At 40.0% G+C, this 144179-nt stretch overlaps 1 protein-coding gene and 1 long non-coding RNA gene across 2 annotated transcripts; both read right to left on the bottom strand.

The window, feature by feature from the left end:
- Positions 1-36878: 36878 nt before the first annotated feature.
- Positions 36879-112537, bottom strand: LOC124269320 (protein sidekick-2-like). The gene is given in 36 exon segments (XM_046704332.1): positions 36879-41459; positions 41732-41861; positions 42861-43005; positions 45326-45457; positions 47755-47763; positions 50668-50841; positions 51229-51354; positions 52075-52233; positions 52407-52544; positions 53168-53348; positions 53895-54010; positions 55015-55240; positions 56803-56873; positions 62883-62986; positions 63694-63892; positions 64126-64413; positions 64873-65059; positions 65500-65615; positions 66220-66460; positions 66745-67115; positions 68574-68765; positions 69641-69739; positions 70259-70436; positions 70438-70883; positions 71830-72018; positions 72468-72608; positions 73088-73381; positions 73893-74057; positions 74977-75093; positions 78998-79125; positions 79443-79593; positions 79973-80196; positions 88570-88681; positions 89705-90001; positions 90275-90544; positions 111897-112537. Coding segments are annotated over 36 exon segments (6516 nt in total). The 5' UTR covers positions 112021-112537; the 3' UTR covers positions 36879-41183.
- LOC124269321 lies at positions 44191-44961 on the bottom strand. The gene is made up of 4 exons (XR_006896490.1): positions 44855-44961; positions 44659-44786; positions 44375-44502; positions 44191-44306 (listed from the first exon to the last, which is right to left on the bottom strand). It is a non-coding gene; the product is annotated as an uncharacterized LOC124269321 (long non-coding RNA).
- Positions 112538-144179: the final 31642 nt, after the last annotated feature.

Raw genomic sequence — 144179 nt, 5'->3', positions numbered from 1 at the left:
AATGTCATACCAAGGCCGAACACAGCCGATTGCACCAAGCCTTTCCTCAGAGTGTGGTTCCAGGTGCCAATGACCTTCATCAATAGATTGGTGCACTCCATGCATAGACGCTGTGCTGCAGTTATTGCCGCTCGTGGTGGTCACACTAGATACTGCAGTCAAGAGTCTGAATAGACTGCAAATGTTCACGTTATGTCGTGAAATTGTGTCGAGTTATTCATTCATGTGTCAAGATATTGTACACAAAAAATGTTTTTGATCCGCTTAAAATGTCAATTACTGTAATAATTTGATTACAGTCCCTATCTAATTTTGAATTCGTACTGACGTTTGTTTTGGGGTTTTTTTGCTGCTGAGTATATTAATCTTTATGATTTAAAGTAAAACCTACACAGACTTTCATTCACAACTAATGTTTTCCTTCCTTATTCAATGACAAAACGGCATACTGTATTAGTATAATACTATGAATTGTATTAAAGAGAAAATAGAATCCCTGACTATGCAACCTAATTTTGAGATTGCTGTTATCAGAACAATAACATATATGCTTAAGGAACGTAGAAAATAGGATTGACATGCACAATTACTGCCACTCACTTTCAAACACTTAAGTTCACAATATATCGCAACACGGGTACCTGAAACGCAATATATTGCAATACACAATGCTAGATACGTATACCGATTTCGAGCTTGAGTATCTATACCGAAACGTGTATATCGAATGACAAGTCTTTATGGATGATCAGCTTCTTTATTGTACAATAGCGACGTTTCGGTATAGATACGTGTACCGATTTCAAACTTGACAACTTCTAGAATGCCTCTCAAACAGTTCAACAGAAACAGTGTTTATGCAATCACGAATACTGTCAGTGTTTGCTTGAAAATTCCATTGTATCTGGTATGGAATTGGATTCTGTTAGAAGCTGAGAGGAATTGGATATTTTCGAGCAGGTAACCTGGCATGTAGACAAGACACAAGTCAGGTCGTAAATGACCTGCAATCGCTCTCCTGTCGCTGTTACACAGGTACATCACATTAATCCTATCTAATTGGCTTCATATTATGTTGTTATCTTTGTACATTAACTACACCCACCCTCATTCTTGGCAGTCACGATATGGCTGAAATATTGCCGATGTGACTTTAAATCTTAACTCACTCACTCACTCATTCTTGGCTTTGTCATTACAACATATTATTATCTTTGTACATTAATCCTACTTAATTGGCTTCGTAATTATACTGTTATCTTTGTACATTCTCCCACCTTGCGTTTAGTAAACATGTTTTCATGTATATATATTCACACAATGCACTGACTAAGCATTCACCTGTTGCAGGAGCAAGAATTAGCTCTGAAACGTCGTATATAGACTAAAACTAAGTTGTTATCCCTAAAATGTATCATGTACTCATGTTCGTCCAACTTCTAAATGCCTTTCAAGACCTTCATATCACATCAATTAAATTTCTTCAATAATTGGCCGCCACTGAAGATTAGCACAAATCGATTTGCAACAATATTCAAACATAAATAGACATACAACATATATTAACCGAGGGGTTAATATTATTTTCCAATGATATTTTCTATTTACAGCGATGTCTGTTTACCGACTGACATTCACATCGGGAACATATAAAGTTGCCTGTTTTCCATCTATATTTACATATATATCGGAACGTGATACCTAGTTTACCAGATTGGTTTATGCCATCAAAAACACTGACGTGATGAAAGAAGTGCGCCTGTCCACTGGTAAATTCAAAACGCTGCCAATGATGTAGCTTCAGACAATTATCAGCACAGACGTCGAATGTATACTGACCCAGACTTCATTGCGCTTAAAAGGCAACATAGAAATAGAAGTAATGGGAATAGATTACAGAAAATAATTGATGACACGTTAAATGGTTAGTGAGGTCCTGCTCCCAAAATAGGTTCCCTGCAAACAACCACCATGAGTAACTGTTGGACTGTCTCTTCTAAAGTTGCGTATGGATTCAAGAAGATACCTTGGCTTTTTGTCGCACGTACAAACACAAGTAGAACGTGTCCAAATTTAACAAAGAACTTGCATGATGTTTTCCATTCCACAAAAGGGAGACAACGGGAGTTTTCTGGGTCAAACTATGTCGCATTGTCAACCCATCTAAATCGTGTCAAAATGGTTGAGATGACGCGACAATGTCCCTTCTAGAATTGTGCATTTATCAGGGAGAGTTTCTGTGTCATTTATCGATCGTGAGACTGGCAGAATGGACACTCAATCTCCAAATACTTAAACAGATTAACCATGCATTATACACGAATATCATTTAAAACTACAGCCAGTGAGATGATTAATGGAACCAGTGTTGCAGGTAGAGCAAGATAAAGCCTTTAAAAAGTCTATCAATCCATGACAATTAAAGCAATCAGCAAGATTTAAATATTCCCTGACAACATGAAGTGTAACAAGGCCAGGGGATGAAAACAATTCGATTGCTGTATTCATAGTCATGTGAAGATTTGGTTATAACTTGTGTAACAGCAAATGAGTCATATACACTCTTAACAATTGTAGCAAATCCTGTTCGGGCTCTGAAACTAAATTAATTCAGGTTCACGAAGTAGGTTTCGTACTAGGAAGAGAAAACTGAATATTTTGAAACTTTAGTCTCACTAGTAATAACATGTTTATTCGGTTTGATAGGTTAGTGACGTATATACCCAAATTAGTACCCACACAGTTGTGGGGGTGGGTTGGGGTGTTTCTTTTCATTCCTACACATGGTATTGTCGTAATTGACATATAGGCAGGTGGAACATGGTCTTGGAAACCGATGTGAACAATTTGGTTACTATGAGTGAAAAAAAACAACCACGTACAGCTGGGCATTAGAATGCAAGCACACAAACATTGCTGAACAGAAAAACGCATCAAAATTGCAAGTTTAACCACTAAGCGAGTAGACCACGACTCATATTTCAGCAACGTGAGCTTGTCATGGATAGGCTTAATGGTGGACAATCCGTTGCAGTAATTGCACGAGCCTTGGGCTGTAGTTGTCAAACAATACTCGGTCTGAGGACGACCAGTGTCAAGTAGGCAGATCTCTCAATACCAGGAATGCCGAGCTTTATCACTGCAACCTATACGAGCAGATAGCTGTTTATAGGTGTCAGGACATACCATCAGGAAGCACGGACGACCATACACAGGGATGGGTCCGTGGACATGACAGATTCGACCAGAGGCGATGGAAGAGTGTGGTCTGCAGGAACAGTTATTGACTTCTTATGGTTACGAGTATGAGTTCGTGTTGTGGGTCATGGAACGTCATGCATTAATTTTCCAATAATTATACAATGAAATCCGAAATCTACTCACAATGTAAAATGTTACCTGAATGATAGCAGGTTTATTTAATAAGGCGTACACTTAGTCTCCTTCCATTGTGGAATTCATTATTAACTAGTGTCTTTAAGTTCTTTAATTTGGTAGGATATGCCATAAGTGAATGATTCACTACTGTGCAAACTGCGAAGTTACTGACTTCCTTTCAAAGAATCAGTCTCAAGATAGGAAGGGTAAGGACTTCATGTACAAAACGTTTGAGGGTAAAACTGCAATAAGTAAAAAACATTTTCTACCACGAGCGAATAAAGCCCCTTACTTATAATGAAAGTTTTCCGTTGGCAGTTTGAAATGCTAATTTTATTATACGAGGCGCTAGGCAATCATAAACACGCATATGGCCTTAATCAACAGAAGTGAAGCCAAATTCCATGTCTTTAATATTTCAGCGGAAATGTGTTCAACACGTGCCAAGAATAATAATGGCTCGCTTTCGAAAACTATGTTTGTTAATGATCTCATTTCCGAACACGGAACCAATTCACAAACACATTTACCTTTTAGAAAGTGATCAAATGTAACAAATGTTATATTTGGGATTGCAGTTTTAGTAAAGGACCAAATAATCTTTTTCGGATTGAAACCATTCCTGCATTCGAACCCTCACTCTCAGTGTTGGGCTCGTAATCGCCAGCACACAAAGCCTTTGTGTACCTCTCTGACAAGTGTAAATTGGTACCATTCCCATGTCGAAAGCTATGAATACGCAATGCCTTTAGAAAGTTGTCAAATGAACTGATTCTATATTGGGCTGCAAATTGTAATCCCAGGAATAAGAGTTGCTGAATTCGTAAACATTTCAAACAAGTGGGTAACAATTTATCAAGTTGAGAAAAACCTTAGATGACTGTTAAAGTAAAGAAACTGATTTAATGTCACCTTGAACAGAATGTTAGCAGTTCACGGCGCGTCAGATTGCTGTAAGAGGAAACCTTTACGTGACGCGGGTAACAGAGATCCGGGAAACATGGCTGAGTCTGCATAGCCTTGTCGGTCAATTCCGCCAGGCAAAGATGGAAGGCAGCTCGAGTTCCGTTTGTTCAGTATCATACGTCGGCGTTGAATAATGATTCCCTCTCTTCAGATCTGCTGACCTAAATATGTCAGGGCTGTTCAAAGGACGGTTCGTCAAATACTACTCGTTTACTGAAGCTGTATGTCACGATGGTTTCGTAACCAGACACATTTTCCCATCTTACAGATGTACTAGTATATCCTGATTTTGAAGTTGTTCATGCTTAGCCGATTTACAGAATTACATACATGTATACGTTCCGTAAGTGATGCATAGGACGTATAGTTATTTATATAACAATGTCATTGTCCATGACATTACTGAAGGACAAAGTATGCACGAATTAAAAACGATATCGATGTTTAGACATGACAAAATAAAGAAATGAGGCACATTATTATTTTATCCACGAAACATTGTACTATCTACTTTCTCCGCAACAATAATTAACATTAGACATGTATTGATAGCATGGACCACAAGACACACTGTGCCACTCATCCAAAGTAGTAACTCTACATTTTCTCGCTCATATGAAGTCTACATTACAATTAGCACCACGTAAGGATTTTATTATAAATCACTACGGTACACTTGTGAATCCAGTCGTTCGCAAAAACGGTAGCGTATCCTGTCCCACCAGTGGCCTCGTCACAAACACATGAAAAAGCAAGGCAATTGTTCACCTCGAAAAGAACAGGAACAAATATGATACAAGTTAATTAGGAAACGTCCCATTTGGAAAGGTCCTTCACATGTCTTCGATAAAACGCATTGAAAGCTTTAATAGTGGTCTTGAAAGTTGAACCTTGTCAAACTCTTTTAATAGGGTCTTGAGCGCAGATTTTTGTCATTCGTAATCTTAGTGCATAAATATGAAACATAAGTGTCAGTTTCACTCTGCTTTGGTAAATTAGGAGAAGGGAACTGGCTGACCAGTACTGAAAACAGTACAAGACTATCGATGAACATCTTGACGAATTTCCCCTTTTTTTCATTTTACCAGTCCCGTCAGAAATTTTGCATATCGTGAGTTCATCTAGCTTCACAAGGATACATGTTTTAATTCTGTTCATGATATATATTCCAACAAATTGGTTAATTGTTATTCTGAAACTTGTTATTTTCATTTAAACATTTTATCAGAATTGTTTTAATATACATCTACATTTACTCATTTTGTACAATCGTAGGGTTTATTATTTTAACAGTAACTTCAGTTGCAAATCTAATGCTACCTTCTCTTGGTACACATGTCCTTGCTTTCATCACGAATCTTGTTAAGGTCAAAGAACTATAAATATCGTGTTTCAATATACACGAGAACAGGAAATTGATGCCATTGAAGTAATCTATTTCTCGGTATGCCTCCTCATATGCATTCCAAAATTGTCATCTTTATCGTGTGGTTTTCTTTGATTTCTTATTCCAAACGACCGACGTATATATACGATTATAAAAGTAGGGAACATTCCGTTTTAGGATTATGCCTTTTAAGAGTTTGTATGATTGTATATGGATTTAGAAAGTGATTACTCCATTCACAAAGTGTTATGAAGTTGGTGCAAACACGCCACCACGTTTTTCATGATGTGCAAGTAAAGATGGCCGTGCTAAAATTCGAAATTTACAGTATGTTGTGTACACTTCTGTGAAATGTTTTGTTTTTGGGGTTTTGGGGTTTTTACATGCGGTGTCTGTCACTTTATTTCGGAACAAGACAGAACATTGTGGCACGAGCTCTTAACGTTTCACAGTAATTAGCAGATTACAATCACGATATCGACAGCTTCACAGAGCTACAGGTGTTAGGGTGAGTGGACAGACAATTCGTTGAAACCTACATGTCCACGTGTTTTCCCACGATCGATGTTACTGCAAGACGTCGTTGGTGTCAAGACGTTATGTTTTCGAATGAATGAAGGTTCAATTTGGACTTTCTTGACAGGCGCCACACAGTGTTGCGTGGGCGGAAGGAGCGTTTGGGTGCCGTTAACGTTAGACAGAAGGATAGTTTTGGGGATGGTTCAGTAACGGTGTGGGGTGGGGTGGCTGTAACTGGCAGAACACATTTACATGCTATCCAGGGACGTGTCACTGGGCAGTACTACCGTGACAACATCCAGGAGGTATGCGTAGTGTCATTTGCGAGCCGACATGGATGGTATATGCAAAAGATGTTGTTGAAAAATATATTAAACAGACTCCGTCAATATGATAATAATGATCTATCTATTCATAAGAACAGTTTTCTTATATTTGAAAATTTTCCGGACTCCACCATAAAAGTTCTTTAAGAAACTATCATTAAAATTTTGACAAAGTTCACTATTTGTTACGAGGGAGGAGTGCAGAGAAAGGGACAGCCAGGTGTGCGAGAAAGGATGGAGACGGCACAGCACAGGCTAATGAATCAATAACTTGGTGGGCACTTGTGCACGTGCTTCTCTAACACCTGGCTGTCCCTTTCTCTGCACTCCTCCCTCGTAACATATAGTGAACTGTGTCAAAATTTTAATGATAGTTTCTTAAAGAACGTTTTTGGTGGAGTCCGGAACATTTTCAAATATAAGAAAGCTGTTGGGTATTAGTAAATGATAAACATGTGTACTATTTATATTTATGTGGCAGTTTTGTACAATGATAAAATTTGCAATTCATGGGTCCGTTTCTGACTCAAACGGACTGTACATGTTTGTCCATAGTAACGTGCAATAACGACAATAACAAACAGATGATCTCTGAGAAGTATTTGTGCTTGTAGATCAGGCAAATTCAACAAAGTAAACACAAAGACTCATCGATGTTTACAGTGAACTAATATGTGTGCAAAGGAGATGGTAATCTGTATCTATAGGTAACAAAAATATACTACACAACAAAAGTTTAAACCCACTTAAAGCACTCACCATATGGTGTGTGTGTGTGTATATATATATATGTGTGTGTGTGTGTGTGTGTGTGTGTTAAGGGTGTACCGATGCATCGAACTATCGATTGATCGCGATAGTACTTTATCGATAGGTGTATGAAATGATGATCCAATGCATCGACAGTTGCATCAACTATCGATGCTATCGCTTTAATTTGATTTATAAATAACGGTAACTTGAAAACATGTTCTGTCCTACAGTCCTACTACCCCCAATTGGGATTAATCTCTATTTGCTGTAAGCGACAGCATTTTGCAGTGATATAAGGGGGATGTAGAGTTACACACACACACACTCACTCCCTCACTCACTCACTCACTCACACACACACACACGCACACACTCACTCACTCCCTCACTCACTCACTCACTCACACACACACACACACACACACACACACACCTTTTATCAAAATAAATGGCAGCTCAAGCAGTCAGCGGAGATTTTGCGAATTTTGAAATCGTAAACAATACGTCAGCTAAGTCAGCTGTATGGGAACACTTTGGTTTGTAAACACAGATAAAGTGGACAAGAAGCGAGTTGCATGTCGGAAGTGTAAGCTGATATTGAAGTATTGTGGAAATTCAACCAATTTGACTGATCATGTGCGTCGGAGGCACGGTCTTGATGCGCTGGCCCCAACCAAGGGTAGGCTTAAGAGACAAACAACCCTGACAGTGCTAAATGAAAACACTACTCTACTTTCGTCGTCAAAACGAGCAAAAGACATTTCGGCAGCCATTCTTGAATTTATTGTGAAAGATTTGCGGCCATTCAGTGTTGTCCAACATGTTGAGAGTTTTGGAACCACGTTACACAATCCCCTCGAGACAGTATTTCTCAGAGTCTGCCTTGCCCATGTTGTATGAGACTGTTAAAACTGAGGTCAGGAATGACCTTTCCTGTGCTGAGAATGTTTCACTCACAACTTATGGATGGACTAGCAGACTCTTAAATCTGCACATGTGGACAGACTCTTGTTTCTAAAGAAGAATTGGAAAGTTGGAAACCAAGATAAAAAATGAACTGTTATCATCACTATTTGAGTAAAATCAGAGTTCATGTGAAATATTGCCATTTGCCAGTTATGTTAACCCATCTTTCAACTTGAGTCACCAAGTTATCTGCTGACAGGTTTATTTGTAAGATTTCTTGATACTTTCATAGTGACAAAAGATTATTGTCTTCTTTCAATCTGTTGACTGTTCAGTGCATTGGATATATTTTTCCATCTTCATGTTGTGAAAACAAAAACATATCTACCTGTGAACTGTTTAATTTTCAACCTTTACACACAGTAAGTGTTTTCTATTGAAACTGAAAGGTGACCATTTGTCAAAAATGTGACAGAGCCACCGAGCCAGTATTTATTCTTTATTTTGTATGTTATTTTACATACAAAGTTGTGGGGATCAAAGAGTCTGCAAACCACAGTTTTGTAATAAATAGTATTAAATCCTGTGTGAATGTGTTGGCTAGTTCTGGAATGTTTTAATACTAAGTCATGTTCATGAAGAAGTCATCATGACAACTTGACCAATACTGACCTAAAAGGAATATACAACTGAACACATTTTATGGTTTAAGTAGTTTAATGTAAAAGAAGTTGGTAGAAAATTTATCTGAAATTAGAATTTTGTCTGAACTATCGCAATAGTAGCTTGCAATAGACTATCAACATCACAATAGTAGCATGCAATAGTCTATCGATATCGCAATAACTATATAGACCTCAATAGTCACCCCTTATATATATATGCGGTTATATCGAAGATGAATTTCTCCACTAACTTGGAGGAACCAACTGACACATTATGGAGATGAATTGCACGTGGATCACGCATCAAATTGCTGAAAAGCATATGCAAATATCGTTCATGTGAACAGATGCGTTTTCATATAAAGTTTGGTTAAGAATTCACCAATTTTCACTGAGTTTCATCATTTGTTGAACTCATGACAATAATCTTTTCAACATTACGCATTTGTTTTACAATAGATCAGTTCACGTGTAAACCGTAATTTTAAACAATATGGAATATTTTGCAAAATATAGTTTAGAACAGTTGACTGAAGTAAGTGGCTACTTTTACACTAGTGAGTCTAAACTTTTGATGTGTAGTATATCTACTGATTGAAAAACCTACCTACCAATACGTGAAACAATCTCACCACAGTAAGTATTTAGATTTCATCCTGATGCATTCAGAGAGTACTGATCGCCACCGATGTTCCCCTAAACTCCTATTTACGTTGAAAAATGAATTTTCGCAGAAATTCGCGGTTTTGTTTTAAAATCACTTCCGTCCGTACATTTATTATGTTAGAGTGAAAAGTGAGAAAATGCAAGGGGTTTTGTAATACTTTCTCTTGTTATTTTAATCTCCCAAAGCGGGTTTCCTGTCATTTTCTGTTAATAAATAGTTTCTGCAACAACGTCTAAGGAGCACTTTGTCACAATTTGGAGTCATGTCTTCTTTTTCAAAAGTCATGACAAAACATGCGGAAAGGATTGAGAAGAGCAAAATGTTAACAATAGTTCATGCCAGATCACAGGGAAATGGCCAAGCTTCTGTCTGAATTAACAGCAAGTAGCGAAAGAAATATCTATACATTGACAACTAGTATTAGGTAAAACATCCAAAGGTATTCAATCAGTCAAGTATGTTATGAAATCAAAGTAATACGAAATCCTAGACAGGCATTCACAGACACATGTGACTCTTTGATCTGTTTTCTTCTGTATGTTAGTTAGGTGAGTTCAAAGCCGTTTCGCATTCGTTGTACCGATGCCTGGTAATGCTTGTCAGCAACTGTACCTATAATGACGCTCTGTTGCTTTTATGTGCAACGCTGTAGTTTGATTTTCTCTCTATGATCACCGTCTATGACGAAAACAAGCATAATATTGCTTATTCACACGAACCAAACAATAGAACCGGTGTTATCAACAGACACCACAAAATTCTTATCAATTCTACTATTTTATGTGCGGTGATGACTGTGCAGCCAATGCATAAATAGTAACTGTACATTGGAAACAGAAAATTGGTATAATGTAATAAATCAGAAACATGGCCTGGTCGAATGTTTTGACACTGCCATATCACCAACATGGTCTAGGCATCGCGGGTACTGGCATTCAATGCATCTCAAGATGGACTCTGTTGATAATTTGTAACCAACTTTGTCAACTTGATGATGCTGTATCGGGAATAATTGGAAGGTTTATCAAATACTTCTTACGTGGAATCCTTTTTTTTTGTCCAAATGTCTCTTTCATCCTCCTGCCCAATTGCTTTGTGTTACACTTCAACGTCTCTTCAGGAATGACAGTTTCTCGCCAACTGCCCTGGATAACAATGATTTGTGACTATGCAACACTCAAACATGATTAATTGTCACATTTCACCAGAAACGGTTTCACTTTCATTGTCACTGTTTGTAAGTCTGAATCAAACAGATATAACTTGACGGGATAATTCTACCAAAAGAAAGAGGGTTCTCAGAACATCTATAAAATGAGTTCCTTCATCAGCTCAAAAGAGACTGGGTGTGATTGTCTAACTGCTGATGTAATTAGATTGTAACGGAGATTCTTTCAGATATATCATTATAGGGCTTCTTGAGACCTTGGCTTCTTCCATTAGAGTTAAGATAAATGTTATTGATTTGCAAAGCATAATGTCAGGTGTTAAATGAATACTTTCTTCAGGTCTTTTCCTGACCTTTTCTTGGACGTTAATTGGAGTAAATATTCAACACATCAGGCGATGACATCGGAGTTTTTGTAGTCTCCTTCTCATTTTTTGTGTGTGGTCACCACAAAAGAAAACATAATGAAACATAGATGTAGAAAGAATGGAAAGTTGGGGTAATTTGCTGCTGCGGAGAATGTTTAGCTATTGTCTTTAGTGCATAGTAACTAAGACAGTTTCAGTCACACTGGAACAGTTGTTATAGAAATGTCTTGGACAGTGTGTGCAGTTCTCTTGGCAGCCACTGTGTGTTGTATTGCGATGAATTAAATACAAGGACATACATTAGTTAACATTGTATGAAACGACCTGCCACGGTACAAGAATCTCTTCAGGTACTAGGTTCAAACGACATTGTTAAAAGAAGAGTTCTTAACATTAACGTCCCATAAATCTTGATTTGACTCAAATGAGGGATTATTTAAACTCAGCGAGATGAATCTTGGCCTTCATGTCAAACAAGAAACGTCGTAGTACAAGAGGATTGCAGATTAAACGTATTCTCAGTTGTACACGACGTGTTATTGTATTTTACATACTACTTTATATTACATACAAACATATTTTTGTTCCAGCACAGTTACATCTCACAAACACCTCCCACAGCAGATGTATTCCTGCTGAATGAGACTCAGAGTAAGCACCGTTTTAGGGAATATGCCCACTATGATAAAGTGGGAAGAGGCACACACGTCAAACTGTTTGTGTGGATTATTAGAATTCCACTTTGTGACAAAATATACATGTCATTGTCACATGCGTATAGATACCTATTTCTCTACCGAAAGTGGTTCTAAGCCAGATGTCCTTAAGTACATCTTCACATTCTGATAGACTTCTGCAAACACGCGTGTGTTGACGAGAAATATCATACTATTATCGTCCATACCATTATAGTACATATTTACCTACCATGCCCGTCAGTACAGATTGCCTTACTGTAACTCGGACATTAGACACAGACTAAGCTAGTAAGGTAACGCTGACCTGGTACACCTCACTAAAACATTGCGAACGTCTCCGAGTCGTCATTTTACTTTACCTCACATGTGCAAAACTACACATAAACGTTTCTCGTGCGAATTGGGCATAATTGGTAGAAGCATACTCTGGTTTTTTTTATTAATCTGTCTAATTCAGGGGCGATCTTGCAGCATATGTGACTTCTGTTGTAGTCCGTGACATACGCCTTTGCTGTATTGAGTACATTGTGTGTTACAGACCTACGTTTGTGACTGCCTCTTATATATTGAACACACTTGACAATGCAATTTTCAAAGCTTATTTGTGATGGTATAACGTCCGGAGAAACATCAGTTTAATTTTAATCGCCACGGCTGTCCTAATCTACAATCTCAAGGTCTGACTGACAGAACATTGTGTACAGTGTGTGCAAATTGGCTCTATATATTTTCAATATTGCATTTTGTCTTGGACATCAGCTCTTAGGAAATCAAATTTCTATCTTTCGTTGGCACGGGCTGTCGTGGTCCCATTGGATTCAAAATGAACATTAATAAGTGAACCTGCCCGCTTTGTGTGGGATTTCAAAACCAGTATATGATTAAGTAATACAAAAGAACATGACTGATTTTCTTACAACCCTAAAACATTTAAACACAGCTTTGCCTTCGTATATCTTTGTCACCATTGACAAACATATTTGTAGAAAATTTGTAATACAACATGGGTCAATACATGCTGAGCGTATGACATACATAGAACAATACCTAAGTTTATAACTTACAGAGGTCAATCAATACTTGTTGAGTTTCTTATGTATAAATGTCAATACTTGTTGACCGTCTGACATAGAAAGGTCAATACATATTGACTTTCTGACATACAAATGTCAACACTTGTTGACCGTCTGACATAGTAAGGTCAATACATATTGGCCTTCTGACATACAAAGGTGAATACACTGGATATATAATACAGACCTCAACACTGCTTACAACAGATCCATACTGCAACAGTCATGCACTACATACAATGGATATATAACAGAAAGAAAGGTTCAGAAAATCAAACTTTACATACAAAACATCACTACTGCAACAGTCATACACTACATACAATGGATATATAACAGAAAGAAAGGTTCAGAATATCAAACTTACATACAACAAATCATTACTGCAACAGTCATACACTACATACAATGGATATATAACAGAAAGAAAGGTTCAGAATATCAAACTTTACATACAAACATCACTACTGCAACAGTCAAACACTACATACAATGGATATATAACAGAAAGAAAGGTTCAGAATATCAAACTTACATACAAAACATCACTACTGCAACAGTCATGCACTACATACAATGGATATATAACAGAAAGAAAGGTTCAAAATATAAAACTTTACATACAAAACATCACTACTGCAACAGTCATACACTACATACAATGGATATATAACAGAAAGAAAGGTTCAGAATATCAAACTTTACATACAAAACATCATTACTGCAACAGTCATACACTACATACAATGGATATATAACAGAAAGAAAGGTTCAGAATATCAAATTTTACATACAAAACATCACTACTGCAACAGTCATACACTACATACAATGGATATATAACAGAAAGAAAGGTTCAGAATACCAAAATTTACATACGAAACATTACTACTGCAACAGTCATACACTACAGGCACTAAATATCATATACAACTGCCAAACATGGTGTTTAGGTGACTTTAACAAATATGGATATACAAGAGTATATGACTTCCAAGCCTCGGTATATGTCAATTGTATACGGATTGAATAAATGTGTCTTGAAGTTTAGTTTTGGCTTTCGTTTAATTCTTTTACATCAAAGTAGATTTCATTTGAAAGAAAGGGACAGCTTAAGGTACTGCTGAGGTGCAGTGACTAATTCTATACATTATACTCCGAGCTAATTTCTATATGTTTATTCCCTAATAAAAGCATCTTAATCTCCAACACACGCGGTAATCCATACAAGTAGGAATCCATGTGAACACAATAAGGTTCGTGCAGCTGATGCATAGGTTCCATATCCACATAAGCACATCAAAGGCTTTGCTGAGAGCAATGTCATTGTGCATTTCCGTAACTTGAGGGCAGTATATTTTATACAACGACAAAGGACATTTATCTTTAAAGGGTATCAGCCACATTCGTCATATACAGTTATATTAAATATGAAAAAAAGTAGTGTTTATTATGTTTTCCACATAAAACAGCAGATTTTTTCAGCTCAGTTGGCGAGACAGCCTCAGGTGTACAGATCATAAAGAATTGTGCATTCATAGGTCATAAAGACCAAACAGAATGGACAATCAAGACGTGACCTTGTGGCCTTGAGCAATATCCACCGGTGAATCATGCTGGAGCCATGGCCGAGATTGATCTGTATTATTTTCTAATGATGTATAAAGGTTCCCTTTTAGTTGACATTTTACCTTCTCATGTATGTAATGAATTGTAGACTGGCTTGATATAGGTGTTAGCATCTACACCGAAACGTCGCATCTATTGCAACAAGGTGAGGTGAGGTGAAATGAAATGGGGTTTAACGTCGTACTTAAGAATATTTCGCTCATGTGACAACGTGCATGCGTGTGTATGTGTGCCTGCTTGTACTAGCCCAGACTTAAGCTGGTTTTATAGTGCTACCTCACTGATATACCATGCCGCAGTGAAGCATGAACAACCCACTCTTATACTGCCATTATACTGACTCTGAGCAGACCAGTCCTTGTTGCACCCAATAATTTCGAGGACCAGACAGGGACCGGCAAGTACCATATTTTAACGTCATTTGGTATGATACGGCCTTCCACGAATCCGCGACCTTCTGCTCTCCCTATTGCAATAAAGAAGTTGAATTTCCATAAAATGTGTTCCTCTTTATCTTGACCATATAGTGACAATATCACATCCTCCGGTCTTCATATACCAACATGTACTTGTGTCTGTGTTCACACGGGTGTGATCCTTGGTTTTACCGCTAAAGTATCTTTTCAAACATCCAGGAAATAATTATCAATCAGATAATAGGCAGTAACTTTTTCCAGTGTTGGAAATCGTTCAGTTAACTTTGTCGGTGTATCTACAGCTGCGTTAAATGGAATGTGTGGTAAACTATGTTTATAACGAACTGACGGATGTAACGAACTGATTTTGCCCCGGCCACTTTCCGTACCAAATGTTTGAAGGGCATTGAGAAGTAGAACGCATACGAAAAGCAAGATTAATGGATGTCAACTTATTTTTCGTGAATAACACGATCTATTCACAATAAAGAAGCTGACATCCATAAATCTTGCTTTTCTCACTTTCCGCATGTTATAATCGAAATGCGTGTGACGAACTACCGTCATGTCGAACTGAACTAAGGGTCTCTTTGAGTTCGTTAGAACCGTACTTCGTAACACAGGCATGGATTCCCACACGTTGGCATTCCACAGAACACACACCATATCTGTCATAGTTAGGTTCTTGTGTGAAATGCATTTCCTGAAATGCAGTCAACGTTTATTCAAGTACGAACAGTATTACCATTACCTCGGTAAAACATGATGTGGAGATTGCTATCTGTTTTATCAACATCCAAACAATGTCTTTAGCTCCACCAGCACTCATTTGACCTGACTGTGAGGATGACAGTTGTACCATCACCTCGTTGTGATCGGTCCCAGTGTGCGTTACACTGCCTGACAGAGATGTATGTGATAGTTCTACAAGTTGACACAGCCTGACCTTCGCCCTACAGTCGTAAATACACGTGGTTCGTACTAATCTAGAATATTACTAATCTGTTCAGACCACACTAATCAAGAAGAGCGAGAAGCACTGCAAATTCGTATTTTTTCAAGCTGAGGGTCTATTTCTGGAAGCCGAGAAGAGAATCTGATTTTGAAAGCAGCGTGATATATAGACTGAGCCTGTCAGTTGCAGTAGTTGACAAATCATCCCTTGAACTGACCTGACATGTTCCCTGAAATTGGCTTAAACCAGACGCTGAGCCTAAAGGTCAGCTTTGGAGAATGAAGACTCATTACACAACAGTGGGCATGATACTGACTTGAGCCAACAATCCAGATTACTTCAGTTTGACACTGCAGAGCGGAATGGAGAGGAACATGATACCACAACAAATTGATTATTTGTTTTTCAGATCCTTTATATAAAGTAAGAAAGACGAGGAAGTAAATAATGTTGGGTTGGTGTCTTTCTGTTGTTTGTTTTTGTTTTGTATTTTTTCTGTTTTGCTTGTTTGTTTGTTTTTCGTGGCACATGGTACAGCTCATAAATTAGTAGGCGACTTCTCTCTTTTCCAAATATGCCTTTATATGATGGATAAAGTCAGGTGTTAGACACGGATGTCTCCTTCTCCATTAGCTTCACAATCCTTCGTGAGTGTATGAGGGGATGTTCGAAGTTCTATGAGGTTAGGCGATTTTTTTTGTTTTCAGTCAATTTTAGTGTTGGATGTTCGAAGTTAATGATTCTTTGTTCTTTGATAACCATTCTTTGTTCAAAATATGTAATATGTATTGGTTACATACAAGTTCCTGTATCAAGAGCATTCCATTGTCGAACAAATTGTGGTTCATATGCAACACTGAATATAGAATATAGGATTTACTTGGAATGAACTAATTATTTGAGAGTTAAACTGTGTAAAGTGTGAGGGTTACAGGAACGTTATTTGGGTGTAAGTGTTTCATGGTATTTAGAAATGTTTGTGTTTAACCAGTAAACCATTGTACTGCTAAACAATACAGAATCGATACGGAAACCTTTATGAGATAGGTCTTAAATATCCTCTGAAACAGGCTATAAGCATGTTTTCAGTGGTCTGGAAGATGAATGTGAGTTCAATAATGTATGTAACGTCAGTGCAACAGAACACCCGGTGCTGACTACCGTAAGACGCTGATGTGAAACGTATATGAACGGTTCACTGAAAATTAGTGATAATATCAGGTGTTCGCAAAATCACATGCATGAGATCGTTCTTATTATTTTCAGTTTAGAAGATAGGTAACACATGTTATATTTGGATTACACTTTCTCAGTAAAGAACAGATTCCGGTAGTATTTTGTGTGCTGGCGGTTAGGTGACTCTGAGAGTGTGGGTTCGAATCCCGGATGGTGCTCCAACCCCCAAATAGTACTTAGAATCTGTACTTTACAGAGAAAGTGTAATCCCAAAAATAATATGTGTTACATTTGACCATTTTCTAAATGGCATTGTGTTTTCACATAAGATAGGAGGTTCTGATTTCTGTTGTTGTTGGTGACGTTTTCGTTGTACAAATCTCAGTAACAACTAAACCGTTCAGGTGTCTTTTCTTGTACCAACTCTACTGGTGTGGCATTCGCAACTAAGGATATCCGTCTTTGGTATCAATATCTTCTGTCTTCAGTCGTCTTGGCCGTACTTACAACATTGGGATAAATAAATCCTAGCATCCTTCTTAAACCCAGGAACCACATGGGAGGACTACAGCTACATGACGTAAATGACTTGTCAGTGATATTCATAAAAGATCAACAGCATCATTAAAGCAGGGGATTCCAGGTTTCAGTTCTTCTTAAGCTGCATGACAAGTTTCATCAGCAAAGTGAACACTCTTAGTTATCACAATCATGTCTTCATAAACTTCACCAAAGAACACAATATGTAATTCTTCTTAAAGGATAATGGGCATTTAATAGCTTTCCTTTGGGAAATCCTCTTCTTCCTCTACCAAGAGCATGGTAACAAAGCCTACTTGTTAACACCAGGAACCACCTGGGAGAAGTACAGAAGCATCTCAGAGAGGCTGTTAACTAGGCTAGTATTATTGATCTCAGAGTAGATTGGTAACAGTTTGCCGAGATGAGAAAGATTCTAATATTCCTAGATTAATAAGAAAATGCCAAGGGATTAGTCTGTTGGGATATTTCATTGATCCGATCATTACATTTTAAGGCGTCGGGGCTGACATCAAATGGTTTCTGTCGCTTTGAACCAGATAAAACCCAAACATTTGTTCTCCGACCTAGTTTCCACAACTGTGAGTATGTGTCCTGATGACTGCTCGTCATTGCAGCACATATAGCAGCTGGCTGTCTTACCGTCATACTCAGGTATTCCCGTGTCACCTTATGGTCAACCACAGCAGTTTCTCCGTCATGGCTGAACAGCTGAACAATACAAACACACTCTCTCTGCATGATTGTAACTGTGTCAGGGGAATTCAATTTTAAACTTACTTTACGTCTGAAAAGCGTCCCATTAGTCGAGTAAATGTGTTATCAGAAACTGAAATTTGAATTGTCCTGATTAACAAGGAAGTGAAGAGGGGCTCAGAGTAAGTTAGTTAGTATCCTGGTTGAGGAAAGCACATACAAATTTCACTTCAGAAATAGTTGATGCATGTTAGCACAGTGCTAGCTTTTAACCATATCAAGTGAGTGAGTGAGTTTAGTTTTACGCCGCACTCAGCAATATTCCAGCTATATGGCGGCGGTCTGTAAATAATCGAGTCTGGACCAGACAATCCAGTGATCAACAGCATGAGCATCGATCTGCGCAATTGGGACATGTGTCATGTGTCAATCAAGCCAGCGAGCCTGACCACCCGATCCCGACAAGCATGGGTTACTGAAGGTTCATTCTAACCCGGACCTTCACGGGTCAACAATATCAAAATTATGACACTGAATGACTGCTGTGACACTGAATTAGACAGCAGGGCTGTCGACATTCTGTATATGTCGACTCCACTGGTACATGTTCTGATATCGAAATTTCCATAGTCAAACATCAGAAGCCTCAAGGATAACAATTCTGAGGGTCAGTGTTGATATCAGTTGTAAATACACCCAATCAATTACGCGTTGTCAAACCATTATCTCAGTGTATCAAGGGACCCACGTGGAAATATTCGGACAATGTCGGTGATATGGGGAGCCAATACATAACCAACAAGGGGAAGCAAGCGTAGGCTCGGGCCTTCAACCGAATAGAGACTCCGTGATTGCTATCCGTGTCAGCTTCAGTTTGTTAAATGTATGGGAATAATTGGATGGTTTGTCAGATCAGCTCTTAAAGGAATTGTATGGTTTCATGCGCCTCACATGAAGAAATTGTTTGGGAACATATTTAATCTTTAAGATCAGAGTTGCTTCTGATTAATTGCAAGCTATACTGTAATCGATATTCATTGTGATAAAGTTCACATATATATGTATTCAGTGTAGGCTGCAGTACTTACACCGAAACGTCGCACTCATTGCAATAAAGAAGTTAACTATCCATAGAACTTGGTTTTCCTTCATATAACAGAGGTATCCCACAATAGTGGTAAATATGGATGTCTTAGAATATTGCATATGTTAACAGTTATTTCCTCTAATACAGAAAATATGCAAACGTATGTCCTAGAATAATGGACAAATAATGTTGATAAGGTGGTTTACTGAACCCTGTGTCCTAGAATGCTGAACATATTTGGGAAATCTGTGAACAGCAAAACAAGATAAAGACTGCATGACTAATCAATAATAATACAATAGTAGTAGTATGAATTAATAAGTACACATTTTACAATCAATACGGTAAAACCCTGTGACAGGTAAGTGCTATACCGAAACGTGTATATCGAATGACAAGTCTTTATGGATGATCAACTTTTTTATTGTACAATAGCGACGTTTCGGTGTAGATACTTGTACCGATTTCGAGCTTGAGTATCTGTACCGAAACGTGTATATCGAATGACAAGTCTTTATGGATGATCAACTCTTTTATTGTACAATAGCGACGTTTCGGTATAGATACTTGTACCGATTTCAAACTTGACAACTTCTAGAAGGCCTCTCAAACAGTTCAACAGAAACAGTGTTCATACAGTCCCGAATACTGTCAGTGTTTGCTTGAAAATGTATTGAGTATGGACTCTGTTAGAAGCTGAGAGGAATTTGATATTTTCGAGCAGGTAACTTGGCATGTAGACAAGACACAAGTCAGGTCGTAAATGACCTGCAATCGCTCTCCTGTCGCTGTTACACAGGTACATCTAACAAGAAACTGTCACATCACATTAATCCTATCTAATTGGCTTCACATTATGTTGTTATCTTTGTACATTAACTACCCCCACCCTAGGCCTCATTCTTGGCTTTGTCATTACAACATATTGTTATCTTTATACATTAACTCCCCCCACCCTCACTCTTGCAATTGGTTTTGTCATTACAACACATTGTTATCTTTGTACATTAACTACCCCCACCCTCATTCTTGGCTTTGTCATTACAACATATTGTTATATTTGTACATTAACTACCCCCACCCTCATTCTTGGCTTTGTCATTACAACACATTGTTATCTTTGTACATTAACTACCCCCACCCTCACTCTTGGTTTTGTCATTACAACATATTGTTATCTTTGTACATTAATACTACTTAATTGGCTTCGTAATTATAGTGTTATCTTTGTACATTCTCCCACCTTTCGTTTAGTAAACATGTTTTCATCTATATATATTCACACTATGCACTCAGCATCCAACTTCTAAATGCCTTTCAAGACCTTCATGTCACATCAATTAAATTTCTTCAATAATTGGCCGCCACTGAAGATTAGCACAAATCGATTTGCAACAATATTCAAACATAAACAGATCTTAATAGGTACGTGAAAACAGCCCAAGGCAATGATAACCAGATTGTTTCCGTTCCAGAAACATATTACTAAAAACGGGAATACACATTGGCTTGTGAAGGCCTGCAAGGATCCTCATATCGTTTGTTCCCTATACATGTCACATTTACGATGCCGAATCTTGTTATGACATAATGTCAATAATATTATATTCAAATTTAAAACTATTTTCAAGTCAGTGACGTAACATACAACATATATTAACCGAGGGGTTAATATTCTTTTGCAATGATATTTTCTATTTACAGCGATGTCTGTTTACCGACTGACATTCACATCGGGAACATTTAAAGCTGCCTGTTTTCCATCTATATTTGCATATATATCGGAACGTGATACCTAGTTTACCAGATTGGTTTATGCCATCAAAAACACTGACGTGATGAAAGAAGTGCGCCTGTCCACTGGTAAATTCAAAACGCTGCCAATGATGTAGCTTCAGACAATTATCAGCATAGACATCGAATGTATACTGACCCAGACTTCATTGCGATTAAAAGGCAACATAGAGATAGAAGTAATGGGAATAGATCACAGAAAATAATTGATGACACGTTGAATGGTTAGTGAGGTCCTGCTCCAAAAAACAGGTTCGCTGCAAACAACCACCATGAGTAACTGTTGGACTGTCTCTTCTAAAGTTGCGTATAGATTCAAGAAGAGACCTTGGTTTTTTGTCGCACGTACAAATACAAGTAGAACGTGTCCAAATTTAACAAAGAACTTGCATGATATTTTCCATTCCACAAAAGGGAGACAACTGGAGTTTTCTGGGTCAAACTATGTCGCATTGTCAACCCATCTAAATCGTGTCAAAATGGTTGAGATGACGCGACAATGTCCCTTCTAAAATTCCGCGTGTGCATTTATCAGGGAGAGTTTCTGTGTCATTTATCGATCGTGAGACTGGCAGAATGGACACTCAATCTCCAAATACTTAAACAGATTAACCATGCATTATACACGAATATCATTTAAAACTACAGCCAGTGAGATGATTAATGGAACCAGTGTTGCAGGTAGAGCAAGATAAAGCCTTTAAAAAGTCTATCAATCCATGACAATTAAAGCAATCAGCAAGATTTAAATATTCCCTGACAACATGAAATGTAACAAGGCCAGGGGATGAAAACAATTCGATTGCTGTATTCATAGTCATGTGAAGATTTGGTTATAACTTGTGTAACAGCAAACGAGTCATATATACTCTTAACAATTGTAGCAAATCCTGTTTCGGGCTCTGAAACTAAATTAATTCAGGGTCACAAAGTAGGTTTCGTACTAGGAAGAGAAAACTAAATATTTTGAAACTTTAGTCTCACTAGTAATAACATGTTTATTCGGTTTGATAGGTTAGTGACGTATATACCCAAATTAGTACCCACACAATTGTGGGGGTGGGTTGGGGTGTTTCTTTTCATTCCTACACATGGTATTGTCGTAATTGACATATAGGCAGGTGGAACATGGTCTTGGAAACCGATGTGAACAATTTGGTTATTATGAGTTAAAAAAAACAACCACGTACAGCTGGGCATTCGAATGCAAGCACACAAATTAGAACAGCAAGCATCACAATTGCAAGTTTAATGGTGGTATACCCGACTCATATTTCAGCAACGTGAGCTTGTCACGAGGCTTAATGGTGGCGTTGCAGTAATTGCACGAGCCTTGGGCTGTAGTTGTCAAACAATACTCGGTCTGAGGACGACCAGTGTCAAGTAGGCAGATCTCTCAATACCAGGAATGCCGAGCTTTATCACTGCAACCTATACGAGCAGATAGCTGTTTATAGGTGTCAGGACATACCATCAGGAAGCAACAGCGCACCGCTGCTACCTGAGCTGGACGACCATACACAGGGATGGGTCCGTGGACATGACAGATTCGACCAGAGGCGATGGAAGAGTGTGGTCTGCAGGGACAGTTATTGACTTCTTATGGTTACCAGTGTGAGTTCGTGTTGTGGGTCGTGGAACGTCATGCATTAATTTTCCAATAATTTTACAATGAAATCCGAAATCCACTCTCCATGTATAATGTTACCTGATAATAGCAGGTGTATTTAATAAGGCGTACACTTAGTCTCCTTCCATTGTGGAATTCATTATTAACTAGTGTCTTTAAGTTCTTTAATTTGGTAGGATATGCCATAAGTGAATGATTCACTACTGTGCAAACTGCGAAGTTACTGACTTCCTTTCAAAGAATCAGTCTCAAGATAGGAAGGGTAAGGACTTCATGTACAAAACGTTTGAGGGTAAAACTGCAATAAGTAAAAAACATTTTCTACCACGATCGAATTAAAGCCCCTTACTTATAATGAAAGTTTTCCGTTGGCAGTTTGAAATGCTAATTTTATTATACGAGGCGCTAGGCAATCATAAACACGCATATGGCCTTAATCAACAGAAGTGAAGCCAAATTCCATGTCTTTAATATTTCAGCGGAAATGTGTTCAACACGTGCCAAGAATAATAATGGCTCGCTTTCGAAAACTATGTTTGTTAATGATCTCATTTCCGAACACGGAACCAATTCACAAACACATTTACCTTTTAGAAAGTGATCAAATGTAACAAATGTTATATTTGGGATTGCAGTTTTAGTAAAGGACCAAATAATCTTTTTCGGATTGAAACCATTCCTGTATTCGAACCCTCACTCTCAGTGTTGGGCTCGTAATCGCAAGCACACAAAGCCTTTGTGTACCTCTCTGACAAGTGTAAATTGGTACCATTCCCATGTCGAAAGCTATGAATACACAATGCCTTTAGAAAGTTGTCAAATGAACTGATTCTATATTGGGCTGCAAATTGTAATCCCAGGAATAAGAGTTGCTGAATTCGCAAACATTTCAAACAAGTGGGTAACAATTTATCAAGTTGAGAAAAACCTTAGATGACTGTTAAAGTAAAGAAACTGATTTTAATGTCACCTTGAACAGAATGTTAGCAGTTCACGGCGCGTCAGATTGCTGTAAGAGGAAACCTTTACGTGACGCGGGTAACAGAGATCCGGGAAACATGGCTGAGTCTGCATAGCCTTGTCGGTCAATTCCGCCAGGCAAAGATGGAAGGCAGCTCGAGTTCCGTTTGTTCAGTATCATACGTCGGCGTTGAATAATGATTCCCTCTCTTCAGATCTGCTGACCTAAATATGTCAGGGCTGTTCAAAGGACGGTTCGTCAAATACTACTCGTTTACTGAAGCTGTATGTCACGATGGTTTCGTAACCAGACACATTTTCCCATCTTACAGATGTATATCCTGATTTTGAAGTTGTTCATGCTTAGCCGATTTACAGAATTACATACATGTATACGTTCCGTAAGTGATACATAGGACGTATAGTTATTTATATAACAATGTCATTGTCCATGACATTACTGAAGGACAAAGTATGCACGAATTAAAAACGATATCGATGTTTAGACATGACAAAATAAAGAAATGAGGCACATTATTATTTTATCTACGAAACATTCTACTATCTATTTTCTCCCCAACAATAATTAACATTAGACATGTATTGTTAGCATGGACCACATGACACACTGTGCTACTCATCACAAAGTAGTAACTCTACATTTTCTCGCTCATATGAAGTCTACATTACAATTAGCACCACGTAAGGATTTTATTATAAATCACTACGGTACACTGGTGAATCCAGTCGTTCGCAAAAACGGTAGTGTATCCTGTCCCACCAGTGGCCTCGTCACAAACACATGAAAAAGCAAGGCAATTGTTCACCTCGAAAAGAACAGGAACAAATATGATACAAGTTAATTAGGAAACGTCCCATTTGGAAAGGTCCTTCACATGTCTTCGATAAAACGCATTGAAAGCTTTAATAGTGGTCTTGAAAGTTGAACCTTGTCAAACTCTTTTAATAGGGTCTTGAGCGCAGATTTTTGTCATTCGTAATCTTAGTGCATAAATATGAAACATAAGTGTCAGTTTCACTCCGCTTTGGTAAATTAGGAGAAGGGAACTGGCTGACCAGTACTGAAAACAGTACAAGACTATCGATGAACATCTTGACGAATTTCCCCTTTTTTCATTTTACCAGTCCCGTCAGAAATTCTGCATATCGTGAGTTCATATAGCTTCACAAGGATACATGTTTTAATTCTGTTCATGATATATATTCCAACAAATTGGTTAATGGTTATTCTGAAACTTGTTATTTTCATTTAAACATTTTATCAGAATTGTTTTAATATACATCTTTATTTACTCATTTTGTACAATCGTAGGGTTTATTATTTTAACAGTAACTTCAGTTGCAAATCTAATGCTACCTTCTCTTGCTTTCATCACGAATCTTGTTAAGGTCAAAGAACTATAAATATCGTGTTTCAATATACACGAGAACAGGAAATTGATGCCATTGAAGTAATCTATTTCTCAGTATGCCTCCCCATATGCATTCCAAAATTGTCATCTTTATCGTGTGGTTTTCTTTGATTTCTTATTCCAAACGACCGACGTATATATACGATTATAAAAGTAGGGAACATTCCGTTTTAGGGTTATACCTTTTAAGAGTTTGTATGATTGTATATGGATTTAGAAAGTGATTACTCCATTCACAAAGTGTTATGAAGTTGGTGCAAACACGCCACCACGTTTTTCATGATGTGCAAGTGAAGATGGCCGTGCTAAAATTCGAAATTTACGGTGTGTTGTGTACACTTCTGTGAAATGTTTTTGTTTTGGGGTGTTTTTTGTTTTTACATGCGGTGTCTGTCACTTTATTTCGGAACAAGACAGAACATTGTGGCACGAGCTCTTAACGTTTCACAGTAATTAGCAGATTACAATCACGATATCGACAGACAAATATGGTTGACCAAGAGCTTTTCATCACAACGACTGTGTTACAAAACCGTCAAATTGGAGATGAGCTTCACAGAGCTACAGGTGTTAGGGTGAGTGGACAGACAATTCGTTGAAACCTACATGTCCACGTGTTTTCCCACGATCGATGTTACTGCAAGACGTCGTTGGTGTCAGGACGTTATGTTTTCGAATGAATGAAGGTTCAATTTCGACTTTCTTGACAGGCACCACACAGTGTTGCGTGGGCGGAAGGAGCGTTTGGGTGCCGTTAACGTTAGACAGAAGGATAGTTTTGGGGATGGTTCAGTAACGGTTGGGGTTGGGTGGCTGTAACTGGCAGAACACATTTACATGCTATCCAGGGACGTGTCACTGGGCAGTACTACCGTGACAACATCCAGGAGGTATGCTTGGTGTCATTTGCGCGCCGACATGGACGACATACATGTATATAATATCAACAGTTGTGACGCCTCTTTATAGAATATCCCCCTACTTCTTTTTATAGTATATGCAAAAGATGTTGTTGAAAAATATATTACACAGACTCCGTCAATATGATAATAATGATCTATCTATTCATAAGAACAGTTTTCTTATATTTGAAAATTTTCCGGACTCCACCAAAATAGTTCTTTAAGAAACTATCATTAAAATTTTGACAAAGTTCACTATTTGTTACGAGGGAGGAGTGCAGAGAAAGGGACAGCCAGGTGTGCGAGAAAGGATGGAGACGGAACCGCACAGGCTAATGAATCAATAACTTGGTGGGCACTTGTGCACGTGCTTCTCTAACACCTGGCTGTCCCTTTCTCTGCACTCCTCCCTCGTAACAAATAGTGAACTGTGTCAAAATTTTAATGATAGATTCTTAAAGAACGTTTTTGGTGGAGTCCGGAAAATTTTCAAATATAAGAAAGCTGTTGGGTATTAGTAAATGATAAACATGTGTACTATTTATATTTATGTGGCAATTTTGTACAATGATACAATTTGCAATTCATGGGTCTGTTTCTGACTGAAACGGACTGTACATGTTTGTCCTTTACATACAAAACATCACTACTGCAACAGTCAAGCACTACATACAATGGATATATAACAGAAAGAAAGGTTCAGAATATCAAACTTTTTATACAAAACGTCACTACTGCAACAGTCATACACTACATACAATGGATATATAACAGAAAGAAAGGTTCAGAATACCAAACTATACATACAAAACATCACTACTGCAACAGCCATACACTACATACAATGGATATATAACAGAAAGAAAGGTTCAGAATACCAAACTTTTTATACAAAACATCACTACTGCAACAGTCAAGCACTGCATACAATGGATATATAACAGAAAGAAAGGTTCAGAATATCAAACTTTACATACAAAACATCACTACTGCAACAGTCAAGCACTACATACAATGGATATATAACAGAAAGAAAGGTTCAGTATACCAAACTTTACATACAAAACATCACTACTGCAACAGTCAAGCACTACATACAATGGATATATAACAGAAAGAAAGGTTCAGAATACCAAACTTTACATACAAAACATCACTACTGCAACAGTCAAGCACTACATACAATGGATATATAACAGAAAGAAAGGTTCAGAATACAAACATTTACATACACAACATTACTACTGCAACAGTCATAGACTACAGGCACTAAATATCATATACAACTGCCAAACATGGTGTTTAGGTGACTTTAACAAATATGAATATACAAGAGTATATGACTTCCAAGCCTCGCTATATGTCAATTGTATACGGATTGAATAAATGTGTCTTGAAGTTTAGTTTTGGCTTTCGTTTAATTCTTTTACATCAAAGTAGATTTCATTTGAAAGAAAGGGACAGCTTAAGGTACTGCTGAGGTGCAGTGACTAATTCTATACATTATACTCCGAGCTAATTTCTATATTTGTATTCCCTAATAAAAGCACCTTAATCTCCAACACACGCGGTAATCCATACAAGTAGGAATCCATGTGAACACAATAAGGTTCGTGCAGCTGATGCATAGGTTCCATATCCACATAAGCACATCAAAGGCTTTGCTGAGAGCAATGTCATTGTGCATTTCCGTAACTTGAGGGCAGTATATTTTATACAACGACAAAGGACATTTATCTTTAAAGGGTGTCAGCCACATTCGTCATATACAGTTATATTAAATATGAAAATAAAGTAGTGTTTATTATGTTTTCCACATAAAACAGCAGATTTTTTCAGCTCAGTTGGCGAGACAGCCTCAGGTGTACAGATCATAAAGAACTGTGCATTCATAGGTCATAAAGACCAAACAGAATGGACAATCAAGACGTGACCTTGTGGCCTTGAGCAATATCCACCGGTGAATCATGCTGGAGCCATGGCCGAGATTGATCTGTATTATTTTCTAATGATGTATAAAGGTTCCCTTTTTAGTTGACATTTTACCTTCTCATGTATGTAATGAATTGTAGACTGGCTTGATATAGGTGTTAGCATCTACACCGAAACGTCGCATCTATTGCAACAAGGTGAGGAGAGGTGAAATGAAATGGGGTTTAACGTCGTACTTTAGAATATTTCGCTCATGTGACAACGTGCATGCGTGTGTATGTGTGCCTGCTTGTACTAGCCCAGACTTAAGCTGGTTTTATAGTGCTACCTCACTGAGATACCATGCCGCAGTGAAGCATGAACAACCTACTCTTATACTGCCATTATACTGACTCTGAGCAGACCAGTCCTTGTTGCACCCAATAATTTCGAGGGCCAGACAGGGACCAGCAAGTACCATATTTTAACGTCTTTTGGTATGATACGGCCTTCCACGAATCCGCGACCTTCTGCTCTCCCTATTGCAATAAAGAAGTTGAATTTCCATAAAATGTGTTCCTCTTTATCTTGACCATATAGTGACAATATCATATCCTCCGGTCTTCATATACCAACATGTACTTGTGTCTGTGTTCACACGGGTGTGATCCTTGGTTTTACCGCTAAAGTATCTTTTTGAAACATCCAGGAAATAATTATCAATCAGATAATAGGCAGTAACTTTTTCCAGTGTTGGAAATCGTTCGGTTAACTTTGTCGGTGTATCTACAGCTGCGTTAAATGGAATGTGTGGTAAACTATGTTTATAACGAACTGACGGATGTAACGAACTGATTTTGCCCCGGCCACTTTCCTACCAAATGTTTGAAGGGCATTGAGAAGTAGAACGCATACGAAAAGCAAGATTAATGGATGTCAACTTATTTTTCGTGAATAACACGATCTATTCACAATAAAGAAGCTGACATCCATAAATCTTGCTTTTCTTACTTTCCGCATGTTATAATCGAAATGCGTGTGACGAACTACCGTCATAACGAACTGAACTAAGGGTCTCTTTGAGTTCGTTAGAACCGTACTTCGTAACACAGGCATGGATTCCCACACGTTGGCATTCCACAGAACACACACCATATCTGTCATAGTTAGGTTCTTGTGTGAAATGCATTTCCTGAAATGCAGTCAACGTTTATTCAAGTACGAACAGTATTACCATTACCTCGGTAAAACATGATGTGGAGATTGCTATCTGTTTTATCAACATCCAAACAATGTCTTTAGCTCCACCAGCACTCATTTGACCTGACTGTGAGGATGACAGTTGTACCATCACCTCGTTGTGATCGGTCCCAGTGTGCGTTACATTGCCTGACAGAGATGTATGTGATAGTTCTACAAGTTGACACAGCCTGACCTTCGCCCTACAGTCGTAAATACACGTGGTTCGTACTAATCTAGAATATTACTAATCTGTTCAGACCACACTAATCAAGAAGAGCGAGAAGCACTGCAAATTCGTATTTTTTCAAGCTGAGGGTCTATTTCTGGAAGCCGAGAAGAGAATCTGATTTTGAAAGCAGCGTGATATATAGACTGAGCCAGTCAGTTGCAGTAGTTGACAAATCATCCCTTGAACTGACCTGACATGTTCCCTGAAATTGGCTTAAACCAGACGCTGAGCCTAAAGGTCAGCTTTGGAGTATGAAGACTCATTACACAACAGTGGGCATGATACTGACTTGAGCCAACAATCCAGATTACTTCAGTTTGACACTGCAGAGCGGAATGGAGAGGAACATGATACCACAACAAATTGATTATTTGTTTTTCAGATCCTTTATATAAAGTAAAAAAGACGAGGAAGTAAATAATGTTTAGTGGTTTCTTTCTGTTGTTTGTTTTTGTTTTGTATTTTTTCTGTTTTGCTTGTTTGTTTGTTTTTCGTGGAACATGGTTCAAAAACTCATAAATTAGCTTTCGTCCAGCTTGAAACTTCTCTTTCTTTTCCAAATATGCCTGCTACATATACAAAGTGAATGAACATGCACAATCTTGACAGGTGTTAGACACGGATACCTGTCTCCTTCTCCACTCACTCACTCACTCACTCAGTCCTTCGTGATCACTTGTTTGATACACAATAAAGACCTCCCTGGAATGTAGATCAGACAACATACTTGACTTTCCCTTCTTGTGATCAGTTTTGTAGGCGATAATTTTTTGATGATGGATAAAGTACTTGGGTGATTAGCTTTCAATACTTTAGTGTATGAGGGGATGTTCGATGTTCTATGAGGTTGGTCTTTTTGTTTTCAGTATTCTTTGATAACCATTCTTTGTTCAAAATATGTAATATGTATTGGTTACATACAAGTTCCTGTATCAAAAGCATTCCATTGTCGAACAAACTGTGGTTCATGTGCAACACTGAATATAGAATATAGGATTTACTTGAAATGAACTAATTATTTGAGAGTTAAACTGTGTAAAGTGTGAGGGTTACAGGAACGTTATTTGGGTGTAAGTGTTTCATGGTATTTAGAAATGTTTGTGTTTAACCAGTAAACCATTGTACTGCTAAACAATACAGAATCGATACGGAAACCTTTCTGAGATAGGTCGTAAATATCCTCTGAAACAGGCTATAAGCATGTTTTCAGTGGTCTGGAAGATGAATGTGAGTTCAATAATGTATGTAACGTCAGTGCAACAGAACACACGGTGTTGACTACCGTAAGACACTGATGTGAAACGTATATGAACGGTTCACTGAAAATTAGTGATAATATCAGGTGTTCGCAAAATCACATGCATGAGATCGTTCTTATTATTTTCAGTTTAGAAGATAGGTAACACATGTTATATTTGGATTACACTTTCTCAGTAAAGAACAGATTCCGGTAGTATTTTGTGTGCTGGCGGTTAAGTGACTCTGAGAGTGTGGGTTCGAATCCCGGATGGTGCTCCAACCCCCAAATAGTACTTAGAATCTGTACTTTACAGAGAAAGTGTAATCCCAAAAATAATATGTGTTACATTTGACCATTTTCTAAATGGCATTGTGTTTTCACATAAGATAGGAGGTTCTGATTTCTGTTGTTTTTGGTGATGTTTTCGTTGTACAAATCTCAGTAACAACTAAACCGTTCAGGTGTCTTTTCTTGTACCAACTCTACCGGTATGGCATTCGCAACTAATGATATCCGTCTTTGGTATCAATATCTTCTGTCTTTAGTCGTCTTGGCCGTACTTACAACATGGGGATAAATAAATCCTAGCATCCTTCTTAAACCCAGGAACCACATGGGAGGACTACAGCTACATGACGTAAATGAGATGTCAGTGATATTCATAAACGATCAACAGCATCATTAAAGCAGGGGATTCCAGGTTTCAGTTCTTCTTAAGCTGCATGACAAGTTTCATCAGCAAAGTGAACACTCTTAGTTATCACAATCATGTCTTCATAAACTTCACCACACAACACAATATGTAATTCTTCTTAAAGGATAATGGGCATTTAATAGCTTTCCTTTGTGAAATCCTCTTCTTCCTCTACTAAGAGCATGGTAACAAAGCCTACTTGTTAACACCAGGAACCACCTGGGAGAAGTACAGAAGCATCTCAGAGAGGCTATTAACTAGGCTAGTAATATTGATCTCAGAGTAGATTGGTAACAGTTTGCCGAGATGAGAAAGATTATAATATTCCTAGATTAATAAGAAAATGCCAAGGGATTAGTCTGTTGGGATATTTCATTGATCCGATCATTACATTTTAAGGCGTCGGGGCTGACATCAAATGGTTTCTGTCGCTTTGAACCTGATAAAACCCAAACATTTGTTCTCCGACCTAGTTTCCACAACTGTGAGTATGTGTCCTGATGACTGCTCGTCATTGCAGCACATATAGCTGCTGGCTGTCTTACCGTCATACTCAGGTATTCCCGTGTCACCTTATGGTCAACCACAGCAGTTTCTCCGTCATGGCTGAACAGCTGAACAATACAAACACACTCTCTCTGCATGATTGTAACTATACCAGGGGAATTCAATTTTGAACTTACTTTACGTCTGAAAAGCGTCCCATTAGTCGAGTAAATGTGTTATCAGAAACTGAAATTTGAATTGTCCTGATAACAATGAAGTGAAGAAGGGCTCAGAGTAAGTTAGTTAGTATCCTGGTTGAGGAAAGCACATACAAATTTCACTTCAGAAATTTTTGATGCATGTTAGCACAGTGCTAGCTTTTAACCATATCAAGTGAGTGAGTGAAGTTAGTTTTACGCCGCACTCAGCAATAGTCCAGCTATATGGCGGCCGTCTGTAAATAATCGAGTCTGGACCAGACAATCCAGTGATCAACAGCATGAGCATCGACCTGCGCAAGTGGGAACCGATGACATGTGTCAACCAAGCCAAGCGAGCCTGACCACCCGATCCAGTTAGTCGCCTCTTAGGACAAGCATGGGTTACTGAAGATTCATTCTAACCCGGACCTTCACGGGTCAACCATATCAAAATTATGACACTGAATGACTGCTGTGACACTGAAGTAGACAGCAGGGCTGTCGACATTCTATATATGTCGACTCCACTGGTACATGTTCTGATATCGAAATTTCCAAAGTCAAACATCAGAAGCCTCAAGGATAACAATTCTGAGGGTCAGTGTTGATATCAGTTGTAAATACACCCAATCAATTACGCGTTGTCAAACCATCATCTGAGTGTATCAAGGAACCCACGTGGAAATATTCGGACAATGTCGGTGATACGGGGAGCCAATACATAACCAACAAGGGGAAGTAAGCGTAGGCTCGGGCCTTCAACCGAATAGAGACTCCGTGATTGCTATCCGTGTCAACTTCAGTTTGTTGTATGGGAATAATTGGATGGTTTGTCAGATCAGTTCTTTAAAGGAATCGTTTGGTTTCATGCGCCTCTTTCGTCTCCGCCTACCTGCGTTCTGTTACTGATCCTTAACTCTCCAGTCTATTGATTCCGTGATACCTGAACTGACATGGTGACCGTGGACCATGGTTATGAAAAACGGATGTATACTCATCAGTGCTTAGAAATGAGTGAGAATACCTTCACGCCGCCTTTGGCAATATTCCAGCAATATCACGGTTGATGAATGTTTGTAAACATTTACTTTTATTCTGTGTCTCTTTGTCAGTAGATTAACCTTATATGAAGAAACTGTTTTGGAACATATCTAATCTCTAAGATCAGAGTCGCTTCTGATAAACTGCAAGCCATACTGTAATCGATATCGATTGTGATAAAGTTCACATATATGTAATAAGCTACAGCTTGATGTATAACCTGAATTAAGATTTTGTACTTTGACTGAATTTTAACATTCTAATGTAGATCTAATGTAGATCTGTTATTGATACTGTTGATCAAAGATGATCAAAGATGATCAAAGAAATTCAGTATACATATTTAGCAGGAGTACATTCCCTGTAATGTTTGTCCTATATTGGACAAACATTACAGGGAAGGTACTCCTCCTAAATATGTATACTGAATCTTTTTGATCATCAGTATGAATAGCAGATAAGAACAAGTAGGATCTTCTCGCGGGTCAGGGATCACAGTACATTCACCGAGGGCAGGGGATTTCCTGAAAATCTGCAATAAAATGTTAAAATTTCAAGTCAAAGTACAAAATCCTTATTCAGGTTATACCATCAAGTGAGTGAGTGAGTTTGGTTTTACGCCGCTGTTAGCAATATTCCAGCAATATCTCGGCGGGGGGACACCAGAAATGGGCTTCACACATTGTACCAATGTGGGGGATCGAACCCGAATCTTCGGTGTGACGAACGAAAGCTTTAACCACTGGGCTACCCCACCGCCATCATGCTGTAGCCTACACTGAACATGATGATAACTATATGTGGTCATCGGGAACACGGAATGCTAACAATACATATTCAATCATATAAGGTATATAGATGTATAAATGGAGAGAAAAGGGAAAGTCAACACATCATCAGTTATGTTACAACAGCGTTACATTCTTAGACAAAAACAGCTTTCCTCCTTCGATTCCGCTGTGCTTGGTGAAAATCTATCTCGAGGCTGACACCAGAGGGTGAAGGGTGTTGACTCAGTGTCTGATGAGGGAGAAAAAACGAAACGACTTCCCCACTTCAATCCACTTTTGTGTACAGCACATTTGTTTTTAGCATTCCTTTTACACCTATATTGACTTTAGAGTTTTTTATAACTGTTTCGTAAGAATATTGGAGAATACATCTTCAACCTGAACTTATTTTCTATCCAATAAATGTTTTGCAACATCATATTGGTTTCTATCCCAAATTTCAAACACAAATAATGCATTGACAACTATTGTCGATGATTTATTGACCTCCGAGTTAACATGGCTTGTCTGCACTTTTCCACGATCTCATTGCTATCAAAATAGCTTCATAAAACTGTTTCACTCTTGGCACTTGCGGCGGTGGGGTAGCCGAGTGGTTAAAGCGTTCGCTCGTAACGCCAAATACCCGGGTTCGATTCCACACATGGGTACAATGTGTGAAGCCCATTTCTGGTTTCCCCCGCCGGGATATTGCTGGAACATTGCTAAAAGCGGTGTAAAACTAAACTCACTCACTCTTGGCACTTACGATAACCTGGAATTCAAGATACAGTAAACAAATATTAAAGATGCTACGAGTACGTTTTCCAGTACAGGTCTTTACACTGCAACTAGTTTCCTGCGTGGAACGGAGACTGTCTCTGTGTAATTGTGATTAACTATGTCTCTTACTATTTCCAGCTCAAGACATTCTACTTCAGTCGAGCTGAGCTGACTATGAATGACCGTGCGTCGAGTGAATCGTGCCCGTTCCCCAATCCGAGCTCCCCTCAGCATGATTTCATTCGTTCAACTGGCATGTCACTGTGTGTTTGTTGTTTAAAGCGGCACCAAGTAATATTCAAACGGCTGTAAATAATCGAATCTGGACCAGATGATTAATAGAAAACCTTCAACATGTTGAGCGTAGAGACGTTTTATCAGCATATTTGATAGGCCTCAATTGAAAAATGTAATTGGATTACGCCCGTCATCCGGACGGACCTATTTCAGTGAGTGACTTTGATTTAACCCTGCTCTGAATAGCATTTCAAGTCTGCTTGATGTAAGAGGAAAGCGCGAATTGATGCCGACATTGATGACTTCGGCTGAACCCAAGAGTATGACAAGGCTAAATATCAGACAGAACCGGAATTGAAAACTACGATCCCACATTTTTGGTCCATTAACGGGGAGGAGTTTGCGATGGGAATTGCGCTGCCTTTGACGACTGGTTGATCTGTTCATGTGGCAGTAAGGTTTCACCTTGTGCCACTATAATAATGATGAGTACCACAGTCAGTTTTAATTAGTAACGTTAACGTTTGACCATTATCTGCTTTCATGGCAGGCATGATCCTAGTGTCTTCGTCAGTAATGCTTGAGGTTGTGATACCGTATGCTGATTCTTTCAATGGCAGACCCGTGAAGATCCGGGTTAGAATTGATCTTCAGTAACCCTAGCTAGTCTTAAGAAGCGACTACCGGGATCGGGTGGTCAGGCTCGCTGACTTGGTTGACACATGTCATCGTATCCCACTTGCGTAGATCGATGCTCATGATGTTGACCACTAGATGTCTGGTCCAGACTCGGTTATTTACAGACCGCCGCCATATTGTTGGAATATTGCTGATACGACCTTAAACTAAACTCACTCAATGGCAAACACAGTCACAGTGTACCACAGCCATTCGTCACTAGTAACATTTGAGGTTGTGATATATGATGATCCCTTTCATAGTATACATGGTCACAGTGTACCACAGCTTGCGTCATTAGTAACATTTGAGGTTGTGATACCATATGCTGATCCCTTTCATAGTATACAGTCACAGTGTACCACAGCCATTCGTCATTAGTAACATTTGAGCTTGTGATATATGCTGATTCCTTTCATAGTATACATGGTCACAGTGTACCACAGCCATTCGTCATTAGTAGCATTTGAGGTTGTGATACCATATGCCGATCCCTTTCATAGTATACATGGTCACAGTGTACCACAGCTTGCGTCATTAGTAACATTTGAGCTTGTGATATATGCTGATTCCTTTCATAGTATACATGGTCACAGTGTACCACAGCTTGTCGTGGTTATAGTCCGTTTGGCTCAAAAGCAGACCGATGAATTGCAAACTCGAAAACTACTAAACATATCATAATCATTGAAACACTGATCATAATCAAAACATCAGATCAACTCTGTGATTTTTAACAAACTATCATTAAAATTTTGACACAGTTCACTATTTGTTACGAGGGAGGGGTGCAAAGAGAGGAACAGCCAGGTGTGCTAGAAAGGATGGAGACAGAACAGCACACGTGCCACACGTGCATCTCGCTTTTCGCGCTGTTCCTTTAGTTGCCAATGTGCCCTTGTAACAAACTTGGAAAACGCACAAATAAACGATGAGTTTCTTAAACAACTTTTCTATTTTTGTGACACAAATTATGCAATTTTTTCTAGAGTTGATCTGTTGTTTTTATTGCAGTCCGCGTTGGTTTGATCCTTTTATGTCTTTGTTTTTGTCTTAGATTGCAATTCATCGGTATCATTTGTTTCAAACGGACTGTAAATGATTCAACAACTTTGTCGGGACTTGTGCACGTGCTCCACGTACACCTGGCTGTTCCTCTCTTTGCACTCCTCCCTCGTAACAAATAGTGAACTTTGTCAAAAATGAAATCCCTTTCATAGTATACATGGTCACAGTGTACCACAGCCAATTACTTAATAAGAAGGAACACTGACAATGTATTGATCTTTTATTTATTTATATGAAAAACAGCTCATGCATTGTTCCATTCTCTCAAGCACATTTTTCACAACCACCAGTTTTCAATATTACATACAAAAGATACTGCAAACAAAACACTACTATGGGTTATTCTAGACAAAAAAAAGGTAATTATCTATGAAAATATATCTGTCTCCAGTCCATACTGTATTCTGACTACTTCATATTAATACTCCTAGGCTGTTGTATTTCAAAGGAAGCTTTGTCCTGGGAATGGAATGCTGATTTGTTTTATGGAATCATATTTGATACTTTATTGACAAAGACTGGATAGGACAGATGATCATCATATTGCACTAATTAGGAACATGGAATTACCTTGCTAATGACATATTCATGATGATATATTCACTATAACAATACAGAAATGGTTATGTATCTTTGCCATTTTAAAATACATTTTACTGCATTGCTTTTTATGGTATGAGAAAGTTGTATCTAAAAATACATTGTCTCGTTGATTTATATCATGCATTATGGTCTATTGTTTAAGTAAGGTGTGCATGTTTAGAAAATATCATAAACGTAAAATCTGTTTAAGAAATATATTGGATAAGAAAAATGACATGTAGCCATACTGATACAAACATAAGTATGTGCTAGAATAGGCATAAAGAACAGGTCTCCAGTTCTTTCTTAATTACAAATGACTAACAATTAAGAAGATAAAACATATTCATTAACTTTTTTTAAGGTATGGTCCAAATATAAAAAGTGTTTCCAAAACTTAAAAATGTACAGTATTAATGGTAAATGAACAGTTCCTTGTGCACAACCGTATCTTGGAAATGCTGAGTCAGTTAAAGGTAATGCTGCATCAGAATTGTTTCAGCTATACAGAAACAAGAAATAATGAACTTAGTGATATGTTATACATGTACAACATATCTGCCATATTTAGTTCTGTAACACATCGGTAACCATTACCAGACTGTTAACAAGCATCTGTATGTGAAGGAGAAAAAGACAATATAATGGTAAGGATCATTGAAGGTACATTTACATTTGAGAAAGATATCAATGACGAAATTCTAATAGAAAGAAGAGTAATAGAAAACACAGCTCCAGATAAATATATCTAAAACATGCTCAGTTGAGCATGTCATTCACTCAAGAAGTTCATATTTCATGACTGACTTCAATTGATACAAGTCTATTCATTTCATCATTTTCGTCAAGTTTGCATCTGACACCAGGAATGAAACCTGATCATTGTATTTGACAAGCACCCTAACCACTGTGCAATCACACAGCAACTCACATGATAACTGTTATCACGTCAGTCACATCACACAATCTAACCATCCATAACTACTGTCTTATGTACAGGGTTCATTTATTGTAAAAATATTGCTTGGAGCATAAAAATATTACTGTTTCTATCATGTCTCTGTCAATGAATCAATGACACAACATACATTATCACAAATAAAACAAAGTCATGAGAAAGAGGTAAAAAGACAGAGGAATTAAGAATCTAAATAATTTAACTAACAATATTTTGAACAGCAAATGTATTTAGTTCATGTACAATTTTTGAATGAAGACAAAAATTGTCATAATTGCTATTACATACAGGTGATTGGTGATTGGTGATAGTGATTGGATGGATATGAACAGTGAGAAGGAGAAACATTATCCTCACTTAAACTATCCTGTAGCAATGTGGTGAATTAAAATGTATACATAATAGTTTGGGTTGGCAATTGTTTGAAATTATTTATTCCTGTATTTCGAATAAACATCATCCTAAAAATGATAACATTTAGCAACCTGTCAATATTGAAGATCATTCTTCAGTGTCAAAGACATTTGGCATCACATAAAACTAAGGCCTGTATTTATTGCATGGTGCACTGATTGACTGAAGATAATCACTTAAAAGAATTCTTAATATATAATTGGTAAAATGATTACTTTTCAACTTATTGGCTCATTTTGTAGAGGTGTTAATTGTTGAAATAATAACATGATAGTATATGATTTCTTTCAACATTTGTGTCATTTGTTTAGTAGAACTAACTGTAAATGGTGGTTAACATCAGAAGACACGAGGGTGAGATTCTTTTTATCATCAAAAATCATTCTTCACTAGTTTTCAATGAAAAATGTAAATCTCTGAAGACTGTACTACCATTAGACTTGCAGTGCAGCGATGTCATAGCATTGTGATGTCATCAAGTTCATGACATCATAGCATTGTCAGGGCATTGTACAAAATCTACTGTCAAAACGATATCTCCTAGGAGATATCGTTTGATCTCACACAATCAATATCTCCTGTGGAACACAGTTTGGATGATAAACAGTTCTCTATATCATTACTTAGAAGTTTCCTAATTATACAGGTTTAATACCATTTATTGTTATATCACGGTGTGTCAGATTGATTGTGGAGGAACACCTTAAGTGATGCATGTCTTAGACATTTACCACTTTAGAGAAACCCACAAGCTTATGTATGATTCTGACAAACCTAGAAATAATCAGAGCCCTATGATTCAAACCCTCAATCACAGGCTTCTGGCAATAAGTCACTATCCAGGTGTTTAGGAAAACATTTTCCAATGAATATTTAATCTCATTGAGGTAACAACAACCATTTCACATTGGGAAACAAACCAACAACCCCTGTGAACTACAAATCAAGAACAATCAGGGAACATGATAAGAGTTATTGCAATACCATAACTCTTCTCAACAAACATTTAACACTATAGGTGTATCTGTGGTTACATTTGAGCAAAACACCATAATGGTTTTATCTTACAAGAATTGGACCCTGATATCATGTAGGTCAAAGGGAGACAACTCAAAGAAAACTTGCTACAGCATGGTCATTTCTGGGTATCCCTAACTAACCTTGGATCATTCCATTAAAATTAACTCTCATAATGATTACAGATTAATTTCATCTTGCAGACATGTAAAACAACTTTATAAATCATTTAGTACAAATATAGGACAAACATAAAGCTCATCTTTGGGGAGAATATTCTGATATTTAAAATTCACAATATGGGATACCCAAGAATAACCTCCCCTCCAACTGCACTGAGACATTTGCTTCTTTCTCTCATAGTATCACAGGTTGACTTGATACAAATCTTATGATTGTTGTGAGATCTAAAATGTTCAACATTGGTATTCTAAAATTAGTTATCTGAATCAAACTGCCATTGCCTATAAACCCATGGCAACCACTGTTCTATGTGCAATATGTATAAGTAAAAATAACAATGATACGAAAAACTAAAATCACAACCTTGATGAGTGACTCAATGGTTATTTACAAATGTGTATGAGATGTCATGTAGTCAGTGTACTGGAAACATGTATGTATGACTGTTCAGGACACACACATCCTCAGCTGTATCCTAGCAACACATCTCCCAGAAACTGTTTCCTGGCAACTTCCTTGGTCCTACTTTTGCAACATGAATTGGTCGGAATGATGATGTCCTCTGAATGGGTATACACAAAGATGGCTAGATATTTACAGGAGGCACAGATGGTTCATTATCTTGTATGGATTTGCATACACTTGTGAGAGTTAGTATCCACATGGCACGTGACATATACTCAAACAAATGCACTGGGATTGTGATGGCCACTGTGTCAGATTTCGTCTCTACACCAGGGTCTGAGATAATATTTGGAATTTCTTTTTTAATTTTGTAATTTGGTCTGTTATCTAAGACATGGTCTATTCATATCCTTCTTCATAGTGTTCATGTTTTTTCTCAGGTATCTTCCACACATCTTCCTCAAAACAGTGTCCATGTATCTTCTGAGATCTCACCCATGCATCCTCTAAGAGTCATTTGTGATGTCTCAGAATCTCTTGACAAGGTTTACAGGTGTTCAGTCCTCCTGTATGTTTCTGTCTTCATCAAGAGCACAGTGGTCTCATACATAAATAAAAACTCATTCACTTTTGATCATTTTTTGCCATTTGCTTGAAGGATTCAATTCCTAGAGAATCAATTCTAATGACTTCTTGTTCACTGTTCCCCTGAACATCTACAACAAACTCCCAGCTATCTTGTGACACAATCACACATGACTGAAATCTTCATCAATCCATTGAAGTGTGTACTTGACATAGCCATAGCACAAACACAGGCTCAGGCAGACACTACCGACACCTTCTCAGTAGCATGGCTGATCAACACATTATTTAGGACTGGCTTTGATCATTTGGCTTTGTGAAGCACACATCTACATATGTACACAAGTGTTCGATTAGATATGCTTTCATCATACAAATGAGGAGAATCCTGAGACAGGGGCACGAGACCCAGCCCGGTTGCTGACTAGGTCCCGGTCTCTGAGAACATGTCCACCTTGTAAACTGATGCCATAATGGCTGCTCTCTGCTTCACTGTCAGTATATGCATATGCATTGGAATTGGTAGGGTATTTCCAGGACTGCCGCACATCACTGTTGATGTAATGGGCACCACCAAACGGTGGAGGAGGAGGAGAAGATGGACTCTTCTCACTGTCATCAAACTCACTATCATCATCCGATGGCTTGAAAGGGAACACAGATTTTATCATTTCAAAACTACTGATAACATCTGCAAATGACTCCTTTTTACCCACCAAAAGAACAAACCCAACACACCTGCAAATTCACTTTCTTCAAAACTTTCAAACTTTAAAAACTGCAGTCCCCAGGTAATCATAAATGGCCTTTAAATTTAGAGTACTTACTTTGATATTTATTTGTGTCAACGTTCAAGTAATGTGTTATATCTTCAGAAACAGAATCCCTATTTCAATCTGGATAACAAAATACTCACTTCATCAGAATCCTCAAAGTCTGATGGCTTTTCTGTGATGCTGCTGCAATCATCATCAGGAAGAGGGGCCTTAGCAACAGCATCATCATCAGAGTACGTCACACTGGCAGGGCTAGGGCGTGGAGGCGATCTGGAACAATTGGACTTTTGTGCAATATCATCCATGGTGGTTCTCTGATTGATCATAGTTTATACCAGTTGAGAATTGATCATAGTTTATACCAGATGAGAACTGATCACAGTTTATACCAGTTGAGAATTGATCACAGTTTAGGGACCATTCATAATTTATGGCTAGGGGGGTGATGACCCATTTTTTCTTGATGTTTTTTGGGGGGGGGTGTGTTTCAGGTGTGGAAAGAGGGATGGGGGTCATTGACTTTGTACATGGTAGGGGGTTCCCACCATTGTACATGCTTCTCACATGCAGGAGGTAGCCATAAATTATCTTACTTTGTGACCAAATCATTATACTGGAGGAAGTTCCATACATAGGAAAGATTCTAGATCGAAAATTGTTGGTCAGGTGACACAAAATACTTTAATTCCTTACAAGTTAATTGGAATAAGCGCAATGCTAAGAGTAAGCGATTCCTATCTGTGTAAGGCCATTTCTGAACCCCTGCACTAGTGCGTTATGAGAAGAAATTCCCTGTGAAATTTTATCCACTTTATTGATTTTCGCAAAACGAGTAGAAAAGCGTAATTTTCACAGATTAAGGATAATGGCATGATTTAATGGTCAAAATCATAATAATTACACCCAATGAGTAAGGGTTGGCATCTCTGGTTGATCATAGTTTATACCAGTTTAGACAGTATTTCAGTTATATCCCAGTGTGTCAGCTTGATAAGGGGGAACATCCAAAGTGATGTAAATGTTAGATGAGTACCACCTTGGTTAAACATAGGGACAAACCTAGGAACATAACCAGGGCAAACAAGGATTCGATACCAGCACGGATTCTGGCACAACTAAGAAGGGACACAACTCTGTCACATGTGAATGCCTATATCATCCAAGGGGGTATATCTGTTTAATGTCAAAATATTACAGTCCAAATTATCAAAAACTTTCATAGAAATGTGTAACAAGTAGTAGCTATGGACATCAGGCCTTCACACTCACCTTGCATAGATATTCTTTGCAGAGCCATTTCTGAGGTGCATGCTGCGCCTTGACTGAGCCAGTTCCATGGAGGGGAAGCCTCCATCTTCCGGCTCTGCTGGTTCTGACATCACAGTGGTTGAGGTGGCAGAGCGCTTCATCTTCTCTGGAGACAGGACAAACATGTTGTAACATAAGCATCAAATGTCTGCAGGATATGTGACTAAAGTATTTCTGGTATATTTCTAATCAGATATATATTATACACATGAGAAAATATGAATTAGAATTAGAAATCTCTCACGCAAAGACCTAACCTTAAGACAAGGCACCTTACCACTATACTCATCCGCCCTGGTCAACTCACACCCATACTGTAACCTGATACCAATATTTGAGATCTCAAACCAACTCCGGTCCATTTTCCCTCATGTTTTCACCTTACACCCATACATGTCACCTTACACCCATACTGGTCACCGGAACCCCACATTACCATACTTGTCACCTTACACCCATACTGGTTGCCTTACACCCATACTGGTCACCTTACGACCATACTGATCACCGGAACCCCACATTACCATACTGATCACCTTACACCCATACTGGTCACCTTACACCCATACTGGTCACCTTACACCCATACTTGTCACCTTACACCCATACTGATCTCGGAACCCCACATTACCATACTGATCACCTTACACCCATACTGGTCACCTTACACCCATACTGGTCACCTTACACCCATACTGGTCACCATACACCCATACTGATCACCGGAACCCCACATCACCATACTGGTAACCTTACACCCATACTTGTCACCTTACACCCATACTGATCACCGAAACCCCACATTACCATACTGGTCACCTTACACTCATACTTGTCACCTTACACCCATACTTGTCACCATACACCCATACTGGTCACCGGAACCCCACATTACCATACTGGTCACCTTACACCCATACTTGTCACCTTACACCCATACTTGTCACCTTATACCCAAACTTGTCACCATACACCCATACTGGTCACCGGAACCCCACATTACCATACTGGTCATCTTACACTCATACTTGTCACCTTACACCCATACTTGTCACCATACACCCATACTGGTCACCGGAACCCCACATTACCATACTGGTCACCTTACACCCATACTTGTCACCTTACACCCATACTTGTCACCTTATACCCAAACTTGTCACCATACACCCATACTGATCACCGGAACCCCACATCACCATACTGGTAACCTTACACCCATACTTGTCACCTTACACCCATACTGATCACCGAAACCCCACATTACCATACTGGTCACCTTACACTCATACTTGTCACCTTACACCCATACTTGTCACCATACACCCATACTGGTCACCGGAACCCCACATTACCATACTGGTCACCTTACACCCATACTTGTCACCTTACACCCATACTTGTCACCTTATACCCAAACTTGTCACCATACACCCATACTGGTCACCGGAACCCCACATTACCATACTGGTCACCTTACACCCATACTTGTCACCTTACACCCATACTTGTCACCATACACCCATACTGGTCACCGGAACCCCACATTACCATACTGGTCACCTTACACCCATACTTGTCACCTTACACCCATACTTGTCACCTTATACCCAAACTTGTCACCATACACCCATACTGGTCACCGGAACCCCACATTACCATACTGGTCATCTTACACTCATACTTGTCACCTTACACCCATACTTGTCACCATACACCCATACTGGTCACCGGAACCCCACATTACCATACTGGTAACCTTACACCCATACTTGTCACCTTACACCCATACTGGTCACCTTACACCCATACTGGTCACCTTACACCCATACTGATCACCGAAACCCCACATTACCATACTGATCACCTTACACCCATACTGGTCACCTCACACCCATACTTGTCACCACACACCCATGCTGATCACCGAAACCCCACATTACCATACTGGTCACCTTACACCCATACTTGTCACCTTACACCCATACTTGTCACCTTATACCCATACTTGTCACCTTACACCCATACTGATCACCGGAACCCCACATTACCATACTGGTCACCTCACACTCATACTTGTCACCTTATACCCATACTTGTCACCTTACACCCATACTGGTCACCTTACACCCATACTGATCACCGGAACCCCATATTACCATACTGGTCACCTTACACCCATACTTGTCACATGATACCCACCAGACAATATTAATCGTCAACACCAGAGAATAACCATCTATAGACTGAAAGAGAATGTCAAGGTCCTAAAAGTAAACCAACAGTAAAATTATGTGAATGGATCACTTAAAACAGTGGCAACACCAGTCCTGAAAAAAACCAAACCGATATTACTCATGTTTTCATGTATGACAGAATCATGTCAAGATCTAAACAGTTATGTATCCCTACTCTATCTTATATACCTTTAGTGTTCTTCCTTCGTCCGATGAGGCAAAGCAAGGAGATGATGATAAGGATGACGATGACTCCGGTGAGGGCAATGATGACCAAGAACCACCACTCGGAGTGGAAGGGTTTGCCTACTGCTGCTACAGCTGGGAGCAAAGAGCATCAAGTCATGGTCAAGTAGACAATCTCAGCCCATGTAGGGCCTGTTTTATGGCATGGATAATTACAGCTGTCACACAAACACAGCAAAGGTGTACATTTATATCATAGTTTATCACACTGTTACTGTGGAACAAAGTATGTTACATCATAGCACTTGTGTAGGTGTTCCTGTCATTCAACAGAGAAAATGATGAATGGTGACAGTTCATCTGACTTACATGTGCTTCCAGTTACTATCACAAAATTGTATTTCCAACTATGTTCTTATATTCTTATTCAAACTGACCCAAATCACTTTAGTATCTCATGACGTCAGACTTCTACAACTATGACAGAGGGTGTGCAAGAGCTACCTAACCAAGTGTGCATGAAAAGAAAGAATTGAGTGCAAACTATATCAGACACACACATATTAATACTGCATACATGTTGTGCAACATTAGATCAAGCAAATCACAACATTATCTATGCAGCTCCAGAAACATGTTTTGTCACTTAATGATTTGTATTTTCTATAAGGAGAGGAGCCATTGATATACTGGTTTGCATTACAGAAGTTTAGTGAAAATGATGGAAAGGAAACTACTCCCAATTAAAGTCTTCAAATCTTTTGAACATAAAGACTACAATTCCCACTTGAAGTTTCAACTTCAAGCCATGCATTCTTGATGCCTAAAATAATAATACCACAACAAAAGATTCATTTACTAGCGACAGACAAAATCAAGTTTCAGTTAAACAAACTTATTTGTCAGACAATCTTATCCATATTTTACATGTCACATGTAATCCTAACTACTTATCATTCAGTCACATTATCAGGTTCCAGGTCTTGAATGACAATCTGCCCCATAATACATGATACAGCCTATATAGGCAGGTAAGCTGACGTCATTGGGCTATGAGGCTTCCATGCAAATTCTTGGTAGTGTTACAGCAGCTGTTCTCTATGTAATTAGGAATGTTATGAGCACATGTAAAAGTCAGCAGGCATACATTTATTATCAACTGGTTTGCAAAGTCATTCATTCGATCGTTCATTCGTTCGTTCATTCATGTTGGTTGTTCATTTCTTCATTCATTCATTTGCCTTTCACTTTGTGAACCTCCATCAAGTGAGGGTTTATCTGTATTAATGTTGAGCATGCAACAACAATCAGGAAATGGTTGGCCCTCACACTATGAAGGTACACACCTCAAGGGATGTACTACCCAGCGTCATTGAGTACATGTGACTGTTTACACTGACAGCCATACAACAACTAACTGTAACACAGACTGAAATAATTCATCAAAAGGACATCTACAAGAGCATATGTAGACTCATCTTGCTCTACCGGAACATAATTTGTTCTTGGGTTACAACATATAGATTGAAACAATACCATGAATAAATTGTCTTAGGAACTAAATCAGTCAGTCAGTCTCAGTGACAGTGCGTTTTAATACATTTACATCAAAGGCAAGACTTCCAAATGTCTGACTCGATAGAAGTGAGGGGATAAATCTATGAACATCAGTTTCCATGTCAAGTGACTGACCTCTCATCCAATGGAAAAGCTGTTTATCATGTAATCTTAACATTAAAGATTAATCTGAAATGACTGCATGAATGAATAAGGTTATTCGAAATACATTATACACCTGACTTCAGTTTACCTCTGTGACAATTGGAAGAAGTAAGTATAAAAATTTTAAATTTCATTTTTTTCCAAAAAGGATATTCTTAGCAGTTATTTAATTAAACAAATGTTAACTTCACTTTCTTCAGGAAACTGATAGTTTGACACTGAAAATATGTACATCCAAACCATGCAGAAACCTAGGTAAGCTCATACTGTGCAGGAGGGATGAACAGTTTTTCTCAGTGAAAGCTCACCTCTTGAACATTAGATAATACACATGAACTTATCTCAGAAAACCTCCTCCTTTGATAACAGGTAAGAGACTGATTTAAATACCACAGACAGCTATAATAAAGCTATAAGGCCTTACAGAACCAGGTATAAAATACTAAGCGTCTTTACAGAAACTTTCACAAGGATCTGCAACAAAATGACTGGTAAGCTACACATCTAAAGAAAGGATGGTGGTTATGCAAGCTCTTGGAGCCAACCTACTGTTTCCACCTTGAAGTAATGCTGATGATGGGATTACCTCAATACAACAGTGAAGAAATCCTCTTCACTAATATGCATACACACATCAATACCAAACAGAATTTCACAGAAAAGGAAAGGAAAAAGAAAGAGGAGTTGCTAATACTGGTAGAAAAACTCACAACTCTGAGCTGGAACAAACAAATGCTCAAAATCAGTTAATGAATGGGCTGGTGGAATGTGACTTTGGGATGGAATGATGGTGTACAGAAATTGGGAACAATGGTATCTGCCACCTGTAAACTGTAAAACCACAGATCAAAACAGTGAGTTATATAATATTTCATTAAATTAACATAAAAGTGTATCAGCATAATGTGTGCTACCAAACATGTTTGCAATTCTATAAACCCAAATGGTACCGACAGACATTGGATACAAAATCTGTATCCATGTACATTTTATTACTCTGTTGATTAATTTCACCTTGAATGTTGGTATGAAATCTGAATCAATGTCAATTAAATATCAACTGAAACTCTACTAATGGATAATGATAGAAATGGTAAATGTTGTTTAAAGTGATATGGCCATTATCTCAACCTGGGCCATCAGAACAGTAGTTCACAGCCAGACAGGACACAAGAAGAGAGTACATCAAACTATTCTGTTCCTTAATTCCCAAAAGGAGACATATATGGTCGATTCCAACGAAAAGTGGACACAGTTGGGTACAAGGTGTCCAAAACAGAGTGCGCGCGCATGTGTGTGTGTGTGGTCACATCGAAGATTGATTTCTCCACTAACTTTGGGGAACTAACTGCAAACCTTATGCAGATGAATTGCACGAGGAACATGTATTGATTTGCTGAAAAGCATGTGCAAATATCGTACATGTGAACAGCTGCGTTTTGGTGTAGAGTTTTGTTCAGAATTCACCAATTTTCACTGATTTTTATCATTTATTGAACTCATGACAATAATCTTTTCAATGTTACGAATTTGTTTTACAATACATCAGTTCATGTGTAAACAATACCTTTAAACAGTATGGAATATTTTGCAAAATTTAGTTTAAAACAGTCGCCTGAAGTATGTGGCTATATTTACACTAGTGAGTCTAAACTGTTGATGAGAAGTATAGAAATTGAACTAAAATCATTACATCTGAAATTTTATTTACCAAATGTTCAAAACGCTTGAACTATTACCATATACCATATAAAATTATGTACAGATAAACATGTCATTAAAACAATCAATACATTATACGTCTTACTGAACTATAACTCTGCTTTAATTACCCACATTTTGCAATGACAATTGCTATTAGATAGATATTTACAGAAAGTTTTAACTACAAAAACGAGTTACCTACGAATAAGACATACCTTTGACAAATCTAATTACTAAACCCATGCAACTTACTTCTACTACAATCTCAATTCTCCTATGTTTGCAAGTGCATCGGTGACAGCCCTGAACAAGACATACAACTTCAAACACACTGATTGATGTTACCTACAAATTCGGAATGTTACCAACGAATACACGTTACCTACGAATCTACCGTTTATCCTGTGATATCATGCAAACTTTTACTTTTATCACCAAGATCAACTTGTTTTCTGACATTTCAATCAAAAAGAATTCATTATATATCACTATAATAAAGTCTAAACCACGAACTGCAGTGCATCCCTGAATAGAACATTTTTATTGAACGCTCATTTACGTAGCCATTTGGAATTCCAAGGAACCATTTCAATCTATTAATAGGCAGTACTGCGTACCTAATCAGTTTTATGATCTGCAAAAATTGTCTTCATTATAAATTATGTTATAGCAGCGTATTGTGTTCTCTATTTCATTTTGTTAACAACAAATACATGTTATCCACAAATGCCGTGAGCCACAACCAGGAAAATCCCAGTGGGACACCATGTCTTACCAATTTGAGCCCCCATGTCAATTCCACTTGCAGTCTGAGGCCTTTTTTTACAATAATAAGACCTCACTAAAATTAAAGTTGGTTAGTTGTAAAAGGTGTCATATGCATCCTATGTTATTGTGGCATGGGTTTATTTATATAACATTCTTGCAGAAAATGTAAAATACACTTACTAATCACCAATATGTTGTCTGGTCTCATCTATGATGACTTCCAAATAGAACACATGTCATGTGTTGTCATTCCACCAATCTATTTGAATGTGATCAGTTGTTGGTACTTGTAGGTAACATTTGGGAGTTAAAATTTACTTACGAATACAGGTTATTTTGTGTGATATCTTCGTAAAAACAGCACAGAAAATGTTCAGATGTAGCACACTTATATATTGTGGCCTTTTGCACTTCAGTTCAGGATATCATTCACTAATGTGTTCATTTGTGGAAAAAGCAACATATTTAATGGTATTTGTAGGTAACGTGATTTTTTTTAACCAACTCAGACTTTGATTTTCTGACAATTTTTCAGATTATTACCTGTAAGAAATATTATGTAACGCCATTGCATTTGAGTACTTTAATGCTGTAAAAAGTAATACAAAACATAACCTTGCGTTGCATTTACATAAATTGACAGTGTCACTGAAAACTGTATTCGTAGTAACGCAAAAAAATACCACTTGAAAACAAAATACCAAAATTACGAATTAAGCCCTAGACAAAATCATTTCAGGGGATTTATTCATGAAATATTTGGCAATCAGATTAATAAACTTCTGTTCATCCAGTTTGATTAGTATTTAACACACATGTTTTCAACAAAACATTTGTAAATAAAAGTCAAATTGAATAAAAATGGCCTGTTTTTGCCTCCCATAAGCATAATTTTTAATTAAAAATAGTCATGTTATATATAGCACGAATCGTCTCACTTGTGCCAATGTGATGGGCACCCTGTAATAAGTGAAGGTAGTAATGCTAAAATGTTATGGGCCCAAACATGATGTGTACACTTTTCGTTGGAATCGACCATATACTGTAACGGGGAACTATTTAACCTTGGAACTATTTACCACTGGGAGAACAGCAAAGTGCAATAATCTCAATAAAAACAAACAATAGAGACCACCGTTCTATGGACTTACCTGGACCAGGGGTACGCCTTAGGGCAGAGGGTGCACTTGGGGAACTGATTCCATTGGAGTTGATTGCGATGACACGGAATGTGTACTCTGTGTTGGGGGTGAGGTTCTGGAAGCTTACTAGGGCTGTAGGCTCTCTGGAGTTCTTCTGCATGATTGTACGGTACTTCTCATTACCTTCAAACAAGATCATAAATATATAAACTGCTATGAACAAGCTTGTTCTTACATTAAAACATGGGTGAGATGTTGAGTAATGTCAGATACTACAAGGGCACAGAAGTATGTGTGTCTATGTGTGTGTAGACAGAGAAAGGGATCATAAACATCCCTATTTGTTCCTTACATTGTTGTCCACACTATCAGTTTGGTCCCATCAGTTTGTGCACTTAAATCCTGTCGCACAATTAACTGCATTAAGTTTCAAAATATTTGCATTTGTATGGAACATACTTAATCTAAATTTAGTACATTATGCACCATGTCACAAATGTAACTGCTTCAAAGTCTTGCAATTCAAACATGTAGAGGTAATCCAGTAGTTACATCCATCTCAGCACCAACCTTCTGCTTTGGCCTGAATCATGTAGCCATATATGGGCGTGTTGCCTTCAGCCCCATTAACCCATGTAAGGATGACTGATTTTTCCTTTTCCTCCAAAGTGGGGGCACTTGGGGATGCAGGGGAGCCTGGAGGAAAGAGGTATGTACGGTTAGTTTGGAAAATATGACACATCACACAAACCCAAGATTGGTCCTTGGTTTCATTTTCATGTCCACGGTACAATACCCATCACACGACCTATTTACACTGTACATTCTGAGGTCCCTAAGCCACACATGTACACCTTCCTAAGTACATGTGGATTGTTTGTTCACAGGGGGAACACAAGGGCCATCTCAAACTCTCCTTGCACTGGTATTGCATATTAATTGGTTAAAGAGTCTGACATACCTAGCTCAAAGCTATCCAACACGCTGAACTAGATAAGATTGTCTTATGGTTTGCTTTAAGTGGGTGAGTGAGTGAGTTTAGTTTTACGCAGCACTCAGCATGTATTCCAGCTACATGGCGGCAATCTGTAAATAATCGAGTCTGGACCAGACTATCCAGTGATCAACAGCATGAGCATGGATCTGCACAATTGGGAACCTATGACATGTGTCAACCAAGCCAGTGAGCCTGACCACCCAATCCCGTTAGTCGCCTCTTACGACAAGCATGGGTTACTGAAGGTTCATTCTAACCCGGACCTTCACAGGTTGGTTTGCTTTAAGGCACAGCTACTCTACACTTTGCAAGAGCTGAGTTTGTCTTGAGTAAGTGATGTGCTTTAAGGCAACACTACCTCACACCTTCCCCTGAATAAGTTTGTCCAAAGAAAGTGGCCACCTTCATGAGACACTCACCTGGCTGAGGTCCGGTGGTGACAGTGCCATTGGTTTTGCTGCCAGGGCCCTTGGCAGTCTTGGCGCTGACTTGGAAGGTGTAGCTGCTGTTCTCATCCAGGCTGTCTATGGTGATGTGGTGCTGACTGCCATCCAGGGTCAATTTCACCAGCTTTGTCTCTGTTAGAGTAACAAGGTACACGTCAAGGTCAAAGCTATCTTTTTTTCGTATAACATTGCAAAAGGGATGGTATCAATTCCACTGAATGGGTTGAAATATTGGCTCCAACAGTCCCTTTCTAGGTCCCATGGATCCTTCCCACAATTATAAGTTGAGGTAAACCACTGCTTACCTCCATCTGCTTTCTGTAGGAAGTACACCAGTTCGTAGTTGAGGATGACACCATTGGGGCGGGCTGGTGCAGACCACTTCACTGTCATCTTTGTCAGGGTGATGTTGGTAAACCTAAGGGGGCCAGGCTGACCTGGGACTGAAAGCAACACACATGTTCATAAAAACTACATTTAAAACTTAACTACTGGTTTAAGATGTCAGAGATACCATCACAGGTTCATAGACTTGTTCACAGGAACATCATTTATCTACCATTGGTCACAATGATATACCAATACTCATAACATATCACCTATATAACTTAAATATCACCTGTCTATCTGTAGGGTAAACTAGTCACAGGCTTTTGATGACAAATCTAATGACACTATGACACATGGTGTTTGTTTGTTTGTGATAGGCACCAACAATTCAGCTAAAGACAGCAGAGTGTGGGCCAGACCAGTCACTGACATCATGAGCCCTTCTACCCAATGGAATAACATGAGTTGAATCAACCAAGCACGCATGAACGCAGCCACGCAAGCACGCACGCACACACTTCATATGACTGACTGACTGAGTTTGGTTTTACGCCGCTTTTAGCAATATTCCAGCAACATCACGGCAGGGGACACCAGAAATGGGCTTCACACATTGTGCCCATGTGGGGATTCGAACCCGGGTCTTCGGCGTGACGAGCCAACGCTTTAACCATTAGGCTACCCCACCGCCCCCACCTAATATGACATGTGGGTGATCATGGATACAGTAACATACTTCCTTCCAGTGTCCTCCCACTAAATACCGCAGTCTTGGGCCCCTCGCCGGCCAGGTTGTAGGCCTGTACTGTCATGTAGTAGGTGGAGAATGTCTCCAGATTGGTCAGCGAGGCCGTGCGCTCAACCACAATGATCTGCTGCGCAGCAGACGGCAGAGTCCCATTCAGCCAGTACAGCACCTGCAGGTAACACACAGAATTAGGTGGGTTGGGGTTGATGACTCCTTCAACATCTCAGTCATGTAACAGCATGACAGCATTCTAATCAATAGCATGGATACCACTAGTGCTTCATTCAACTGGACAGCTGACTTGACAGCTTCCACTCTTGACTAAATTCAGGAAAAGGTCTTATCCTTAACAATGCCATTCCCAGTTTACAACTTTTCATCAAAACCATTTATTGAAATACACAATGCCATTTTAGAAAGTGGTCAAATGTAACGTATGTTATATTTGGGATTACACTTTCTTAGTAAAGTACAGATTCTAGTACTTTTGGGGGCTCAACTCCAAAAAAGTACTAGAATCTGTACTTTACTAAGAAAGTGTAATCTCAAATATAACATATGTTAAAACCATTTATTGTTGTGTGCCTGTTGCACACCTGCTCTACAAAAACATAAAACTGCACAGCCAATGCTGTGTATGATTGGTATACATTACAACAGAAGGTGTTAACATATAGCATCACTGATATATAGTGATGCTATCCATATATGATACCTTATAACCGGAGAGACCTCCATTTTGTGTGTTGGGAGGTGGAGCGTTCCAAGACACAACAAGCACTGAAGAGCTCTGGGCAGTGACTCGTCCATTAGAGGGTGGTGCTGTTGGTGCTGTAATAGACACATCATGAGAAGCCATGTAGGACAGAGGAACGGTATCATCTAATCTCCAAAACATTTGAAGCAGCTTCCTTGATAAGACGTGGTATATTTGAGACTGAATAAGACTGAGTTTTTTGCTTGTTTCTTGTTAAACTCCACATACAGCAATATTCCAGCTATAATGACAGCAGCATATAAATAATCAAGTCCTCCAGATAATCTGGTGATTGATATTGTGAATGATGATTCCCGTCGGAATATGGTGACACAAGCTCAATGAAGTCACCAAGCCCTACCACACAATCTACAGGGTATATCCCTCAACTGAGAGTCCTGGGGTAGCAATTCTAAGCTTGAATCACCATGGAAGCATTAATGTTGCTTCCAGTAAGTTTCTGTGATAGAGAAATACAGAGGATGTCAAAGACAGTAAATACTGATCTCCATTTAGTAGTATTTCAGTTATACCATGCTATGCTGCCATAATGTGGGAGTAAAACTCATAGTGAAGAAGGTCACATAGTTTTCCCTTTAATGATGCTTACAGACCAAGGATCAGAGCTAATCTGGGATTAAAACCTATCATAGCAGATTCTGACAAGCAAGTTGTACGCTCCTGAAGACAACAGAGAAGTGAAGCAGGATCATCATTGAAAACAAAATGTTAAATAGCACACAAAGCAGGCATATGCAAAATAAATGTGAAAGCACTGTCTGGAAAAGACAGTTGATAATACGGTTGTGATGTGAAATAATGATATGCCACAACTACAGAGTAAAAGTAAAAAGTGTGCATAGATTTACCAAAGTAAAGTGTTTAAAACGGATCATGCAACGGCCATAGCTTCAACGATTACTTTCTGACTCCTCAAAGATGATATTACATTAAATTCAGAGATTCCATAAATAATGATTTGCTGTGTAAATGTATTGTGAAGGACATGACAGTGTTGTCTTCCTGTTACAGTGACTACAGGCAACACAGATTGAAGGAAGCATTACACAGATCTTACCAGCTTCTCCAACGTATATTGTCGCGGGGGTACTAGGTGGGCCCTGACCTATCCCGTTGAAGGCCAGGACTCGCACTTCGTAGTGCATCGACACTATGAGATTCTGGAGAAGTATACTATTTTGTTCAAACGGTACTGACTCCTCCTGATAGTCTGGGAGTTGGAGCTGGCGGTACTGGATATTATAGCCTACAATCTGGCCGTTCCACGTGTTCCGTTCAGGTTGCTGGACAACAAAAAAAGCAGTGTGGGTACACATGACAACACCTAGCAAGGACCGGTTACATGATAGACAACAGCAGAGATGGAGTGGGGCTGTCCCAGCTGGCGCAATCCTGTACGATTCCACATCTTGCCTTTTTGTTGTATCTTGTTTTGGATAATTTCTTTTTTAATGATTTTTTTTTTTCAAATCAAAATTTCACTGTAACTGTCTACAACGCCACAACAGAAGGATAATTTCCAAAAATATACACGACATTTTAAGTCTTCAGTGATGAATTTGAGTAAACTGGACAACTAGACACAATCCACGGAACAAGATATGTTACTGGTTCTGCGTTAAGGTGGCATTAAGGACAATGGCGTCCTTTTCTAGTCTAGGTCTACAACATTTTGATAGATTTTGATACTTGATAATACTTGTTAAACTGTCCGATGTGAAACTAAGACACACACTTCTAGGTTGAAATACATTACATGTTTTGACTTAGCAGACAAAGTGGGTTTGAATATCTCGATCAAACGAAGGACATCATACTCAGTCATGGCCCCCATTAACATCATTTTCATTTGCATACAGAATAACAAAGGTAAATGTATTGATCTACATGCATCTCACCCCACTGTTATATTGATGAAACAGACCTAAAATCCTTCTGGTGCCATTTTGTAAAACAGGGATACCAGAGTTCTGAGAGGTTTTTTTTAAGGGTATACTAAATCAACCAAAATGAACTTAATAAGCATACTTTATTTTTGTTTTATGAACCATGGGATCATATTATCACAATCTAATTGTCCAGTTCACAAATATAAGTATGTATATATACATATACATCAAATGTCACCAAATGCACAAATGTTACTTAAAATGAAAAACAATGGATTATATAATTCACAAAACATATCAACAACAGGAATGTACACAACAAGCTCATGCGTCAACTACGACAGCCATATCACACTATACTCATGCAGAGTTGGCCATACCGAGTTCAAGGATAATGAACATGCTTTTCCCCCATGGGCCACTGCCATTTGAGTTCAGGGCCTGGATTCCAAGTTCATAGGTATTTCCACGAACCAAGTCTTCCATCATTACAAACTTTCCAATCACAAAACGGTAACTCCAAAGCCTAGCTGTACGAGCTTTGTATCGGAGCCTGTACTCAATTTCCTTACTGTTCCAAGTAACTTTCCTGGCCGGCTTGGAAATGCAACAGGTTAAGTTGAGAAACAATATTTATGACATGATGACCTGACGTCACTAAGATTACATGTTGCTGTAACAGAAACATGATTAGATTTTTTCAAGCTGATGACAAATTAAAGAACATGAAATGTGGGGAATTGTCGACTTCAAACTGGCATACATCCTGGAGACCCATTCTCCCCATGAATATCCACTGGGCATTCAAAACCATTAACCAGCTAGTAGAAAGGCATTGTCTGTATTGATTCTAATGATTATACACATATTTTCATATTCATGCCAAAATCGTTATTAAACTCTTCCTTAAGTACATCGGTCAGGTAATACAACATGCTTTTCATCATAGCCCTTACCTCCCAAGTTGCATTGATCGAGGTTGTGGTCACTGCTAGCACCTTCAAGTTCCTTGGTGCTCCTTCAGGTTCTGCAACACGATTGGAATTTCTCTTTAATAATCCTTATTTCAAAAACTGATGTAATTTTCCTTTCCCTTTATTTGATATTCCTCAGAGAACAGAAAACGGTAATTGTGTATTCAAGATTTTAAAATCATTGTTCCTCTCTTTTGATAAGAATTGTCATCACACTGTGTTCAAAATATAATCAACCTCGATTCTCCAAAAATACAAAACTGATTTTGTTGTGTCTTTTTCATTCACATGGGTCACATTTCAAATTTGTATTAAAGTTAATGAAGAACGCATAGGTCTTCCATCACCTGGAGTAGTATACACAATAGCGGTTCTGTGACATGTCCTTCCCAAGGCCTCAGTTTTTAAATTGAGCCCTTGAGGAGTCCCTCATCCCGTACCCCAATTGTGTATACTACTGCTGAGTTGCATGCAAAATTTGATGAAAATCGGTCGAATAGTTTCTGAAATATTGACTTTTAAGTGAGCACAGGTCGCCTCCGAGAGCTGTGGGCAGACGAGTCGCAGTGAGTGTGCGTGTGTCTCTCTTGGCTTGGCTACATTAAGCAGAAAAATAGGCATGCAAGACTGATAAAAAAATCATGACGAGAAACTATCATCACACGGTGGGTGATGTGTAAGGGACTATGTCGTGAGGTAAGATCATCAACTCCTCTCTGACGAATGCTCTCGGCGGTCCGTCTTTCAAGTAGTACAAGTTCGGTTCACCTTTTTTTATGTCGACAAGGTCTACATTGTACTTTTTCATGGACTATATCGGATCGGTGGCGCGTTTTCTCCCGGCTGGTACAAGTACCTAACGCTGACACGGTCCGGTAATGTTTTCTGTTTTATCACGACGTGCCGCTGCCGACGACGATTCGACAGATTTCATTTTGATGGCTTCGACGGGTCTCTTGCCCACGAGTCTGGTGACTTCATTGTTGATGACATCCACCACTCGCGGTAAGCGTACGACCCATTCCGTGTTTCTGTTTTTGGGATCCATTAAACCCTGCGAGTACTGATGTGAGAACAGATGTTCGGCTAAGGCGCAATTGAATCTCTCTCGACTATGGCTTGCCTTCGGTGAGCTCCTACCACACCTCGTCTCACCTGGACTTTGTGCTTGGCCAGCAGTTGTGACACAGCTCCCATGAACTCATGTCCGGGATCGATCTGCAATACGGCAGACCGGGTCAAGCGACTGCGTTTGTATATGCGTTCTAAGGCTTTGGCGACTTCGTTTGAATCTTTGGTCATCAACGGTTCGGCTTCCTTGTAGCGACTGGCGACGTCGACTTGTAGGTTTAAGCCTCACCCTGTCGTGAGGTAGAAACAAGAGGTCGGCTTGGTGAACGCGATTTGGCGTTGAAATGTCGAATTTTCTTCTCCGGATGTACCTAGGCGCCGGCAGGTAAACTTGCCAGATGGCTTGTTTTTAAACCAAGCTTTGGCGAGGTCTTCCGAGACTCTAGCGGCTATGGCGAAGTTTTGGGATGGCGTCCCGCCTTTCCAGTACCCATGCGGGCTGTAATAAATTTTCTCCATGATGTATGTATTATGTGGGTTTTAATTATTTAATAATAATGTGCGTGTGTCCGTACGCAGTAAGTGGTGACTCCGTCGATGGTGATTCATCGTTTTGTGTCCATGGGAGACAGCGACGTCTTGTTGATTCTCAGATCTATAGGGTAGTCGCTGGTGTCGTACATGTGCATGTGTTTCTTCATGTCCTCGTACACATCCTCGGTGCAAATTTCCATCAGCGGGGAATCCGTGTCCGTATACAGCACTTCACATCTGTCACCGTACTGCTTCTTCAGCTCGTTGTAGTAGAAATCGTACATCAAGTGTTTGGATAAGTCTAGGATACTCATCCCCACGTAACCGGGCCTGTTGAATTTGATGTGACTTTTGTTCATGTGTAGCGCTGCAAGTCGTCGTCAAATATTTTGCTTCGGTTGAACGCCGGGCTGGCGATCAGTTTCCTGAGTTTTTCTTCCTCGCTGGATCTGACTTATTTCAAGTTAACGCGTTTTCTCAAATTCTCCATTGTCTTGCCGAACACCGAGTTGTTCATGAGCTTGTATAAGTTTTTCTCGAAATCGCTGGTGGCCAGCTTTCTTAAGTCCGTATTCATTCGGATGTAGGGCTCCATCCAAGGACTTGATCGAACTGGAGTGCCCTGTGTATTTTCGTGAGTTTCATTCCCAGCGACAAGTACAGCTGCAGATTGCGATAGTGAACGATGTATTTCGTTTTGTTCATCAAGTTCGGCACGAGTTTTTCGATGTTGACCGTCGGCTTGTTGTCTCCCAGCAAGTCAGTTGATATTCAGACATCCAGTCCGGGTTTACCGTCAATCGTTCGGGAGCCAGCGGATAGCTGTTGTGCGATTGGTTTAATTCTCAGATGTACTCTAAGTCTGGCGTGATGCTATTCACATCGATATCAGACGGGCAGACGACCCATTCGAATCCCTCGGTGAGGAGATACTGACTCATGGCCCAGTCGTAGCCTTTCGCGTACTTGTTGTTGGCTTTGGCGTATCGTTTGGAGGCCATAGAAATTCACCTTGCAGACCATTCTCTACGAACAGGTGCATGTCGTAATCCGTCAGTAGTTTCAGCTCCACGCCAGTTTTTCAACAAGACGTCCCAAGAGAGACCGGGGGATGAGAAATACCACTGTTTCGAGCACATTTTTCTGAATATCTCGAACACGTCGGCCAACAGGAGCACGTCGGTTTTCAAGTACAGGTCGTGATAATCACCCAAATTCTTGCAGCCCAGTTTGTCCCACACGTTGAGGGCGTGCTCGTAATCGTCCTGTGAGATAGTCGAGTCGGTCAAGTTGCTGTAAAAGCGATATATGGGAGGCAATAACGTCTTGTCGAACTTGGACCAGTTGTCCATGTACTCGTAGGGGTAGACGCCCTTCCTCAGCAGCAGAGGTCGAGTCTCGACGTCGATTGGTGATGTCGAAGTCGTTCGGGTCGTTGGCGTTCACCAGACAGTCTAGAGACGACAGGAGGAACTGAACCAGTCTGCAGGGAGTCACCGTGACCGTGGAAGACACATTATCGCTCACCAAAATTTTCCTACTCGACAACATACATCTCATGGGTTTAAAGTGCACGTACGAGGAATTAACAGATAACCAATTCAAAACTATTTCGTAACATATTAATATACGAGATGAACCATCATCATCCCAACGTAACGCTAGCCGATCTCGGGGACACGAGAGGATTCGATCTGCCCGTCGAGGAAAACACCTTGTACGTGATGCACATACAAGACGTGTACAAACAATGAGAAGTCATCATCAAATCTCAGTTAAACTGGATTATTAACCTGGTCCTGACCTACCCCTATCTTATCATGGATAATAATGATTGTGGCATCTCGCTAAAAAGTAACGGGATACTGCTTGGTAGGTTTAATCCTGGAAGAAGAATGTCGACAAGAGTATAAAGCCATTACCAGATCAAACGGCTAACATGTTAGTCCCCAATGATAAAAAAATAGCGTTATTTATACTAAAATATACTTATGTGCTAGACTCGTGGATCAGTGTGATACAAGGTTCTACTCTTATTATCGAAGTATTTCTTGGAGATGCCCCCGGAGTAGATATAATCCTTCTGCATGGGTTAAAAATACACTGGCATGATCGCCATCAACAAAAACGTTGTCATATTTATATACAACCAGGAAAAAAACACACCGCAAAACTACATATTATGATATTTCAAAAGGATTTTATCTAACTCGAGACCATTTATTTATAGGAAAACTTGTACCTCATCAGCTTAAAGTATATTCATCAAACATTGACTGAGGACCAATTAAATACTCTTTTATAAAAAAAAGAGTATATATACAGAATGGGACTGTACCCAGTCGTGGATGAAGTAGCAAAAACACTGGAAACCGTAGACGGTATGCGAGATCAAACAACAACCAGAACGTGAACGAGATACGCAGTCGACATTACAGAAAAAATATCACAGGGCTGTCAATTCCGTGGACGGTGTTGACAGCGTTCTGGTTTCAGTCAGCATGGGATTAGGCGTAGCAGGTATCGGGTTATTATCCACCATCGTGGCCGCACCCGTGGTGCTAGGCATTGAAATAACAGCCGGAGTGGCAGGGTTGGGATTGACCCTTAAGTTCGTACCTCGCAGACTTCAACGTAAAGCATTGAAACACGTCGAAATTAGAATTCTAGCCGAAGCAAAGTTAACAAGATAGACGATCATATTTCCACCGTGCTCACCGACTGTAAAATCTTCAAAGAAGAGTTTCATTTGGTGATATCAGAAATCGCAAAATATCACAGAATGAAACAAGAGATTCGGACCAAGTCTCGTAAAAACGCCGTCATTTGCGAAGACTAGAAAAAATAATTCATAGAACAAGGGAAGAAACAGGCCCGACAAGCTTTCATTACGACAACCAAACAAACCATAGAAAGAGATTCACAATAAACTGTTTCATGGACATCAACATAACATAGCCAGCCATCTCAGCAAGCTGTAGGTAAATAGCCGACCCGAGATATACACACTGCGACTCGCCCACATCCCTCGCTCAATGATACTGAGATGGCAGCGAGTCGACCCGGGGGAACTGCCGACAGATGCAGTATGATTTAGTTAAAATCAACATAACGTTGCCAGCCAGCCAGCCAGCCAGCCAGTCGGCTGTATAAGCCGAGCCTAGCCACACACTGCGACTCGCTCACAGCGCTCGCTCGGTGATACCGAGACGACGACAACAGGAGGAAACTGCCGAGAGATGCGTTTCATTCACTTTCAGACATCTGTGGCCTCGCTAGTCAGCCTGCCGTGCATCACCATCATAGCCAAGCCAAGACATACACACTGCAACTCGTCCACGGCGATCGCTCAATGCTACCGAGACGGCAGCGAGTCGACCCGGGAGAACTGCCAAGATATGCGGTATGATTTAGTGAAAATCAATGTAACGTTGCCAGCCAGTCAGTTGTACAATCCGAGCCGAGCCACACACTGTGACTCGCCCACAGCGCTCGCTCGGTGATACTGAGACAAGGACCCGGGGAGGAAACTGCAGAGAAGTGTGTTTCATTCACTTTCAGACATCTGTAGCCTCGCTAGTCAGCCTGCCGTGCATACATTGCCAGCCAGCCCCAGTCGGCTGTACAAGCCGAGCCGAGCCACACACTGCGACTCACCCACAGCGCTCGCTGGGTGATACCGAGACAACGACACGGAAAGGAAACTGCCGGAGGATGTGTTTCATTCACTTTCAGACATCTGTAGCCTCGCTAGTCAGCCGGCCATGTGAAGCCGAGAGATACACACACTTATACTCGTCCACAGCACTCGCTCAAAGCAACCCCCGAGACGGTAGCGAGGTGATGACTTCAGAGACCTGCGTTTCATTCAGCTAAAAACACCTCTCGCCTCGATAATATATAGCAAGTATGACAATATGTTGGATTGTTAGCCTTTCACCAGACCGGCCCCATGCTCACTAAAAAGTGATTATTTCCTAAACTATTTGACCGATTTTCGTGAAATTTTGCATGCATCTCGGCAGATGGTTAGGCTATAGCAAAACAGCATTTGGAACACTTTCGATTACTTCATAAGAGTAATTAGGACTTAATTACGACAAAAAGTTGGACATTTTGCCTTTTCCCTACCGACCCGTGCTCACTTAAAAGTCAATATTTCAGAAACTATTCGACCGATTTTCACCAAATTTTGCATGCAACTCAGTAGTAGTATACACAATGGGGGTACAGGATTAGTGACTCCTCATGGGCTCGATTTTTAAACTGCGGCCTTGGGAAGGACATGTCACAGAACCGCTATTGTGTATACTACTCCTGGGAGACCAGGAATGGACTTGGCTCAGTCTTGTTGTACCCACATGAGGAATCAAAGCCATGTCACAAACATCAATGCTGATGATACTGATGAACCACCACATCAAGTGTTGGGAATGATGAAAAGACTTCAGACTTACTGGCAGAGAGAGTATGGACTTGAGCAGATGCATTGCTGTAGTCACTGGTACCAACATCATTGGTGGCCGACACACGGAACTTGTAACAGGTGTTGGGACGTAATCTGCGTAGCAAATGTAATTAGAATTAAAGTGAGTGAGTGAGTTTAGTTTTACGCCGCTATCAGCAATATTCCAGCTATATGGCAGCGGTCTGTAAATAATTGAGTCTGGACCAGACAATCCAGTGATCAACAGTATGAGCATCGATCTGCACAATTGGGAACCAATGACATGTGTCAACCAATTCAGGGAGCCTGACCATCCGATCCCATTAGTCACCTCTTACGACAAGCATGGGTTACTGAAGATCAATATTCTAACCCGGACCTTCACGGGTAATTAGAACTAAAAATAGTTCGTTCCATAGTGAAAGTTACATGTCCTTCTTACTCTTTTTTTTGACAGTATTTTAGTGACCTCACATCATATGATGCTCCCACAACACCTGCTGTCCATGAACCCTCATTTATTTTGTCAAATATCAATTTATCTTGCTCAAATTCAGATATGAGTTATGACTGCAATCTGTGGCTCTATGCATTGCTGCCAAAATTTTGTGCTCAGAGTTAGGCTCATTTGGCTGCCTTGAGCCGGACATGGCATCATCTCAGTAGCTGACAAGAGACAGATCATGTCCCCAAACCACCACATAATGGCCAAATGTAGTCACAAGTGATGGAGGAAATGAGGGTTTACCAAAGAATAAAATCAAAGTAATGACAATGGGATAAAACTTGAAAACCATCATATTCATCTGGCATCTTCTGACCTGGAAACAATATGGGAGGTGGTTTCAGGGTGTACAACATCAGGAAAGGTTGTCCAGTCCCCACTGCAGGGCTGATACTGGATGGTGTAGTTGCGAAGTGGGCCGTAGTTGTCATTGCCAGGTCTCCAGCTGATAGTCACCTCCCGAGCTGTCACATCAGAGCCAACAATTGTTGGCTTGGAGGGTCTGTCAGGTCGACCTGGAGGCAAGAGACACACTTATGGAAAAGAGCAAGCTTACACTCAAAACCAGTTTTTGATATAGTGAAACATCATTAACTTAAAGTACTGGTAATCATGAATAATACAGACAATCAGGACCTTGCAGGACCTAATCACTCTCTCACAAATATTATGTGGCATTGTCCTCCATTATGCATCGAGTTCTCCTAACACTGTAGCATTATATAACAATAACCAGCAAAAAACCTACTCCTGTCATTCATAGTGTAGACTGTGACATTGGCCGTCTCTCCCCATCCAAGTCTTGTCATGGCTGTTACACTGAAGACGTAGTATGTTTCTCTGGCAAGGCCAAACACAGTATTCATCAGAACCCCTGATGGTAGTTCGATTGTGGACATGTTACTTGACCCTTGGATGAAGTAGGCTATCTTGTAACGGGTGATGATGCCGTTAGGCTCGGAGGGTGGGCTCCATACAATCTTAGCTGAGGAGTAGGTGACATCAGGGAAGTAGATGATGATAGGGGGACCAGGAACTGAAATAGTAGAAGTCCAATAAGTAAGAAGTAAAAACATATTGTAAACATTAGCAAAGTGCATGACAAATAAGGGATTCAAAACCACTTTTGTGAATAATTTTAACTCGTGATTGGATGTCAACTTTCATGTAAAGTGAATGAGTAATATGCTTGTAATGCCACAATAAGCATATGGTCATCTTAGTTTGGGAGGAAATCCCAAAGCATGGCAGATCCTAGACTTTTACCATTTGATGGATTATAATCAAGGTGAGTCAGGGCTTCAAACCCACAAGCAGAGGGTTCTCCTACAGCAAAGGGATGTAACTCTGCACTGTAAATTGGTGTAGCCATACCACAGGGCCTCCCATTTCCCCAGCTTAATGTGAAAACAAGAAAGTCAAAATGGTGAATAATCTCTACCTTCACCAAAAACGTTCACTTTAATCGTTAAAAGAAAGGTCAAAATGTACTCACTATCTTCATGGGTCTTGTCAGTTTCCACATTGCTGAGCACACCATCGCCCATCCTTGTGTAAGCTAATACCTGAATTTGGTAGAGAACAAACTTGCGCAGGTTTCTGAGGAGAAAGTGTGTGGTTTCATTATGGTCCACCACCTCAAACTTGGCATCTATCCCTTCTGTTGGAGCAGAGTACTTGATCTGGAACACACAATACATGATGAACTGGGTGCCAACTACACAACATTCAAGATTGAATTTCATTTTATCAGATATGCTCCCTTTCCACATTTTTTTATCATTCCTTATCGGAATCTAATGATGGCTAGACTAAAATGAATATTCTTAAAAAACCATGACACTAGTACATAGACGAAATGTTTGAAAGTACCTTATTTTTCTAAACTGAATGCATGGTAAAGAGAAGGAATGGCTACGTTTCATTGAAAAGATAACAATCCGAAAAATGTTTAAACATGATTCTTCCAGAACTTCCTCTTCAAAAGGCATGTTTGTAGAAAAGCTCAATCTCAATCTTGAGCAATTTATTGTTGCTTCCACCAGCCTAGCATATTGACCATGAAAATGATTAAGACATAACTGGCCAGGCTTTGCTGCATGAAATGCTGGTTAAGATTCACCTTATATCCCAGTATCATGCCGTTCTGCTGTAGCAGGGGCACCGGTCCCCAGGTGATGTTGATGCTGGTGGAAGACTTGGCTACGGCTTTCACACTGCTCGGACTAGCACTCGGAACTACAAGCACACAACCAGTATCAGTTATACACATGGGACTTAGTGACACATAAATAGAATGGCACTGGGATACTGTTTTGTGTGCTAGATATTTACAGTCAACAATGCTGTTGTCAAGGCTGCCTGTCTATAATCAAGTTTGACAAACCAGTAACTGACAGAACTACGGTAGCAGCATCCCAGGTCATGAGGGTATGACAACACACTTTTAGTCAGAGAGCCTGGCTCCAACTCACAAGCTAATAACAGAAACAGGGTACTGGAGAACTACTCAGGTATTTGACAGTTGTTATGGAATCCATAGTGCCTTTCAATACAACATCCAGAGTTTATTAAACCTGGGGCAACAAACTTACCTACACTGGTACTAGCAGTCCATTTTACATATTTAACAGAACTTCTGGAAATAATGTGCTATGGACAATTTCAAAGAGTGTGACACAGCGATCAGCAATATTTTGGTTATTTCATAAGTGCCAGACGGCGTAAGCATCAATGAGTCAGCTCTTATATCAAGTCAAGTCCGAGATTAAGCACTGGGTAAGCGTGATCTCTCCTTCCCCAGAATTTAAACATAGGACCGCTAGGTGCTGTAGTCACTGACCTGACTCTCTCGTCCTCTCTCTGGTCACAGGACTATAGCTGCTGACTCCAACGTCGTTGTAAGAGGTCATTTTGACTTCATACTCCACCCACTCCTCCAGGTGACCCAGGATAAAGCTCTCCATGTTCATGCCATTCTCCAGCGGCAGCACCACAAAGTCGGCTGTTGGGTCAATGGCTTTCATCCTATAGTACAACTTGTAGCCCTGGGGCTCTCCATTCCAGTCCTTGCTAGGAAGAGGCTGTACAAATACAGAGGTGCTGAATTATCTTTGTTCATGAATTTATATTTGATAACAAATGGCTTTCTTTTTCTTAAATGCAAGAGTTAATCAGAAAACATTGGCAGAAAGTGTTTCAGAATCTTTTACAAAGCCAGTTCTCTAAAAGTAATCATCTTCCATTATAGTTCCAGCTATATCACACTTGTAGATACCAAGAATGGGTGTTCCACATTACACAAGGGTCCATATCACTAATTCAACTACCATACTACCATGCTAATGCATTTGAATTACAAACTTACAATCCAGCTGATCCTGAAGGCTGTAGAATTCAAGGCCCTGACTGTGACATTCCCAGGAGGACCACCAGGAGCATCCTGCATCGTCTCGAACATCCTTGAGGGTAAGCTGGCATTGCTCCTGCCAACTATATTCTCTGCGATCAACCGCAGTCTATACTGCGTGTAAGGGCGCAAGTTCTGCACCAGAATCTCACGAGCATCTGGATCATTCCGTGTGTAAATCACCGTCCATGTAGTGTTGGTTCCTACACGAGCTTCCACAATCCACAGGGTTATAGAGGTCTTGCCGTTGGAGCCAGGCAGATACTGCAGCAACACTGACCGGGCCTGCATGTTGGTGATCCCCAGGTTATATGGGGCCGTCGGCAGCTCTGGAAATAGTAGGATCATATGTCTCTAATAAGGAAAAATAATAACCTTGGAGCAATCAGATTTATTATATTTATGACTGAAAAACTATGCTCTTTCACAAATTGAGCCTAGATAAAAACATTCACATCACTTGAATCAGCATAATCAGTCATTTCCTTAAGCCTGACTAACATCATAGTCGACTCTTACGACAAGTGTAAGTAGGGCTCAATTTGGCTATCTAATTGGTGCACCACTGCAACCTGTAATGAAAAATGCAACCAGCACTCCATCCATGCCCAGAGTGCATTTGAACCATGTGTCTGACTTCTCCACACAACACTGATCTTTTAACACACTCAATACGTCTAAGTTCTTTCAACCCTGCTACATCTCTAAGCCCTGTGTAAATTGTTATGCTTTTTAGTGCTTTAATTGTCAAAAGGGTGGATTACTTATTGTATTGTATCTTCATTAGTCACTGAAGTTGACCGCTGAATCATGTTATAATATGCTGATCGTGATCTATTCATTATGCATTATATGATCATTGCCACTGAAACTTGGGACAGTGAATACTGTTTAAGGCCACATCAGCAGTTTTGCAGCAATTCACAGTCACTGGTATTGATCAGACTGCCACATAAGAACTGTACTTGCAGTATCAAATATCCTGACCAACTCATCCGAGATCTGATATTTTATTTATATAGACTTGATTATTCATCAATGTTTCAACTTGCCCGGTGAAGTCGGGCGACTCGCTTTCCACAGTGGGAGATGGCCTATGCTGACCGTGGCCAGCACCTGGGCTGCGTTGTTGGTAGCCTTCTCCATGCCCAGAGTGCATTTGAACCATGTGTCTGACTTCTCCACACAACACTGATCTTTTAACACACTCAATACGTGACCTGCTGTGCCCCCTAAGTTCTTTCAATCCCCCTGCACATTCGCCAGCCCAGAGGTGACATCTCTAAGCCCTGTCCGCCTCCAGGGCCCGCACTCTGTATCGAGGGAAATTGTTATGCTTTTTAGTGCTTTAATTGTCAAAAGGGTGGATTACTTATTGTATTGTATCTTCATTAGTCACTGAAAGTTGACTGGGGTAGGCCTCGGCAATTCTCTGATAAATTTATGGGAACTGGATACAACCAGGTTTTGTCTGGTAGGGCAAGGGTTTCATGTCAACATGCACCTGATGCAGGTTATATCAAGGTCCTAAATCAAGCCCTGATATGTTATGGGGAATATATTATTTTGAAGTTTTATCACAGCATGCATAGCAGTTCAACATGTGAGGAATTCCAAACTAACAACTGTGATAAACTTCATGAAACATATATGACTGTAGGTATTTTGCTTACAAGCCAATATTCTATTAGTAATGGGGCTCACGTAGGATTTAAACCTCTGACTGCCTGGCATGTGTCCTTCAGCCAATTTAAATATTGTGGATTAACACCTGTGACAAGGATTACCTGGAGGTACACCAGAATCGATGTCTGCTGAGGAAAGTGGTCCCATCCCCTTCCTAGTCAAGGCAGCAACCGAGATGTGGTATGTGGTTGTCGGCATGAGGCGCTGGATGGTGTACGACGTCAGGCTGGATATCAGATCTATTTCAATTCGAGTGGATGTCTGGTTCTTCTTCTCATACCACAATTTATATCCTGAAAGTCATAACAAAAATATCGTCAACATCATAAGTAAGTTCACTCTGTCAAAATTTTAAGTGTCCGGTCATATTGTCAACACTTTAAGTGAGAAAGGTCATATTGTCAACATTTCAAGTGAGCGGTCATATTGTCAATATTTCAAGTGAGAATGGTCATATTGTCACCATTTCAAGTGAAAGGAGTAATATTGTCACCATTTCAAGTGACCGGTCATATTGTCAACACTTTAAGTGAGAAGGGTCATATTGTCAACATTTCAAGGGAGAAAGATCATATTGTCAACATTAAAAGTGAAAGAGTTTATTTTATGTCAACATTTAAAGTGAGAGCCAAATTCTTAAACTATTTCTGTTAACATCATAAATGAGAGACAACAACATCTCACTTGATAGAGTTCACATTGCTAACTCCTCAGCCCAAGTCTGGTAATAAATATTCTCTCTAGTAAGCTGAGACAATAAGTGTCAATATCATACCATGGAAATCTTCAAGAAAAACATTGTCAAGTGCCAGGTTTCGGCTAGTGAAATGCTACACTTGGAAATATTGTTCATTTTAGAGTCATTTATGTTGAGTTGTCCCACCTTACAAGGCAACCCAATGAACAGGTAGGATAACAATTGATACTACATGTCACTTGTGAAGGATTCCATTCGCCTATATTGCAATGCAATGAACAGGTAGGATAACAATTGATACTACATGTCACTTGTGAAGGATTCCATTCACAGCAACGCAATGAACAGGGTCCCATTACACAAAGCTATTACAGGTCATCTTAACCCCCATACATTAACATAGGCTTACAGTGCTGGAATTGCTTTGTGAAACTAAAACCTGGTAGGCTTACAACAGATGCTACATCTCACCTTGAAGGACTCCATTCACCTCCCCTGGCACTGTCCATGACACACGTAATGTGGTGTCTTGAATGTTATCGAATCTCAGGTCACCAACTTCTCCAGGAACTGAAGTGAAAACACAGAGCTTTTGTTTTACTGATTCCTGCTGTAAGATGTTAAGTGACTGCAGCATAACAGATATTCCTGCAACAATGATAAACAGCTGCAACAATGACTTGGAGACATACAGTATTGTTTCCCCAAGGAGGACCTCTTCTGAACAAGAATTGGCCTTTATATGCAGATTCAAGAGTCTGAGATAAATATGGTCAGAGATATTGTACCCAGCTAGCAGGACCATTTACTGAAATATCTGCAGGGCGCGAAACAAATCCATAGTTGATTGTGTGAGAGAAACTGAACTGACACATTTTCAGCAAGGTGCCAGAAGAGGAATGGTCCAAACCCATACAAGAATTGTCCCAGAGAGTTTCCGGGATCATGTGTGTAATGACCCGGACACTCACAACAGATACCATATGGCCATGATCAATATTTCCAGTGTTTTGCGAATTAACACGCATTAGACATCTGAGTCATGGTCCCTAGAGGACAACATCAGAATACCTTGCAGGTAGCACTCACCATCCTCCTGTGTTCTTGTCGTTTTTGAAGGACTTGCGGGCCCAGGCCCGGCTGTTGTCCTGCAAACGATAGTTGCCACATACTCTGTGTACTTCCTCAGATTCAGGATCAGCTTTTCCTGAGTATCGTACAGGTTATTTGGGTCAGATGGAACAAACACTCCCTGCTCTGTCTGTGTGATGGTTTTTTTGTCTCAGCACAATAGTATAGCCCAGATTGACTCCATTTATCTGGGAAGGATCTGGTGGTAGCCAGGTGACTCGGAGTGTGGTAGAGTTGGGGGAAGTCAAAGTTACATTTGTTGGTGGAGCTGTAGGCTGGCCTTCTACTGTCCAGACCAGGAATGCATTGCTGTAGTTGCCTGTGCCTTTGATGTTGAAAGCAGCTATCTTCACCTCATATTGACTGTAGTATACCAAGTTATCCAAGAGGTACTGCGTGCTGCTTTGTCCAGTCTTATTACGGAACTGGAGTGCAGTGTCGGGGTAGTTGGCAATCTTGTAACTGATGGTGTAACCAAGGAGGTCGCCATTCCATGTACTATCATCTGGAGGCTGCCACTGGACTAATATGGCTCTGCCTGGACGTGGGGAGCAGTAGAAGTTTTTAGGTGGAGAACTTGGTGCTGAGAAATAAATAAACATAAGTGAGTAAAACAAGCAAGCAATAGTTCTGTTACACCAATACAAATATGTGGTTCCCACCAACACCCACAATTAATGTTATCAGGGTAAATGGCACACAATAATCTAGATAATAGACTGTGCAGGGTTCGAAATTCCCCATATATTAGTGTGCCATGGCACGGTAAATATTGAAATGGCACGGATAAAAAATGTTCTCGGTGCCCTTATGGCACGCCTAATTTTTAAGAGACATAACTCACGTTTAGTCATGTAATCCCCAAAACAAAACACTTACGCAAATGAAAAACAAGCAAAAACATTTATTGACGTTATCACCCAGGAAATCGCTGGAATTATGATGGATGATGTCAAGAAATCTGGTTGTTTTTCCATTTAGAGTGATTGGAGTAGTTATAGTTCGGTTATTGAAGAGGAAATTGTGTATGCTACATATTTTGAACAAGTGAACATGTCACAAAAATTTTAGCTGTAAGGTGTTCGTAAAGCAGAATATATGAAGCGAAAGCCATCTTAAACAGAAAACATATCAGTGATAACAGAAAACAGGTTACATTTGTTTTTTACTAACAATAAATTTCAAAAGATCATCATCACTGCTACAGTTATTTATTCTAAAATCATGTGGGCACACTTGATTTCTGAAAGGCACATCTAAAATATTTGTCTTGTGCCCTAAGACACACTTAGAACAAAAAGTATTTCTATCCCTACTGTGACTGTCAGACCCAGTTCTTAGATTCAGTGGTGTCTGTTACTTTGAAGCCACTGACAATGATGGTGATCTTACCAAGCAATCCTAAAGGAAATTTATCTTCATTTCAAAATACCATGAATAAACTGTCACACAGCCATTAACACTGCAATCACAAACATGGGGTAATGGGGAATCCATTTGTGACCCATCAAACATGATGATCATCTTACGTTGTGGTGGCATCTGTAGAGCTTGATCCGGTTTGGGCTGACTGGAGTTGCCCTCCCCAACACTGTTGACTGCACTGATCCTGAACTTGTAGTATCTGGCAGCCTGAAGACCTGATACGTCTTGACTCGTTCTGTCAGGAGGGATGTTGACTGGGTACACCACCCATCTGGAATTCTCATTGCTACCAGCTGAACACGAAATGAAATGATTTATACTAAAGTCATATTAATTAGTATTTATTATATTACTATTATTGATAGGTGATAGAAAGCTAAATTTGCTAAATTAGCAAAAAGACAATAAAGCCATTATGTGAGCAGGAGATTCAACACAAAGACAATGCCAGCAAAATTTTAAAGTTGTAATTAAGCATATCGTCAAGTTCAAGGTAGCCATATTCCTGACAGTGTGATCAGACTTTGGCAAGGCATATCAGAGGTCAGCTGTGGAACAGCTGATGTACAACATTGTAACTAACAACCGTCTTTCCACTTGAATATTCATGTACAACCATCACTTCTGTAAACTGTTGTGTTAATGATTTGGATGTAATTTTTCCTCAAATACAGTTTGACATGACATGACTAAACTTTCGACAGTAGACAAACATGATGAAACAGCAATGGCTTTGACTCACGTTGGACTTCATCTCTGTAGCTGATGATATACCGCTGTATGGGGCTGTTACCATCAAACGCTGGTCGCCATTGGATGGTGACGGTGTTTGGTTTGGTCGCATGCAACGCAACAGAGACAACTACTGGGCGACGGGGAAGTTCTGGGGAGAGAGAAATTCATGATAGCTCTAGCAAATGTTAAGAGATAATAACAATTGAAGAGTTTCAAACAAACACTGAATCAACATGTTTTTTGAAGTGCTAAGAATCATGAAAAGTCATCATACATCATAATCTGGCATCATCCAGCACTGAAACTAAAAGATTGTTACATATCCCTCTGTCCCATTTAGCCTCTTTTTTTGACACTTCGAATACATTCATCACATCAAGCAGTCGCATTTCACATCCAAATGTCAAACTATCTTTTACATTTCACCAACATCCTTCACAATTTATATCAATCTTCAGAATATTCCCAATTTACATCTTTCACATTTTACATCCAATTTTTCACAGTTACAATCTCATATTTTATTCATCATCAGAATATTCACAATTTACATCCATCTTTCACAATTTTATTCCCACATTACATTCTTTCACACGAATCAGCTGGACAACCTGGAATCCAACTCACCAACCACCATGAGTGTTGCTACCCTGCTGTCATTGCCCCCTGGAGAGATGACCTGACACTTGTAGCGACCAATGTCCTGTCCAGCAACTCCACTGATGATGAGACTGCCCTGTGGTGTGATGAGATGCCGACCTCCGTTGCTGATTGGCTGTTCCACATAATCCGGCTTCTTGTAGAAGAACCATTTCCATGTGACCTGGACGTTCTCATCTCGGGTGACACCACACTCCAAGGTGGCGCTGGTACTCAAGATGGCAGTAATATTCTGTGGTGGCCGCACTATCTGTGTCTTGACTGAAAACACAAGGTGTTCAATTGATATAAAGGTGTGTCAGTGTGCTTTAACACTGGTAAATATTTCACAGTTTTCCTTCCAAATGTCAACTATTGGGATAAAAATTGAAAATTAAACATTCTCCATATGTAAACTTCATGTTTTGTCAGTATTTATAGACAGACCTCATTCCATGCTGAACACAAAAAACATATCTCAAGGGACTTTTGATGGATTTGTAAACGAATATTCCAATTTTCCAAACATTGATTTTCTGTAATCTTTCCAAGGCAAGAGGCTGTCAATATTCCTTTAAATGGGCAGTAAACTCAGATCAATGGGCATTCAAACTCATTTAAAACCATTTTATGACCAGTGTCACCTTGCAATAAATGGTTACCCTACTTCAATCGACACTATGTGTGAAATTGCTGCTAATTAAAATGTCTAGACATGACAGATAAGCACTTCTAGTTGATTGACTCTAAAGTCATTACAAGGATCAAATTACACATAGCAACAAATACATACTGATGACTTGCAAGGTGGCCTCTTCAGAGGCATTACCACGGATGTTGGTGGCAATACATCGGTAGACACCAGAGTCTGATTTCCTGGTCGTAGCTATGAGCAAGCCACTGTCCAGGATCTGGAAGCGACCACCACTCGAGATTGTCTCTTCACCACTCGATGTCACTGACAAGACAAGAGGAAAACAAGACATATAATAATGTTGTGAACCAGATGTTAACACACAGTGGCATTTAGCATGTTTAGTTTGTTTAACGCCATGCTCTCCCAGCCACATGATTGAATCTGGACCACATAATCCATCAGCATCAACACACGCTGTCGGGAGTACAAAAACACATTATTAGTTAAGTCACTGAGTCGTACCACCTTATCCATTAATTATAAGCCACCTCTTATGACCATCATAAGAAGCTGGAGGCCTGTTCTCAACAGAATTTCCACTGCAGTATTTAACAAGTGTCACAGCCAAATGGGAGAGGACGTAGCCTATACTTACATAAGAAAGTTTTGTAAAGCAACAACTGCATTTAAGTCAACCATTGATATTTCAAAATAGGGGATCACTGCATGTGGAACACAAGGCTGCCATATCATGATTACACCCAATCAGGGCCCCATTCATCAAAGTAAGGGACTGTTCATAACTAATGGCTGGGGGGCCGGGTGTGATGATGATTTTAAGGGAGGATCACCCATTTTGTTCTGGGGAAGTAGGGTGGGTCATCAGTTTGTACAGTGTACATGAAAGTATTAAGATGTTATGCTTAAAATGGGGGGGGGGCACTGACCTTGTACATGACAGGTAGGGGGGTCATTTACTTAGGAAAAGGATAGGAAAAAGAGATCAAATGTATCAGAATCCACGTATAGGAGTATCTCTAAAAAGGGGGACAACTGTTGTCATTCTGAACCTGTCAAAAGTTACAGTAAGAAAACTGTCTGCCTCTACAGCTTTAGCTGAACAATAACTGTCATACACAAATAAACAGAAAAAAAATACACAGGGCCATAATACATAAGCATGTCCTTCAAACAGCCACAGAGTACAATCAAAGTAATATACATGTAGAGACATCGCTACCTTTCTTCCAAGTGATGACAGGTTGGGGAGCTCCAGTCACCCCACATGGGAACCGGGCTTCATTGGTTTCCACTACAGTCAGATCCTGCGGAGAGGTCACAAACCTTGGCGGAGAACCTACACACAAACACACAAGCCATTTTGTTAATGCATGTTACAAGGTAGCCAAAGTCAGTGGATCCCTGAACCTAAATATTTAAAACTTGTGGCCATAAGACCAGGTACTGCCATATATTTTGTCCCACAACCACTATTACTGCTCCTTAATGAAATACTCTTATCTGATCAACTATCATTGAGTACCATTGCCAGTGGGAAACTTAACAAGGACTGTTTTGTTTAGTTTCTGCAATGCCACACTCAGCAAGATTTCAGCAATATGATGGTTTTTACCATAAGAATTGGCAAAACATATGCCAGAGTAGTTACTCAAGGATAAAAGAATATCTGGAAACCATTTTCACAAAAATATTCTCTTTCTTTTCAGAATATTTCATAAATTTCTTTAATCAAAACTTATCATTTTAAGGGAAAAATACCTCAAGGAGTTTAAGCCACCAAGAAGGCCCTCCCAAGCAGTCTGTCATAAACCATCAGGGCTACATGTAGCACTAGCATCTAGCATGTAACTACACCCTGATAAGAAAGGACAGCTCTGAATGGACTACAATGATCTTTATCTCATTGTAAATTTGTTCCAAATGTTTCACTAAATTGTGTGTCTTAAAAATACACATCGTTATAAGATCAGTACATTTATATCTATTTACATTGTACACAACTATGGGAAACTTCATCTACTTAGACAAAATTCTGTATTAGACCTTCATATAACAAGGGGTGTGTTTTACGTGAATCTTGGTCTGAAGAGGATGGCAGTCATGTTACTGCTGCCAAGTTGTCATTAGTCCCAAAACGTTATCAAAGAAATAGACAGAAAAAGAAAACATTAAAGCAACCTGCAACCTGTATGTTTTCAAAGGCATGTAAAGGTAATGCACAACCAATCTGATATCAACAGTTATAGGATAGTTATCATTTATAAACAAAGTTACAAAATCCACTACGGATGCCACAGAAAAATACAACCTGGAAAAATTGCACAGGAACTCAGGAGACAAGCATGGTACCACAAACAAATATCGTACATACTGTTTGTTGTTTTCTACATCCTGTTAGTGTAACCACGGTTTTCCATATATTTCTGATCAATCAAACAGGAAGTTTAAACTTAAACCTGGTATGACAGGGCTCCAGATAATTTTCAACATCAGGAGTACGTACTCCTTATTTTTTCAATAAAGGAGTACTGGAAAACCTTAAGAGTACATTTAGAGTACTGAATGGAACTTAATGGAGTATCAGTAATCTTGCGTTTCGTTTCATATATGCACCACAGCATTGCTACTATTGTGTAAACTATCAATAACCAGAGATGGGCTTCACACATTGTGCCCATGTGGGGAATCGAACCGGGGTCTTCGGCATGACGAGTGAACGCCTTAACCACTAGGCTATCCCACCACCCCATTATAGAAAATGACAACAGGTCATCTATATACATTATAGTACTATATTAAACACAACTTCTTGTCTCATAAAGGAACCCTTTCAACAACTGCCATTATGACTCAAACAAGAGAAGCAAATGATAATTTCATGATACAAACAATTGATATAGTGAACACTTTTTGTTTAATGGCTTAGCTGTTGCTTAAATATACAAAGTTAGCAGTACCATAATCAAATCTACTGGCACATTATCATGACTGTGTTTACGCCTAGTTCTTCATTTAAAAGTTAGCTCATAATGTTTATTTGGACAGAATATCTTTACTTGTAAAGCATAAAACTAAAATTGAAATAAATGTAGTCATGATTAATTATGACTTCATGTACAGAACATTCCAATATTTCCATTGATAAAGTAGTATATTCTTCAAAACCCAACACATCATCAAACAGCATGTTGCTATCACTACAGCTGACTGAGTTTGGTTTTACGCCGCTTTTAGCAATATTCCAGCAATATCACGGCGGGGGACACCAGAAATGGACTTCACTCATTGTACCCATGTGGGGCTATCACTACAGGAACAACTAAACAATACATACAAGCCCATACCAAACATTGCTCACTAATCAAGATAATAAAACAAATTACTTCATTAATGATTTAGCAAATGATTCTGTTTTGAAAATACTGCCATGTTTATCTCAAATATGTATGGACAAGCATTTTGATAAAACTTAAGTAGTCAGCATCAGAGACATCAAACAGAACTAATGTCTCTCACAGAGAATATCTTAGGATACATTAGGTGATAGACACCTATCACCTGTCAGTCACTTACAATGAATATGTTATACTTGATGTCAGATAAACAGTGACTCAGATGATCTTAGCTTATTTAGAGGATTTTCTCTGTCAAATGAATTTTTATGAAGACAAATTTCTATTGACAACAAATTAACTAAAATTTCAGTAGGAAAACTAGTTTGATAAGGTTTTGTATGACCAGTTATCAATTATTCAGTGCACGTTGACTTCCCATAAATCATGACATTTACTGTGAACTATATGGTCAGTATAGGTGACAGGCTAAACAAACACCCTGTCTCTGAATATATATAATTTTGAAAGAAACAAATAATTCCATTTATATTGAAAAGAACCCCCAGGGTGATGGGGATTCCGACACTGAGAAAAAACTAGACTTCATTGCTGTCTTTTAATTCACTTAAAGGTCACATGTAACGTAAAACACAACTTTGCAGATTCTGATACCTTTCAGTAGGGACTTACCAAAACAAATCATCAAAAATGCAAATTCAACTTATAAATTTGAAAAATAAAGCGCTGAAAAACAACACGCGAAATCAGAGTTCAAACGATTCACAACAGCTATGCTGCGCTGCTCTCCTAACGACTCCACCCCCCTAGCCCCCTGTTGTAACAAGCCACTAATTAGTACCTCTAGCCCCTCGCCTGGCTGTTCTGTTAGCTGTACTCACTCCCCTGTAACTGGATTAACTGCTGCTAAGCTCGTTAACTATGTCGGGGGTGAGTAGGTGATTAACTGGCTAACTGGGTTGTTGTTTTAATTAGACATTAAAAGCTCCCGACTGAAGATGCTGTACATTTACACTTTGATTGACACCACAATACAAAGGCAGACATACAGATGCGGTCACGTGGACTTAAAGTGATTTTGCTTTACGACAATGCTGCAAGTCACAAGTGTGCTTCGCTAACTTTGCAAAATGTGACCAAATACAACGTCTCATACACAACCGATGGATGCAGGAATAATTCGGACATTCAAGGCATACTACAATAGATCGCTTGTTAGACATTACCTCACCTGTGCTGAAGAAGGACGTGATCAGACACGTCGGATCAACATGCGGATGTCACTCGGTAAAATTACTGATGTGATGAATTAAGCTTTACATTAAATGCTTATTTGTTTTATCCAGATTCGTGTCGTTTTTGTAATAGTTAGGGAAGCAACTTGGGTCTTGATTCAGTAGTCCGGACTATTCGCAATCCGGACGAATTTACTGAGAAACGCTACCGTCCGGATTAACGAGGCTTCACTGTATACACACACACAGTGAGCCATGAGGGCATCAGCAAATGAACCAGCCGTTACACTTCAGTGCACACCCACCCGCTCTGACTGGGTTCGGTATCCCGGCTGCTTCGTTTCGAGGGAAGTAAACCCAAGTACAAAATATTGCACTTTTGATTTGCGATTGTACACTTATAATTTTGTTTATATTTTTTCATAATCAGCAATGTATATTATATGTCATGAATAAGTGATAATTGTGTTTTAATTATGTTTGATGTTTTGGTTGCATGTGACCTTTAAGTATATATTTATAATCTCATTTCATTACAACCTTGTACTCAGGAATATTATTGCCAGATGTATTTGTAAACAACAAACACTTAGTTACATTTCAGAGACTGCAGTTTGTGAGTTCTGTGATCGGAGTGCTGCACAATACGTACTGTTTACTTTAAGCCATGTTGATGCCGATACCTCCCCTGCTCCATTCCTTGCTATACACTGAAATACTCCACTGTCTGGTAGGTCGATTCTTTCAATTACCAGAGTTCCATTGCCAAAGTCACTGTATCTGTGGACAAATTAGTTGACAGACGTTGTCAAGTTCATACGGAACACTAACACAGGAAATGAACAGCATTACGTAAAGGACACTCAGAAATTGTATAAGCTGGACATTTGCTGTCACCTTAGTCATATTTAAGTCAATAAAATGGAAATTGTTTTTCATATATTTGTAATGTACTTTATAGGGTAATACACACATAGTTCTGTTTATGAAATTACTGTAAATCAATCATGTCATCAATAAGTTCATTGACTAAAATAATCAGTAAAACAGTTCTGAAACTAGTTCAGCTTGCTGATTCAATGTGTTTTATTTGGTACCTTGGATTGCCAAGTAGTTTGATCTGTCTGCCATTGTAGTACCATGTGAAACTGGGAGCAGGTTGTCCCACAGCCTCACAGACCAGCTCCACCGTCTCACTGAAGTCCTTGTCCAGTGTTGTTGGCAGTGGCGGGGTGATGAGGGGACGCTCTGCAACAAATACTAAGCTGTACAACAGCAGGAACGAAATCCTCAAGGAAAGGAGATAAAACATCCATGACATACTGAGAGACTGATAGCAATATTCCAGCAATATCACGGTGGGGACACCAGAAATGTGTACCAATGTGGGGAATCGAACCCGGACCTTCGGCGTGACAAGCAAATGCTTTAACCACTAGGCTAACCCACCAACCCGAAATATATTGGAGCATGAACACTGATTCATGTTCATTGCTGTATAGTGATGTATTCTCGTGCATCAGACTTATTTAATCAGCATTATACTTGCTTTAGTTTGGGGCAATAGGCACCTAATCTGTATCACTAGCTCAATGGCTAATAAGCAAATACACATCTGTCAGCCTACCTCTGATGGTGACGTTCACCCTCTTGGTAACACTGGGATACTGAGGACCACCAGGAATGGACAGTTTGCCCTCGCACTCATACACTCCAGTGTCAGTATTCATGGGTGACTTTATAGTCAAAACTCGCTTGAATGGACTGAGCAGGTACCTCCCTTCACGTACTATCTCAGTCCTGGAGTCATCTGTCACCTTAAACCAGCTGATACTCAGATAGTTGATAGGTCTGAAACAGAACACAGCAGGTTAGTTACCTTTGGTGAGTAAGTGAGATGTGTTCAAATGCTTTTTTTCACAAGGCTTAACAAAATATAAATAACTGGTTCTTCTTTCAATGACTTTTGAAAATACAGTGATGGCAAGTGGACACTTTTTGGAAAGTAACCATATACAGGTCGAGTACAATCAAGCTGGGAAAGGGCCACCTACTCGGACCATGACCACACCACAACACACACAGTTGAGTAGTGCACTGATAAGTGGAAGTAATTGCTTGCAATTTTGGATCAGCACATCAAGTCCTTTTGCAACCCCAAACAACCCATGCCCCCTTGCAACCCTGAACACACCCCATGCCCCCTTGCAACCCTGAATACACCCCATGTCCCCTGCAATCCTGAAGATGCCCCGTGCCCCCTGCAATCCTGAATACACCCCATGCCCTCTTGCAACCCTAAATACACACCCCATGTCCCTTGCAATCCTGAAGTTGCCCCGTGCCCCTTGCAATCCTGAACACACCCCATGTCTCTTGCAACACTGAACACACCCCATGCCCCCGCAATCCTGAAGATGCCCCATTGCAACCCTGAACACACCCCAGGCCCCTGAACCCACACCCCAGGCCCCCTTGCAACCCTGAATACACCCCATGCCCTCTTGCAACACTGAACACACCCCATGCCCCCTTGTAACCCTGAATACAATCCTGAAGATGCCCCATTGCAACCCTGAACACACCCCAGGCCCCATTGCAACCCTGAATACACCCCAGGCCCCCTTGCAACCCTGAATACACCCCAGGCCCCCTTGCAACCCTGAATACACCCCAGGCCCCCTTGCAACACTGAATACACACCATGCCCACTTGCAACCTTGAACACACACCATGTCCCCTTGTAACCCTAAATACACACTGTGTCCCCTTGTAACCCTAAATACACACCATGTCCCCTTGTAACCCTAAATACACACCATGTCCCCTTGTAACCCTAAATACAAACCATGTCCCCTTGTAACCTTTAATACACATGTCCCCTTGTAACCCTAAATACAAACAATGTCCCCTTGTATCCCTAAATACAAACCATGTCCCCTTGTAACCCTAAATACACACCATGTCCCCTTGTAACCCTAAATACACATGTCCCATGTCCCCTAAATTTGTAACCCTAAATACTAAAACACATGTCCCCTTGTAACCCTAAATACAAATCATGTCCCCTTGTAACCCTAAATACACACCATGTCCCCTTGTAACCCTAAATACAAACCATGTCCCCTTGTAACCCTAAATACACACCATGTCCCCTTGTAACCCTAAATACAAACCATGTCCCCTTGTAACCCTAAATACACATCATGTCCCCTTGTAACCCTAAATACAAACCATGTCCCCTTGTAACCCTAAATACACACCATGTCCCCTTGTAACCCTAAATACAAACCATGTCCCTTTGTAACCCTAAATACACACCATGTCCCTTTGTAACCCTAAATACACACCATGTCCCCTTGTAACCCTAAATACAAACCATGTCCCTTGTAACCCTAAATACACACTATGTCCCCTTGTAACCCTAAATACAAACCATGTCCCCTTGTAACCCTAAATACACACCATGTCCCCTTGTAACCCTAAATACACACCATGTCCCCTTGTAACCCTAAATACACACCATGTCCCCTTGTAACCCTAAATACAAACCATGTCCCTTTTGTAACCCTAAATACACACCATGTCCCCTTGTAACCCTAAATACACACACCATGTCCCCTTGTAACCCTAAATACACACCATGTCCCCTTGTAACCCTAAATACACACCATGTCCCCTTGTAACCCTAAATACACACCATGTCCCTTTGTAACCCTAAATACACACCATGTCCCCTTTGTAACCCTAAATACACACCATGTCCCCTTTGTAACCCTAAATACAAACCATGTCCCCTTGTAACCCTAAATACCATGTCCCTTGTCCTTTGTAACCCTAAATACACACCATGTCCCCTTTGTAACCCTAAATACACACCATGTCCCCTTGTAACCCTAAATACACAACCATGTCCCCTTGTAACCCTAAATACAAACCATGTCCCTTTTGTAACCCTAAATAACCCTAAATACACCATGTCCCCTTTGTAACCCTAAATACACACCATGTCCCCTTGTAACCCTAAATACAAACCATGTCCCTTTGTAACCCTAAATACACACCATGTCCCCTTTGTAACCCTAAATACACACCATGTCCCTTGTAACCCTAAATACAAACCATGTCCCCTTGTAACCCTAAATACACACCATGTCCCCTTTGTAACCCTAAATACACAACCATGTCCCCTTGTAACCCTAAATACACACCATGTCCCCTTGTAACCCTAAATACACACCATGTCCCCTTGTAACCCTAAATACACACCATGTCCCCTTGTAACCCTAATATACAAACCATGTCCCTTGTAACCCTAAATACACACCATGTCCCTTTGTAACCCTAAATACAACCATGTCCCCTTGTAACCCTAAATACACACCATGTCCCCTTGTAACCCTAAATACAAACCATGTCCCCTTTGTAACCCTAAATATACACCATGTCCCCTTTGTAACCCTAAATACAAACCATGTCCCCTTTGTAACCCTAAATACAAACCATGTCCCCTTTGTAACCCTAAATACAAACCATGTCCCCTTGTAACCCTAAATACAAACCATGTCCCTTGTAACCCTAAATACACACCATGTCCCCTTTGTAACCCTAAATAAATAACCCTTTGTAACACCATGTACACCTATGTACACACCATTTGTAACCCTAAATACACACCTAAACATGTCCCTTTGTAACCCTAAATACACACCATGTCCCCTTTGTAACCCTAAATACACACCACACCATGTCCCCTTGTAACCCTAAATACACACCATGTCCCCTTTGTAACCCTAAATACACCATGTCCCCTTGTAACCCTAAATATGTCCCCTTGTAACCATACATACGCTATGTCCCCTTGTAACCCTAAATACACCATGTCCCCTTGTAACCCTAAATACACACCATGTCCCCTTGTAACCCTAAATACAAACCATGTCCCCTTGTAACCCTAAATACACACCATGTCCCCTTGTAACCCTAAATACACACCATGTCCCCTTTGTAACCCTAAATACAAACCATGTCCCCTTTGTAACCCTAAATACACACCATGTCCCCTTGTAACCCTAAATACACACCATGTCCCCTTTGTAACCCTAAATACAAACCATGTCCCCTTGTAACCCTAAATACAAACTATGTCCCCTTTGTAACCCTAAATACAAACCATGTCCCTTTGTAACCCTAAATACAAACCATGTCCCCTTGTAACCCTAAATACACACCATGTCCCCTTGTAACCCTAAATACAAACCATGTCCCCTTGTAACCCTAAATACAAATCATGTCCCCTTTGTAACCCTAAATACACACTATGTCCCCTTTGTATCCCTAAATACACACCATGTCCCCTTGTATCCGTGTCCCTTTGTAACCCTAAATACACACCATGTCCCCTTGTAACCCTAAATATACACAATGTCTCCTTGTAACCCTAAATCCAAACCATGTCCCTTTGTAACCCTAAATACACACCATGTCCCCTTTGTAACCCTAAATACACACCATGTCCCCTTGTAACTCTAAATACAAACCATGTCCCTTTGTAACCCTAAATACACACCATGTCCCTTTGTAACCCTAAATACACACCATGTCCCTTTGTAACCCTAAATACACACCATGTCCCCTTTGTAACCCTAAATACACACCATGTCCCTTTGTAACCCTAAATACACACTGTGTCCCCTTGTAACCCTAAATACATACCATGTCCCCTTTGTAACCCTAAATATACACCATGTCCCCTTGTAACCCTAAATACACATGTCCCCTTGTAACCCTAAATACACACCATGTCCCCTTGTAACCCTAAATACAAACCATGTCCCCTTGTAACCCTAAATATACACCATGTCCTCTTGTAACTCTAAATACAAATCATGTCCCCTTGTAACCCTAAATACACACCATGTCCCCTTGTAACCCTAAATACACACCATGTCCCCTTGTAACCCTAAATACAAACCATGTCCCCTTGTAACCCTGAATACACATCATGTCCCCTTGTAACCCTGAATACACACCATGTCCCCTTGTAACCCTAAATACACACCATGTCCCCTTGTAACTCTAAATACAAACCATGTCCCTTTGTAACCCTAAATACACACCATGTCCCTTTTGTAACCCTAAATACACACCATGTCCCCTTTGTAACCCTAAATACACACCATGTCCCCTTTGTAACCCTAAATACACACTGTGTCCCCTTGTAACCCTAAATACATACCATGTCCCCTTGTAACCCTAAATATACACCATGTCCCCTTGTAACCCTAAATACACATGTCCCCTTGTAACCCTAAATACACACCATGTCCCCTTGTAACCCTAAATACAAACCATGTCCCCTTGTAACCCTAAATACACAAACCATGTCCCCTTTGTAACCCTAAATACACACACCATGTCCCCTTTGTAACCCTAAATACACACCATGTCCCCTTTTTGTAACCCTAAATACGAATCATGTCCCCTTGTATCCCTAAATACACACCATGTCCCTTGTATCCCTAAATACACACCATGTCCCTTTGTAACCCTAAATACACACCATGTCCCCTTGTAACCCTAAATACAAACCATGTCCCCTTGTAACCCTAAATACAAATCATGTCCCCTTGTAACCCTAAATACAAATCATGTCCCCTTGTATCCCTAAATACACACCATGTCCCCTTGTAACCCTAAATACACACCATGTCCCCTTGTAACCCTAAATATACACAATGTCTCCTTGTAACTCTAAATCCAAACCATGTCCCTTTTGTAACCCTAAATACACACCATGTCCCTTTGTAACCCTAAATACACACCATGTCCCCTTGTAACCCTAAATACAATACCATGTCCCCTTGTAACCCTAAATACAAACCATGTCCCTTTGTAACCCTAAATACACACCATGTCCCTTTTGTAACCCTAAATACACACCATGTCCCCTTGTAACCCTAAATACACACCATGTCCCCTTGTAACCCTAAATACACACTGTGTCCCCTTGTAACCCTAAATACAAACCATGTCCCCTTGTAACCCTAAATATACACCATCTCCCCTTGTAACCCTAAATACACGCCCCTTGTAACCCTAAATACACACCATGTCCCCTTTGTAACCCTAAATACAAATATGTCCCTTGTAACCCTAAATACAAACCATGTCCCCTTTGTAACCCTAAATACAAACCATGTCCCCTTGTAACCCTAAATACAAACCATGTCCCCTTGTAACCCTAAATACAAACCATGTCCCCTTGTAACCCTAAATACACACCATGTCCCCTTGTAACCCTAAATACAAACCATGTCCCCTTGTAACCCTAAATACAAATCATGTCCCCTTGTAACCCTAAATACACACCATGTCCCCTTGTATCCCTAAATACACACCGTGTCCCCTTGTAACCCTAAATACACACCATGTCCCCTTGTAACCCTAAATATACACAATGTCTCCTTGTAACCCTAAATCCAAACCATGTCCCTTTGTAACCCTAAATACACACCATGTCCCCTTGTAACCCTAAATACACACCATGTCCCCTTGTAACCCTAAATACACACCATGTCCCCTTGTAACCCTAAATACACACTGTGTCCCCTTGTAACCCTAAATACAAACCATGTCCCCTTGTAACCCTAAATACAAACCATGTCCCCTTGTAACCCTAAATACAAACCATGTCCCCTTTGTAACCCTAAATACACACCATGTCCCCTTGTAACCCTAAATACACACCATGTCCCCTTTGTAACTCTAAATACAAACCATGTCCCTTTGTAACCCTAAATACACACCATGTCCCTTTGTAACCCTAAATACACACCATGTCCCCTTGTAACCCTAAATACACACCATGTCCCCTTGTAACCCTAAATACACACCATGTCCCCTTGTAACCCTAAATACACACTGTGTCCCCTTGTAACCCTAAATACATACCATGTCCCCTTGTAACCCTAAATATACACCATGTCCCCTTGTAACCCTAAATACACATGTCCCCTTGTAACCCTAAATACACACCATGTCCCCTTGTAACCCTAAATACAAACCATGTCCCCTTGTAACCCTAAATATACACCATGTCCTCTTGTAACTCTAAATACAAATCATGTCCCCTTGTAACCCTAAATACACACCATGTCCCCTTGTAACCCTAAATACACACCATGTCCCCTTGTAACCCTAAATACAAACCATGTCCCCTTGTAACCCTGAATACACATCATGTCCCCTTGTAACCCTGAATACACACCATGTCCCCTTGTAACCCTAAATACACACCATGTCCCCTTGTAACTCTAAATACAAACCATGTCCCTTTGTAACCCTAAATACACACCATGTCCCTTTGTAACCCTAAATACACACCATGTCCCCTTGTAACCCTAAATACACACCATGTCCCCTTGTAACCCTAAATACACACTGTGTCCCCTTGTAACCCTAAATACATACCATGTCCCCTTGTAACCCTAAATATACACCATGTCCCCTTGTAACCCTAAATACACATGTCCCCTTGTAACCCTAAATACACACCATGTCCCCTTGTAACCCTAAATACAAACCATGTCCCCTTGTAACCCTAAATACAAACCATGTCCCCTTGTAACCCTAAATACACACTGTGTCCCCTTGTAACCCTAAATACACACCATGTCCCCCTTGTAACCCTAAATACGAATCATGTCCCCTTGTATCCCTAAATACACACCATGTCCCCTTTGTATCCCTAAATACACACCACTTTGTAACCCATACACACCCTTTGTAACCCTAAATACACACCATGTCCCTTTGTAACCCTAAATACAAACCATGTCCCCTTTGTAACCCTAAATACAAATCATGTCCCCTTTGTATCCCTAAATACAAACCATGTCCCTTGTAACCCTAAATACAAACCATGTCCCCTTTGTAACCCTAAATACACACCATGTCCCCTTGTAACCCTAAATACAAACCATGTCCCCTTGTAACCCTAAATACAAATCATGTCCCCTTGTAACCCTAAATACACACCATGTCCCCTTGTATCCCTAAATACACACCGTGTCCCCTTGTAACCCTAAATACACACCATGTCCCCTTGTAACCCTAAATATACACAATGTCTCCTTGTAACCCTAAATCCAAACCATGTCCCTTTGTAACCCTAAATACACACCATGTCCCCTTGTAACCCTAAATACACACCATGTCCCCTTGTAACTCTAAATACAAACCATGTCCCTTTGTAACCCTAAATACACACCATGTCCCTTTGTAACCCTAAATACACACCATGTCCCCTTGTAACCCTAAATACACACCATGTCCCCTTGTAACCCTAAATACACACTGTGTCCCCTTGTAACCCTAAATACATACCATGTCCCCTTGTAACCCTAAATATACACCATGTCCCCTTGTAACCCTAAATACACATGTCCCCTTGTAACCCTAAATACACACCATGTCCCCTTGTAACCCTAAATACAAACCATGTCCCCTTGTAACCCTAAATACAAATCATGTCCCCTTGTAACCCTAAATACACACCATGTCCCCTTGTAACCCTAAATACAAACCATGTCCCCTTGTAACCCTAAATATACACCATGTCCCCTTGTAACCCTAAATACAAATCATGTCCCCTTGTAACCCTAAATACAAACCATGTCCCCTTGTAACCCTAAATACACACCATGTCCCCTTGTAACCCTAAATACAAACCATGTCCCCTTGTAACCCTAAATACAAACCATGTCCCCTTGTAACCCTAAATACACACCATGTCCCCTTGTAACCCTAAATACAAACCATGTCCCCTTGTAACCCTAAATACACATCATGTCCCCTTGTAACCCTAAATACACATCATGTCCCCTTGTAACCCTAAATACACACCATGTCCCCTTGTAACCCTAAATACAAATCATGTCCCCTTGTAACCCTAAATACAAATCATGTCCCCTTGTAACCCTAAACACACACCATGTCCCCTTGTAACCCTAAACACACACCATGTCCCAGTGTAACCATGAACACAGTGGGTGCTTGCTTACACCACACCATCAGTTTTTCAACTATATGAGATTTTTCACAAGTGCAGTAAAAATATTACAAAATATTGTACACATTTCACGAAGTATCACACGCTATAAATGGACTCTAGGCTCTCTACACAACGACCTTAGAGATTATGCAACAACTTAGTAAACGCACCGAGCATTGATGACACACTCCACTTTGACATCGGAGTCCCCTTCATTAGCCACAGCATCCACTGGCGGAGATATCATTTCTGGGAGAAGGTGAGCTGATCGGTTGCCATGTTCTGAAAGACAAGCAATTTTTTTTCACTTTTTCTCATTCATCTTATTCTGAAATTGCATGACAGTTCAGGAATGGATAAAGACCCTATGAATTTTAAAATGACAGCTTAACAATGTTGAACATTTCTGAGTAGATGAATTTCTTTACTGTGAAAAGACACAGCCATTTCTTGCTATAAAATGTACATTTCAGGGTCAGTTGTAAGAATATGTACACATTAATGTTTTCTAAAACACAGCTAATATCCTTCCATCAGGAGGATCAATATTAGGTGCATAAATTGCAAGTTTGTCAACAATTATTTTATGTTAAATCCAATTTTCACTAAACAAAACATGTGAAGAAGGTAGCTTCTCATTTTTATTACAAATTACACCAAATGTTCATGACAAATGTCTACTCTACTGACCATTGACATGATTCACATGAAGTAGGACTGTTTAGTAACACCCTCAGGCAGGGTACATTCATTGATGAATGGAAGAAGTCACTGTCTCTACATACCACAAGACAGTGAAAAGATGTTATGTTGGTAAAGTATGAACTGAATGAATAATATATGATGGCCTCACATGCAAAATCAGAATAATCCATGTGACATTATCAACATATTGAGCATACATCTGATCTTGTAAAACTCCACTTGTCCTTGACCTTATTAGTAACATGCGCTAAGGCATGCCATTTGAGACTTGAGCAAGTTTCACTTATCTAACTACTAAACATTTATAGATAATAATTTATAATGGCCATATGGTGGTTATGTAAACTTTGAAATCTTTCATAAAGCCTAAGAACAGCAATGAATGTAGGTCACAATGACCTGACAGTTATGATGAGTCGTCATTATTTGTTATCAATAACACACATCCACAACATACAAACTGGGCTTATCAAACTGCAGCTGAACATGTAGCCGGTGGACAAATTCAATTTCAGTACACACCACAGAATGGATCACAACTTTGTCATATCTGGTAAATGTTATGACTGTTTGCTCTGAAGGTACTTGTTCAACACTCACCAACAACAGTGATCACAAATATATGGCTCTGGCTTTGACCGCCAGCACCACTGAAGCCATTGACAGCCCGTGCTTGGAACTGTCTTCCTGAATCAGATATGGAGTTGGACAACAAGGCCAGGTTCTTCTGTAGAGTCACATGATGATAGATGGACTCAGCAGACAGGGTGGAGTTGTTCTGCTTCCAGTCGATGTCTGGGTCGGGCACACTGTCGAGAGGGGGCAGGTTCAGGATAACGGCCCGACCCTCTTGGACTTCTATTGTCTGGGTGTCTCCCGATTGGAACATTTCCATGTCTGAAAGAAACCAAACAATGCCAGTCATGCAAAAATAGTCAAGAAACTTCCAATATTGTCATAGCACCATTGATGAATTACCTATCCCTTCATCACATAATTCAATACACTGTATACTAGCACAAGTGAGGTAATGGGTTTTATTTTACAGTACCAGACACATCATGATAGGGACACAGAGAATGGCTTCATACAATGTACATACATGAATCAAACCCAGGTCAAGCAAACATCTTAACCACCATACCACAATCATAAGAAACCAATACATACAAGCCACCACAACATGGGCTGGTTGACTGAGGAAGGCTCCCAACTTGTTTCCAGCCAGACATCGGTATTCTCCGGCATCACTGCGCTGTAGGTTGGGTATCTCATAGACATTCTGTGACGTGTTTCGGAGCAAGAAGGTGCCATCCTTCAGCCAGCTGTAGACTGGGGTCGGGTAGCTTGAGGCCTGGCAGGTCAGCCGTTTGATCACATTCTCAGGCTTTGGGTCACCGGAGGCTGGCTGTTCTGTGATCTGCTGGGGCGGGTATTCCTCTGCAAAACAAAACACTGACATTAAGAGGCAGGCCACAACATGTTGGATACACAACATTGACACACAGGACAAACAGTAACACTATTTACAAGTCAGCATATTTGTTATCTCTTTTTCCTGAAGCATTAACCATATTTACCATGGTTGCCTTTCTATGCCAGCCTATCAAATTCGCAAACATATTTACACTGGATGTGATTCAGTTAAAACTAACAAGCTTGAGACTTGACAATCAGAGAAACGGAAAGAAAATGTTTGTAAAACGTTTGTATCAGAGGTTTTCACTATTATAATGATAAAAATAATAAAAGAGAAAATAATTTTGAGAAAGTATTTATATTGACTGTAACTGCTTTAAGAAATAGGCCACAGTGGTGTCCTCTGGTTAAGGCTACGTCAATATGACAATGACATGATGTTATGACATATATACCATCTGTCATATCAGAAGATCTAGAACAGTACAGACATCAGTAGCATATAACAATGGGTCATTTTACTGCTGGGATCCTTAACTAATACACCAGAGTCAATGGTAAATGAATCATCACCAAAATGACCAAAAATAACAAATTTCATTTTTTATTTTATTTTACTCTAAATGCTAGAAAAATTCATGTGGTATCTTTGTCACACAAAATTGATGACAACAATCATGACTGTCAAGTGGCATCACAATTTATGAAAGTTTTGAAACTTATCATTTCCATATTCTAATGATACTGCAATCATAAGTATTATAAATTAAATATTTTCCAGAAACAAACTCCATAACCAACGTATCCAAAGATCTTCAACATGCTTAAAAAAAGTGAAACAGCTGTTGACATATAAATCAATATTTATTTCCTTGACTCATCAGCTTGACATGCTCAAGCTAAATCTCTTTTTAAATGTATTTATATTTTGTAGTGAGTCTTTACACATACTTCTGGAAATGAATGTCTGATCCCATGTTTCTCAGTCCATTCACAAGCATATTTTATTCCTTGAGATGAAATTCAAACCCCACACAATGGACTGTTGGGTCCATCATATTGATCAATCAAGCGTGACTATTATGTTCACTCTTACAAAAATATTTTCTGTAATTTGAACAAAGTGTGCATGTTGCCACCATGGCCTGTGTAAACGGTGTGTAGTCCAGCTGTGCGGGTGTCAAACCGTCACATTGAGATGTAATTATTGGCTACAGCTGGTGTCTACGTCTACCGCATGGTAATTCCATTAACTCCCCACCAGACACCTATTCCTTCCACCAACTAAGAAGACAAGCAGAGACGAAAGTACACTTATTTAATCAACTCTATTAGAAAATCGCACGCTTTTGTAGACTTCTAACAATGACGTCTTCTTACATGTCATTTTAATCTTTAGTGACTGAATATCCCCCAAAGTCTGAGGTGTGTCCAGAAAGGTGTTTGAGTACAGTAAATGGGGTTTGGAGGGCTGATCAGAATCCAACATACTCACATTAGCAGGTCATAAAACAGCATTCTTATCAAGCTGTCTAACATTCTTAGTGTTAAGTTTCAATGTTTTACATTTAACAGTTGTCTCGAAAGAAAACACTCAAAATTTATTCTTTGAGATTGATAACATTACAAACAACACATCAAAGAAGCACTTGACAATTCATGTCACAAACCATGACCAATAAATCCTTAACCCAGATAGCGCATTTAAACATGGGCTATTTAACAATACTATTTGGTGAACTATAGAACATTCAAACTTAACATTACAAATATGCTTTAACACAAAATTTCTTCAACAGGATAATTAGCATGCAATTAGCATGCATTTTCAAAACTCGTCTACTCAGTATGGATGTCTAAACAGGAGTGGAGAGTTATTTTTAACACATGATAAATATTCTTTCACCATGACTGCAAGGAATATCTTTAAAACATGAACAAATTATAATCCCATTTATACACCACTGTTAAACAGAAACTGAAAAACTTGCAGAAGCCCAACAAATGGCCAATAAATAGACCATTTGTCAGAACACTCTAAAAGCCCTACATGTGGCAGTCCATGACTACAAGTGATATCATTGCCACCTGGCCCCTCACATATAAAGGGTTAATTTGGGGGCCACTTCATTTCCACTACACAGCCCCCCATCTCCATCACATGCAAATCTATTCAATCCATATTTCAGGATGGCCAGGAGCAGTAATTCTGCGATTTCCTATCAATACAAACGATTTCTTGTGATGCCAAAGCTATTTGGGAATTCAGATTACGCTTAAACCCCCCAAACATGCTCAAGTTATTGATCTGGCAAGTTTGACAGTGTCACATAGAAAATCAGAGTAACAATGAATCTGTCAGATATTTCTAAATATTTGACAAATGACTGAGAAATGGTAATCTTTTCCCCAATTTCTTAAAACACACTTTTAATAGCAAGGGCTGAGAGAGCTCAAAGCTCTTTATAATTACCTGTTTAAAAAATGCAAAAATGATAAATGGACATTAGGCTATGTTTATTTTGCTACATTGATTTTTTTATCATTTTTCATTAACCAGAATGTGATGCATGGTTGAGGGATTTATCAAACATTCTGATTAACCATGTGAACAAAGAACATCAGTGCTATGCATGCTATACAAGGCCTAAATATGTTATCTATGAGACTTAAATAAGCCAAAGCCAAAGTGATTTATACAAAAGCAGACTTGGGTGTTTCACACATAAACATGTGACAACATTGGTTTGTATCTCAATCATCATAAATATTCAAAGCCAAATGTATTTATTGACAAGCACAGAAAAAGGAATAATTTGGACCAGAAAATTATGACCAAAAGCTTTTGGTTCCAGGTTTTGCTGAAAATTTATTGTTCCCTGGACCTGTTTGTTGTCATTGAAGAAAGAACTACATAGACTGTATCTATACACTACCAGCCATGAGTGATTACCAAAAAGCACCTGTCCTCATTTTGACAGGTTTATGCTCATTTTTCCAGAAATGTTTTTTCATTATAAGTATGTAATAAGTTCTAACAAACTCTCTAATGTCTGTACATGCTATGTATTACACTGTCAAATACCATGAAATGTTACAGCTATTTTCCCAAAACATAAAAACACCTTTCTCTCAAACTGTCTGTCAGCAAGCTCCATACAGCATGTAAGTCTGTATACACACTCCTGTTACTGATCAGAGGTGAGCATGCAATGTATAACGTCACGCTAACTGAAACACATGACACATTCTTCCCTTTCCAAAGAACACTTCACAGATGTAATGATGAAAAATACGGCAAACAAAATACATCCCATAAAATATCAAACAACTTTTGACAAGTTACAGTACTTACTAAAGCCTGTTGTGTAATGGAAATTATTTTTAAAATATTTCACATTCATGTTATACAGATAAAATTCTCCATGTTATATGATGTCACGATGCAGTGTAACTGTATAGAGCATCAGCTAGAGAGAAGAGATGGAAGACATTAGGGAGATGTGGATTAGGTCTTTTCAGAGAGACTTAGTCGCATGGTTTTACACTTTTTCTGTGTTAATAGTGGATACGGAGAACACGTTTTACACAATATGCCAATGTCAAGAATATAACCCGATGTTGAATGATGATCAGCATTCACATCAAACACTTTAGCCACTTGCCTTCCCTAATACCCCTCTATCAGGCACAAAGTGACACAGTTTGGTAAGATTCAAAATAATCATCAAGCAATCCTTGTACAGCTAAGGGAAGCAACTCTGCAAGGCAAAAGTGCAGCTTTAAGTGCTACCTGTCTTCCTATGGGAAGATTAAATCTGAATTGTGAATTTTTTTTCATGGGAATATTACAATTTGTTGTTGATCACAACGAAAGCCTATGTGAAGAGAGGTATTAAGTCAGCATGATCAGCAGCCATGATAACTCAATAATATCCTTTATTCCTGGATCATTCAGCTTCTACAGGAAACCTGTTGCAATCAATAAAACTCAGTAACCACTGAGACACCAGTTTGAAAGAGGACATGCATTCCCTCCAACATGATCCAATGCCTAATACTAAATGTCATGCACACTGAACACTGAATTACTCCTTGGTGATATTTCAGCAGGAATTGACAGAATAATCATCATTGTACTGTAAGGACTGCCTGTCACACTGACATTTCTGGAAAATGGAACCTTGCATATTTTTACGAAGGTGCACTGAAAAGGTGTTTTACTTTTGGCTTATAACTTTAGGTCAAGTCACTAGTACTTAAACATTCTTTTTATGATGTAAGGTTTTCATAAGCATGATAAGAAACTTCAGGAACATGTTCTACTTTGGCTTGATGCCAATGTAACTTGTGACAACAAAGAATTAGCAAAATTAACACAATACAGAAGATATTCTAAACATGTTGAAATTGTGCACTGTGAGACACAGAATAATGACATGTAAATGCATTTACTTTCTTTTCTGAAACATATACAAGATCATACATTATACAAAGGCAGACGTGTCAAAATCAGACATTTTCTCAGTTTCGCCAAAGAAAATGTCAGAACTTCAGACACAGAATAACATAATATAATACTAAGTCCTAGCAGTACTGACTATCTATGTGGAAGGTATTGGGTTTCAGAGCAGACTGACACTGACCAAGATCCTGCCTGCAACTGCAGGCTGTGTGGGATCTATTAAGCCTAACTGTAAACATAAGCGCAGGTATAACTGTAACTAATCGAGCAGATAACCCCAGGTCAGTTGCCTTCAAGCAGTGGCCATTTTATGATCGATTTGTTATTGATTGAGAAACACTGTTGATGAAGCTTCTCAAACAATGTGGATGAATTGTATTCATTAGGATTTGCGCCTAGAGACAGACAAGTATCTCTCCTTTTAGCCATCCACTAAATCTGTCACCCTGCCTTGCTTAACTACAAGCTGATGACGAATCTATAGTCCCTTACTTTCATTATATCAATATTTCATAAGACACTTAAGAGTTGGGAAATCATTATTTTGGGTAAGAGCCACTGAGTGGGACAATGTCCATTGATAATGATTGATTTGTATACAAAGGGATAGACATTACTGACGATTTTATTGGCATGGAGATAATGATGTTTAAGGTCATTCAATAGGATTGTGGCAAATTAAAACAGTCATTCACATCATCCAAACAGCTAAAGTAAACTCAAACAATCCATTCAGCTGAGCAGCATGTGTTAACTTGTATGAAAGGAAAGCACTGAAACTATTAGAGCAAATTGCTCCTGTCAGGTTCTTCACTCTTCAAGTTTGTATTTAACTTGCTAAACAGTATTACAATGTCATAAAGTTGTCTGATAAGATACAAATAAAGTTCTTGAGTTTATTAATTCTTTGTCAAGGTACTTTCAACATTGACTGACTGACTGAGTATGGTTTTACGCCGCTTTTAGCAATATTCCTGCAACATCATGGTGGGGGACACCAGAAATGGGCTTCACACATTGTACCCATGTGGGGATTCGAACCCGGGTCTTCGGCGGGACGAGCCAACACTTTAACCATTAGGCTACCCCACCGCCCACTTTCAACATGGAGCCTTTGATGACCCAAAATAATGAAATGAGAGAAAGGGTAACAAATCAAATTTAACAATAATCTAAAATGATTATTGTGTTATTTGTGTAATGTGGTAATGTAATGGTGTGAACTTTACTGTGTACTTACAGTAATGGTGTATACTCAACTGTGTACTTACAGTAATGGTGTGTACTCAACTGTGAACTTACAGTAATGGTGTGTACTCAACTGTGAACTTACAGTAATGGTGTGTACTCAACTGTGAACTTACAGTAATGGTATGTACTCAACTGTGTACTTACAGTAATGGTGTGAACTTAACTGTGTACTTACAGTAATGGTGTGAACTTTACTGTGTACTTACAGTAATGGTGTATACTCAACTGTGTACTTACAGTAATGGTGTGTACTCAACTGTGAACTTACAGTAATGGTGTGTATTCAACTGTGAACTTACAGTAATGGTGTGTACTTAACTGTGTACTTACAGTAATGGTGTGTACTCAACTGTACTTACAGTAATGGTGTATTTACAGTAATGTTGTGTAATCAACTGTGTACTTAAAGTAATGGTGTATACTCAACTGTGTAATTCGGTAATGAATCATTGTGTACTCAACTGTAAACTTACAGTAATGGTGTATTTACAGTAATGTTGTGTACTCAACTGTGTACTTACAGTAATGGTGTGTACTCAACTTCTGTACTTACAGTAATGGTGTGTACTCAACTGTGTAATTCGGTAATGATGTGTACTCAACTGTGTACTAACAGTAATGGTGTATTTACAGTAATGTTGTGTAATCAACTGTGTACTTACAGTAATGGTGTGTACTCAACTGTGAACTTACAGTAATGGAGTGTACTCAACTGTGTACTTACAGTAATGGAGTGTACTCAACTGTGAACTTACAGTAATGGAGTGTACTCAACTGTGTACTTACAGTAATGTTGTGTAATCAACTGTGTACTTACAGTAATGGAGTGTACTCAACTGTGTACTTACAGTAATGTTGTGTAATCAACTGTGTACTTACAGTAATGGAGTGTACTCAACTGTGAACTTACAGTAATGGTGTGTACTCAACTTCTGTACTTACAGTAATGGAGTGTACTCAACTGTGTACTTACAGTAATGTTGTGTAATCAACTGTGTACTTACAGTAATGGTGTGTACTCAACTGTGAACTTACAGCAATGGAGTGTACTCAACTGTGTACTTACAGTAATGGAGTGTACTCAACTGTGTACTTACAGTAATGGTGTGTACTCAACTTCTGTACTTACAGTAATGGAGTGTACTCAACTGTGTACTTACAGTAATGTTGTGTACTCAACTGTGTACTTACAGTAATGATGTGTACTCAACTGTGTACTTACAGTAATGGTGTGTACTCAACTGTGTACTTACAGTAATGGTGTGTACTCAACTTCTGTACTTACAGTAATGGAGTGTACTCAACTGTGTACTTACAGTAATGGTGTGTACTCAACTTCTGTACTTACAGTAATGGTGTGTACTCTACTGTGTACTTACAGTAATGTTGTGTAATCAACTGTGTACTTACAGTAATGGAGTGTACTCAACTGTGTACTTACAGTAATGTTGTGTAATCAACTGACAGTAATGGTGTGTACTCAACTGTGTACTTACAGTAATGGTGTGTACTCAACTTCTGTACTTACAGTAATGGAGTGTACTCAACTGTGTACTTACAGTAATGGTGTGTACTCAACTTCTGTACTTACAGTAATGGTGTGTACTCAACCTACATTATTATAGAATGTCAACAGAATGGAAGAGATTTACCATTAGTATGGTTAAGAATGACAAATAAATTTCATATTTTATAACACAAGTAGAGCTACATAAAGCAAATAAAGTAAATTTCTAAATGTCATTTACATCACATCTTTTACCATGGTTTCGTATCTCTCTCAACCAAAATCATATATACTCTACGTAAGGGTTTGTTTTTGTTTTTGGTTTGTTTTTTTAATTTGGGTTTTGACATTCCCCTTGGACATTTATCAGTATGTGGTTGTATAAAAACAATCCTTCTTCCCCAGTTCCTCTGTTCTCCTCAGTAGGACACTCCCACACAATCCATACAGCGGATGTTGCCGTCATCACATTGAAACATCATATCAACAAAAAGCCACACACAACATGAACTATGACCTTACATACCTATGGTTCTAAGGTTATTTCCTGTCATTACAGGGAAGTCATTTTAATTTATACACTTTCAGCTAGGTCTGTCACATTCAGGGTTCGAGGTAATGTCCCAACAATCATTTATCATCATCGCACTGACTTTAGACATATTAAACCATAAATCATGAACATAGTTATAGGGTTTAAGTATGTCACAAAACAGTGAACTTACATGAGCCAACTGGTACCATAAGACTGCTGAATCCTATGACGAGTTCATTAGCCAGAAATTACACAGGTACTGAGTATAATTATACCATTAATTGGTCAAACAAGACTTACAATGAAAAGAAATCATATTAAATCAGATCTGGCGCCATCCTGGTATGACATCTCATCATTAACCATGATATCTAATCACTCATAAACCACAAGATCTAATTTCAAAGTAAAATTAGTCGTAACTTTCAACATCCTTCCAAAGATGAAGACTACTTGACATATGGACAATCTTCCAGTCAAAAGTCTGAACTGGAAAAATGACTCCATCATGAACAGGATGGTTTATAACTAATATATCATCCCAGTGGAGCAATATGAATGGCACCAAATGAGCCTCATTATACAGGCATAGACATGGACTTCAAAAGTAGTCAGCTTGAAATGACCAAATAAGATTACTGATTAGCTCTAATTAGATTTGCTGGGTTCACATAAAATCAGATATTGGGATTCCTTATCTCTATAACCATAATGAAACATTTAGTTTTAGCTGACATTTAAGAAATATGGTGGTAAATTCTGTGATTGAAATCTAAGGCTTCTTTAAGCACATCAAATGGTGGTAATGAATTCAAAATTTCTTCTAGAATGCTGTAATGGTTGTAAAAATGTTATAATGTCCAAAAAAGCATTTCTAAATTTTAACATGAACATGTCAAGACGAATGTTATAGTGGTATAATGGTGGCAGGGCTGCAATCTGAACATCTATTAGTCTTAATAGTGATAACATATGATGACAGCTCCTTAAATCCTAAAACATCTTAACAATAGACACGCTGAACTAGGCCAAAAGTTAAATGCCAAAGTGGTTTGGAAAGGATTGGGATGATCAAATGGTTAACGTCAGGTTCACAATCAGCCATGTGACACATCCTGACCACCATATCTTCTTTTGTCTACAAGCAGAGGGTCTCACTGACCTAGTCCAAACCAGACAAGTCTGATCTGGACAACAAGCAGCAGATCCTGATGACCTAATCTGATCCAGACAACATGCAGCAGGTCCTCATGACCTAGTCTGATCCAGACAACATGCAGCAGGTCCTCATGACCTAGTCTGATCCAGACAACATGCAGCAGGTCCTCATGACCTAGTCTGATCCAGACAACATGCAGCAGGTCCTCATGACCTAGTCTGATCCAGACAACATGCAGCAGGTCCTCATGACCTAGTCTGATCTGAACAACATGCAGCAGGTCTTGACGACCTAGTCTGATCTGAACAACATGCAGCAGGTCCTCATGACCTAGTCTGATCTGAACAACATGCAGCAGGTCCTCATGACCTAGTCTGATCTGAACAACATGCAGCAGGTCCTCATGACCTAGTCTGATCCAGACAACATGCAGCAGGTCCTCATGACCTAGTCTGATCCAGACAACATGCAGCAGGTCCTCATGACCTAGTCTGATCCAGACAACATGCAGCAGGTCCTCATGACCTCATGACCTATTCTGATCAAAACAACAAGCAATGGGCTCTGATGATGTGGGTCTGATCTGAACAACAGACAGAATGTCTCAATGACCTAGTCCAAACCGGACAAAAAGCAATGGACCCTGATGACCTTGTCTGATCCAGACAACAAGCAGCAGGTCCTGATGATCTTTTAAGTCTGATCTGGACAAGCAGCAGGTCCTGATGACCTAGTCTGATCCAGACAACATGCAGTAGGTTCTGATGACGTAGTCTGATCCAGACAACATGCAGCAGGTCCTGATGACCTAGGCTGATCTGGACAAAAAGCAGCAGGTCCTGATGATCAGTCTGTTCTGGTATCCCCATGATGAAAAATGCAATGAAACAAAGTTTGCATCATAACAAAAAAAATATATGTAAAATGAATTAAGTTCACAACAAAGTCCTCACAACATTTGATGCCTGAAGGCATAAAACATCCATGAAAGCATGCTTCTCTTCTTTTCTCTTCTACATCCAAGCAGCAATAAACATCATTGATGAAACACTGTAATATGGATTGGTCTGTTTAAAAGTAGCCAACATGTACTGAGAAAAATACTTTTTGTACCTTTTACCTAAATTCATTTGACCTGAGACCAACGAGACATACATTTTCAATTTTCAATTTTCATTTTCAATTACAGTGCCCTACTGATGCCATAATGACTTTAAAGACCACCTTTTTCCAATTTCTGTCTGACAATCACCCAAAATGTCCCTGTTCCTTTTATTATGTTATTTTTTCACTTAATGTTCATGACAGGGAGTAAGATTAGGAGATTATCACATGATGTCAAAAAGAAAAATAATCTGAACTATGTCTCAATTGCATCAATTCCAGTGTAATCTCCTTCCTGGTGAAACCTTAAGCTTTATTCTTCAGAGGTAATCAAGGCCACAGTGATCTAAGATGTATCATTTCTTGTCAAAGGAGAGGGAAAGACGTGCAATGGAATTTAAAGGAAACACAATGAGCAAGGTTTTAAGGTATCTCTGGCAAGGCTGGAAGTATTCACTTTTTGAACAGTTCAACTGACTCAAGTGCTTGCTGCAGAATTGAACCAGGTGATGGACTAACATTCAATATAAAAACAATTCCATTTTATCTAACCTTACATAAAAGCTGGCATATGAATTTTCTGGGGTCTTCTAAAACCTTAATCAAAATGCCACTACAAGTTAGAGTTTGCTGAAAATGCATCCATCATGTTTGGAAATATAAGGAATGAACCAGGCATTCTGAAATATCTGATCAGGCAGAGGTTGGAAAAAGTCAAGAATTTATTTCACTATTGCCATATTGCCATACCATTAACTGATTACAGCAATAGCAGCTTGTTTTTGTCACTCTCAGATTTAGAAAATTAAAATCTAGCAGCATATTCATGACTGATTTAATTCTTCGGCTTGTTCAGAGACAATTATTTTTCCTAGAATTAGGGATCTTAATTATAATCAATATGCCCGGAAGATTTCAAATAAATCTTTATAGTCTATCCTAAATATTTTCTTGGTAATGAATGAGCCCCACAACTGAAAGGCAAAACCATCTTCAAACAGCATGTGATATAATCAAGGTAATTTTCACATTGCCGACAGCACATCAACAGCCATGGTATTAACGAGGTTGGGTTGATAAAATATTGGAAGATGAAAATGAGCTGTTTTTCCCCTCCTTTCCCAAGGCACTACAGAATGATTTAACACCCCTTGGCTAATCAAAATATGAAAAATATTTAGATTTGTCATTAACTAGTCTTCATCATGGTGATATATAAGTTTAATGACAAAAGTTTGACAAGTTTGACATAGTCAAAGAAAGGCTTGATAACACCCATGATCCTAGTCTGTCATACAGACCCTGAAACAAATATATCCAAGAAAGCGCATGCAAGTCTAGAATATGTGGCATGTTTCAGAAAATGAAGAAAGTCTCTGGGCTCCTTTTCAGTATATTTTAGGATTATAATTTAGGAACTGTTTTTTTTCTGTAAAATATGTTCATTTCGGATACTAGATGTTAGTCTACCACGATCCCCACATTTATAAAAATAGCTAAGAGAAATATTAGTGTTGAATACTGTGTGTATGCTCCCCTGGAAAATGTTAACAATCTGGGATTTGAACCAACTGGCCAGCTATATTAGGGCTAACCTTCATCACCTACAGAGGACTACCTTTTTACCTTTAAGGTGGTCAGTAGTACACACTCTTTGAATAGTATATCAGTGATAGAAACTAACGCTCTTAGTCCATCAGTCCTTATAAACAATTTAAAATGGCTAAATTCTATTATTCTTTATGACACTTTAACTACCTTGTAGTTTGTCAAGGATTAAGGCCTAAAACAAAAATTTGTTGTTCTGATTACCCGACCGACCCTTGAATTCTGGTGGCGACCCTATTTTTTTAGCAGTATGAATAAAATTAACCTTTCAGATACCAGTTTTTTCCCAGCACCAACGGACATCGGTTATTCTGATAGAGAAAGTCGACATGATGGCAGCAAGCTTGATTGAATAAACAATTACACATTGATAAATGTGTTAGAAGTTTGTACATTACTTCTAAAAAATAAATTTAATAAAAAAAAAAACCTACCTACCTACCCTAAATTTTAAAGAGGTGTAATCAGAACCACAACATTTTTTTTTATTTGGCCTAAAGGACAAGTGCTCATTGCTATTACTGCACTGCTACAATCTTCAGGATAGCGGCCCAAGCCACACAACAATGCATCATGTTCAGTTGGTGGCATTCCATGGAAAGACCAGACTATTGCTTACCTAGTCTCTGAAAATATGTGCTTTTGATGGACACGAAGAACCCATTGAAATTAAAAAGGAGCTCCAGAGAGGCTCAATTAGGGCTTTTGCGTTCCAAACAGGACTGGGTAGAATGGAAAATATTTTGGTTCATGGACTGTCGGATAGACTACAGAAAGACAATAACAATCGGACAAGCTCTGAAACACTAATTAAATATAGGCCATCAGACGTACCATTTTATTCTACAAATCTCACAATACTTTATCGTCATTAGAGAAACAAAACTTTAGGATTTACAGCAAACAAAAGGATATAAAATTTTCACTAGTACAATGAAATGTCAAGAATAGTCTTAATTAATCATGATCACTGAAGTTCCCCAGTTTACTGTTTTAGCATTCCTCATGAAAAATTCATCTGTGAGCCATAATGTTGAGACAGCATGACATTCAGGTCAGCAGACAAATCAATCATCAGAACGCTGGATGATTACAGGGGTTAGTAACTGTATGCTCATTGCCAAACTTCAAAGACAATTTTTGCTTGAAATCTTTTATTTAAATGGCAGACTGGAAAACATATACAGAGCATGTCAATCTATGTTACAAATTTGATGAGCAAGTTATATGTACAGTATTAACCCTGGTTATAATGCCACTGTTTGTCCAGGAGAAAATATGGCATTATATCCAAGCTGGCACTATAACCAGGTACGACAGTTAGAGACCCTGTGCAATCAACAAGGTATACATCACATAACAAATATGAAGGAAATCAAATACAGTAGTACTTGGACGTGTACATATAGGTACATTTAAGTCCCCCCCCCAAGTCCAGTTAAGCCACCAATATATGTCTCACTATCAAATTCCATCACTCAGTCACCTTCTTCCATTAGACGTCAAAATCAAACTTGTATCAGCACCAGTGGAATCTCTCTAACACATAATGGCTGTACAAGGGATAGAAATGGAGTTATTTTATTGCCATCACTACACTACATGCGCGATTGAGTGAGTGAGGTGCACATTCAAGCAATAACCTCTCTACATTGTTCTTTGTATTTGATGGGGACGACAAATAAGAATAAACACTGTTTCCAGAAACCTGACTGACCTGTCATTTTCCTTTTGACCCTGAACTAATTTTAACAGGTGTTAATTGTTTACAGTAACAAAATAACATGGATCATCCTTAGAGACAAAATGACCAGCAGGTTTCCAACAGCTCCAATGACTGAATCTGCAAGTCCAATGAATCAAACTGAATCCCAGGGTGACTGTCATGTTGACAACTTCACAGCTAAATACTACCACAAGTGACTTCAATTAAAACTGCTTTAAAACATGGGCCTGTGACTCATCCCCTGGGATTCCATTTACATAGTCATTTGATCTATGTCAACCCAGCATATAATGCATGAAAATATTACAACAGATGTCATATGTCGAGCTAAACAAACAGCTGGACAAACAAATTTAATGAATTACTTCAAACCAGGAAGACATCACTCCAAACTACACAATATTAATCCCAACGTAGACTTAACAGATGTGATCTGTACCTTACTTCCGAGGGGCACACATCAAAGACTCCTAACATTCTTACATCATCTATAAATTCAACACAATAACTATACCCCAGAACACAGAACAATGCCAGCTTGTGGACTTTGGAAAGAAGAAGATATTTTTAACACTATGAGTGTCCTTCAGGAGCACTTGTGATAACAAACACTGCTGAACTTTAATGACCTCCAACCCTGCCTATCTGCAACCTCTGGCAGCAACATGGGGCATGCACACCAAGTGCTCCACAAGTAGATCCTGCTGGCATAGCTGACAGGTACCACAGAACAGAGCTTCTTGTACTAATGTCCAGTAATATGGTATGCTTAACGAAATCTCTCCAATGAGGGAGAGCTGAATCATATGGTTCTTTGTTTGATCCTGATGAAGTCCATCTAAAGAAGAAACCTGTCAATTGGTGTTGGCTTCACTGGTAATCTGGCTCTAATCTGTCTTCATTAGAGCTGTTTTCAACAGGGAATATTTGTAGCAGAAATAGGCAAATCAATGTATCCAAGCAAACAAGAACCGTCAGTAAAGATTAGATTGAAAGGAAAAGATTGTATGACACTGCATTGATAGGTCATGTGAAATAATATTTACTTCTGCCTGGGGATAAATAATCTAAAGTGCATGAAAAAATATATTTCATTTCCAAACGAAATGAGTGTCTTGATGACAGGACACATGAGACCATGGAATCAATTGATGAATGAAAAACGCAGCACAGATCAGCATGACTACAGCTTCAGTATTTTGGGGATCTTAGCACTGCTTAGTGGTGCACTGAACATATTTACATTTACATTACCTCTAAATCAAGGGTGTTAAACTGAATGATGGATTAAATGAATAACGCAATCTTCTCAATAAGTTTCAATGTGACCTCTAATCTATTCTAATACTTCAACCACATAAAAATCATAAAATCATCAATTATCTCAAGGACAATTTATTCATCTAACAAGCCTACTGCCATTTCCCTGGGGTAGGTGATAACATTCTGTTACTTAATAAATGATACAGTATTACCTGTGTTAAACACTGTTTTGGAATTTACCACCCCCACCCTAGTGTATTTACCTCATTGACATATATCCATATTTGAAAACAAAACTTGAAGTGTTCCATGTTCAGGAATTTCTAGTCTGACTGGTATTTTTTCTCATCATTCTATGAAGTAATCAGAATCTTTACCTACTTAAAACATGTTACACAATGCTGAATAGGTCGGAGCTTCAGATGGCTCTGGGCACTTAATATATCGAATGTGGTATTTGTTAAAGAAAAGTGATAATCATGTTGAAAAAAACACATTCTGTAATGGATTTGGCACTTCCTTCCAAACCCTCAGGCCGCTTTCAAAATGTTATGAAACAGGCAGTATGCCAATCCAACTTATCAAGACCAACTCAAACATGTTTCGATTCATACTAGGATGGAAACACCCTACTTGGCAATATTTACCCTGTGGAAACTTGCCATGCTCAAACATCAATTCTGCAAATATTTCTGCCCAAAAACTTACAATATCTGGATAACATATCCACTTGAACATCTTGAAAAAGTTAAGGGTCTACCTATTTATAGTTTTCTTAACTTCTAAAACATTTCTTCACTATGTAACCATCTACCATGGGCATGGTATAGAAAATTACATGTATCTATCACTGTCAATACATCAGTGTACATTAAACATGTACACAGACAGTTATTAGGTTTAACATACAAAATCAAAGTATGAACTTTACAATGTCAAGATATTACAACCTGGCATCTGTTTAGTAAGTAGACAAGATACTCCAGACAGACCATATAATGATATAGTGTCATTCGATATTAAATATGAATTTCATTCCACTTCGGATGACAATATGCCATTATACTGATCGAAACAGTGTAACAGCACAAAAGATGATGAAAATATTGTTTACTATTGTGTTCAGGAAAAATGTGTTATGTACACAAAATTGGATATTGAGTGCAATCTGTATTTTTTTAGGACTGGACATATCATTTTTCATACATTTTTCAATCTGTTTTTTCCTTGGAGTACATATCATACATTTTTCAATCTGTTTTTTCCTTGGAGTACATATCATACATTTTTCAATCTGTTTTTTCCTTGGAGTACATATAATCTTTCATACTGAACACTTACAAAAACCATTGATTAGTTCTCTCCATCAGTAAATACTGTAACAGAAAATCTATCATTTGCTGTACCAGCTTCTCCACACATGCACACATACACAATCCATCATTTTGCAAAGTATATAAATAAAGAGGAATCCTTTATAGTTGAGATGAACATCACCACTAGCCTTGCACCTATAACAACCATGCTGTTTAACAGACACGCAGGCATATACATATTCTTGTGACATGTAGTGATTATTACGTGCTTGTCATGTTGATGTTCATAACTTGTGTCAATGAAATTACAGAAGAGTTGCCTTCAGCATGTGCAGGATGAGTTGATTGTACATTTTACTTGACTGAAGACATGTGCTCATTTTACCGACTAACATAAATCAATGCATCTGTTATATGATAACATATCATTGTAGGTTTAACACAATATTCAAGTAAACAGCGTAATTACACTGTCCAAAAACGAACAGAAAATATAGAAAGCTGAGTCAATGAAAGACCGTTGCCTGGATGATGAATAGATTAAATAAATAGCCAGGCCCCTCCACATTGGACATGAATTTGACAAGAGGAGAAACTATATAACCATTATCTCTGATCAGCAGCATATAATTACTGTGTTTTAAAACAGTGTAGCATTGGATACAGCTTTCATATCGAAACAACAACCACTGTTTTGTGCATGAAATGATTACAATCTATAGTAATGCCAGTAATTTGGATAATTAGAAGATTCTGCCAAAACACTTCATGTGAAAAACCTGACCTCAGTCCCTGCCATGATGAATTTTAATGGAGCACCATATTTTATACTTTAGTATCATGCATACAAAATCAACAAGGTGTAATAACATTTGCACCCCAAATCAAATACCAGTAGTGATGCCCTGTTCTCAATAAGACCCATTGATATTTCACGGCATCAGTGGCTGAATACTGATCCCTGCTTCACAGGAAGACTATCATCAGGGCTCATGAGTCTGAGGAAAGTCTCAGAGAATTAGTGTCACTGCTTCGTCAAAGATCTTCATCAGCAATTCCATGGTAGGTGGATTTTCGGTGTTAGTCTACAAAGGTGGAGATACATCAACCAGAATACTTGATAGAAACCGCCCTCAGGCACATCCTCAAGTCAACTCACACTGAAGGATCAGGCATGAAATGTGAAAGCATTTGAAATGGTTTAACCAGACATAATTACTGAAGACAAGCAAATTATCAGACATTTGCTAACAGTCTAAAAGTAACACTATGAAAACAATAAAATCATTATTTTCTTTCAGATGATCGGCGTTATGCTGATGTGGTGAAGCACTTAACTCCATCTTCACTCCAGTTAAGTAATGATCCATGTTGTACTCAACACAAAGAAACTAACACATATCAATACTCATTTTGACAATCCTTGTTTAACGTGTTTATAGTCAGATATCCAATAACTCATTTCATGCTGTATTGCTTTCTTTCGTCACATTGCCAAAAGTATGTTCACCTTCTCGTCTGAACTTGTCCAACAGAATGATGAATTGTAATAAGAAATGCAATAGCATATCAACAGGACTAAGTAAGCGGTCGATGGTAGACGGAACAAAGTCAACTTCTCACCAGTCCCCTGATAGGCAAATGAAGAGAAGCTGACTACTTGAACTGACTGATAAACAAGAGACAGAGGCCATATATGGTCTTCAATGAGACAGTGTGTTTTGCAGTGGTAGATGTCATGGCTATGGTGGCATAGAAGCTTGTAACGCAAAAAACTAGCGTCAAAGTATATATCTTAATATTAAAATAGACCTTGTCAGTGACAGTATATCATTTGATGCTAGTTTTTGTGTTACAAGCATCTGTGTATGGAAGAGACTTATACAGTCACTTCATACTTTGCAACAGCTGTCAGACATGGCAAACCCTCCCTCATGTTTATTGTTTTCCAATTATTGTTATTTATTGATTCTAAGAAAAACTTGTTATTTTGTGCATTGTTACAGTGATGTAAAGTACTGATACTCAAATGCAGCATTCATTACTCTCTATATATTACACATTCTTCATGTAATTTGTTCAGCTGAAAATTATGAACATTTTCAGAAATGATCACAATTTCTTTAGGTATTTGTTTACAATATTAATTAAAAGATTTGTTATTTTGTGTCCGGGCTCCAACGCCTTCCATGCTTGGTATATTTACCAGAAAAATAAATACCACCACTGTACATAATTACCACAGAAAAATGAAAAAAAGGTTAAAAAAGACGTTTTTTGTAATTATACTTAGTGACTTTTGTTTTACTCCGCTGTTAGCAATATTCCAGCAGTATCACGGCTTCACACATTGTACTCATGTGGGGAATCGAACTTGGGTCTGACAAGCGATTGCTTTAACCACTAGATTACCCTCACCACCCCTTTTGTAATTATAGTTTATTTTAGTTATAGTATCCTAATTGGAAAACATTATTGTGTTATATCACATTCCTTCCTAGCTTCTCTTTTACCCTTTTTATAAATCGGTGTTATTTGTCTACGGTGGTTAACTCATGGGCATAACACATGTCTGAGAAGACCTCCACCCCTCTGGCCGACTTGTTCTGATACTGATACATCTTTGTTACCTCCCCTGAGATTAAACATATTAAATGCAATGTCCTTCTATTAAGGTATGGAACAAGTGGAACACACTTATATTCCATGATACAATCCCCCACACACTTTGTGAGAGGATTTCAGTGACAATAGGACGTGACTGACTGTCCATACTCTCTGCTTATTAGTCAATTATCATGGCCAGCCTTTATGCCGGCCTCCTGACAACATAAATCTGTTTAATGATGAACACAACAAATGACACCAATTAATGTGTTAGGTTTCTTTGAACTTTTCCACAGTTCACCCTAAATGTAAAGTGTAAATGATGGGTGGTATTACGACCTTCTGAAAATGGCTTGCACTGCCCCCCTTGTGAACCATCCCAGCAAACTGTCCACATTACTGCCTTCACCATGCTCATCAACTTGTTAATCTTTCAACATTACATTCACACAGGATTAAAGAAGAAATGATTATTTTTCTGCACCATGGACACCAACTCAATTTCCTGAGAATTTTCAGAATATTTACAACTGACATACTGGAATGCTACTTCATTGCAGGATGCTTTTCGTTACGTATGGAGTTGAATGCATGGTTTAAGGAGTGTATAAAGCTAAACATTCCATTACCATGATTATCAACCAGATGGTTATGCTAGCTTGGTGGTGAATATTATGCCCCCCATTTCAAAAGGTTTTAAGAGGTTACAGGTCTCTTATAACTCAATATTATGTGAAGTTACTGTAATGACCGTACTTCAGTGATTGAATTTCCTCAGCTTACAGATTCTCATCAGCATTAGCATGATATTCTTAGGCTACCAGTTTCTCCTGTGCTTCTCAGTCCAATGCCAAAGCATTCTTTCAGAAGCTGGTATCAACCTGTCTGGATAGGATAATATCTTGCTATGTATAACAATGCATGAAGGAAATTTTGCAAACGGAATTTGGTTCATTATTGTTGGGAGTGGTGCTATTTTCAGTAGTTTTAACTCCAACCATAGAAGGATATCCATAACCAGCTTCTGAGAACTTCCCAGTCAACATATTATATAAAGCCCAACCATGCTGGAGAAACATCTTTTACACTTAAGCCGCTGAGTGCAGTGGTCTTGCTTTATGATTATGTGTTTTTAACAAAGGGAAGTCTTCTATGCTTATGGACAAGTGGGCTTACCTGGAAGTTAGTGAGTTACCGGTAGTCATCTTTGATCACATGCAACAGTTATTTACTGATATGAATATGTCAGTTTGACCATGGACATCTATAGCCATACACAAGGTATGACCCTTGTGCTTGCATGATGAATCATATGTGGGTCTTGCCCATGTACAGCATATCACTATCAGTCACAAACAAGGAAGGGTATTGTTTATCTCTGGTCAAGAATACCTATCATCAGATCATCATATATATTTTGTTTAATTGTGACATTTGCATTGATGGGTCATTGACTTACAAGAATCAAAACAAGGGCATTTTATATACGAACCTGTTTAAGGATACTTGGAGGACTGAACCATAACACACAAGAGACAAGGAAGAGCTATAACCATTGAGCCACCCACCACAGCTAAATGTATGCATTATCTACATGGGTAGGCACAAAGAGGCCTGTCTGTATGATACTTACTCGGTAGATAGATTTTATGATGTAGGTTTATGTCAATGTAAGTGGTGAAGTGGTGTAGCAACAATACTCCTACTGCTGTGTAGCTTAATGAGCTGGACACTTCCTTGTAAGAGCTACTGGACTGTAATCCTGTCTTCAACAAGCACGAAAGGCAATTTTACACACTATAAAAAGGAAGATTTCACATAACCTTTAGGTACCAGTACATATGAATACGCTAAATTAAGTAGTCATTATTTCACTGAGTACCACTATCTCATTTCCAAATATCAGCTATACAATTTCTGTACTGCTAAGAAGATGTATATTTAATCTGAATCACTCGGTCTAGTACAACCACACAACCAAAAACATACAGATATCCTCAGACTTAATTATGAATTATTGATTACAAATTATGGTCATCTGCATTTCAAGTCAGTCTCTCTTTCTCTCACTGTCTAAACTTGCTGATTAAAGTATTGAAATCATGGTAATCATCCTCTCTGACATCAAGCTCTTGGTGGATGCCACGTCCAATTTCTGTGAGCAGAAATCTTCAGCTTTAGCTCGTTACAACCTAACCATCAAAACAATTATGCAATAATCGGACTGAGAGGTATTATATATGGTACAGCCAGTTGTTCTTTTGTGACAGCTGTTGCCCTCTCAGCCTTATCTGCAGACACTTCTCTTTATTAGTTGAATAACAAGTAACCTGCACACTTGAATGTATTACATAGTTTAAACAACTACACACCCTTAAACACCAGCGCGTTACACAGTACACTGCTAACAAGCTCTTCAATAAGTAATAATTATGAACTTTTTCAATATTAATCATGAACAAATGTCAAATAAGGGGACCAGTCAATACCATTAATATCCAATACGTACAGCAATAACTAAAAATAATAAGTTATTACAGCATATTGGTGAATCACTTGTTACATGCTATTGTTTGTGGAATGTCTTGAACTATAGCGTGGTGGAAACCACTGATGATCTAGCTATATAGCCTAGGTCAATACCCGTGTATTTCCGTACTTACTAAACAAATAACACCATTGCAATTTCTTACGTCAAACACGATGAAGATGAAACACATATGTATATTGGTGTTTAGCACCTGCTTGTACGTGTGATCACCCAATCAGACCCTGAACATATCTGGAAAAATATAGGACAATTATCACATACTGCCATGGGCCTTCTCTTACCTTGTGAAAGAGTTGTTGAAGTGAAAATGGCCAACACAGTAAAAGCCAGTTTCACAAACAGTAAGTGTGACTTCTTCCATGTGTATCCGTTGTTTAGTGTATAACTCCATCCTTCTGTCTTCATCTTCCCAATTTACATCATCCCCCGTTTGTTTGGGATTTCAACGACACAAGCTCGATTCAACACTGTTGATTTGATTAGCCGAGGACAGACGAGATATGCAACGCGATCCTGTCCAATGCAACCGGGCTCTCTGGCTTCAAGACACTCGATAGAAAGCAGCCAATATATGAGCAACAGACAGTTGGCTCTGCTAGTGCTTACTGGACTATTTCACTGTGAATCGTATCAACTAATCCGAATATACAACAGTTGTAATCGGGTTCAACAAGTTTGATCGGAAGTTTACACCGACGCCATGATGTGATCGTCACTGAATGGTGTCACCAGACGACCTATTACCTGTCACGGGTGATCATTCCTGCCTGCTTAATATGTTTCGTTACCTGATGAAGAAATACACATATAATCCAATAATTCCTTCCAAAATGAAATGTTGATCTTGTGTTTCAACGCCAATGTTCACAGGTTAATTACACACGGCAGGTACTCGTGCTTTGTGTTCGAATACAATAAGTCACGTGACACCTACACCGCTTCTGATTGGCTAGTGTCTCAGGTAAAAGGGGAGTGGTTAAAGTGGAGGTATACACAGTGAAATACCAGTGCAGTGACGTGTAGAGCAACACTCATTTCATTTACCGCTTATGTCAAAGGCGTTTAAAGAATCTGGAGCGGATGACATATACGTTCTGTCAAGCAAATCTATAGCTTCAAGGTACTCTGATCGTTTTGGTATTCTTTTGTGACACACCTCACAGATCGGCAATCGTACCCCATTAAGTGAGATATTTTTGTTAATTCGTAGTGTTTTGCAAAATCATTACGCAACATAACAAACATGCTTATGTTTTAATGATTTTCAGACATCGATATTTGCTCTATTGCTGTTTCCATTTGATCATTTGTATGTTGATTTTTTTTGTGAAACATGAATGAAATACATTTCATATACAATTATGTACATAAAATCATTCACAATTAGGTTTGCCGTCTAATTCGCTTGAGATTCCACATTCACACGAGCACATTTGCACATATTTTGGTCTGCGTTATTCGTTGTGAATTGACAGCGCTACAATTTGTAGCGGTGTGTGTACGTTCTGTATTTGTTTAATGTCATTGACATTTGCTCCCTTCAGAAAGTATCCCACAACAAATGTCACGGCGGATAATGCCTCCCACGTGTTAAATCAAGGAATCTATCTTATGAAGACCTCCCGGTTAAATATATCACCTGTGTATCACCTATCAGCAATTGTCCACGGTGCGGTATCGTGATACCCACTCACACACCTAAAGCCTGTATACGTACCCCATATACACGACGAAAGCCTATACACATAAGACACTAGCCTTGCTCCAAGGCTGTACTGAATGCTAAGCCCATGGATGTACAGTCATCCTACCCTTTAAAGAGCCCAATCAAGATAAGGGGACAGCACATCCAAGAACGCCAGTCTGATAGAGGTATATTTATATTTTTTAGAAATTATCATTTGAACTATTAATTATTACATTAGAGACTTGTGCAAGTCTAATAAGACACCTCCGTGGCATTGTAAATCTCCGAGTTTCCCATCGGACGTTTACAGGTGGCAATATATGCAAAGTACAATGGTAATCAGAACCATAAAGAAAGACTCATTTAGACTTAAGCTGTTATACAGCACACCATGGAGATTAGGTATCCTATTACCTTATTTTATCAGGCGCCATAACACACGGCGTATTTACATATATGGCATATTCATAACCAGGCCATTAGTGTTTAACTTTACTATCTATTCAAGCGATCGTTGATATCATTATGTCTTATTTACCTATCGATATTCTTTTCTCAAGGGATCTGATATCGCGTCTTTTTATTTAATTTAAGAAATTCCCATAAAATGTCAAAGTGTCAAATTTACATTATAAGTCTGGGAGATCGTACATTGTCAGAATAATTTGCACGATTATATTGTGAAGCATCCCAAATGTGACACACGCATATATCTGTAGGCGTAATTGCCTGTCGGGTAATGGAATCCTGGTATCTAACGCTGCTCTAATCCCTAAGGTCCATATGACATTGTCGGTACGCATTTGGCTTTGATTTGAACTTCGAATTGCCACTTGAATAAAGCTACGTCCATATTTTCTTGTTGCTAGGGTGCAGTGGGAGCCCCGAGCGTTAGTTTAGTCGATAGTATGGGCTCCAGGCTGTATTGTTTAGGCCCACACACAATAGCACCGCGGCAACCATTTCTTCTTATCATTTACGGTGTCTGTTTTCTGCCGAGAATTCTTGCTATGGGGAAATGTCAAAGGGGACAGGGAAGGGGATACAGGGGGCAGGCGAGAGGTAAAGAGACACAGGGTTCGACTGATAACACAGTCTCGCAATGTCCTCGTGTACGTCGGTAGTGGCAAAGCGAGACAACATGCGATTTGCCGCCATTAACACCGAGTGTCTGTCTGTACTGTTGTCTATATCACGTGTACATATCTAACAGCTGGTGGCATGTTACAGGTGTGGTCGGTCTATATTGATACAGTTAGGGTGAAGATATGGTCAGGATATCTCTGTACATATAGTGAAATTAACTTTCAAATATTCTGTTTTCGCTTCGCTTGTGAATATTTTCATCCCAATTTGTAAAAAGTGAATGTAATATTTCCATCCCAATTTGTAAAAAGTGAACGTAATAAAATCAATAATTGTTCCAAACATTGCTAGTGTCGAAGTACAATGGGTGAGTGCGTAAATGAGCTGCAGTCAGTTTGGTACATTACATATATACACGGGCTGTAAATATTTACGTAGCATATTGATTTCAACATGTTTTATTGACATCCCATCTGAACTGGGAAAATTATTCAACTCGCTTCCAGGTCCCGGTACCCAGGAATACATCATATATTCGCGCATAATCATAATTTCGTAGTTTGGGCTCAGCTTTTCGAGGTATGATGACACAGTCACTGAGATCACATTTTGTACCCGACCCTTACTCTGACCAGAGACCATATACTGGTATATGGTCTCTGCTCTGACGGAAAGAGTTCTGGGACTTACGTTGACCCGGTGAGAGAAGTATGGGATACTGGGGACCAATACCGGAATGTCCACGGTTACTGGGGACCAATCCTGTACCTGATTCCAAATGGGAGACATGTACATGATGTACTGGGGACCGATCCTGTTCCGGATTCCAACCGCGAGAAATGCATATGGTGTACCGGGGACCAAGCCGCCCCGTATTCCAACAAGGACACATGCATCTAGTGTACTACGACCAGCCCTACCACGGCTTCCAAGGAGACATGCATCTAGTGTACTGGAACCAGCCCTACCACGGCTTCCAACAAGGAGACATGCATCTAGTGTACTACGACCAGCCCTACCACGGCTTCCAACAAGGACACATGCATCTAGTGTACTGGGACCGGCCCTACCACGGCTTCCAACAGGGAGACATGCATCTAGTGTACTGGGACCGGCCCTGCCTCGACTTCCAACAAGGACACATGCATCTAGTGTACTACGACCAGCCCTACCACGGCTTCCAACAAGGAGACATACATCTGGTGTACTACGACCAGCCCTGCCTCAGCTTTAAATAAGGAGACATACATCTGGTGTACTGGGACCGGCCCTACCACGGCTTCCAACAAGGAGACATGCATCTAGTGTACTGAGGCCGGCCCTACCACGGCTTCCGACAAGGAGACATATATCTAGTGTACTACGACCGGCCCTACCACGGCTTCCAACAAGGAGACATGCATCTAGTGTACTGGGGCCGGCCCTACCACGGCTTCCAACAAGGAGACATGCATCTAGTGTACTGGGACCGGCCCTAACATGGCTTCCAACAAGGAGACATACATCTGGTGTACTGGGACCGGCCCTGCCTCAGCTTTAAATAAGGAGACATACATCTGGTGTACTGGGACCGGTCCTGCCTCAGCCTCCAACAAGGAGACATTCATCTGGTGTACTGAGACCGGTCCTTCCTCGGCTTCTAACAAGGATACATAATCTGGTGTACTGGGACCGGTCCTGCCCTCGGCTTCCAACAAGGAGATGCATCTGGTGTACTGGGCACCGGCCCTGCCTCGGCCTCCAACAAGGAGACATGCATCTGGTGTACTGGGACCGGTCCTGCCTCGGCTTCCAACAAGGAGACATGCATCTAGTGTACTGGGGACCGGTCTTGCCTCGGCCTCCATGCATTTGGTGTACTGGGACCGAACCTGCCTCGGCTTCCAACAAGGAGACATGCATCTGGTGTACTGGGGACAGGTCCTGCCTCGGCCTCCAACAAGGAGACATGCATCTGGTGTACTGGGGACCGGCCCTGCCTCGGCCTCCATGCATCTGGTGTACTGGGGGACCGGCCCTGCCTCGTCCTCCAACAAGGAGACATGCATCTAGTGTACTGGGGACCGGCCCTGCCTCGGCCTCCAACAAGGAGACATGCATCTGGTGTACTGGGACCCACCCTGCCTCGGCCTCCAACAAGGAGACATGCATCTAGTGTACTGGGGACCGGCCCTGCCTCGGCCTCCATGCATCTGGTGTACTGGGACCGGCCCTACCACGGCTTCCAACAAGGAGACATGCATCTAGTGTACTGAGGCCGGCCCTACCACGGTTTCCGACAAGGAGACATATATCTAGTGTACTACGACCGGCCCTACCACGGCTTCCAACAAGGAGACATGCATCTAGTGTACTGGGGCCGGCCCTACCACGGCTTCCAACAAGGAGACATGCATCTAGTGTACTGGGACCGGCCCTAACACGGCTTCCGACAAGGATTTCAACATGTTTTATTGACATCCCATCTGAACTGGGAAAATTATTCAACTCGCTTCCAGGTCCCGGTACCCAGGAATACATCATATATTCGCGCATAATCATATTTTCGTAGTTTGGGCTCAGCTTTTCGAGGTATGATGACACAGTCACTGAGATCACATTTTGTACCCGACCCTTACTCTGACCAGAGACCATATACTGGTATATGGTCTCTGCTCTGACGGAAAGAGTTCTGGGACTTACGTTGACCCGGTGAGAGAAGTATGGGATACTGGGGACCAATACCGGAATGTCCACGGTTACTGGGGACCAATCCTGTACCTGATTCCAAATGGGAGACATGTACATGATGTACTGGGGACCGATCCTGTTCCGGATTCCAACGGCGAGAAATGCATATGGTGTACCGGGGACCAAGCCGCCCCGTATTCCAACAAGGACACATGCATTTAGTGTACTACGACCAGCCCTACCACGGCTTCAAAGGAGACATGCATCTAGTGTACTGGAACCAGCCCTACCACGGCTTCCAACAAGGAGACATGCATCTAGTGTACTACGACCAGCCCTACCACGGCTTCCAACAAGGACACATGCATCTAGTGTACTGGGACCGGCCCTACCACGGCTTCCAACAGGGAGACATGCATCTAGTGTACTGGGACCGGCCCTGCCTCGACTTCCAACAAGGACACATGCATCTAGTGTACTACGACCAGCCCTACCACGGCTTCCAACAAGGAGACATACATCTGGTGTACTACGACCAGCCCTGCCTCAGCTTTAAATAAGGAGACATACATCTGGTGTACTGGGACCGGCCCTGCCTCAGCTTTAAATAAGGAGACATACATCTGGTGTACTGGGACCGGCCCTACCACGGCCTCCAACAAGGAGACATGCATCTAGTGTACTGAGGCCGGCCCTACCACGGCTTCCGACAAGGAGACATATATCTAGTGTACTACGACCGGCCCTACCACGGCTTCCAACAAGGAGACATGCATCTAGTGTACTGGGACCGGCCCTAACATGGCTTCCGACAAGGAGACATACATCTGGTGTACTGGGACCGGCCCTGCCTCAGCTTTAAATAAGGAGACATACATCTGGTGTACTGGGACCGGTCCTGCCTCAGCCTCCAACAAGGAGACATTCATCTGGTGTACTGAGACCGGTCCTTCCTCGGCTTCTAACAAGGATACATAATCTGGTGTACTGGGACCGGTCCTGCCCTCGGCTTCCAACAAGGAGACATGCATCTGGTGTACTGGGGACCGGCCCTGCCTCGGCCTCCAAAAGGAGACATGCATCTGGTGTACTGGGACCGGTCCTGCCCTCGGCTTCCAACAAGGAGACATGCATCTGGTGTACTGGGACCGGTCCTGCCTCGGCTTCCAACAAGGAGACATGCATCTAGTGTACTGGGACCGGCCCTACCACGGCTTCCGACAAGGAGACATGCATCTGGTGTACTGGGACCGGTCCTGCCTCGGCCTCCAACAAGGAGACATGCATCTGGTGTACTAGGGACCGGTCCTGCCTCGGCCTCCATGCATCTGGTGTACTGGAACCGACCCTGCCTCGGCCTCCAACAAGGAGACATGCATCTGGTGTACTGGGACCGGTCCAGCCCTCGGCTTCCAAAAGGACACATGCATCTGGTGTACCGGGGACCAGGTACGCCAGGAGTCTCTCCGGGCAGAAATGTTTACAGGTTACTGGAGACCAATATTTTCCCGGAATTCACCCGGGGACACAGTTATCTGGTTTGAGGTTCTTGTTCCACAAATTACCACATATTCCCACAAGAGGCAGGTATAACGTGCTCGGGACTTATTCTGCCCCTGAATCGCCAAGGGGAGACAGATATGTTGGATAAGTGGTTACCTGTTTTGCCCCGGACTCCCCACAGAGAGACAGGTATGTTGGATAATTGGTTACCTGTTTTGCCCCGGACTCCCCACAGAGAGACAGGTATGTTGGATAAGTGGTTACCTGTTTTGCATCGGACTCCCCAAAGAGAGACAGGTATGTTGGATAAGTGGTTACCTGTTTTGCCCCGGACTCCCCAAAGAGAGACAGATATGTTGGATAAGTGGTTACCTGTTTTGCCCCGGACTCCCCACAGAGAGACAGGTATGTTGGATAATTGGTTACCTGTTTTGCCCCGGACTCCCACACAGAGACAGGTATGTTGGATAAGTTTTGCCCCGGACTCCCACAGAGAGACAGGTACCTGTTTTGCCCCGGACTCCCCACAGAGAGACAGGTATGTTGGATAATTGGTTACCTGTTTTGCCCCGGACTCCCCACAGAGAGACAGGTATGTTGGATAAGTGGTTACCTGTTTTGCCCCGGACTCCCCACAGAGAGACAGGTATGGATCTCGGTGCACCTATTCCACCCCGCTATGCCCCAGGGAAGACACGCACTGGTTACTGCTGGCCTATGTTGACCCGGAGTCCCATACGGACATTGATACCGTCACATCGTGTTTCATGTTTTTGCACAGAAAGGGATAATGCAACGTAATATGTCCAGTCGATAAAATATCTAGTGGGATACTGCTATTTTGTGAAATCGTCTCCGTTCCTTTATCAGTTACTTTTGACATTTGCCGGGAAAACAGATCTACGGATAAAACAACTAGATTTAGGTGAAATCAATTTCATCATTCATCCGTTTCGATCAGTGGATACAGTTGATAATCAAGTTATGGGTTATCCAGGTTAACACGGCCCCAAAGTAGAGCAAATATGAATATATAAATTATGAATTGTTCTTTTCCTGCTTTGGTATCAATTGCAGGAATAAACATTTCACCAAACTAATTTTACGCATTTTTTGATACAAAATATAAACTGCGATTTCTACAACACTACAGGTGGTATGCATCCATGGTGTATGTAGCATAAAACAGATAGGTATTTATTCAGTATTTTGATCATACAAAAGAAAATACTTGTATAGTATTGGAAATAATGAATAAATAATTCTCCAACAACGGTAATGAATACAGGATGAAAAACACATTAAACATACCATACACACACGCACGTAGTCGTACATACATACATACATACATACATACATACATACATACATACATACATACATACATACATACATACATACATACATACATACATACATACATACATACATACATACATACATACATACATACATACATACATACATACATACATACATTTGTAGGGCCACGCTAAACATCTTTATTTCTCATACAAAACGTTAGTCTAGTTGAAGTTTAATTTGAACTGGATTTTGATTTCCTAACCACTCAACCTAAATTCACAATTACACACAAAAAAACGCTCCTCTAAGTCTTCGCCACCTCGCATCCCTTTCTGACTTGCAGAATCACGAACGACATGGCTGGTCTTACAACAAAAAGTGCAGTAGTGGAATGGCACACAAGCAGCGAACTAGCTGTGAACCGGAACCAAATTAAGTATATGAAAAAACATACTCGGAAAAGTTGCTTCGTGTCGATTTTTAAGTTCAGTCGATGATTAAAACCGAGACATTTTTCATATGGCCCTATCACGTTGCACTCCACCCATCCCGCCATGATAAATCGGTTGCCCTGCCATGGACGTGCGGAAAAAAAAAAATTCTAAAAAAACTTCAATGCCTGTTTAGCTTGCGTAATTACAAGCAGCGCAATGCCAATGCGTGATTTCGATCTTTGATTTCTTCAAACGGGGTTCTAAATCTCTTTCCTGGAAACAACGGCGTTGTTTGGGATGCAGTGAACATCTGTCTATGTATACATATCATGTGGTGCACTATTTTCAACCACAAATAAACGCTTAAACTTGATGTAAACAGTGGGCATGTCTCCTCAACCGGCTACACTCGCTGTCCAGCTCCTCAGCGTAAATACAATCCTTCTTTAAAGCTCCTTATCGGTCAGCCCGACGCTAAGGTAAATACAGATCTATTTCTATCAAGATCACTGCAAATGTAACTGGAAAAAATAAACAAAAGTTAGCTTGTCCCATCACTGTCATGACTAGGCGGTGATCGATATATCGATATCTGTATGTGCTGATTACGGATAGGCCTACCGGTCAGTGTTAACCGGAATCTAACTATACAACCAGACATGCATTCTTGTATAGAAAAGCTCGTTTACTATGTAGACTCCAATCTCCGAAATGGATGTCTTCTTCTTTTGATTTGACCCAAGTGCCATTTGCGTTGCTATCGCTACAGAAGTTTTTGCATTAATTGAAATTATCAGAGTATAAGATTCGTAAAGCAAGTGCTGGAGCCTGTTTACAGAATACCTATGTCGTTATCCACCATTCATGGTAGAACGGTTCGATGGAACGGTGTAATCTGATTCTATCAGTTTCTAAAATTATAAGCCATTGAAAGTTTGAGTTGGATCAGATGTTTGATTGTTCGTTCATCTCGACTTTCGTCGCGTCCTACACGAAAATCGTTCGGGATGGTACCAGTGGCCACGAACACAGCTGAAAAGTTGAAAAATGCAGCCATGGGGCATTGTTACATGTAAAGGTAAAAGTTTGTGGTTTGTCCGTCACATTTGGTTTCGCGAACATTCGGTTTTACACGGAACGATAGCCGTGGTCACAAACACAGTCAAAGGTGTTTGTTTGTTTGTTGCCTCATGACGTTCTCAACAATATTCCAGCCATTTGGTCTGTACACAATCGAGTCTGAACAAGACAATCCAGGGTTTCAATTTTGAGCATGGGTAAACCCTATTTGGATACGATGACATGCATCAAACCAAGTCGTGACGTACTCAACAATAATCCAGCCATATGACGGTGGTGTGTACATAACCGAGTCTGAACCAGGCAATCCAGTGTTTCACATTATGAGCATGGGTACACGCTATTTGGATACGATGACATACATCAAACCAAGTCACATCAGCCTGGCCACCTAATCCTACTTGTTGCCTCCTGAGACAAGCATTGCTGATGGCCTCTATTCTTACCCTGAATATTACCACGGGTTGAAAATAAAACATGAGCAAGAAAGGCGGTAGCTTGGTCAGGATAACACCATTATATAAGTCATTACTGGCTCTCTTTCTTTTTACGAAATATACAATACAAGATACAGTCTATTGCCGAGAACTGTACGTGTCCTTTGAGTAGGCCTATGTATTATTAAACACGATCTAACTACAGCACAATGCAGACTGATCTCCCTTAATATTCTTGACATTATGATGGCACCAAGAACCACCGGCTTCACGCACACCCCAGTCTTCTATGGCGCCACAATCAGCTATGCGACGCTGTAACCATCAATAACCTATATTGTCGAATCTCAGTTCCGCCATGAGTTTGTGTCGGGGTTTGTCAGCACCATACCCGGGCTCATGGGTTTCACAAGAAGTGGTAACGTGTACGACTTGTATTACTTGCATCACTCCAGACACACCAAGCTGACAAGCTTGTGAAAGCGGCGTTAAAAACAACCTTCCTCGCAAACGATGGCAACATGTAATAATCGAACCCAGGTTACAAACGGGGTAACTGAATACTCTGGCCACTGGGCCACCACTGGTCCAACAACTCAATGTTTCGAAACCGTTGACTATACATGGTGGGTTATGTTGATTTACCAGTGTTGACCCTTCAACTGCAGGCATGACAGACACTGACACCAACTACACTACCCGTGGGGCTATCAGAGGGATGACTGAATCTGGCAATTGCCTGAACAGATTGGGTAAGAGAGACGGCATCGTTGCACAGAATTTCTGAAGATGAAACAAATATAATCTTATTGAATAAAACATAACAGATATAAAAAAATTTAAAATATGGTGGATAAATATCACACCAGGGACTCTTCACATGAAACACACGGTATAAAACACAGCCCACTATACCCCAAGCGCAAAAATCACTTTCAAATTGATTCAATTTGTTATACATTCAGATATAGAAGTACTTTCATGGGCGCCATGCTACATTATCCAATGCTTCAATTAAACACACGCTGGTTTAACGGTCCGTCACGACAGTGGTTGCTTGTAAGGCTTCAATATCCAAATGACCACGTATATCAAAGAGATATTGATTCCACACAAATATCCCCGGATGTGTTGCGTGTGTAAACTTACCAGGTTAGGAGTTGCATGTTTGCTTTGTTGGGATTCGTTAATTACAATTACTTAATTATCAGTTAATGGTTTTTGTCCGACAAAGACGCGAGCTGATCGATTGTCTAACAGAGCCGAAAGATACGGCACCGGTCTAATGACAATGTTGAAGTCCTAACGTAACATTTTTTCTTGTTTCAATCGTAAATCGTTGACTTAAAACGCACGTTCTTGTGATGAAATAAGCGGCATATTGATTCACGGTTAACAAGCTAGCAAAAGGCTAATCGTTCAATTCGCTTGGCAAGAGATGAGTCGAGGACTTAGACAGCAAGTTTTCAGGCGACAAATTGATCTCTATGTAGTGCTCAGCTTTTTCAAATAATACTAGCAAGAAGTATTGGTGATGGTTGGTCTTCTTTTCAAGATTGACTTACCCAAAAGCAAAAGACAAGAAGTTCTGGGTTGCGTTCACAAATCAGTGCTTTCAATGAGCACCTTTAGTGCGTTTACGATATTTTTTCGCTTTCCCACACTACTTGTGGACCATCTTATGCTAGGGGTAATCTCAATAGAATTCGTTAGTTTAGAGGAGTTTAAGAAAAGATTAAAGAACAGAAAGAAACTGAGAGACTGCCTTCTGTTAAGCCAATAAGAAACCAAATCAGGCAATTGACTATTGATGGTGTAGTTGGACGACCACGGCCAAAGACGTAGGCTGAAGAAGCCATCTTATAAATTTTAGTTGCCTTATTTCATTGCAATGTAATGCCGCTGTTCCCATAAAATGGAAATCTCATTTAACAGAGAAGCGCTCATCTTTAAGCGACCGACCTAGGCATTAATAAATAGTAACATAAAACAAAGACGTTATATATATTCAATGTCTGACTTGTTTCAGAAGAAGCCAATGATACATGTGGAAATATATACCAACATAGATAGGAAAGGATAAAAGCGGAATACACAACACCTCTGGGCGCCAACTGTAGTTTTAGAATCGTTTAAGAAACGATTAAATACTTTTATTTGAAAAGAGTGGGCTCTGATGGATTCATAAGGACCCAGGCAATTGGCTATTGATGGATGCAGTCGGACAGTCTAAAGCACAAGCTGAAGAAACTATTTTGTAGAGTTTATTTGACATTTTCAATGCAATCAAATGTAACGGTTCCGATATGGTACAAATCTCCTTTTATCTGTGCAATCAAAGAACTAAGGTCTATTGTAAAACAATCCAATACTTAGTGAATACTTAGTGAACCATTAGTTCCTGGTCTGAAACGACGCATGTGCATTTCTTGTTTTATGCAAACAGTTATATAACCATGCATTGTTAATGGACATATAATTCAGTAGATGTGCAATAAGGTTATAGTCATGTCCAACCAGAGTATTGTGAATATGAAAGAAATCTGTGCCATTAAAATAAACCCAAATCAGTGAATAGGCAAATCTGAGTGAGTGAGCATGCTTTTACGTCGCTTTTAGCAATATTCCCCATCGGGGGGAGACCAGAAATGGAATTTACATTGTGTCCAAGGAGGTAATCAAACCCACAGGCCTTCGTGTCTTTCCGAGGATTAATTATTTAAAAAATATTGTTTTTGAGATGACCCCCCACTCTAAATGCTTCACAGTACAATGCATCATGATGTGTTATACTGTGAAGCATTTCGAGTCGGGTTTTTTTATTATACTGTGAGCATTTCGAGTCGGGGTTCATCTCAGTGGGAAGCTTTACTGGCGCTCATTGACAGTGGGATATGGAAGCTGGGTATTTATCAATGGACACATATTTCTTGTTCATGATATATCAACACGCTATGTACATTGGTAGAATTCAGGTACTGAAATGGCTAAATGAACACATATGAAGGATATATACAATTCAGGACTTGCTACTGCTGAATTGACACCTATGGTTAACCTGTTCAGAAGTCTAAATGTATATGCTTTGAAAATATGTCACAAACTTTTGCCAGTGCACTTTGATGTTGGTTAGTAAATTTCAAGGCCTGCTATACTCCCTAGGAAGAAGGGGTTTCAAATTATTTCACACACTGTATGTCTGTATGTCTCTCTACGTTGATCTATGTGAGATGAATGCGATACGTCTTCAAAGACACACAACTGTTACAAGTCCCCGAGGGTGCTAGAGATGTAAGACCGGGGGTGGTGCACCAGGCGCTGAGATCGTCGATATGTATAAATCATGATCAGTCTGCTACCAAGGAACTGGTCCCACGTGGACAAAGCGATATACAACTGTAGCCAGTGTGTCTACGGGGTGGCACACACCTTCACCGGTCATATACCAAATTGTCGGTGTATTTGGCCTTCCCGGTCTCATTGGACATGCCCCGGGTTGGCAAGAGTGTGTTGCTACAACCAGCATGAATGTCTAGTTTACTTGGGATCAGTGTAGCATGACAGTTATATGAAATTGACATTAACTTTGTTGGAGGAAATTATATCTGAAAACATTTCATTTGTTACTCTAATTTCCGATAAGTTTAACTTATATGATGATAGTTCTGGAATAGCTCGCACTTTCAAACGTTCAATTTCAATTCCTATGTGAGTGACTTTAGTTTTACGCCGCAATGTTCCAGCCATATGGCAGCGATCTGTACATAATCGAGTCTGGACCAGAAAATCCAGTGATCAACGGCATGAGCATCGATCTATGCAGTTGGGATACGATGACATGTGTCAACCAAGTCAGCGAGCCTCACCGCCCGATCCCGTTAGTCGCTTCTTACGACAAGCATGGGTTACTGAAGATCAGTTCTTACCCGGATCTTCACGGGAATTCAGGTCCTAGGCCAATAAATCTCGATACTGAACGTGTTACAATTTCAAGGAAACAAATTAGAGTTCAAAGGAAATTGATCTAATATCTGTGAAACCTTTATTATACGGTTGTCCCGATAAGCATTTGTCTGTCAATCATGTTTGTCTCGTGTGTATTCCATAAACGGATGTTCTCGTAATTCAGTTTTCTCGGTTTGCTCTGCCGTGTTTACAATGAGTAGCCAGCACTGATCAAGTTGTATCAAGGCAGCCGTAAATATTTCAGTCTGCTGTAAACTTTAAAACCGGTGATTGATAGCATGATCGACATAACTCAATATCCGGTTTTAAAACACACAACCTCCAGGGCCCCGTTTCACAAAGCTTTCGTAAGCTTAAGATCTCGTAACTTTTCTCGTAGCATTCGTGCCTCCTATACTGTAACATAGGAGGTACTCATGCTACGAGAAAAGTTATGAGATCTTAGGCTTACGAGAGCTTTGTGAAACGGGGCCCTGTACTGTAGCATAGACTTACGACAGTCGTAGCGTTACGTTAGCTTTGTGAAACGGGGCCCAGGACACATATCGTAACTAAAATATGTCAATCATGCTAAACCTATCTTAGTTATCTCTTCAAACATCCACTGATTTAATGTTAGATTTTTATGTTATCCCTGGACATTCAAGAGTGTTGTAAGCAATTCCTGTTGTTGCCGAGGTTCATTCGTAAATAAGTCAGAAGAAGTAAATCAGCATGGCGTATCACAGTTCACTGTCAACAACAATCACATCTGTAAATCCCAGTAACCATTCGTGATTTTAAAAGACGCTTGTATTGCTCGCCGATGATACATCAAATATAATCGATATAAATGATCAGAACAGTGCCTCGGCGCGATTCCACTCCCAATAAATCGTGACAGGCCTACGTAAGTGTATAGTTAAATTGTTATTCATGTACACCTTTACCTGCAGGATATTGTCTAGGCGACCAGTAACCAGTCCCCGGTGACCTTACATCCTCAAAGGTCATTTGCTATCTTGCAGCGGGAAGTATAACTTGTGCACAGAGATAGATCGGTTCTGTTAATCTGACAAGGGAACAATTCCTCTAACACGCGATACAGTCACATACGCCTCAATCAGATGAACCCTGATAAAATACTCTTTCGTGGAACGAGTGTATCTGTCCTATATACGCGACTGAAGATTGAATAGGCGTGTCAATTATATCAGAAATATACCCTCTGATAATACGGAAACTAGGATTGCTTATTACTTGCTGTATGGAATTTGGGGATAAGATATTTACACAAGAAATATGCGTCTCCATGGGCATCAGTTGTTCTCCCCTATGATCTGGATTTCTTCTCGGATAATCCAGATCAAAACAAGAGAATTTGGTCAAGAAGTTCAATAACTGTCAAACTGCCAGTTTACAAACCGGAACTAGAAATAAATAAGACCAGTGAAACTTATCCGCCTCTCCTGTTTCATATTAGATCTCCGGGTTAGAATTGGTCTTCTGTAACCCATGCTTGTCGTTAGAGGCGACAAACGCGATCGGGTGTTCATGCTCGTTGACTTGCAGGTTGACACATGTCATTGTATCCCAATTGCGTAGATAGATGCTCATGCTGTTGATCCTGGATTGTCTGGTCCAGATTCGATTATTTACACAGACTGACCCCATATAGCTGGAATATTGCTGAGTGCGGCGTAAAACAACAAACAAACAAACCAAAATCACATAAGATCTATGCATAAATATTCAGAGTGACAAAAATCTGAACATAAGGCTGTGACAAAAGAATTCAACGTTCAAATGATCATCTTCTTCATCTGTGGAATGGCCCGCTAGAGCTGGGAGGGGATGAGAATAGGATGCTAGAGCTGGGAGGGGATGAGAATAGGATGCTAGAGCTGGGAGGGGATGAGAATAGGATGCTAGAGCTGGAAGGGGATGAGAATGGGATGCTACAGCTGGAAGGGGAAGCGAATAGGACGCTAGCATTGGGAGGGGATCAAAAATGGATGCTGAAGCTGAGTATTTGGTTTTAAAGCTGGGAAGAGGATGAGAAGCTGTGTGAAAGGAATGCTTCGTGAAATATATACTCTTGGGAATGTAAGACAAACGTGGGTTTTTGGTGCCAGATAGCACATGCTTTGATGCTGGAGTGTTATACGGCCAGAGATCTTATTTACAATGCATTGATTGCCGATGCTGGACATTTTATACCTTATTCCCCATTCTACTCACAGTAAAACATGTCCGCCCCAGTAGATGTCAAGATACTTCTCTGTTAAAAGGTTCGGTGACATAGCTCGAGACGTAACATTTGGACCTCAGAGCTTAAACACCTCAATACCCCACCAGTCCCCATATACCCAAGAGGTTCTACTTGCGTTTGAAGGGTCCTATTGTTTTATATGAAAACTTGCATTATTGACACCTTTCAGTTGTACCGTCTCTAAAGGCAACAACAAAGGCCGACTTAAAGAGAGGTACACGTATCCAGTGACTCGAATGATGAAGTATTTATATTCGATAATTGGCAAAACGCTCCTGAAAGGAACAATGCAAAGGACCAGTGTTCAATTCACCAGGGAAACGTTCGCGTGATCGTTTGTCATTATGACCCATGGCCGCTTGGAAGGTGGAGCCAGCCAGTCCGTCATTATTATGAAAAGATATGCTTGTGAAAATATGGTCGGTCGGTAGTTGTGACGTGAATCAGAGGACGTCAAAGTTTTGTCTTAGTTTGGTACAGATCAATTCCACTTACTGCAGGAATACCCCGATCTTGACTGGTTAAAGTTATTTTGCCAATCATAGATGTTGCTTACAATGTCTGTAAATCAAATATGCACACTTAACCACACTGATTGAAGCTGAAGATGAGCACGGTTACCATGACGAATTGTATAGTTGATGAGTTTGGGAAGCTTTATGTCACTCGGTTGAAAAGTGTAATCAATTATTGATCTTTTAATTTCGTTTTTTGTAATGTTGGGAAAGTTTGATTATTTATGAGAAATATTTATTGTGCATAACATTTTTTTCGCTATTTTGACTTTAATTTGATGGAGTTTTAAATGCGAACGTTTACAATGAACGACGTATGCGTGTTCCTAAATCCTGCGGCGGGCCAACAACATAGGTAGCATTGGGTAGCATTCCACGATAACTTTATTTACGGGATCTAAAGACTGGCTTCATCCCAACACTGTCTGTGGCCGTATTCATATATCTCGGTAGGATAGCCTTTTAAAGTCTGTGAATGGTCTCCACTTAGTGTAATGGATAGGTATTTTAGGCTTCCCAAACCATCTATACATCATGCCGAGTGTGTAAATCACAGGAGATTCTCGCAACGTCTTCTAAGATTAGCAATAACAAAACAAACATAATACTTGTTTCTGGTGAAAAAGCAAAGATCAAATTTGTACATGTATTCATTTTTATTCGATTCTATCCACTTTTTCCAGTTTCACAATTTTCAAACCGGTTTGCATGAACACATCCTACAACATGCTATTTATCTCATTCAAGTCCAAGAGCTGTCGGACTAAATCACCCGTATCGTCGTGATGGGGAAGCAGTCATATGATGTCATTACTTCGTCTATTATTGGTTACTGGTAAGATACCATCTGTGAAATCAGCTAATATAGCTGTAGAAGCCATTAGCTTGAAATAGTTTTCCATCGATTTGGCTACGACGTGTGCTTGACGACACGTGGGCCTATTTTGTCCGATGTTATCGGCTGCGATGACTTTGATTGTCGTTGTCATCCTCACCTTGACCTTGTTGGGTCGTGGAAGTGATCTGTTATCAGTGGCATTTTCAAATTTTCTATGACCCTGTCACCATGACAAGATCATGTAAGAATATATTCTGACATCTTGGTAAGGATGACTACAAGTGATATCTAACCTGACTTGTTGATATTGCTGGGCAATTCAATCCATCAGTCGTGGCCAACTCGTGTCATTTTGAGACTTACCAAACATTCTCGGTAACGCAGAGATTCGAGTGGTAACGAATGCCAAAATATTTATCCCGGAATGACAAATGCATCTTAAAACATTCTTGCGGTCCTTGCAAACTCGCATACACCATTATATTTTGTGATAAGTTTATAATTCGAATGTTATGACATTCTTTGCCGTCTTTGAACATCCTAAATACTATTGACTGTAATAAATTTGATATATATATATATATATATACATATATACGGCAAAGAATGTCATAACAATCGAATTATAAACTTATCACAAAATACACACACACACACACATATATATATTGTTGCGTCAAAATGCAATATTTACTTACAATACCTCTAAGCTCGTGATACTGAGGATTTGGCTAATCTGCGAGTTTCCATATTCAAAGATATTACCACATATACCTTCATCTACAATAACGACTGAGTTTCCATATATTATCTATATGTGGAAATCGTATTTCAGTGTATTTTCCCCCTTCCACAAAGAAGTGCGCTAATATTCAACATCACTGTTCCCCATTTTGCAAGCATACATACTTCTTTAGCACAATGCATACTTTTAGTGGTGCGTCTAAGTTAGAGTTTTCAATGAGTTGATTCTCACCTTATTTTATTAAAACTGTTACGACAAAACACAAACCCAAAATTATACGAAAACATTGCAAATTTTATATATGAGACTGATTATTGATTCAAAGATAATTTGAACACAATATGAATTATCCATTTCCAGACTTTTCAAATATATATGATAAAACATCACAGGATAAGCTGCCGAAATGAGCACTGCAATTTTAAGGTTGTTAAACAATTATGTGCTTGGAATCTGCCGACAGTAATTGCACATTGCCCACATCCCACATGGACGATATCACGAGAAATCAATACCGGAAATAACAAATGTAACAAATGAGGAGACTATGAGTATCCCCCACCCTTGACCTCTTCCTCTTCTTCTTCCTTTTCCTCCTTCTCTCTTCCCTTTCTCACATGAACGAGATCAAGAGAAATCAACTCTTGAAATAACAAGAGTAGTCTATGTGTATCCCCCACCTTTGACCTCGTCCTCCACTTCCTTCTCCTGCTCCTGTTCCTCCCGTCCTCTCCTTCTCTTCCCTCCCCCCCCCCTCCTCCTACCCCATTTCCCCCCTCCTCCTTCTAACACAGAAGACTGTGGACTGAGGACCGCAGACTTCAACATGACATATCAGGTTCTTCAGTCTTGTACACCAATGGCCATTGTAATGCAGGCGTGGCGTTGTGGAACTGATGAAATCACTGCTGGACCAGCCAGAAACAGCATGTCTACGATATTCACTTGTACAGTTTCATTAATGTTACATTTGGTTAAGTCCCATACCGAAGACCAATAACAACAGAACTGATGAAAACATAACGCGGAGTACGTCTTCACATAGACATCGAGTCCGTATTTGGAAAAGCCAGTCACAATGTTAACGATGCCTATTGATTGCCCTAAACGTTGTTATAGAAAACACACTTACCGGGAATTCCCGTATTAAGGCCCACGCGAAATTAGCCCATGGGCTAAAATACGGGATTTTTCCGTATTTAAGCCCATGGGCTTAAATTTGGATTTAATTCTTGGGTGTTAAGAGTGACGTCACTTTCCAAAAAGGCGAACCTCGACGTTTTTAACATTTGTTGTGCCTCTGCGAGGTTATCACTTTTACAGAACATATTGGACACCGGTTACAGGGCAGTTATTAGAGACAGAAATTGATCATCTTAACCCCTACGATGTACATGCAGTTGCAGTTAAATTGAACCATGTGGTCATTCAATTTTGAATTTATAGACCATTTTCCTGATAAAAGAGTTTTTAAAAAACCTGATTCTTTTTATTTTATCAACATATTGCGCATTTTCGAATTCAAGCCCTAGGCTTAAATATGTTTACAATATGTGATCAGTAGAACAGTGAAAAGCCCGGGTCTTAAACACGGGAATTCCCAGGGTACCTCGATTGGTATGTGCACACCATAACAAATAAAATCAAACGAGGGAAACTCTATCGACTTTAACGAGTATTTGTAATTCACAACGAATATACGTTATGTTCACTGTCAGCATTTAAAATAAAATTGCTTCAGCATGTAGTTCGTTCATGATCATAGAAACAAATATATGTTCTGCTTTTAATTCACTGGCTCGTTTATCTCCATTGAGATATTGTATCTGCTTTGTGAGGACGAAGGTCAAAGTAACTGATGATAGGCAGAGATAACGGTACATATTCATTGCGTTCAGTACACCAAGTATGTCAATATTTCTTCTTCAAAAACACGTCGTGATTGTTATCAACTATTTCTTCATCGCGTTGTTTGATCTTATCACTGGAAACCCAGTTTTACCTGCTGTTGTTATCGTGAATATCATATTCCCTTTGTATTGTTCAAATTCCGCTGTTATTGTTCCGCCTGTAGACTCTGTACTGGGAAGGACCTTGACAAATGTACCATGAACATATAAAGAGGAACCACGCTTGTCCGGAATCCCCTCCTTCCGGGCAATCAACATAACATTTCCTCGATGCACTATTAAAGGGAATTGCCATGTACTTCTGAATCTTTAATACTGGAGCTTGTTCCAACAAATACGTTGATTATGGTAGCGTCCTGATTTACGAGGTTGGTATATACAAAGACGTAGGGACTGGAACCCTTTGAGGGTGCTAAGCGTCTCGGCTGAAGCCTGGCAATGGATTGGTACATCGTTGTGAGTCTGTGAGTCGGGTTTCAAAGCACAAACCATAAACGGAACCCCACCACCACCACCCACCCCACCCCCACAGACACCCTTTTGTCTTGAAAGTCTATTAAATGACCATTGTAACTCTCGTGAAAATGAAGTGTGCACCTCCCCTTTCTCAATAGCGTGCACCCCACAGAGGTAGGTGTCATATAGGTGTCATATATTTGCTAACAAATTTGGTGCCATGGTGGGCGAGCAGTCTATGGCGCCAGGCTAGTGATCCGACGAGCTTGACGTGTCGGGATCGGGCCCACCTGTGGCCGGGTGAAGAAGCTCGGAGTCAGCTTTGTGTGCAGACTCTTTCAGTGTTGTCATATCCCCTAGTGTACAGTATACAACCCTGTGCACTTAAAATAACCCACGAATCCGTTGGTATATGACCAGATGGTGTCCACATGAATACGTGCAAACACCTAGTTGCGGGTACAGCAACGTGCAGTAAACTTGGACAAAATACTGTGACTATGTGTCCCAGTCCACCCAGCTGTGTATGGGTACCTCGTTAAGGATGGGAAAGCCGCAATAACTCGTGCGCCTAGTGGCTGCAAGAGTTGTATGGTCCCCAGGGAGTTGAGATTGATAATACGATGTGCCGTTGAGATTGACATCCAATGATCGAGGGGAAAAATACAAGCGCCTTGAGCATGTACTAGTTGAGTCGATATGTGCGCTATATAAATATCCTATGATAATATTTTGCCACACTGGAAAGTTAAGTAGCTATGTGTGGTAACATTTGCTTTCGGGAAAATGATTGATGATATTGACAAAACATTCTTGTGTAGCTTAATTACTATTTGGAAATGAAATCTTCGATACGTACTGGAGCTAGCTACACCTTTCAAGAATAAAAGCAAGACATATGTATTTAGGTAGCTCCGAGCCTTGATCAATGTTAATCCGTGGCTTTAACACACCTGCCACACCCTCGACAATGAATGTTAAGTCGACCCTGTCCTTCAAACAATCGGTTGTTCACCAGACCCGAGTACCGATCTGTCCGTCTGGTGACCTTTGGTGCAGAATATCTTACCCCGACAACAGCGGAAAGGCTATAATTCGATCTGCAACCATGAAACCCACACAATACCACCTGGAGCAGGTGTCTGCATTTCACGGGCATGTCGAGTCATTACTGGCGTGCCCGGATGTGACTATTGAAGCTTGACGGGAGTGTCACGTGACATGTTAAGTGACGCGAAACCGCTACACTCACCTTGACGTGTCTTAAGTCACTAATTCAAGCGGAAGTTCGATTATGATATTTTGAGACTCCCATTTCTTGCGCTATTACAGTTTTCAATACACAAAAGGAATTTTGACGTCAAGTGACTGGCAGATAGGGCCCCGTGTTTTCAGACTCACAAATACAAGGTCAATTTAAGTACAGTTTAAATAATTCAAATCCTATTGTAATGTTTTGTGTTGAAAATAACAGGCGCAATGAATAGATCGCATTCTGTTAACGGTGTAATGTCATTATGGGGTGATTAGGTAAGCAAGGCTAAAGGTAGAAAACGCTTCCGGAATACCACTCGACAGAAGACGGAATCCGACATAAAAAAATAAGGTTCGATTCCCACTGTAAAACAATATGTGGTGGTCGCTGTCGTGAAGTTACCAGAATATTACTTATACATCGTAAAACGTTCCTCGCTCACATGGGCTGTGGGGTAGCCTAGTAGTTAACACGTTCGCTCGTCACGCCGAAAATCTGGGTTCGATTCCCCACATGGGTACCATGTGTGAAGCCCATTTCTGGTGTCCCCCGCCGTGTTTTTCCTGGAATATTGCTAACAGCGGCGTAAAACTAAACTCACTCACTCACTACTCGCTCACACACTGTATCAAAACAACTCAATTTGTAGACTGTAACCAGTCTTTAAACATCAAGGAATATCTGGTGAATATAAAGCATCTTCTAAAACCCAGTCCCGAACGCCGCAATGACTGGTCAGTGTGTCAAACGCTTTTCCTTTGGCCCTTCTATCTATATTTTGTAATAGCAGTGAGACATTTATCGTAATGAAATAGGACCAGATCCAGTTTTAATACCATCCACGCCGTGTTTTATCACTTGAAACACAGCGGCTACTTTTTTATGCCTTTACTCTTTATCTCTTCATCACACTAAACTGTCGCCTTTATGCGAGCTGTCAGCCATGTGCATGGGACAGGCCAGAAGATGGCCGGCGGTTGGTGCATTAACAGTGTTTTATTTATAACCGGATTTAGATCGATATGGCAAATGCTTGAAAACACAACTACATTGCAAGACTACCCAGACAGTCCGAGTGGGGTCAGGCGTTATTTCAGATTCCCCCTGCCATATCCCCCAGGCAGCTTCCGCGGAGGCAAGTGACGTCATGGTTGGTCCGCGAACTTATTTTCTTTCAACGTGATAATTCCAGCGTTTAGATATGAGGACACACATGATTTTGTACGGGCAGAACATGGAATATTCATGTAACATATGTTATATTCGGGATTACACTTTCTTAGTAAAATGCAGATTATAGTAGTTTTGTTGGGTTGAGTCCCATCCGGGATTCGAACCCACATCCTCAGAGTCAGGCACCCAATCGCCAGCACACAAAGTCAGACGCATAACCCGTTCAGCCACCGCGGCTTCCACTTGAATATTCATGCCACCTTGAAGTTTCCGGGTGACAAAAGGAACGTACGTTCGTCGCAAGAGGCGACTTAATGGATTGGTTGGTCAGGCCCGATAACTTGGTTGACGGCGCGTCATAGAAACCCTTTGCTCACATTATCGATCTCTGGGCGTTCATAACTATAGACAGTATCAACTAGCCCAACGTCCATGGAGAAAGTGGAGTTGTAGAACTCACGAGGAGGAATATTTAGCGTTAGGGAAATGAATTACGGTGACATAACTTGGTACATGGTAACCAGAGAATTGTTAATGGCAGGAAAATCTAGAGAAAAATCTACTACCAAGGAAGTCATGACATTGGGCGTGTACGAAAACAATACAATTATGCTTCGATTAAGCTGACAGGACGTAAAACTGATATGCTGTTTAATCATTCATTGCTAATTAATTACATGTATATCTGTTAAGTTCATTATGTATAAGCAATTTGTGCATGTAAAAGTTGATTGCAACAGAAGGGACACATGCAGCGATGTTTTCATAAGAACTCTTTAACATACAGCTAAACACTACCACGACGTTCACACCCTTGAAATACTAATCCATCTTACTCTTTCTCACATAACTTATATGAAAGGAGCGAGTGAGTGAGTATGGTTTTACGTCGCTTTCAGCAATATTCCAGCAATATCATTGGATCGAACCCGGGTCTACAGCATGACGAGCGAATGTTTTAACCACTAGGCTACCCCACCGCCCCTGAAAGCGGAACATTAAATGGTATAGGTTCCCATGCATGTAGGAAATGTGTTCTGTTCCTGAAACGTGATTCCTTGTCTCGTGACGTTGACGCGGTTAGGGTCTACACATATTTAGGATTGTATTCAACGGCTAAACTACTTTAGGGTGAAAATGTTTTGAGGACTTGTATTAAATAGATACTTGAAAATGTCTTCTGTGTGATTCCAATCTATATGCATCTTTTGTTTAGCTTTGCTGGAAACGAAATCTGGCAGTTCAAAAGAAATATACACACACATGCACGCTCTTCATTATATCATGTCCAAGGTGACCCCATCCCGTCACACACAAAAAGTCTCACTCACTCTCACTCACTCACACAGAGAGAGAGAGAGAGTCACACAGTCACACACACACCACCACCACTGCACACACACGCATGCACACACACCTATACAGAGTGGCGTCCCTTAGCCTAACCAGGAGCCACTAGGACCTTTAATCCCAGATAGTGACGCATAAAACACCTTGTTAAATTCTCTCAGCACCATGACACTGCTAGTGGGATTCAGCCAAGTCTTAAACGCCTACAATCTGCACCATTTCGGTTTGATCTTACCAAATTACCGGTGACCTGAAATACCCGCTACTCGCTGTATGAAGGAAAAAGTAACCTTGATTTTGGAGGAATTATACTATACTCCCTAAGCCATGTTGACGGAAATTAAGCTGACTGAGCAGTGGGAGATCTGGTTCGTTATCGGAACCTTCTTCCTGATCAGTATCTTGATGAAGATGCCAATAGCGCCACTTTAAGAACCGGAACATGAATTCTTAAGGGGATCGGGAGAATTAAGATAAGTCATCGTACGCTTCTTTGAACTCCAGAGTCTCTTTGATATATCAGTTGATTATTGATAAATTAATTATATCCTCAAGGAGCCCATTATGAAAGTTTTCCCTGTTGATTAGACAACAATAACTAGATCTGTTCCTGTTTCAAACAAGATAACAAGATTTGAAATTTAATTGCATGTGTCTCGTCACCGCCCTGTGTTTCACATTGATCACTTCAACTTTTCCTGATCCTACCCAGTTCGTTATAGCCACGTTAGGTCCAAACGAACTATTTGTGCATTCTTCTGGTGGTGGCGGTGTAGTAGTAGTAGTAGTAGTAGTAGTAGTAGTAGTAGTAGTAGTAGTAGGAGTATGAGTACCAGCCGTAGTAGTGAAAGTAATAGTAGTAGCAGTAGATGTAACAGTAGCAGCAGAAGAAACAGCAGCAGCAGCAGTAGTAGTAGTAGTAGTAGTAACAGCAGCAGCAGCAACAGTAGTAGTAGTAGTATCAGCAACAGTAGCAGTAGTAGTAGTAGTCTATAGTAGTAGTAGCAGTAGCAGAGGGCATTGTGGAGTCTACTAAGCCTTACTACCTTTTTAGGTTCAAAGACAAGACACGCAGATACACAACCATTTGAATGACAGTGTCCCTTTAAATGACCAAAAAAGAACATAATACGAGTAAATAAGCCTATTTGTCGAAGACAGCAAATTACGCAACACCTACTTCTTGGCTCAGCTTATTAAGTATAATATGCCCCATATAATACGCCCTTACTTTAGCCTCGTGTAGGCCTCCCTCAAGCCATCATTACCCTCCTCACATGTAGTCTATATAAGTAAAATCTACTGCATGTATGTGTGCCATAATCACACGTCCTCTAGCATTAAGAAGGAAAGCGCATCATAAACTCGGCTAGACCTATGACGTCTTTGTCTGTCGGTTCCCGTGCTTGTAATGATACGTGGAAATAGACGTTAGACGCATGCTTGAAAAAATGTCTTCGCTACATTAGCCAGACGTGCCCCCTTCGAGCAATTAAGGAGGTTGTTCGGTTATGTAGCTTAGTTGACGACCGGTATAATATAAGAGAGACTGTTGGACAGGCCCTTTACACCTCCTCACTTTGTCATCAAAGTGTCCTGTGTTTAATGGGGTATATGGTGTCGCGACTGAAGTGGGGATTTGATGGTAACAATGGCTGAAGTGTATGGATAGCGCTTGAGTAGTGACCATCGGAATGACGAACTCCCATGTCACTGTCTCGCAAGATTATTTCTGACATGTTTAAACAGATGTGGATCTGAGTATCACACACTGATGTGTCTGTCCAGAAAGTTTGGACATAGTTTGACATAAAATACACCAGATTCGTTCATAATTCATCCACCATGACATGACGGCAGATTTCTTTAGCAGTATAGTTGGACAGTGTCCACTGCCGTCTGTTTTCTCTGTTCAATGTGTTTGTTTGGCTGTTTGTGCGTCCTTATTCTACTTGGAGCATGACGCGTAGTCTAATTTCTGAGTTCAAATAGACCCGAGAAGATCCGGGTTAGAATATTGATCTTCAGCAACCCATGCTTGTCGTGGCGACCAACAGGATCGGGTGGTCAGGCTCACTGACTTGGTTGACACATGTCATCGTATCCCAAATGCGTAGAACGATGCTCATATTGTTGATCACTGGATTGTCTGGTCCAGACTCGATTATTTACAGATGGCCGCCAAATGGCTGGAAAATTGCTGAGTTAAACAACAACCAAACAAAAATATCATCGAACCATCGACTTGTTCAGCAATCACTTGTCCCTATTTTGAACTCCATACTTCGACTGCATTCGTAACTACTCGCCTCTTTCCGTGACCTACAAGAAGACTCGTACTTGTATATTGCCAAGAATCGTGGCAAACCAATCAAATCGCGCGTAGTAAAACGCATTTCGAAGCATGAAAATGGCGGCGCAGTCGAACTTTGAAACTTCTCTAAACTATGCAATGCACAATTCAAACATAAACTTTGAGCTACAGGATCAGTAACTTTCAACACTGAAACATCTTTACTGAGGGAATGACTGTATAGATGTTCTGCCCACGGGATATGGGATATTCTTGGAGTAGCCATGTTTGTAAATTCACAGTTATCTTTCCTTGGTAATAGTACTTTTTCACCTCCGGGCCCTTTTACGCTAAGACAAGGCCCAGTCGTGAACATGGCCACTAGAGGCTTGCCGGAATGACACGAATGACTTCGATTCAACACTTGACTGACAAACTGATGAGCCGTGTACTGGTATTTAATGTCCGTGCAATGTCAAGCTATTTAAGATCCGAACGCCAGCGTTGCTAGGCCTGTCCTCGTTCCTTGATGGCATTCACCAAACTGACCCGAGGTGTGATTGATAAGACACCGGTGTTGTTATCCAGTGGTATGTCAGCTCTGGATTACCTTTCGTTACCGCATTGCTGGGTTATGTAATATCACGATGTAAACGACCGACAGGTCACAGTGGGTGATATGTAGTGGCGAAAATTCAAGAGGCCTTAGTTCCATATACGTGTATCTTATGTCTAGGTATGTGCTGCTCACTTCATTTCATGTGACTAGCATGAACTAAGAAACTTTAAAGGCGCAGCAGGTTTGTATGTGGTTAAAGCGACCTTGTCACTCCGATAGCGATTGCCATGTAAGTACAATATGCGAGGCAGTGTCTTGTGTCTCCACTTTTCGGGAGTATTGTTGAAAGTGTAAAGCTTTACTCGTTGTGTTACAAGAGTTGGATTTCATACTGAGTAGCTTTCAGCATTCCGAGAACTTGACTGGGTTTGATAGTATTTCTGTTTAGGTCCTTTTATCGTAGGAACGAGTCGAAAGTGCCAGTGTTTGTTGGCGAGCAGTAGTGAGTGAGTTAGCTTTGAACAGTATATTAGTCATTTATTTTATAGGTAGTATTTTTTCTGTACCACTATTGGTCAAAAGACCGTCACATGATTGACTCCAAAACACGATATTGACTTGCGTTTTCTGATAAATTACGATATTGACTTGGGTTACTTAAAATAGACAAGGAATCCCGTACGAAGGGGTTTCCCCCGCTTTTCAGCCAATCAGATCACTCGGATAGATGGCACGGTGTGCATTAAAAGTTTATGTTAAAACCCGTTTCTCTTTCATTATATAATAAAACAATTATAGACTCTTGTAGAGGTCGATATCGGTTTTTATTGACCTGAGAAAAACAATATCGACCCCGCAAGCTCGGTCGATATTGTTTTACTCAGGTCAATAAAAACCGATATCGACCTCTACAAGAGTCTATTATTGTATATTATTATGCAAGCATATTTTCCCGGCTATCTGATTGGTCTAGAGGCGGTCACGTGACCGTCGACCGAAAAACATATTGACCCCAACCCAGGTCCGACCAAAAGTCATATTGACCTGAGTTACTATGACGTCAAGATATGACGTCATTCACCTCAAGCTATGACGTCATTCTATTGTTTACATGTCACAGTATTGTAGCCATAACGTTATTGGTTTGTAGTGAAAATAAAATTACTTTTTTGGACTAAATGGACATGTTTTGGATTTTAGAAGCTTTGTTTTGGTAATTACATGATAAAACAATTATAGACTGGCGAATTCGGTCAATACCTGTTTTTTTATAGACCCGCGAAAAGCAATATTAACCGAGGACGAATTTTATGGACCCGCGAAAAGCAATACTTCGTCCTCGGTCAATATTGCTTTTCGGTTCACGTCAGCTGGAAAGAGGGGGTCAGCAAAGTCACTTGAGTCTTACATATTTACCACTTTGTCGAAACCTACAAGTAAGGGAAATGGTTTTGACACAACAAGGTTCAAACTCAGGAAAAGCAGTACGAAACACTGGATGTGTGTCACCAAGACCTTGCAAAGACAAGAGTTATTGAAGTGTTGTTGGCTCCATCAGATTGCCCTGAACAAAAAGAAGATGACGAATGTAAGGAAATGAGCCATGAGCCATGAGAAGAAACAGCCATGAGCTGAATGATCACAGGATGTCAGTTTCACTGGGGAGGGAAACCCGAAGTGATACAAGTCATACAGGTTTGAACTCCACAGAACACGACTACGGTGCTGACGAAAGTCATTAAAACTAGAGCGAATCTGGTTTGTTGGTTGTTTAACGCACTCAGCAATATTGCAGTTATATGGCGGCTGTCTGCAACATAGATCAACACCATGAGCATCGATCTCCACAAATGGGATACGATGACATGTGTCAACCAATTCAGCGAGTCTGATTACCCGATCCCGTTAGTCGCATCTTACGACAAGCATGGGTTGCTTCTAACCCGGGTAGAGCGAATCTGTAACTGAACCCACGATCAGAGCTACAACTCCGCGCAGCAACTTGCGGCACCTTAAACCACGCGGTCCCCTAAGTCCTGTCAGTGTGTGTATCTAAATATTCATCGCCTGCAGCTGTCAACAACTATGTTGTAGAGTGGCAGCTGAAGTTTCACAGCAGCGCTCTCAATTCATCGGTCTGTCTTCCCCGATCGCACACTGACAGCCGACGTAGACATAGCCCTGCACCATCAGTTTGTGATGGTCATGGACACCGTCCTCGACCCGACATTGTGACACCCGCTTCCTGTACATGGCATAGCGTGGGGCGGAGTATCACTTAGACTTACGATATAATCACACGACACGCATGCCGTGCCATTTATTACACTCTAAGTTCAAGAACGCACGCTTTGGTATATTGATTACTTTCCAGGACTAATTAGTCATTCCAAAATGAGGCGACGTTGGGTAGTCGAGCAGTTAGTGGTATCGCTGATCAAACAGTTAGGTTCGATTCCCTTCATGGGTGCCCAACAAATGGGGTAACTGTTCATCATCCTGCTTCCACAATATAGCACCGAAGGTAAGCATTATTTTGAAATCAGTTACTGTATTTACCCTAAACCTATTACGAACAGATCCAGTTGCAGTATAAATATAGGCCAATATTAAAGACAAGTTGTCGCTATAGAGGATTGTGTCCTTAAACTGTCAGCTTGTCTAGACTCCTATTACAAGGAAGGAATTACTGTACATCTTGGACATATCATTCTCTACAGCCTTGGAGCACGGCCTAGGTCATACCTAAATCCTTCTCACGACCTATCTTCAGTCTCTCCTTTAATGTCAACCGTCCCTCAGACCGCTTTAAGCAATTCCTCACATTATAAACTCCTTCATGTGATGGTCTCTATATATATTATATATCCATCTATCTCTTTGATAAATAACCTAGGCCTATTCTATAAAGAAGTTTCGTTTAGAAGCCGCCATCTTCCATCAGCATTTTCACACAGAATTTCTGTCGCTCACAAGTGCAGTTTGATTGGACGGCGACTTTGAGGATAGAATCAGAACGCTGCTAAGTATGTTGGCAAACGGATCCAGGGTATTTACCACATTGGATATGTATACAACACTGGACACAAGAGTACGTGAGGGGCCTGATCAGATCCTCCAGTACCCCATCATTACCGATAGAGCCTGCATGCTTGTAACTACTTGTGGTCGTCAGAGGCAACGAACACGTGTTATCCTGGTACAAATGGCGGAATAAACTGCGCATAATTTATTGACATCCGGTTAAATCATATTTCACACAGATACTACAAACAGAAAACGATACTAAAAACGAAACGGAACATTTTACGTTCACTTACAGTGATAACATTAACGCCCCCACTTGAACTTAAAATATACTTTCCTTTAATGACGATGCGGTTGTTTTAGGCTGATACTGTGTCATTGTACCCCAATGCCATAGACTGTTGCTCACGCTACCAACCACTGGTTTACATCATTCAGAAACCGTAATAAGTTATGTCCAGCCCAGCCCAGCACAGCACAGCACAACACAGCACAACACAGCACAACACAACTCAACCCAGCACAGCATAACACAACTCAACCCAGCACAGCACAGCATAACACAACTCAACCCAGCACAGCATAACACAACACAGCGCAGCGCAGCATAACACAACACAGCGCAGCGCAGCACAGCACAGTTTTCTCATTCACTTGCACACACGCACAACACGCTTGAATATCCAAGTCACCCAAATGGGACAACACAACGCAGCGCAGCACAGCACAGCACAACGCAGCACAGCACAGTTTTCTCATTCACTAGCACACACGTACAACACGCTTGAATATCCAAGTCACCAGCGTGGGACAATGACACAATGACTAAAGTATTTATCTACGTCATACTTCCCTTAAACCCCTCCTTACTAACCCTCCACCTAGCCCTACCCCGGAGATAGTCCTTATCTAGTGATTACATCACGTTCCACGTGACGCCTATACATATAGCTACATCACCACACAGTCTTCGAGGCCTCTGAACGAGGCCAAGTACTCTATCATCATGACTGGGGGCAGTATAGATGTCAACTGTCAGGCCCAAGGATCTACTTCAGTCCTGTATAACATCAGTATCCGGGGAACTGTTGATCGGGCCAGAATGGTACAGGGTCAAACAGGCAGAGTTATTATATTCAAATTATGAACTGATTTCGGATGTTACGTTGATCCACACAAGCTGAAAGATGCTTGTATCATTGTTCGGAGTTAAGACTGAACGACTTGTGCGCTGAGAAAAGAATACGTAATGGCTGCATTGATGTTTCGTGGTTTTCCCTCGTTTTTCGGTTTATGAATTGATTTAATGTGGCCTTGTCACTCAGCCGAACGCATAATTGTTTATCGTTACAGGAACTAGACATAGCAGAGATACACGCACACACGTACGCACGCACGCGCGCATATACACATTTACGAGCATATGCCGTGACTCGCAAGCACACACACATACGGAAAAACGTTCACAAACGGAAGCACACGTGAACTTGCAAATACACACGCACACGCAATTACACACGCATCAGGGTGAACGTTGTTTTACGCTTCAGTCAACAGTATTCCAGCTGCATATTATGGCGGCTCTAAATAACAGGATTCGTTCACAAAGCGATCTTTAAAGAATGCAATCGAATTGGAGCCTGGAACAGTCTTCAGTTTGCTGGAGCTGAGGCAATCTAGACTTGTCAAATCATTCTGGCCTTGAGTAGAACTCCTACTGAATTTATTGTCGGAGGTCTGGGCGACAGACTAGTCGTAGACAGCTTTGTAGATCGGGCCAATGGATGAACAGAAAGGCGGTGGAAGAGGATCCGAGTCTTCTGGACAGCCTAGTCACTCATTACAGCCATCCAATCCTCATTTGTCTGAATTCTTTGGAACCATTCTGACCCGTACTGTTTAATTCGCATTCCTTTCAAGAAAGTGTTGTCATTGTTGCTCATAAGATGGAGTAAACGTCACCTTCAGATCTGCAGTCAAAACACTGGGTTTCACTATTCTACATCGCTTTCAGTAATTTC

This window comes from Haliotis rubra, unplaced genomic scaffold (genome assembly GCF_003918875.1).
Source record: "Haliotis rubra isolate DU_JTF1 unplaced genomic scaffold, ASM391887v1 Scf144, whole genome shotgun sequence".
NCBI lineage: Eukaryota > Metazoa > Mollusca > Gastropoda > Lepetellida > Haliotidae > Haliotis > Haliotis rubra.
Note: the sequence above shows the minus strand (reverse complement) of the source record. Positions and strands in the feature narration are given on the sequence as shown.